The sequence below is a fragment of the Lygodium microphyllum genome, chromosome 24 (genome assembly GCF_053477565.2).
Source record: "Lygodium microphyllum isolate KBCC chromosome 24, Lygodium_microphyllum_v1.1.10, whole genome shotgun sequence".
Lineage (NCBI taxonomy): Eukaryota > Viridiplantae > Streptophyta > Polypodiopsida > Schizaeales > Lygodiaceae > Lygodium > Lygodium microphyllum.
The window spans coordinates 45,671,944-45,816,122 of NC_141158.1; the positions used below are offsets into that span (position 1 = coordinate 45,671,944).

The window sequence follows — 144,179 nt, forward strand, 5'->3', positions numbered from 1 at the left end:
TGATAAGTTCCGTGCGCAGATGGAACCTAGCCTGCACACTGCTCACAAATTCTTTTCGCATTTGATTCAGAACTCTGTCCTTATATTGCAGCTCACCTTGTAACATGTTGTATTCCACTTCCAATCTTCTCACTTTATCTTTCAATTCATCCATTGTGATTTTACTAGCCTGAACAAGTGTAATAAACTTGTTTCTCTGAGCTCGCATGACATTATAAAGCTTGGAAAACTTTTCAAAGTGATCTTCCACATCTTGCAGTTTTTCTGTTAGGAATCCAATCACTAGGTCTGAAGTCCGTATTTTTTCCTTCGCCTCATTGCACATTTGCAGCTTGGATGAAAGAAGACGGCACATATGTTCCCTCAGACTTGTTAGATCACCCATTTGTTGATGACGCGCATATTCCAATTCAATTGATCCCAAAACCTCCCTTTCCAGCCTCTCTACCTCTTTGTACCCTTGGCACAGCTTCACAGAGACCTCTTTGGTGACAGATTCAATTCCTAGGTAGTTTCGCATTTGGAGGTCACAATCCTATAAAACATATGAGAATTGAGAATTTGGAATAATCTCGATCGTATCATAATCATCCTAGAGAACTTCCTTCCCAAGACCATTGCTTCGAGGTAAATGCAGATGAAATCCTAAGGAATATGATTACATGCCTTTTCAAAATCCATCCACTAAGGGGTAGTCCTGTCCACCAATCATTGCTTAGTCAATAGCTGTTGCAAGGCTAGGGATGGCATTTTCTATCTTCTGATAAAGAAAATGAAACCATAATGCTCGGGTTGGATGACTTAAGCTAGTAATCACTTAATTTTGAGTGCCAAAGCCTTGACAAAAAGCTTATAAGACATATTCAACATGGTCAAAGGCTGCTAATGGTTACCTTGACGCACATGGGTGATTTACAAATTACCTTGATAACACCCATGTTGGCCTCTATAGGGAATTGCCTAGTAGCAGAGCAGTCCCTTTTGAATTACTTCGTCCTTGCCAAGAGTCATCCTCCTGAATCTGATATTCAACACCTCCCCAAAGAAATCTTTCATCAATGATTTAATGATCACCCCTTCATCATCACTACAGTATTACTGCAGACAATAATCACAATCATAATGCTATGTATTTTTTCATAAGTAATTTAATCCTTGGGAGGTAAGAGGTAGCATAGCTAATGAAATCCTCCATCCCTGAGATTAATGCTAAGATATCCTATCAACTTGTCAAGACCTTGCCAAGTCTGAAATTCCCCAAAAACTCCTAATTTATAACAAGGTCTTATCTCCTCTAAGTAGTAATAATCCCTACAGTAAAATTTTAAATAGTCATAGCTGAGATTCACTAAGTAGACCTATCAAAATTTTTATCTAAAACTCCACCTTCCTCCCGTACAAGAACTTCATTGTACCACATCTCCTAGCTAGACTGCAAGGACACGGTCTCCAAAGACAGCAACAACAAACACCGCATCTGCATTGAATTCATGTAAAAATTTAGTAATAAAGTGTCAATTGTATACAGTTTTGCCAAAAAATTGTTGCAATAAATGGCATGTTTTTAGGTGTTGTCAATTCCCAAGCATGCCATCTATGGGGCAGCCACTAGAGTCAAAAGGAAACCCATTCGGTGAGTCATAAAACTTATCGATGTCAAGATCCTCTTCATATTCAACATTTTTAGCAAGTGTCATCATGGGAGAGGTGTCATGTGAGTCCTCTTCCAACTTATCACTATCTTCTAACACATACATGCTATTAAACTTGATAATGGTGTTCTTAAAGGGGCATTTGGATGCATAATCAGTCGTGTACTTATCCCCACATTTAAAGCACAAGCCCTTAGCCTTACGATCCTTGAAAACCTCGGGAGGAATGAATTTTTGATCGTTAGAATTGAAGCCATTCCATCTCTTATTTTCAACATACTTTGGGTCACTTTTGGAAGGGGGTGTTGTCCCAAAACAGCCATATTTCCTTTCAGCATTAAAAGTGGGGTAGGTGGGGATTTTGGGGCTGCCATTCCCTGCATTGTTGCTGTGGTAATTACCAGCATATGGGGGTTGCCTAGTAGGGTATCTTTGCTGTCTTGAAATTGGCTACATGCCCTCATTACAATGGTATTTCGGACCATACCATTTAGCCAATTCTATGGTTGCAAACAAAGTGGCTATATTTTGAGCCATTACATTAGCTGAAATACGTGCATCTAGCCCATAAATGTATTTATGCAATTTGGCCTCATCAATGGCAGCCTCTACATACACGGATAGGTTCATAAACTGGTTGGTATACTCCCTCACGGTGAGATTTCATTGATCAAACTGATACCATTGCCTAGCCAAATGCTCTTTCTCTACCGGGGAGACAAAAACTTGGACCATATGCATCTTGAAATCTTCCCAATCATGAAATTGCTGGTTTTTGAATAAATCTCCACCATGTGTGGGCAAAACCCTCCAGGTGAAGGGATGCAAAAATAATCTTTGCCTCATCGGTACAGGGATAAATGAGAAAATAGGCTTCCAATTTAGAGGTCCATTCCTCTAATTTAGCCAAGGATGAGGACTACCCATTAAACTTAGCAAACACAATCTTGTCACGCAGCTCATTTGGGCCTTGCTGCCCATGTATGCCATGTGCTACATGCTGCCCATGTATGTTGTGCTGCCCATACATGCCTTGGTGTCCAAACCCTGGCTATCCAAAATTTCCATGTGGGCCATGCTGCCCATGCATTACATGAGGACCAAATTGCACATTAGGACCTTACTGTCCAAAATGACCACACTGTCCATGCATCAAATGTGAACCGGGATGAACATTGGGGCCTTGCTGTCCAAAACTGCCATGTGCATGCTGCCCATGTACACCTTGCATTTCATGCTGCCCAAAATTTGCATTAGACCCTTGCTGGCCATTCCCATGAGCGTGCATATAGCTTCCATTACAGGGAAGCTGTTGTCCCAAGGATGGGCTTGAAGGGTTCGCAATGGGGGAGGGAAGGATGGGTTCATCATGTCGAGTGGAGGGCTCGCCCATCTCATAAGTGCTATGGGGAATGCCATGGGTGCCACCAAAACCTTGTGGGCTACGCCCGGTCTCCAAGGGAGGAGGGCACTTGGCCTCATGGGGAGGGACATGCTCCTTGGGCCGAACCGAGGAGGATGCGATGGCAAGGATGAGGGCACCCATGCGCTCGATGAGTAATTCCATCTTGTCCATCATCATTACAATGACGATGATCATGGCGGGTTTCCATCTCCCTATGGCATTGTTCCAACTCTCGATGTCAGTCAACATGACGGGTCTCATGTTGTCATAGAGTATGGTTAAGCATAAACAAGTGGTCCATCTCGGGGGCACCATCTTCAAACATGTCTTCACAATCCACTTGGGCTGAGCTAGGATCATTCTCTGAGGCACGGGAGTCTCTTATTTCATGCTGGAAGTCCTCTTGGACCTTTGCTTTTCCCTTGTGGCCTGCCATCCTAAGTGCAGTCCACTAGACCCTCTGTTATAGATATGGCAATGTCTTGAGGTAGGAAGCTCAGATCGCCAAAATTTTTGATTCAAATTAAAGCTCTCAATCCCCTCTACAAGGTTATGTAAAAATATCCTTGACAATAAATAATCAGGGCTTTGCTGTAATTGACTTTTGTGGGCTGACTGTGTAGGATTGTTGCATGTCCCACAATACCTTTGAGCACAAAATTAGACGTATCTCCCAAACCATAGGGTGGAATGGGGAGGTTTTTGGTTCGATAGAAGGGAGGGATGCCCTCTTTGAATGGAGCTATGGGGCTTGCACTCAATCACACAAGAAGGCTTTGTTGTAATTGACTTTTGCGGGCTGACTGTGTGGGACTGGCTGTCTGCAACACCCTGCAAGAACTCCTTCAATGAGCATACATTATCCCAATGTTGAGGTGCTTATTTCAAGACATCCTTGGCCTCAATGGTGGTTCTCAATGCCACATAGAGCCATACATCATTTTCATCAATAGTTCTCTTACCGAGACCATTTCTTGATTGCATACCCTGCCCATCCTACATGCATCTACCATACATTCCCAAGTGATACATGTCATTATCGATACATCTACAAGGTTGTGGAATGTAAATTATTAGGGCTCAGGCTATTCATTCAAGTGTACCTATACATGCAAGAAATTTTGGGCTCTGGATCACCGGGAGGTGGGCGAAGTTCCCCCCGGGCTGGGTTGTGCACCCCTTCAGGGTCTTTGATGGCAAGGGGGGGACACCCCTCTTTTGTCTTGCCACCTCGCCTAGCATCGAACTTTTCCTCACCCAAAATATACATGGTAGACATTTATTATTAAGTAATCAACATGATATGCATTTACAAATTGAGGATTGGGCCTTTCATGATATGCATGATCAATAAGGAAAATGGGATGGGAAAAGGGGTTACCTCTACAAATCAGTGACTCACTGATTGCATGACTTACCCTTGTTAAAAATTTCTTTCTTATCAGTCAGAATCAAGATAAGAGTACGGTTAAGGATTAGAGTAAAGTCTTGATCAATGGGGAAAGAAATTTAAAGAGAATTCAGCCATGCATGCATTTCAAGGGTGTGGAATGGGGATGGGAATTTAATTGGCACTCTCAAGCTTCAAGAACGCATGCAATTCTTCCATCTCTCTCATCAAGTGATTGAGCTCAACAATTGGATGTAAAAGAGAGAGTAAGAACTGATTGACATACCTTTTTCAAGGGGGAAGAGTTAATGGCTGCCCTCTCCAAGAAATTTGTGGTTGCCCTTTTCTTGTAGCCCGTGGTTGTATGGGGGCCTTCAATGTCATATATCTTCACTTGTTGAAGCTTCTGGCTACTGGAAGGCTCCCAAGGGTAAGAAATTGAAGGGGCTTTAGTGTGCCAAGAGCTTGTTGAAGGTTTTATGGCTGTCATGGTTGTTGCCTAGAGTAGGGTTTGAGATATGTCAAGAATGGTGGGAAATGTCAACAACCATGCTCAAGTCTTGCCCAAAGTTATGCCAAGAGCTGGAGGATGAAGCAGGGAGTGCTGGAATTGAGCTGAATCAGGAGGAAGAGAGCAGACCACTCAGCGCAAAATGTGCCACAAATTTTGGGCTGGCCTCAGGAGGCTCCAAGCGGGGCAGACAAGGCTCATGGGTGCTCTAGATGCTGAGTATGAAGTGGGGAAGGCTCTGGGACAAGCCATTCAAGCTGAGGAAGAGGGGGGAGCAAGATCTCTCTACTTCTTGAGCTAAAGGTTCCATGGCAGCTTGAAGGAAGAAGGAGAAAGAAGGTTCTCTTGAAAAAGTAACTATGCTTTTGGTTTTCTCTAACTTTGCTACACTCTTTTTGCCGGAAACCCTCAAGAAACTTACATGGAAATTAGTGAATCCCAAATTTATATTCCTGCCTCCAAATGTGTCCATGGTTCTTCGGAAAGCTCCAAGAAAGGTTGCCATAGTCTTTAAGAGGGCTAACAGCTTGCCTGCGTACTCCCTATGTACCTGTGAGAAATATGTAACTGAGATTTTCTAACTGTGAGAAATTGTAAGGACCCTAAATCTATGGGAAAGAGAAGGATCAAAGACAAAGCTCTGATGCCACTTGTAATGAAAGAGACCTAGCTAGCCTAACTAAGGGAGAGAAGAGAGAGAATAACTATAGGAGAAGAAGAAGAAGAGAGAGAAAGACAGGGACAAGAGAGAGAAAGAGAGGAAAGGGAGAAAGAAGAAGAAGAAGCCATGAAAGCTTGTGAAGGTAAAAAGACGGATTCTTGATAATTTTGTGATGCCTCAGAATACCCTCTTACACTTTATATACCGTTAGTGCGACTGATATGTTCCCATGCCATGTTCTTGTTTCCCCCGCTCGTTATAGCAAGGAGGATAGATAAAAATAGATAAATGTAAAGAGAATGGGAGAGAAAAGAAATGGAGAGAACTAGATAGATGGAAGAGAGAGAGGGGGTAGAGAAACAAAGAGATGAAGGGAGGCAAACAAAGAAAGGGAAAGAGAGAGAGAAAGAGGGATGGGGAGAGAAATAAAGAGGGGAGAGAGAAAAGGATGGAGGAAAAAATGGAGAGCGTGAAAGATAAGTAGAGACTAAAATGGAGGAAGATCATCAATGAGAGAAACAAAAAAATATTGTTTGTCATTTTATAGACTAAATGGAGAATGATGATGGTCTGATATCCAAGATCGTGAGGCATAACTTAATTAGCATGTCTCATGTCATTGCATTCAATGCAAGCTGGCAATTAGACAAAAGCATCACTTGTCCATATACCATATGCGGTGCTTAAGCAATTTTTAATTAGAGATCACTCACCAGGCAATCTCGGACTTTGAGTGCATGATAAGAAAAGTATGTATCAATTATGCTTTACATTTGTAAAGTAATTGAATATCACATACAAAAATATTAGATGTCCCTTGGAAATGTCTATGCGATGGTTGCATGAAGCTTTGATCATAGCTTCGTGGGAAGGGATAGAGGTCTCTACTGAGGAGTGGAAATTCTTGAGGGGATGTACTTTGAAGGTGAAAACATGCTTTATTTGCTATCATATCTAGATTTTATGTGCAATAACTAATCTAACCATTTGATGTATAGTACAAAATTCATAGTATGGTGTGGTCATGCGTGCGATATTTTCAAGTTGAGCACATTGAAAAAATGTGCTCATCAACAACTGATTATGATATCATGGCAAAGTTTGAGCAAGAGAGCTGACAGTGGGCCATGGTTGTGAATACCATAGTAGATGAGATGGAGTATTTTGGCAACTTACAAAGAGTTATCTCAATGGATTATCGTAGCCTCTCCAAATGAACATATTTGATGTACAGTGGTTAAAAGTGGTATTGGAAGGAGCTAGGGCAACTATTTGATGAGGTCCATCTAGATTTTTAGAGGTAGATTCCGAGAAAAGATGGATAGACCTGCATGTGACATGTTTGTCTTGCTAGTAGGTCATTTTGAATAGATACATGATCTTTTTTATTAAATTTTTCATGATAGAAATAATCACAAATGTTGATTCACTCTTATATGTAATATTGAATATGTAATCTTCTATCCAAATCCCCAATAATCTCGATGGTGATATGTTGTGGCATCAACATCTCATAGTGAGTGAGTGTATGTTGAAAGCAATGTTGCTAGTGTGAACGAGGAGAGTATGCAAGTAGAGGGGTCGATATTGCAGAGGATGGAGGGCGAAGAGGGCTTAGAGCATGTAGAGGAGACATGCATGGATAACATAGACAAAGAGACAGGAGGCCATGAATTTTTCGAGAATGAAGTGGACTCCTCTTTCTATGGTGACCTATGTATAGACCTTCCAGTGTACACCAAGGTATGCCAAGAGTTTGACATGGAGCCATAGGTTGGTGGGTCGTATTTGTGTCCACTTGCTCAACTAGTTGATAATTGACCTTTAGGGGTACTTTAGTATGTGCATTTTAATTAGTATCATTTTTTGTAGAGTTATGTTGTCATGATTTACCTAAATTCTTATATTGATTAGGCTAACATCATTTTTTCTGTCAATACAAGTTACCTTTAATGATACCCAAAGAGCAGGATGAGTCGAGGGATGATTGATGAGGAGTTCTAGGAGATATTCACATGTATGCCTCTAGATTAGATGGCTTGCTTTAGAGACATAGTAGACCAGGAGTTGTTGTGGACATCCTCAACTTGTTCTATGAGGCCTACTTTAGCACGTTTCGATACCTCGATCTCCAATAGGTGGGATTGACGCTCTAGACTGACCTGGATGGAGGGGGTGGTTATGGGAGGTGTTGCAAAGATGTAGATATGGCGAGTGCATGATCAATTCCAAAGAGGTTTACTACTTCTCACTATCGTATCAGTTCTAGAGAAGAGCATGGCTCAAGTGCGTGTTGTGGTGGCACTGATGTAGTATCTCCATCTCGTTAGTTAGGTGGACACTTGTCACCTCTAGGATTTGTCACACATGTAGGGACATCTACTCCCATGACTCTCGGTTTTTCTTAGTCATTCTAAGGTCACACCCCTATGGGTGCTACATTGAGACATACTATCCTTGTTGGTACACCAAGTATACATGGGTCTCCTGGTTATACCTAGGTGTGGTCTTTTAGGTGGGAGAGAACACACCTTAGACATATCCCAATAGGGTACATATACCTTGTAGATGACAAGACAGGTACTATGATTATGAATGATGAGAAAAGGAGGGTGATGTCTCACATGATAGAGTTGTACCAATAAGTATTTAGGCACAACAATTCGGACCATTGAAAGAATATATAAGAGGGGAGCAAGGACTATTTAGTGGTATCTTTGCATGAGAAGTTTTCGGTACCTACAGCGGTAGATAGATTTTTCACTAGGTGGCTGATGGAGTGTATGCATGTATACATGTCACATGGATGATTAGATGCATGCAAGGCAATCAAGAGTGGCACCTCAAAGCCCAAGTGATTGGATGCAAAGAATTGAGGGAGACTGAGGGAGGAGGCCATCGACTCTCTAGGACGATGGTGGTAGCAATGAGATGCAATAAGGGCATGATTGTGGAGGCAAGAGTCGTATATCATCTGGAGAGTGGCAACCACAGGACTTATTTGAATGACTTTTTAAGTTCTATTTTGGTTCATCTCACTTTTTTATTTGGAATATTACTGAAATTAATAACCTTGTTTCTAACAATGCTATTTTGTTTTCTTTGGAGCACTCCATCACAAATCGTGATAGAGACTCAATATGCAAAGAGACATGGTCTCACTACACTTATTGATAGATTGTATATGTGCAACATCCCGATAAGTCAATCCTCTTTCTTGTGTATAGTCATTAGTGTTATTGTGATGCATCATGTACTATGGTAGACTAATATTTGGTTGTTTATTATAGTCCGTTCGACACTCATTTGCATCGGGATGATTTTTTAGATGGCAAGGATTTGTAGCATGCGCTTAGATCATTTTATCATTGTTTGTATAAAATCACACTTTGTGATATTTACAGATATATTTCCATGTTTGTTTTGGACTCTCCTCTCCATGGTTCCATGTAATTTTATGAGTGTTATCATCGGTCTTGTACTTATTTTGTGAGTTATCAGTCTTCTCATTTTAAAAAGTTTTTGTGTCTATCTTGATTGATGATTGCATATTCAATATGTAATTGCTTTGTAGAATATTATTCAGCACATGCTATTGTGCACCAAATTCTTTTTTTCTCTATAACCATCACTAATTTACTGCACGCATTGCTATCCCACTCGGTATATACATTGAAAAGCATCGCTATTGTCATTTCTATTTATCTCACTATTAGTGTCACTTATGCGACACTATTACTGATGTAGATAGTGACGACAATAGCGATGCTATTAGCAATGAGTTTGTAGAGATACCTATACTGTCACTTTTTGTGACGTCCAGGGTAAGTTTTTTATAAATATTTGCATCCTTTAAACGTCAGTATATGGCCTATATCTTGTAGTGAAGAATCAATATCCTTTTAGCAATTCACTAAAATCATGATAGCTCTAACAATTGTGGGCAACATCTGGTGCGCAAATCGGATGTCCTATGCGTACGTAGCGAGCACTGGAAGGTCCCCAAGAACAAAGAACTCTACTTTAAGCTCAAAAATCAAGAGAATAGACTTGCATGACATGAAGCAAAAAGACCAATTGGGTATAATCTCTCCCCATGCCTTATGTGAGTGCTCCACAAAGCATGTATTTAATATTTTATTCATCTCCAAGCTAAAAAATAGCCCAATTTTACAACTAACATGCTTTAGCTTTTGTGTTAGCTTTTGTTAAAATAAAAAATAAAGCGGTTGGACGGTCCAAGAGTTGGGAAGTGCCCAAATACAATGTCCAATAATGAATATTTAAACCGTGCACCCATGAGCATACAAACTAATAAATATATGTCAAGCGCTTCAATAACTAAGTGCGTTTAAAAAAAATTTGGTGTCACGTTTGAGACGCGCATCCATGAAAAATGATAATTGCTTCTAAATAACTTGAATACATGCTATCACCCAGTGCTTCCCAATGCCATCCTCGCCTGCTCTACACATCAATTGAAGCATTCACAATTATTAGAAAATAATAAAATTAAACCGACAAAAGTGAATACCTAGCAGTCTTCAGCTACAAAATAAATAAATAGGTTGGAACTCTATCCTAACCTTAATTTAATATGAGTGCACACTTAAAACTCATAAACGTCCATTAATTTAAATATGTATTTTGCAGAATCACCCGCTATGGAATCACCCACGTGCGTATTAAATTAATGTGATACTCGAAAAGGACAAGCATCCCCGTTAATTTTTCGCACAAGGAATCCACCTTGTGTACGAGCCCCAGTAAAAAAATAATAAATATAATTTGACAAAATCCACCGCAATACCTCACGAAATCTAGTGTGGTCTCATGCAATACACCGTGAAATATGCCTCTTGGCATCATGCCCTCGGGGTGGGATAGCAATTGTCCTCAATTGCTATTAGCAATGTGGAGTGAGCAGTGAGGGGTAAGCACTTAGGTCATGAGCGTGCATCCATTGGGCCTCTTCAATAGGATGATTTTTAAATTTCACCAAATATCTGGAATATCTACATGAGTTCTAGTGGTCATATGATCAGTGTCTAAGATAGTTTTGGGTTCAAGGATTTCAATTTCTTTTTCTAACAAAGGAGGATTTTCATAGACAGGATGGACAGGTAATTGGCCTTTGAAAGGTCGTAACAAACTGATATGAAAAGTATTGTGGATTTTCTAGTATTGGGATAGTTCTAATTTAAAGGCATTGTCATTGATTTTATGAATGATTTTGAAAGGTCCATAAAATCTAGCAGCTAACTTTACAACATGATGTTTCTCAACACTTCGTAATCTCCGCTTTTCTATGCGTAACCAAACATAATCATCAACTGTGAAATTCATAGCTTTTGTTTTCTTGTTAGCTTATCTAGTGTATGATTACTAAAGAAGTAGAACATTCATGATCACGTGTGGCTCTTGCGATTTCAACCTTTTCATCATCAACCATCATGACCTCTTAATCTTTACACCTTGCTTAAGATAGTATATTTTCCACTTGGTTATCCTTTCATATACTCTATTGGAATGAAGGATACATACATTTTTTGTAGGTAATCCATGGTGATAGGGCAATGTCAAGACTAGAACATCTCGTAATCATCCCAACAAGATATACACAACTTATCTCCCCAATTACTAGTGCTCCAATAAAATACCCTTTGTTGCATTTAAAAGTTGTCACCACTTGCCATGATTTTCTCTTAATATATGGATACCTTCTTTTTCATTCATTTTGCACCTTTGTCATAAAGCTGAATGTATACTTATTTTTTAATCATCATCTTATATCCAATTTCCCAACCAAAACCTATAGGGATCATACCAACAATTGACATAATGGATCTTCCACGTACATAATTAGCTTTCCTCTAAGTAGTTAGAGATTTAAACAATGTTTTCAATTTCCTCATAGCCTTTGTGTGCATTCTATCCAACTAGAATTTCTACCCTTTTGTCAATAGTTGATATAGAGCATCTACAATATGTGCAAGATGAGGTATCCAAATAAGATAAAATACAAAGGCTCCTAGAAATCTCTCCACCTTTGAAAGTGAAGAGCAAGTCTCTTTCATCCTCTCAATAACATTAACTTTTGTTGGTGATGGTCTAGTATCATACCAACCACACATATGTCCTACAATTAGAACTTCATTTACTACAAAAATTCACTTCCTCCCTAAAAGGGTCAATTGCACCTCTTTCCATCCAATCAAAATCTTTTTATACTCAGTGTTTGACAACAAATCTACACACCTTTTCATTCAATTATTCATCATTTTTTTTCCTTTTCTATGAATCCTTTTATTAGCATGTCATCTAAAAAAGACATGGCAAGTTGAGATATGTAATCACACGACAATGCATATATTATGTTCATCATGTGAACAATACAATTCTTTGCTTCATATGGTAAAGTGCTCATTGACACTAATCTGAATAGTGTCTTCAGAATATTGAGATCCTTGCTTTCAGTTACTAACTAGAATTAATCATAACTAGAGTATACATCACCCAAAGAATATATAGCTCTCCCAATAAAAGCCTTAGCAAACTCATTTAGAACAAGATCGAGTCCCATATTTGTGATGAACACTTTATTAAATGGATCTATATCCTAAATGAGTCTCAAGGTTCCATCTTTCTTAGACATGGTAAACACCTTGTTAGAGTAAGGAGCTAGAGAAGGATCTAAACTACCCATCTTTATTTTTTCATTCAATAGATCAATTAGCTTAAGTATATGAACCTTTAGTATTACATTTGGCCATCAATTCCATGGTACATGTAGAGTTGTTAAAAATTACTTAGGTGCAACTATACCCAAATCCATGCAACCAATCTTATATGACTGAAATGCAAAATCTCTTCCATGTCTAACTGACCTATCCACAAAACATTACTGTTAGATATGATCAATGCCCCACCCTCATTAGGTGCTACCAATGATCCATGGTGCTCAAAGTTGTAAGGCCCCCATTATGAGGAGAAGCCATATGTGAGCCCGGACGTTGGTTGAGTCCTGACTTGTATATCAGATGAGGTCTATGTGATCGGATGGCAAAAAGGTGACCGTTGTGGGTCTAATCTTTGGGCTAGACAGAGTAGTTAAGCTGGTAGCAAATCGAGGCACATTGTATCGAGTTGCGGGGTAAGAGAGTTATTAGGGGCCCTAGCCAATGGTAAAGGGAATATTCCCTAGAATATTCCCTAACCAACTAGTGGATGGGCACATGGAAGGTCAACAGACACATGTGCATATGAAAGGTCAACAGACACATGTGCATATGGAAGGTCAACAGACACATGGGCACATGGAAGGTCAACAGACAAAAGTGCATATGGAAGGTCATTCATCATGACCCCCTTCACAAGCTATAAAAAGCTAAACCCCTTCATAGCTATCAATCATCCATCCTTCACCCAGTTAGAGTTGTTGTTCCAGCTAGCCTTAAGCTCTTCATCTATCTTCTGTCTAGATCGCCATCTAAGCTTCACACAGTGGAAGCGCACGGGTGGACAGAGCCATCTTTGTATCAGTTGTTTGAAGTTAAAGAATTTACTGGTTCTCCTCTTATCTGTTGTGTACTCTCTATCTCTTTCTCAGATTCTGTTCGCTGCGCCGTGTAATATTTTACAATTACTTCTCTATAGATAAGAGAAATTCACCACATCCAATTTTTAGCTCCTTGAGAGATTGTGCAATAAACACATTACCAATCCCTTTTGGATTTGTCAAGTATTGCTTCCAACTTAATTATCTCCTCTTTCACTATCTAGAGACAAGGGCAATGTACTTGGTCTCACCTTTTTATCCACAATCTTATACTTTGTATCGACTTCTATTTCAGCCTTGTTATCTAAGCATAGACATTCCTACTCATAGACTCTACTATCACCTAATATATACTCAAAAAACATACCTCTATCATGTTAATTTCAAATGTTAGCTTAAATTTTAGCAAAGTTGAAATTTTAGCTATTTTATCCATATAAGACATTCCATCATACATCCCAATTATGCATTCTTATGATTCCAATGCTCCATATTATGTTATCAATTTTTATGCGCTTGAAGCATGCCCTTTTGAAGCACTTTCATACTCTCAACACTTTGAAAACATAAAGAAATTCCTATGGAAAATCCCATGAACCAGTACAAAAAGCACTTGTACGCACTACATGAAGCAAGTGCTTTTCCTATCGCACACCATTGTAGCTCTACTTTGCAATAGTGCATGTTGAAAACCTATTTCTCACAAATCTCTATACTCTTTTGTATTTTCTAGCAAAAGATAATCCATTAATGTGTCATGATTCCTTGAATTATTCCCACAAAAGTAAAAAACTATATAGTCCTATTTGTGTCATAGCTTTCTAATCCTTGCATAGGTTGAACCATCATTAAACATCTTTGTTTCCATATGTAAAGCTGTAATATATTTCTTTCCAAGGATAATCGAATAGGAAGAGGAATACTGCACAAAGAAGTACTCATCATCTTGGAAGTATTCAATCCTCACCTTTACCTTTGGGCAAGTTACATACAAATCTCCAAGGGCATTGCTAGCAGCCGTTTTTTGTGTGGTATCATGTTGAATTGATGGAATAGTGAAAGAGTGTGCCTTTGTGGGGAGTTCATGTATATACCCTACTAAAACTTTTTGGGTAACTTGCATGATCTTAAGGACAAGATGACACCTAATTTTGGTGGCTCACTCCACATCTTCATTGCTCAACAACTAGCCTAAGAATTAGTGCTCACTACTTGGCAGCTACCCAACAAGATTAGAAGGCAACAAGTGATCTAAGATTCATGTTTTCATCTGCCTACATCATTGGAATCCATGTATGTCTATCAAAGGTAATAAATCACAACTACTATAAGAGGGTGGAAGGAAGGAATCTTCAACAACAATTGTGAACTCCCAACAACTCACCAAATTTGGCAACAATTGATGTGATAGTCAATCACCTCAATAAACTCCACATCAACATCAAAGGTAGCTCAACTCTCCTAGTACATCCACAATGATATAACTAGCAATAACAATCATCAATACTAGCTCAACTCTAAAACAATGATTACTCCACATAGTCCATAGCAAGCTCCATCTCATATAGTTTGCAACATCAAGCACAATCATCACTACATTAGTACATTTGGATGAACAATGTAGCTCCACATCATCTCAGGTGTGACAACCATTATTCGGTTGGAAAATCATTTGAAAAGGGCCTTAAACACCTTTATCAAGACACTTAAGGTTCTAAGTACCCATTCACATTAAGGGCACTAGCCCTCATTCACATTGAATCACTCTTAGCCCATGTTCTTATGAGAAGAGGCACCAAGTGTGCATTAAAGATTGAAAGCTTCTACTAGCACTACAATATGAAGGAAACAATCAAGCTTTTTATTCAAGATAATGAGATCAAGAAAAGCTAAAAATTGGATGATAAATCTGTAGGAAGGATATCAACCAAAACATTCCATAATAGGCTTCTACAACAACAAACTCAGTCTAGTGGAGAACATCAACAAAGTATCTAATAGCCTTGACACTGTTGAATGATAAAATATTTCAATAGATTTTTATTCTAGTATCTAGTTTCAAAGAAGCATTCTTGGAGTAGTAGCCAAGTTGTAAAACCAAGTAGGCATACTTGGAATAGTGGTTTGATAGCAGTAGTAGACATTCTCTCTTGGTAGCCAAGATATCAAACTCAATGCTTTCTTGGGATAATAGCTTGATAACCAAGATGTAAAACTCAAGTCCTTCCAAGTGAAATTTCATGTAATCTCAACCTAAGTACACATGATCCAAAGAATGGACCATAGGAGGGTGTTGAAAATATTATGGTCCTGCACATGTATTGCTATAGTCCAAAACAAAACTTGAAGATCATTAGAGAACATTGAGGACTGATATTGAATCTATCTTCAAGCTATCTTGCACATTGGAGCATTTCATGGAGCACATTGATGTTATCATCCTTCATCGAGCTTATTGAAAGAGGTACATGTGAGTGGAGATGTTGCTAGGATTCATCATACAATAGCCAAAAACTAATAGAAAATTGAGAGAGAACTAATTGCAAGAGAGAAGAGAAACATACAAGACTTGTAATACACAAGATCATTGGCTACAATCTCCCCCCATTAATGGATGAGAACCTACCCCATGTATGTATTTATAATATTGTATTACGCTTTTGTACTCATCAATAATATTGAAAGGCATAATATTTGTTCTAGGACTTTACTTTTTTGCATCAATGCTATGTTTTGTCTCCAATATTTTTAGCTTATATAAAATAAACCTAAACCAAGGTTTTAAAAATAATACTCAAGCCTTCTAGGCCCTAGAAAATAATTGTATCCAACTAATTAAATAATCCATAATCGCCTATAATTTCATTGCACTAAGAATCATACAAAAATACAATAATTCCATACGAAGAAGCACTCAACCATAAATAAGTCATATGCATTGACAATGTGCTTCCTCAAAATATTTATTTTGCATAACTCCATGTAGTATTTTTCGCACCCCAATAAGTGACACATTAGTATCCTTTCATCTATCTATTATGCATATGTGACATGTGTCACATGTAGTGCTACACATAACAAGTCATGGATCATGTGGCAAATAGATTAATCTAAAAAAAATTAAATAATATAAACATTCATCTTATTTATATTTTAATTTTGATAAATACTTCATATACCATAATATTTTCTTGGCTTAAAGAGAAAATTTTCCTATTGATAAAAGAAAAGAAATCAGAGGGTTCCATTTGTCAATGTTGTCTCATTGGACAAACTTGAACCTTTCTATAAAAGTAAGATTCCATGGATTTTCAAGAAACATAGGTGAATCTATGCATGTGGAACATTAATGTGACTATGATTGGTAGATATTTATTAGATGGTGATAAGCTAGAGTTAGCACTGACTTTTGAATTCACTATGATTCTTCCATAGAATGACTTATGTATTTCATGAGATACCTATGATATTGATTTTCGATTGTAATTTTGGTGTAGTCATGGTCCAAAATTTCCTCAAATAGTAAAATGCATGTTTCTTTCTCTAACAATGGAGAGTCATCTACAACGGGAATAAGGGGTGGAGTGCCTTTAAATGGTTTCAAGAAACTAATGTAAAAGTAATTATGAATCTTTCAATGAGGAGGAATTTCCAATCTTAATAAATTCTCATTAATCTTATGAATAATGTGGATAGGCCCATGATACCTTAGATATAATTTTATTCTAGAATGCATTTCAATAGATTTTAACATTCTTTTTTCAAATCATAGTCGAACTAAACAATTCTCTATAAATGTAATAGCCTTACATTTCTTGTTTTCTTGGGCTACATATCTCAATTGTGATTGTTTAACTTATTCAGTCACTTCATCTAGAGTTTTTCTATGGTTGCTAGCTAAAATATCTATAGAAGAAAGAGTTGTAATGATATAGTCATGGTGATAGAGAGTTTCTTTCCATACAGGACTTCAAAAGGTGCTCTACTAAAAGTAGAATGTGTAGTTATTACATGCAAACTAGAGGATGGAAAAGTTTCAATCCCAATTATTAGGTCTATCAATGGTATAGAATCTAACAAGGTCAAGGATAGTGCTATTGGTTGCTTTAGTTTGGTCATTACTTTCAACATGAAAAGCTAAGATGAAGTCCATCTTAAAAGCATACTTTTTAAATGATGATATCCAAAAATGATTGCAAAATTGACCATCGGAATCAAAAACTACTATAGGAAATTCAAGATGAAGAAAGGTAGTGTTAATTAAACTTTTAGTAAATTGTGGACTAATTAGGATGTTTTTACAAGAAAAGAGCTAGTTCCATTTAGTTGAATGTATCCATTGTTTTCCAAATCATATCATACTATGCAAACATTGTGGGAAGGCCAGTAATAAAATCCATAGAAATTTGTTTCCATGGTCCATTAGGTATATCTAAATGCATAAGTAATCCATATAATTTTCCATGGTGATGTTTAATGCATTGATACATAATGCATTTGATTTTTTTTTTTGCAATATCATGCTTCATTGCATGCCAATCAAAATATCATTTACATGCAACTATGATAAACTAATTTTCTCTATGCCACATGTAAAGTGGTACATATATTTTAGTCATTATAATATTCCTAAAAGGTGGAGTAACATAAAACTTTCTTTGATAACTCAAAAATCTATTCATATAAGTGTAGTTATGGAAAATAGTTGTGACAATTCTAATATATTTGCTAAATGATTAAAATATCAAAATTTGTAGCATAAGTAGGAATCATCACATCAAAAAATTGAACTTTAGCATTGGAAATATATTTAGATAACACTTTTATTTTTTCAAAACCAAGAAAACGATGAGATATGGTATATTATGTTGACCTATGACTCAATTCATCAGCAATCACATTAACATGACCAAGTTAGTGGTAGATCATTGGATGGAGGTTTTGACTGAAAGAAGCCCATTTAATGTAATGGTAAAAAATATGAGATTGATTTGATAAATGTTTCATGGGTGGTTTTCGATATTTTTTAAATAAGAACTTTAGATCCCATGATTGATTTGATAAATGTTTGATGGCTTGTTGATTTATTTTGAAAAGAGCTTCAAATCCCATGAGAGAATGTTTCCAAATATCTTATAATTTATGTGCTACATCTAGTAACTCTTTATCATATGTACCATAGTTTTCTTCAAAAGATTCGAGTTTATGACTCTCATATGCTATAGGATAATCATTTTGCATTAAAGTTGCACCTATGCTCAAACTACTAATATCAATAAACTACAACAACAAAAGCTTAAGACAAATATGGAAATTGAAGGATAGGTACATAAGTCAAAAGGTATTTCAAGGTGTCAAAACAATTTTTCTGTCTAGGGCTCCATTCAGAGACAATGTTTTTTTCCAACAACATAATTCAAGGTAAAGCAATCAACAAAAAATTGAAGAAAAAAAGGATGGAAACCTGGTAATACAAGAAATGATCTAACTTCATGCATACTCTTAGGACTAGGAAATTCTTTGATTGTTCAGATTTTGTTTGGCTAGTTAACTTTAGGTCTAACCCGCAGGGGAAGAGTCCTGCCGTTACCCATGGAGGACTGACTTGAAGGTTCCTAATTGGCATGAAAGTCACCTACTATCAACAACTAGCTCACATCTGGAGGTGAAGGAGCGATAGCCATTACCCTTGGTTCATGGAGTACAACACATTTTTTCAATAGTAGACTAAGGATTTATGAAATCCCTCGCATTGCTTTGGCACAGCCATCGTACCGTTCCCCTAGTAACATAATTTACAGTTCAGGTTTTGAGACCAAATCCTAGGTAAGTCAGCGAATCGGTCCTTCCTAGAGTTTCTTCCCAGCGTTTTTTTTTTGGGAAACTTCTCGACTAACCGAGACCATCCTGCCATAGGACTAGATTCGTCGGGAACCCATCCACCCGCTTCTCTCTATGGAAGTTATTAGTTATCTAATTACCTACCACATTACGTGAAACATATAAAAACATCTTCTTTAATAAAAAAATCATTTTATGCATAGTTTTTTGTTTGTGTAATTTATTCACGGACAATCAAAAGAAAGAAAATTCATTGATTATGCTCCATAATGTGTGTTCTCTCGCCCATATAGGAGAAGAATTACAATTTTACGTGTTGCCTCATCCGATGCATTTGCACATCACCAAGATCAAATCCACCTATAGCTAGCGTTTTTAGGTGTCCTAAGTAGAACTTGGGCCATACAGGGGACCAAGTAGTTTCTAGGTGCATAAAGGATTTACTAGCCAGAGCCCCCCTAGCACCCTATCCACCTCCTACTGAATACAATGTTCTAGATTTTCATAGTTCCCCTAACAACTTCTAGCCTATAAGATGTTCTAGAAATTTACTAAGTGAATGCTCTAAGATTGCAATATTTCTTAAGAAACTTATCTGATTCATATTGAATTTGAATAGGATAACACCCGTGACTCTGTTAGTGACTCCCATGCTCACAACTCTAACTGTTGATTTCACCTTAATAGGGCCATTCACAATTTCCGCTTTTGAATTCTTTTTCTTTGGGGCCATGATGGAAATATGATTCATAGAAGAAGAAGAATACGGTAATAATACCAACTAGCAAGGGTGTAAGACTCTCGATGATGATGATTATTATTGTGGGATTCAATGATGTAGGCCTTGCAGATGGTTCTTCTTGCCTTGTGGAGAGCAATACTTCTCTCTCTCTAGTAGACGGAATAGGGACGAGAGTAGAGGTATGAATTCTAACCAGATTGATAGAATAGGATAAAGTTCTTCAGTGTCTTCTCTTCTTGGATTAGAGTAGAAGAGGATGAGAGACCTTCAACATATCTCCTTCCTTGGGTTGAATGGAATGATGTCTCTTTGTCTTGTGGAATAGATTCTCCTCCTTCCCGATCGGCATCTCATCCTCGTCAAGATTTCTCTTGTCCCCCTCCTTGGTCATCCCCAAGCCCTCAATTTATAGTTTTGCAAGGGAGGGAGAAAGAGAGAACGTTTGCTTTTTGGCATTTCTCGATGACATCATTGATGACAAAGAGAGAACGCTTTCTTTTAGCACTTTTGATAACATCAGAGAGAGAGCTCCATTTTGTAGTACAAAGATAAAAATTTACGGCGAGCACCACGTGATTGGGTGGCTGTCACTCTAAGGCTTATGACTAAGGTAGTGATCAAAGCATAGACCTTGGCATACTTGGCAAACGGGCTACGAAGACTTCCTTGGCACCATTGGTTGTGCGTGAGTAGCTCCCACTAGCTTGTAGGAAAATCTTCCCACGAGATCACCGATCTCGGTAGTGTCATCACGCAAGTGCACTTAATTGCCAAGTGACTATCCACTAGGCTAGTTCTTTTTGTTGTTCTATACTACAAACATAGTTTTAATAAGCTAGTCTTGGGAGGGTCTCCCAAGTCTTTCTTCTAAGAAGTGGCATATAATATCTCATTACTAATAATAATTATCTTTATAATGAGAGTCGGTTTTATAATTACAGCTAGTTTTTTTTTTTAATGTAGAGCATAAATCAATTTTCTTTGGAATGTATACGCACATTAAAATAAACTAAGTAATGGGGACATTACATAGCTCTAGGATGCACTTGGAATGATTCTGCATGTAGCTTATTCCATTTGGCTATATAATTGTACATGAAAATTAATAATCTAGTTTGTATGAAATTGAATGGTATACTTGACCTTCCTTACATGAGTATGGCCTAATTATTATGGCTATTAGGAATGTCTTTCATATGATAGTTTGGTCATCTAACTATTATGATGCTTTGGTGAATGCTAAATATTTGAAGATGAATAAGAATTATTGTAGACCACTCTTGTGATGCAAATGAATTATTCTTGATAAACTAGTTCTTATGGCTATTTTTGAGAGTATTTATATGTACATATTAAACTCATCTATTTTGTATATGATGTAACTTCACGACTCAACTTTAAATTTTTTTCCCAAGCATTGGAATATGGATAATGTGAAATTTAAATGTTTTTGGGATGTTTAATATGATATCCATGTTCTTCAATTTGACAGCTTGGGATACACTTGGAATATTGTGACTTGATAAATATATAGTTTACATAGACTCGTTTAATTTGACTCTATCAGTAGGTTGTAAAGATGATCTAATATATCTTCAAATTCTTGCAAATAGTGATGCTCAATCAAGTGTGCTTTACTTTTTCAAGGCCTATCATTGGATGGGTTTAAGCCATTAGTGGATCTCATCTGCAACAATAAATCGCAAGATTAGGTCCTTACCTCCTTCCTTTGATATTAAGTTACATGAGCACATCAATGAGACTCACCAGTTCCCTTGGAGCTTGAGCATGAGAAAATTTTTGGAAAAGTTTATCCCTAGATTAAGTGCGCTTGATCTTTAAGGCTTGTATAATTGGGACATATAGTTTGTATTTCACACGTAGGTATAAAAGAGCACTCTTAGTTCTAGTATAATTTGGTTCTTAATTGCACTTTTGAAATATCTGAGATAATATCCTTATTAATTGCATTGTGTTCTTTCTCATACTACTCATATGTAAGATGTCTGAATTGTGTAGGTAGAAGGCATTAAAGACGCAGACTTGAAAGTTAGTAGAAGTAAATCAAATGGTTTTGCCAAGGGTGGTGGTGAATAATACATACTATCTTAGATTGTAGAACTTGTACACTGCAATCCAAGTTAGGATTTGGGATATTTGAGTTTCCATATGATGCCAGGAGGCATATTCCATAGTGAATTCCATTGTCGTACTATTGCGCATCTGAGGTGTGAAATCCACCAAAAAGTTGTGTGTGTGACATTTGTTACTTTGTACATACTTAGACGTTGTGCTTTGCTTTGCTTGAACATTTTGCCTTCAGTTGGTTCATGTTCAATTTCACAGAAGAGACAAGCGTTGTTTGGGATTGAATCTGATATTTGTTACAAACAATTTAGAAGGAGAATGTGTTCTAGATCTGCAATGAGTATGGTTTTCCCGAGCTTCTCAAGTTGTTTGCTTATGCTGAAGATACAAATGGTATCGACAAGGGAGTTCAAGAAGACCAGTGAATTTTCAGTAAAGTTTCTAATTTGGAAACCTCAAGCCTGCTTTTCTTACAAATGCCAACTTTGGATCCATTAATGCTGTTGGGATGCGGTGTTGCAAGTTTTGGAGGACTCATGTTTAAGAAGGATGTGCTGACCATGTCCTTTGCTCTGAAGGATGAACATGAGGCTCAAGTGCAGCTTGCCCTTGAGTTGCAATCCCTACCATTTCTGCAGTGATGGGGACTCAAAGGCTTGTGTTTCCTAGTAATGTGTATGATGTCGTCCATTGCACGTGGTACAGAGTACCTTGGTATATTGAAGGTAGTAAGCAACTTTTGGAGCTCAACCGGGTCTTGAGGCCAAGAGGATATTTCGTTTGGTCCAAGACACCAGTTTACTAGAAACTCGAGGAAGACGTCGCTATATGGAAAGAAATGGTGACTTTAACAGCTGCAATATGCTGGGAGCTTGTAGGGAAGGCGATAGATTCATCCACAGGCATTGGTATCGCTGTCTTTCAGAAGCCAACGATGAACTCCTGCTATGAGAACTGGGTAAAGAGTTTTCCTCCTATCCGCAATCTAGATGATAAAGCCGATGCTGCATGGTATGTACCAATGACTGCCTGCATCCACAAGTTACCCTCTGACGAGGATGTGCGCGGTCTTGAATGACCCTGGAGTGGCCGAGCAGCTCAAGATAGCTCCAACATGGTTGGAAGGTCAGAAGGGAGTATATGGCAAAGCGGCACCAGCTCATTTTCAGTCTGATTACGAGCATTGGCAGCGTGTTATCCAGAAGTCTTACATTACAGGATTGGAAATTGATTGGAAGAAAATCAGGAATGTGATGGACATGAGGGCTGTATATGGGGGATTTACAACGGCACTAAAACCGCAACCTCTGTGGGTGATGGATGTTGTAGAGTTCGATTCAGCAGCAGATACACTGCTGATAATTTTGATCGTGGTCTATTTGGAATGTACCATGATTGGTGCGAGTCTTTCAGCTCCTATCCTAGAACTTACGATCTCCTTCATGCTGATCACTTGTTCAGCAGGCTGAAAAAGAGGTGCAACATCACCGCTATTGTTGTGGAGATGGACCGTCTGTTAAGGCCAGAGGGGTGGGCGATAATTAGAGATACGGCTGATGTGATTGAGGAAGTCTGAGGTCTGTTGGAGTTGCTCAAATGGGAGATTCGGATGATATTTGCTAAAGGTGGAGGCCACTTTTTTGCGTGTGGTATGCTATGAAAAGTAAGAGTGGCTAAAAAGGGGGCTTTTTCTGGTTCGGGGGAGGGAAGCCAATTTGGGGAAGAACGGAGGAAAAAGCGTGGACGAAGGCAGGCTTCAAAGTTGATTCATCAGATCCGATTTAGCAAGAAAGAACCAGAACCAAAAGAGCTGAATCGATAAGCACAACCAGCGGAGGTTCGTTGAGCGTTAGCAGAGATAAAGAAGCTTGAGGGGTCGCTCCTGTTTTTGGGGATTCTGGGTACTTATAGCAGGTCAACATGGACGTGCGAGGAACAGTTTCTGGAGACCTTGCGAGATAGTTTAATTGATCCTTACCTTCATCCTGAAGTAGTAGGGTCCAGAGATTCCCTCTTCTTCATCTTCACAAAATTTCCCCCCAGTGTTGTAAATAGTGGTTCGTTTTGGGAATTCCATGGAGGTGGTGCAGAGACGCCATGATCACAAACACCTATCTGAACTGAAGTCTGCAATTTAGGCATTCACCTACAACAACATGACAATTCTAGTGATTCAGCACTCGTTAGAGCTGTAGTCAGAGCTCTGTCTCTGCACAAGCATAAGCTCGGTTTTTTTTAAACTAGAGAAGAAGCTTTACTTCCCATATGAACCAGGAAAACAGGCCACAAGTGCTGTGAGGATCAAAAATGTTAGCCACTCACTGATTACTTTCAAATTCCAAACAACAGCTACAAAGAGCTGTTTTATGTGACCTCCTAGCGGTGTTCTTTTACCTAGGAAATCTATCGTTACAACGAATGTAAAATTCATCCAGCATGCTAATGTGAGAGTGCGCAACGGAAGAAGAACATGAACACAGAGGAGGAGAGAGAGACAGCAGAAAATGAAGGAAGAAAAATCTGCACTGACTGAAATGAATGCTGAATACACTGAAATGGACTGATCAGTCCCTGCACGCAGCTCAAAGCGTCAGTAAGGGAATTAGATCAGGCTGATGACGATGGCAGCACCAAAGACGGAGGAAGATGAAGGAGTCGAAATGTGCACCTGCCAAAGAAGGAGGGAAGATGATAATACAACTGACTGGCAAGTGGGAAATGGCTATAAATAGCCAAAAAACCCACAAACTGGGCGACCTGAAATTTGAGGCCATAAATATGTCCGACCAGCATTTAATGCTGATCTGACCAGCATTTAATGCTGGTAAAAATGCCAGGAATGCTCAGAAAAATCCCGGAAAGGATGGACAATGTCCGGCAGGTGAGGCAGGCTAAAGAATGCAGAAACTGCCCCGGGAAATGCACATAAAATCCCGACTGGAGGAGAAAATGCACTGAAATGCAATAAACTGAGTACTCTAGAATGAGCTACCTCCTCCGTCAAAACAAGTGATAGACAAGTCAGGAGCTCCTAAAGTCCTCATCTGACTCAGACTGAGGCTCACAGGCAGGAGATGACAAGGCATGACAAACATGACTGCTAACACCCCCTCTCAGATCCTGAATGTGGCGGAAGGCCAAGGGAGAAAGGGATCCTGGGGTGGCAAGAGGAATGCCAAGGTCGATGAAGTCCGTCGATGTTGACTGCCACTGAAGGAGCTCCTCACGATCCTGGAAATCCCCCTCTAAAACACTAGGGGCCAGGGAATCCACAGCCGCATCACCGAGATCGTCCCCCTCTGAAAGGGATGGGGGGTACAAGGGAACCACCGGAGGAGAAGGTGGGGGATGGGATGGAACCTCTGGAATAGAAGGTGCACAAGCAGGAACGGGTGTAGCAATAGACTGCCTCGGAGGATCGTGCATCAAAGAAGGGGAATGGAGCCTGTAAAGCCCGCTCTCCTACCAACCTGTAGATAAGACAGCTCCTGTAAAAGAATCCTCAATAACAACGGCATGCTCGGTGAAGATCACTCGTGTGCCAAGCCTCGTAAGGCCATAAACTGAGAGGAGAGGAAGGCTCAAGTCCGGAACGTTTAGGGTCTGTGAAAGGAAGCTCGTAGGTCAGTCTGTAAACAAAGGCAATGTGCCAACACCACGAATAGGCACCGATAAAATGTCACCAACAGTGACTGAACCCCCTGATGGACCGAGATCTTGTAACAAATCACCTCGGGGAGTCATATGACTCGAAGCACCACTGTCCACTAACCAAGGCTGCGTAGAAGACACTGCAGCCACGGAAGAAGGATCCTCCTCCAAAGCATGGATATGAAGGAACACTGACTCATGGGTAACAACTGGTGTAGAGATAGAAGAAGGCTCCGATGTAGATCCACCCTTCGCTCCCGGACGAAGGTGAGGGTACTTCTTCCAGCGTCTCTCCTCTGTATGTGTCCCTTTCCCATAGTGTGGGCACTTCGGTCTCTCTGAATCTGAGTCAGAGCCTGAAGAACTGTCCTTCGTCTTAGCCTTTGACTTCGTCTTCTTCTTCGTTTGTCCTCCCGAACCTGCATCAAAGGCTCTAGTGGAGTCGGATCCACTAGTACTAACCTCTCTGAGTCGCTTGTCATGCTCCAAGACAAGCGGGGATAGCTCCTCCCATAGAAGCTTCTCACGGGTCCTCGATGTAAGAAGGCTGGTGTAGAAGACATCAAACCGAGGCGATGGCAGCTGAGTCAAAAGAATCATAGCCATGTCTTCAGAAGAGATCGTCCGACCGAGGGATGCAAGCTCATCCCTCATATCCTGTAAGCTGTTGATGTGGTCCTTCATGGAAGGACTATCATCAATAGCGAGCATCCGCAACTTCTTTTCAAGAGATATCCGGTGGGCAAACGTCTTCTGTTGATAGAGAGACGCGAGCTTTCTCCACACATCTGCTGCAATCTTCAACCTGTGAACATGAACAAGGACACAATCCTGCAAACTCAAAAAGAGGAAAGATCTGGCTCGAGAATTGAGCCGATCCCATAAGGCTGCACGATCCATAGATGTCCCATCTGCGGGATCCACCATAGGTTGGGGAATAGAAATAGAAACAAGCTCCCAAAGATCGAAGGAGTCCAAGATACACTCCACCTTGCAGGACCATAGAGAAAAGTTGGAGCCATCCAACCGGTCCTCTTTGGGCAGCTGAGGAAGTACAGGTACCTGTACAGGGGGTACCAAAGGCTACATCTTCGGCCCACTGGAAGGGGATCGCCGAGATACATGAATAGAAGGGGGACGAGAACGAGGAATAGACTCCGGACGACGGTCCTCGTGATAGAAATCACGCCTCCGTTTAGATGAATGTCCAGACAAAAGCTCATCATCTGAGTCATCAAAGCATGTAAACTGATGAGAAGACATCTTCCAATCTGCAAAATACCAAACACCAAAGAAAACTGTGCCGATGCCGAAGAATGACCACCAGAAGGGTCACGAACCACCAGAAGAACCACCAAACTCCAGGAAATCACGTCGCCTATCACCACGAGGTGAAAACGCAGCTGTGTAGGGCACAAAATCTGGAGGGAAAGTTGCCAGGCACCAAAATGCAGCCAAGAAGAGAAGCGCCAGCTAGAGATGAGCTGCCAGGAGGGTATACGACCAGCGTGGATGCAAAACGCAGCCTGTAGTGGAGTCGCCCAGCTGAAAAGAAGGCCGCCCAGCTGAAAACGCAAGGAAACAGGGCTGGTTGATGATGTGGCAGCCTCTGGAAGGGGCTGTTGCAGCAAACGCAAATATTCAGACCACCTATGCAGCAAACGCAAATATTCATACCACCTGGAGGGGCCGCCTGGCTGTTGGAGAGAAGGGGGGCAGCAACAGATGATAGGTGTGGTCTCTCTCCAGTCGATGAAGACCTCCGTGCTCTCAGTTTGGCGATGATACCATGTGAGAGTGCGCAACGGAAGAAGAACATGAACAAAGAGGAGGAGGAGAGAGATAGCAGAAAATGAAGGAAGAAAAATCTGCACTAACTGAAATGAATGCTGAATACACTGAAATGGACTGATCAGTCCCTGCACGCAGCTCAAAGCGTCAGTAAGGGAATCAAATCAGCACCAAAGACGGAGGAAGATGAAGGAGTCGGAATGTGCACCTGCCAAAGAAGGAGGGAAGATGATAATACAACTGACTGGCAAGTGGGAAATGGCTATAAATAGCCAAAAAACCCACAAACTGGCCGACCTGAAATTTGAGGCCATAAATATGTCCGACCAGCATTTAATGCTGATCTGACCAGCATTTAATGCTGGTAAAAATGCCAGGAATGCTCAGAAAAATCCCGGAAAGGATGGACAATGTCTCGCAGGTGAGGCAGGCTAAAGAATGCAGAAACTGCCCCGGGAAATGCACACAAAATCCTGACTGGAGGAGAAAATGCACTGAAATGCAATAAATTGAGTACTCTAGAATGAGCTACCTCCTCCGTCAAAACAAGTGATAGACAAGTCAGAGCTCCTAAAGTCCTCATCTGACTCAGACTGAGGTTCACAGGCAGGAGATGACAAGGCATGACAAACATGACTGCTAACAGCTAATTGAGTGCACGGAAAGAAGATCGGAGATAAGTTTAAGATTGTCAGCTTAAAGATGGTTGAAGGAGTTGAATTCTCTCCCAAAATTTTTGATGAGCAGAAGGACCTTGTAGTTGTAAAACAAATCTTATGTGTTAGATTCCTCGATCCCGATCATTCTACTTCTGAACTTGAGAAGCTAAAAACTGAAATTTCTGCCTGTGGATGATAACCATTTCTGATTCCTGAAAGATGCTATCTCGGATAGACCCAAAGTGGAAATCTTTGGCTAACTGAAGTATGTTTCTCATAGATGGGCAGTGATTTCACTCCAGCCTCTTGTATCTTCCCTTGCTATACTCACGGCAGAAGACTGAATTTGCACAGGCCCTGGAACATTCAGTTTACTTGTTGCTGAACAGTTACATTACCTCAGAAGTCAGATTGCAACTGCTGGTGATATGTCTGTGAAGATGGGGTCTTGTTGGGAGTTTGGCGGATCTATTACAACATACAAATCCTCTCATCTTGCTTATATGTATGATTGATCTTCTATCCTGAAATTAGTCAAGGTCCTCTGTGGATGCGACATTGCTTTCACAAACCCTTCGACATCTTTGGTGAACCCGACGTGAAAGCATCGTAGAAATTTCAGGATGGGAGATACCTCAGCCTCTATTTCAGCCTCTTCTACAATTCCAGCTGCTTCTACTTCAGCTCCATCAATGAGTGCTGCGTCAAGTACTTCAACAGAGGATCTAAAGCAGATTTTGTAGAATATGTCCATGTATATGCAGCTCCAAAATCAGCAGACACAATTGTATATGCAGCAACAGCAACAATTGCATCAACAGCAGTTGTCTCAGCAAAGGCAACTCTATTCGGAGCAGGAGAATGCAAACAGCGCGACTAAGGCTATTGAAGCAGTTGAGAATGAGAAGAAGCTATTTGATGGCCGTAATGTTTCAGCATATTTGAAGACATATGAGATCAAGATGGGGTTTTTTGGAGTTCTAGCTGGACTTATGAGTAAGCACTTCCTTCGTCTTGTCACACCCGCTTTGAGGGCAAAAGTGACTGATCTTTTTATTCAAAATACATATTGGCAAGATTTTAAGAAGGCCTTAAAAGAAGAATATTTCATTGAGGACTTTGGTATGGCTACTCGGCGGTCATTCCGAGAGTGGGTCTACATGCCAAACAAAGGTCTAGCTGCTTCGGAGTTGATTCGAGAATTTGAAGAGAGGTATAGTCAGCTTGATGCCATTGAACAAAGAGCATTGGATGTTGAAAAAGTTGAGCTTTTCTTGCAAGCTACAGATCCTGCTCTTCAAGAAGAATTGGGTGAGCTTCTTGAGGATCGCACGAAGCCTATGGGTCTTAAAACGGATTGGTAGGATGCTCAGGATGCAGTCTCGACTTTGACGAAGAGGAGGATATGGAAGGCTCGCCTACAAAATGGTTCCATGACACCTACACCATCATCTACTCCTATGCCTGCTTCTATCCCTGTTATTTCTTCTCCTCCTCAGCCAGTTTCTTGGCCTATGCCAGTGCCTACTGTTTCCACTCCACCTATTCCTCCTGTTCCACGACCGATGCCTACACCTTCTGCTCCAAAACCATCCGCTTCATCGGTGCCTACCTCTCTTGATGACATAATCAAAGGCATAACAGATTTGACACTGGAGCCAGTCAAAGCGGAGTTGGTGGGAAAGTTGAAAGAGCAGTTTGCTTCGACTGCGCCTACTACTTCTTCTAGTGCTCCTACTGCACCTAGGAGTGCTCCTAGTGCACCTAGGAGAGACCGGAGATGTATTTGGTGCGATAGTACGGACCATCAGCATTGCAGGGATTGTGAATATTTTCAGGATGCAAGGAGGAAGAATTTCGTATATTGGGGGCAAGATGGTAAGATTTGGTTGACTGAGACAAGAGCTCCACTTGCTACCAACTTTGGTAAAGGTGGAACGAAGAAGTTAGTGGATGACATGGCTGTGCCTACTTCTTATGTGACAGCTAGAGGTGATGCTTCTGCATATGGAGTCCAGATTGAAAAGGGATCAGAGACCCAGTCAGCACTATGGACTTATGCTATGGAGACTGCAAATAAGGGAAAAATTCAACAAACTGTTTTGACTAGTGGAGGCTCTAGCATCAGATCAGAGACAGGTTGGGATTCGCCTGTTGACAGGTACTCTATTTATGCTTATTTGGCTAAGTCTCAGGGAGCAGATGTACTTGTTGAGGAGAAGCGTAAGAGGGATGAAGAAAATCCAAGTGCAGCTAAGAAGACTAGAGGGGGTGAGTTACTCCACCTACTGCACGACCGTCTTCAAGACCAGGGCCACATCGACAGATGGAAGATGCTCAAAAGAGAGAAAAAAGGCAAGAGCCTAGAGAGAGAAAGTGGCCAGGGTTTAGATTGATGTCCGATATTGAGACATCTATAGACATGAAGAAAATCTTTAATGACAAGATACTTGGCAGTGAGGTGACTTTCACTATTTTTGAGGTTTTGGGCATCTCGAAAAGAGAGTTTCAGGATCAGTTTCAGGAGGTTTTGAAGAGGAAAAGACATGCATTGTCTACCACTGATACACAGGGAGTTTTGATTGGGGAGTTGGATGAGGATGAGGATGAGGTTATGGTTGAAAATGCTTCTGTTTTTCCACGGGTAGAGTAGAGGGTTTAGCCTATGCATTATGCTGAAATTGATGAGCCTCTCTTGATACCGCGTAGTCACTTTTCGCGGAGCCATTGGGCTAGGACAACTACAGAGACGATTGTAAAGATTGGAGAGAAACAGGTGCCTTATGTTGCATTGGTGGATCATGGTTCAGAGATTAATCTCATAGTTCGTGGAGTTTGTGAGAGTAACAGATGGCCTATGGATGTAGAGAATAGGTGGCATATGAGAGCCGCTAATAACACTGCAGGTGATTTGTATGATGCCTGTCCTAGTGTCAGGGTCTCTATTGGTGATGTAAAGGAGGATTTTCATTTCTTTGTGCAGGATTCATGCTCTTATCCTATAATTCTTGGACAGCCATTCATCACAGAGATGCGCATGGAAACAAAGGTAATGGATGATGGTTCTGCTTATGCACGGATTCGCAGTAAAGATGGTATGAGAGTAGTTCAGTTTATGACTGTGTGTGTGAACCATGTTAGAAACAGGGATACTCTCAGAGATGCACCTTTGCCCACTGTGAGGGATTCGGGTTTTCATTAGGTACCGCCGTTTCGCGAGACGACGGTGGTACAGAGCAGAGGAGATTGGAGTTCTCGCCTCCTGGCAGTGATATTTTCTCCTCCGGTTTTGTTGGGATTTCAGCAAATAGTTCAATGAGCTATCAGAAGACTTCTAGGTTGCCTAGAGCTGTCTGGCAGTATATATGCAGGAAGGAGAAAAATTTGAAAAATGCAGGAATTTTAGAGGATGATGAGCACATAGATGGGATGAATGACAGTGTGATTTGTGCAGATACGATGACAGAGATGGGAGATATGTTGAAAACTGATATGCAGAATTGTCACAGTAATGTATTAGTGCAGTCCCTGGACATGTTTCATAAAATTGCAGATTTTGTGTCACAGATTGAGTTAGAGGCTGAGGTAACTCAACAAAGAGTGTTGAGTGCTGAAGAAATTCAGCAAACAGAGTTTCCAGCTGGTTATGATCAGCTTTCAGAGACACAGAGGGCTGAAAACTTTCAGCCAACAGAGTTTATTGCTGAAATATTTCAGCATTCAGAGTTTAGGGCTGTTCCTATGCAGTCCATAGAGCAGAGGGCTGAGGATATTCAGCCATTGAAGTGCAGAATTACTGATTTACAACAAGATTTGAGTAATGCAGAAGAGCATAATGAAGCCAGGGTTGACACGAAATACAAAACTATGGATAAGAAGGTGAAGCCGGTTGCTGTACTGCTTCCATCTGACAGTTGATCAGTAAATAGAGAGGGCTGCTAAACAGCCAATTTTGAGGAATCTGGAGCATATTGGTCATAAATTTTCAGCAGAGACTCTTGCTAAATTGAAAATTGGAAATGGTGATTTCTTGCTACCCATAGAGAAGCAATGCTTTTAGGAGATGCTTGAGCGACATGGAAGGGGATTTGCTTTTTTCCTGCATGAGATTGGATGTGTGAATCCTGATATTGTTGCTCCTATGGTCATTTTTACTATTCCTCATATCCCATGGAATCTCCGACCTATTCGAGTGCCTAAAACACACTTGCCAAAGCTGATTGATTTATTGAATGAGAAAATCAGGATGGGAATCCTTGAGCCTTCATCTGCACTATACTCAAACAGGTGGTTTGCAGTTCCAAAGAAGAATGGTACTCTCCGATTTATTCAGGATATGCAGCCAGTGAACAGAGTTACTATCAGGAATGTTGGTATAGGTCCAGTTGTGGATGAGTTTGCAGAAGCATTTGCTGGACGTGTCATCTATTCTTTAGGTGATTTGTATTCAGGATATGATCAGTTTCAGCTGGCTTTGGAAAGCAGGGACATAACTACCATGAGAACTCCTATTGGGCTTGTCAGGACGTGTACCTTGCCTCAAGGTGCCACTAATTCTGTTGCGCATATGATGAATGCCATGCATAAGGTCCTTCGAGATTACATACCTCAGCTTACTATGCCTTTCTTGGATGATGTGCCCATTAAGGGGTGTGCAGAAGAAGAGAAGAATGAGAGTCTAAACGAGCAGGGATGCAGATACTTTGTGGCTGATCATATTTCAGCATGTGAGAAGATTTTGGCCAGGTTAGAAGAAGTGAACTTGACACTTTCAGGGCAAAAATCTGGTTTTGGAGTGAATGAGGTTGTCATTGTTGGACATATGTGTGGGTATTATGGCAGGAAATCCTCACCTGATAAGGTGAATGCTATAGGCAAGATTGTGGAGTATTGTTCTACCACTTCAGAGGTACGGATATTCATTGAAGCTTGTGTGTTTTATATGATTTGGATACCTCATTTTGCACACATAGCAGATTGTTTATATCAGTTGCTTCAAAAGGGGCAGAAATTCTATTGGGATGAGAGCCACACTAGAGCCATGCGGAAATTGAAGAAGTTATTGCAGAATGCTCCTACTCTCATGAAAGCTAATTATAATTGTGGAAAGCCTATTTTATTGATAGTTGACACTAGTCCAAATGGCATAGGTTGGGCTGTGGGTCAAGATGATGCAGATGGAAATAGGTATGCCATTAGGTTTGGGGTGAAAGTCCTAAACGAGAGACATAGGAGATATCCGCAAATCAAGAGGGAGTTATTGGGGATTGTTACGGCTCTCAAATGTGACAAGGAGTACTTTATTGGAGCTTCAGTTGTGGTAGAGACAGATTGCTTGCCATTGATTGGTATGATCACGAGTTGCTCTACTCCGGATATAGCTATGCTGAGATGGATTGCATACATCAAGTCATTAAATCCAGAATCTAAACACATCGCAGGGAAGGATAATCCAGTGGCAGATATGTTGTCTAGAGCCAGATATGATGATGAGGAGACTCTACTTGCAGAAGAGGATGAAGCAGAAATTTCAGCCACTATGGTTGATCATGTTTGTCATGTCTATGATATTGTGGCTTTCATAGAAAAACTCTATGTTGGAGATTGGTTGCAGATTGGCAGGTACCTTAGTACACTAAGCAAAAGAGATGAATGGACAGATGAAGAGTTCAAGAAGATTAGAAGGAAAGCCTATGGTTATTTTCTCAAGGACGGATTTCTTTGGAAGCTTCTGAAGAAAAGAGGCCGATTACCTTTGCGGGTTGTCTGCGACAGAGAGACACAGTTACAGGTGATGAGGGAGTTTCATGAGAGTCCTTGGGCTGGTCATAGAGGAGTGTGGACTACTTATGAGAAAATCAAGGAGAAATATTGGTGGAAAGGCATGTATAGAGATGTTTCTCACTTTGTTGAGACTCGCAGAGACTGCCAGATGTATTCGGTAGTGCGTCATCGAGATGAACTTCATCCGATCTATCCGTTATGCATTCATTATAAGTGGGTAGTTGATTTGGTTACCATGCCTATGGGTCTATGGCAGATGAGATACATTGTTTTGGCTAGAGAGGATCTTACCAATCATGTTGAGGGCAGATCTTTGAGAACGAAGACCACTAGTGCAGTGTGTAAGTTCTTATTGGAGGAAATTTTCTGCAGGTATGGTTGTGTGGGTAAGATCACTGCGGATCGTGGTGAATTGGATGCAGATGAAGCTAGGGAGTTTCTCTCTCAGCTAGGAATCAAGTTGGCTCTAACTACATCATATAATCCAAGGTGAAATGGGAAGAGTGAAAGAGGGCATCCGCCGATAGTGAAAGCATTAGCCAAAGCATGCAGAGGACGGATTGGAGAATGGCCGAGACTTCTACCATTTGCTTTATGGGCTGATCGTAGGACTCACAGTGTTACCACAGGATATATGCCCGCAGAGTTGATGTATGGTCAGAAACTTGTTATGCCGACTGAGACTTGTGCTTTGACTTGGTCAGTTTTACCTTGGCAAGAGGATTTGATGAGAGAAGAGCTCTTAGCTCTTCGGATTCGATAGTTGGAGAGGAGACCAGAGAATATTCAGCTAGCTATTGACAGGTTGAAGGTTGCTAGACTGAGGAATAAGGACAGGTTTGACAGTAGGCATCGCTTGCGGCCTAGAGCAATAGAAGAGGGAGATTGGGTATTGGTCTTTGATAGCAGCCTTGAAAATCATCATACTGCACTTTGGAAGATGGTGAAAAGATGGTTTGGTCGACATGTCTTTGATAATGCAACATATGAGCTGACAGAATTGGATGGGACAGTGCTTAGAGTGCCTATTGCTAGAAAAAGAATCAAGATTTTTAGGAAAAGAGATGATGAAGATTATGCATTGGAAGAATTTGCAAGAGAACAACGAGAAGAAACTCCGATAGAAGAGACAGATGATATGACAGATAATCTTATTGATATACCGGAAATGCATAATGAAGAGATTGATCTGTTTGTGGATCTCGATCATAACGATCATGGGTAGTTGGCCCATCCGGAGGATGCGCAGGATTAGAGGGGGTGGATGTCGTACTGTTGCGAATCTGAGGTATGAAATCCACCAAAAAGTTGTGTGTGTGACATTTGTTACTTTGTACATACTTAGACGTTGTGCTTTGCCTCGCTTGAACATTTTGCCTTCAGTTGGTTCATGTTCAATTTCACAGAAGAGACAAGTGCTGTTTGGGATTGAATCTGATATTTGTTACAAACAATTTAGAAGGAGAATGGGTTCTAGATCTGCAACGAGTATGGTTTTCCCGAGCTTCTCAAGTTGTTTGCTTATGCTGAAGATACAAATGGTATCGACAAGGGAGTTCAAGAAGACCAATGAATTTTTAGTAAAGTTTCTAATTTGGAAACCTCAAGCCTGCTTTTCTTACAAATGCCAACTTTGGATCCATTACTTGCTGTTGGAATGCGGTGTTGCAAGTTTTGGAGGACTCATGTTTGAGAAGGATGTGCTGATCATGTCCTTTGCTCTGAAGGATGAACATGAGGCTGAAGTGCAGCTTGCCCTTGAGCATGGAATCCCTACCATTTCTGCAGTGATGAGGACTCAAAGGCTTGTGTTTCCTAGTAATGGGTATGACGTCGTCCATTGCACGTTGTACAGAGTACCTTGGCATATTGAAGCTGGTAAGCTACTTTTGGAGCTCAACCGGGTCTTCAGGCCAGGAGGATATTTCGTTTGGTCCGCGACACCAATTTACTAGAAACTCGAGGAAGACGTCGCTATATGGAAAGAAATGGTGACTTTAACAGCTACAATATGCTGGGAGCTTGTAGCGAAGGCGATAGATTCATCAACGGGCATTGGTATCGCTGTCTTTCAGAAGCCAACGACGAACTCCTGCTATGAGAACTGGGAAAAGAATTTCCCTCCTATTTGCAATCTAGATGATAAAGCCGATGCTGCATGGTATGTACCAATGACTGCCTGCATCCACAAGTTACCCTCTGACGAGGATGTGCGCGGTCTTGAATGACCCTGGAGTGGCCGAGCGGCTCAAGATAGCTCCAACATGGTTGGAAGGTCAGAAGGGAGTATATGGCAAAGCGGCACTAGGTCATTTTCAGTCTGATTACGAGCATTGGCAGCGTGTTATCCAGACGTCTTACATTACAGGATTGGGAATTGATTGGAAGAAAATCAGGAATGTGATGGACATGAGGGCTGTATATGGGGGATCTACAACGTCACTAAAACCGCGACCTCTGTGGGTGATGAATGTTGTAGAGTTCAATTTAGCAGCAGATACACTGCCGATAATTTTGATCGTAGTCTATTTGCAATGTACCATGATTGGTGCAAGTCTTTCAGCTCCTATCCGAGAACTTACGATCTCCTTCATGCTGATCACTTGTTCAGCAGGCTGAAAAAGAGGTGCAACATCACCGCTATTGTTGTGGAGATGGACCGTCTGTTGAGGCCAGAGGGGTGGGTGATAATCGGAGATACGACTGATGTGATTGAGGAAGTCTGAGGTCTGTTGGAGTTGCTCAAATGGGAGATTCGGATGACATTTGCTAAAGGTGGAGGCCGCTTTTTTGCATGTGGTATGCTATGAAAAGGAAGAGTGGCTAAAAAGGGGGCTTTTTCTGGTTCGGGGGAGGGAAGCCAATTTGGGGAAGAACGGAGGAAAAAGCGTGGACAAAGGCAGGCTTCAAAGTTGATTCATCAGATCCAATTTAGCAAGAAAGAACCAGAACCAAAAGAGCTCAATCGATAAGCACAACCAGCGGAGGTTCGTTGAGCGTTAGCAGAGATAAAGAAGCTTGAGGGGTCGCTCCTGTTTTTGGGGATTCTGGGTACTTATAGCATGTCAACATGGACGTGCGAGGAACAATTTGTGGAGACCTTGCGAGATAGTTTAATTGATCCTTACCTTCATCCTGAAGACGCAGGGTCTAGAGATTCCCTCTTCTTCATCTTCACAGATTTTTCCCCACAGTGTTGTAAATAGTGGTTTGTTTTGGGGATTCCATGGAGGTGGTGTAGAGAGGCCATGACCACAAACACCTATCTGAACTGAAGTCTGCAATTCAGGCATTCACCTACAGCAACATGACAATTCTAGTGATTCAGCACTCGTTAGAGCTGTAGTCAGAGCTCTGTCTCTGCACAAGCATAAGCTCGGTTTTTTTTAAACTAGAGAAGAAGCTTTACTTCCCATATGAACCAGGAAAACAGGCCACAAGTGCTGTGAGGATCAAAAGTGTTAGCCACTCACTGATTACTTTCAAATTCCAAACAATAGCTCCAAAGAGCTGTTTTATGTGACCTCCTAGTGGTGTTCTTTCACCTGGGAAATCTATCGTTACAATGAATGTAAAATTCATCCAGCATGCTAATTGAGTGCACAGAAATCAGATCAGAGATAAGTTTAAGATTGTCAGCTTAAAGATGATTGAAGGAGTTGAATTCTCTCCCGAAATTTTTGATGAGCAGAAGGACCTTGTAGTTGTAAAACAAATCTTATGTGTTAGATTCCTCGATCCCGATCATCCTACTTCTGAACTTGAGAAGCTAAAAACTGAAATTTCTGTTTGTGGATGATAACCATTTCTGCTTCCTGAAAGATGCTATCCCGGATAGACCCAAAGTGGAAATCTTTGGCTAACTGAAGTATGTTTCTCACAGATGGGCAGTGATTTCACTCCAGCCTCTTGTATCTTCCCTTGCTGTAATCACGACAGAAGACTGAATTGATGGAAGATGCTCAAAAGAGAGAAAAAAGGCAAGAGCCTAGAGAGAGAAAGCAGCCAGGGTTTAGATTGATGTCCGATATTGAGACATCTATAGACATGAAGAAAACCTTTAATGACAAGATACTTGGCAGTGAGGTGACTTTCACTATTTTTGAGCTTTTGGACATCTCCAAAAGAGAGTTTCAGGATCAGTTTCAGGAGGTTTTGAAGAGGACAGACATGCATTGTCTACCACTGATACATAGGGAGTCTTGATTGGGGAGTTGGATGAGGATGAGGATGAGGTTATGGTTGAAAATGCTTTTGTTTTTCCGCAGGTAGAGAAGAGGGTTCAGCCTATGCATTATGCTGAAATTGATGAGCCTGTCTTGATACCGCGTAGTCACTTTTCGCGGAGCCATTGGGCTAGGACAACTACAGAGACGATGGTAAAGATTGGAGAGAAACATGTGCCTTATGTTGCATTGGTGGATCATGGTTCAGATATTAATCTCATAGTTCATGGAGTTTATGAGAGTAACAGATGGCCTATGGATGTAGAGCATGGGTGGCGTATGAGAGCCGCCAATAACACTGCAGGTGATTTGTATGCTGCATGTCCTAGTGTCACGGTTTCTATTGGTGATGTAGAGGAGGATTTTCATTTCTTTGTGCAGGATTCATGCTCTTATCCTATAATTCTTGGACAGCCATTCATCACAGAGATGCGCATGGAAACAAAGGTAATGGATGATGGTTCTGCTTATGCACCAATTCGCAGTAAAGATGGTATGAGAGCAGCTCAGTTTATGACTGTGTGTGTGAACCATGTTAGAAACAGGAATGCTTTCAGAGATGCACCTTTGCCCATTGTGAGGGATTCAGGTTTTCATTAGGTACCGCCGTTTCGCGAGACGACGGTGGTACAGAGCAGAAGAGATTGGAGTTCTCGCCTCCTGGCATCAATGTTTTCTCCTCCGGTTTTGTTGGGATTTCAGCAAACAGTTCAATGAGCTATCAGAAGACTTCTAGGTTGCCTAGAGCTGTCAGGCAGTATATATGCAGGAAGGAGAAAAATTTGAAAAATGCAGGAATTTTGGAAGATGATGAGCACATAGATGGGATGAATGACAGTGTGACTAGTGCAGATACGATGACAGAGATGGGAGATATGCTGAAAACTGATATGCAGAATTGTCACAGTAATGTATTAGTGCAGTCCCTGGACATGTTTCATGAAATTGCAGATTTTGTGTCACAGATTGAGTCAGAGGCTGAGGTAACTTAGCAAAGAGTGTTGAGTGCTGAAGAAATTCAGCAAACAGAGTTTCCAGCTAGTTATGATCAGCTTTCAGAGACACAGAGGGCTGAAAACTTTCAGCCAACAGAGTTTATTGCTGAAATATTTCAGCATTCAGAGTTTAGGGCTATTCCTATGCAGTCCATAGAGCAGAGGGCTGAGGATATTCAGCCATTGAAGTGCAGAATTGCTGATTTACAGCAAGATTTGAGTAATGTAGAAGAGCATAATGAAGCCACGGTTGACACGAAATACAAAACTGTGGATAAGAAGGTGAAGCTGGTTGCTGTACCGCTTCCACCTGACAATTGATCAACAAATAGAGAGGGCTGCTAAACAGCCAATTTTGAGGAATCCGGAGCATATTGGTCATAAATTTTCAGCAAAGACTCTTGCTGAATTGAAAATTGGAAATGGTGATTTCTTGCTACCCATAGAGAAGCAATGCTTTTAGGAGATGCTTGAGCGACATGGAAGGGGATTTGCTTTTTTCCCGCATGAGATTGGATGTGTGAATCCTGATATTGTTGCTCCTATGGTCATTTTTACTATTCCTCATATCCCATGGAATCTCCGACCTATTGAGTGCCTAAAGCACACTTGCCAAAGCTGATTGATTTATTGAATGAGAAAATCAGGATGGGAATCCTTGAGCCTTCATCTGTACCATACTCAAACAGGTGGTTTGCAGTTCCAAAGAAGAATGGTACTCTCCGATTTATTCAGGATATGCAGCCAGTGAACAGAGTTACTATCAGGAATGTTGGTATAGGTCCAGTTGTATATGAGTTTGCAGAAGCATTTGCTGGACGTGCCATCTATTCTTTAGGTGATTTGTATTCAGGATATGATCAGTTTCAGCTGGCTTTGGAAAGCAGGGACATAACTACCATGAGAACTCCTTTTGGGCTTGTCAGGATGTGTACCTTGCCTCAAGGTGCCACTAATTCTGTTGCGCATATGATGAATGACATGCATAAGGTCCTTCGAGATTACATACCTCAGCTTACTATGCCTTTCTTGGATGATGTGCCCGTTAAGGGGTGTGCAGAAGAAGAGAAGAATGAGAGTCTAAATGAGTAGGGATGCAAATACTTTGTGGCTGATCATATTTCAGCATGTGAGAAGATTTTGGCCAGGTTAGAAGAAGTGAACTTGACACTTTCAGGGCAAAAATCTATTTTTGGAGTGAATGAGGTTGTCATTGTTGGATATATGTGTGGGTATTATGGCAGGAAACCCTTACCTGATAAGGTGAATGCTATAGGCAAGATTGCGGAGTATTGTTCTACCACTTCAGAGGTACGGAGATTCATTGGAGCTTGTGTGTTTTATATGATTTGGATACCTCATTTTGCACACATAGCAGATTGTTTATATCAGCTGCTTCGAAAGGGGCAGAAATTCTATTGGGATGAGAGCCACACTAGAGCCATGCGGAAATTGAAGAAGTTATTGCAGAATGCTCCTACTCTCAGGAAAGGTGATTATAATTGTGGAAAGCCTATTGTATTGACAGTCGACACTAGTCCAATTGGCATAGGTTGGGCTGTGGGTCAACATGATGCAGATGGAAATAGGTATGCCATTAGGTTTGGGGTGAAAGTCCTAAACTAGAGACATAGGAGATATCCACAAATCAAGAGGGAGTTATTGGGGATTGTTAGGCTCTCAAATGTGACAAGGAGTACTTTATTGGAGCTTCAGTTGTGGTAGAGACAGATTGCTTGCCATTGATTGGTATGATCACGAGTTGCTCTACTCCGGATATAGCTATGCTGAGATGGATTGCATACATCAAGTCATTAAATCCGGAATTTAAACACATAGCAGGGAAGGATAATGCTGTGGCAGATATGTTGTCTAGAGCCAGATATGATGATGAGGAGACTCTACTTGCAGCAGAGAATGATGCAGAAATTTCAGCCACCACTATGGTTGGTCATGTTTGTCATGTCTATGATATTGTGGCTTTCATAGAAAAACTCTATGTTGGAGATTGGTTGCAGATTCGCAGGTACCTTAGTACACTAAGCAAAAGAGATCAATGGACAGATGAAGAGTTCAAGAAGATCAAAAGGAAAGCCTATGGTTATTTTCTCAAGGACGGATTTCTTTGGAAGCATCTGAAGAAAAGAGGCGGATTACCTTTGCGGGTTGTCTGCGACAGAGAGACACAGTTACAGGTGATGAGGGAGTTTCATTAGAGTCCTTGGGCTGGTCATAGAGGAGTGTGGACTACTTATGAGAAAATCAAGGATAAATATTGGTGGAAAGGTATGTATAGAGATATTTCTCACTTTGTTGAGACTTGCAGAGACTGCCAGATGTATTCGGTAGTGCGTCATCGAGATGAACTTCATCCGACCTATCCGTTATGCATTCATTATAAGTGGGTAGTTGATTTGGTTACCATGCCTATGGGTCTATGGCAGATGTGATACATTGTTTTGGCTAGAGAGGATCTTACCAATCATGTTGAGGGCAGATCTTTGAGAACGAAGACCACTAGTGCAGTGTGTAAGTTCTTATTGGAGGAAATTTTCTGCAGGTATGGTTGTGTGGGTAAGATCACTGCGGATCGTGGTGAATTGGATGCAGATGAAGCTAGGGAGTTTTTCTCTTAGCTAGGAATCAAGTTGGCTCTAACAACAGCATATAATCCAGAGGGAAATGGGAAGAGTGAAAGAGGGCATCCGCCGATAGTGAAAGCATTAGCCAAAGCATGCAGAGGACGGATTGGAGAATGGCCGAGACTTCTACCATTTGCTTTATGGGCTGATCGTAGGACTCACAGTGTTACCACAGGATATATGCCCGCAGAGTTGATGTATGGTCAGAAACCTGTTATGCCGACTGAGACTTGTGCTTTGACTTGGTCAATTTTACCTTGGCAGGAGGATTTGACGAGAGAAGAGCTCTTAGCTCTTCGGATTCGATAATTGGAGAGGAGGCCAGAGGATATTCAGCTAGCTATTGACAGGTTGAAGGTTGCTAGACTGAGGAATAAGGACAGGTTTGACAATAGGCATCGCTTGCGGCCTAGAGCAATAGAAGAGGGAGATTGGGTATTGGTCTTTGATAGCAGCCTTGAAAATCAGCATACTGCACTTCTAAAGATGGTGAAAAGATGGTTTGGGTCATACATAGTCAGACATGTCTTTGATAATGCAACATATGAGCTGACAGAATTGGATGGGACAGTGCTTAGAGTGCCTATTGCTGGAAAAAGAATCAAGATTTTTAAGAAAATAGATGATGAAGATTATGCATTGGAAGAATTTGCAAGAGAACAACGAGAAGAAACTCCGATAGAAGAGACAGATGATATGACAGATAATCTTATTGATATACCGGAAATGCATAAAGAAGAGATTGATCTGTTTGTGGATCTCGATCATAACGATCATGGGTAGTTGGCCCATTCGGAGGATGCGCAGGATTAGAGGGGGTGGATGTCGTACTATTGCGAATCTGAGGTGTGAAATCCACCAAAAAGTTGTGTGTGTGACATTTGTTACTTTGTACATACTTAGACGTTGTGCTTTGCTTGACTTGAACATTTTGCCTTCAGTTGGTTCATGTTCAATTTCACAGAAGAGACAAGCGCTGTTTGGGATTGAATCTGATATTTGTTACAAACAATTTAGAAGGAGAATGGGTTGTAGATCTGCAATGAGTATGGTTTTCCCGAGCTTCTCAAGTTGTTTGCTTATGCTGAAGATACAAATGGTATCGACAAGGGAGTTCAAGAAGACCAATGAATTTTCAGTAAAGTTTCTAATTTGGAAACCTCAAGCCTGCTTTTCTTACAAATGCCAACTTTGGATCCATTACTTGCTGTTGGAATGCTTTGTTGCAAGTTTTGGAGGACTCATGTTTGAGAAGGATGTGCTGACCATGTCCTTTGCTCTAAAGGATGAACATGAGGCTGAAGTGCAGCTTGCCCTTGAGCATGGAATCCCTACCATTTCTACAGTGATGAGGACTCAAAGGCTTGTGTTTCCTAGTAATGTGTATGATGTCGTCCATTGCACGTGGTACAGAGTACCTTGGCATATTGAAGGTGGTTAGCTACTTTTGGAGCTCAACCGGGTCTTGAGGCCAAGAGGATATTTCGTTTGGTCCACGCCACCAGTTTACTAGAAACTCGAGGAAGACGTCGCTATATGGAAAGAAATGGTGACTTTAATAGCTGCAATATGCTGGGAGCTTGTAGCGAAGGCGATAGATTCATCCACGGGCATTGGTATCGCTGTCTTTCAGAAGCCAACGACGAACTCCTGCTATGAGAACTGGGAAAAGAATTTCCCTCCTATCTGCAATCTAGATGATAAAGCCGATGCTGCATGGTATGTACCAATGACTGCCTGCATCCACAAGTTACCCTCTGACGAGGATGTGCGCGGTCTTGAATGACCCTGGAGTGGCCGAGCGGCTCAAGATAGCTTCAACATGGTTGGAAGGTCAGAAGGGAGTATATGGAAAAGCGGCACCAGCTCATTATCAGTCTGATTACGAGCATTGGCAGCGTGTTATCCAGAAGTCTTACATTACAGGATTGGGAATTGATTGGAAGAAAATCAGGAATGTGATGGACATGAGGGATGTATATGGGGGATTTACAATGGCACTAAAACCGCGACCTCTGTGGGTGATGAATGTTGTAGAGTTCGATTCAGCAGCAGATACACTGCCGATAATTTTGATCGTAGTCTATTTGGAATGTACCATGATTGGTGCAAGTCTTTCAGCTCCTATCCGAGAACTTACGATCTCCTTCATGCTGATCACTTGTTTAGCAGGCTGAAAAAGAGGTGCAACATCACCGCTATTGTTGTGGAGATGGACCGTCTGTTGAGGCCAGAGGGGTGGGCGATAATCAGAGATACGGCTTATGTGATTGAGGAAGTCTGAGGTCTGTTGGAGTTGCTCAAATGGGAGATTCGGATGACATTTGCTAAAGGTGGAGGCCGCTTTTTTGCGTGTGGTATGCTATGAAAAGGAAGAGTGGCTAAAAAGGGGGCTTTTTTTGGTTCGGGGGAGGGAAGCCAATTTGGGGAAGAATGGAGGAAAAAGCGTGGATGAAGGCAGGCTTCAAAGTTGATTCATCAGATCCGATTTAGCAAGAAAGAATCAGAACCAAAAGAGCTGAATCGATAAGCACAACCAGCGGAGGTTCGTTGAGCGTTAGGAGAGATAAAGAAGCTTGAGGGGTCGCTCTTGTTTTTGGGGATTCTGGGTACTTATAGTAGGTCAACATGGACGTGCGAGGAACAGTTTCTGGAGACCTTGCGAGACAGTTTAATTGATCCTTACCTTCATCCTGAAGATGCAGGGTCCAGAGATTCCCTCTTCTTCATCTTCACAGATTTTTCCCCACAGTGTTGTAAATAGTGGTTTGTTTTGGGGATTCCATGGAGGTGGTGCAGAGATGCCATGACCACAAACACCTATCTGAGCTGAAGTCTGCAATTCAGGCATTCACCTACAGCAACATGACAATTCTAGTGATTCAGCACTCGTTAGAGTTGTAGTCAGAGCTCTGTCTCTGCACAAGCATAAGCTCGGTTTTTTTTTAACCAGACAAGAAGCTTTACTTCCCATATGAACCAGGAAAACAAGCCACAAGTGCTGCGAGGATAAAAAATGTTAGCCACTCACTGATTACTTTCAAATTCCAAACAACAGCTCCAAAGAGCTGTTTTATGTGACCTCCTAGCGGTGTTCTTTCACCTGGGAAATCTATCGTTACAACGAATGTAAAATTCATCCAGCATGCTAATTGAGTGAACAAAAAGCAGATCAGAGATAAGTTTAAGATTGTTAGCTTAAAGATGATTGAAGGAGTTGAATTCTCTCCCGAAATTTTTGATGAGCAGAAGGACCTTGTAGTTGTAAAACAAATCTTATGTGTTAGATTCCTCGATCCCGATCATCCTACTTCTGAACTTGAGAAGCTAAAAACTAAAATTTCTGTCTATGGATGATAACCATTTCTGCTTCCTGAAAGATGCTATCCCAGATAGATCCAAAGTGGAAATCTTTGGCTAACTGAAGTATGTTTCTCACAGATGGGCAGTGATTTCACTCCAACCACTTGTATCTTCCCTTGCTGTAATCATGGCAGAAGACTGAATTTGCACAGGCCCTGGACCATTCAGTTTACTTGTTGCTCAACAGTTACATTACCTCAGAAGTCAGATTGCAACTGCTGGTGATATGTCTGTGAAGATGAGGTCTTGTTGGGAGTTTGGCGGATCTATTACAACATACAAATCCTCTCATCTTGCTTATATGTATGATTGATCTTCTATCATGAAATTAGTCAAGGTCCTCTGTGGATGCGACATTGATTTCACAAACCCTTCGACACCGTGAGGTTTTTCGATGGATCTGTAAAACTAAAGGCATATTCCATGGTGGATTCTGTGAGGTTTTTCGGTGGATTTCGTAAAACTATATGTATTTATCGGGGCTTGTACATGAGATGGATTCCTTGTGTGAGAATTTGACAGGGACACCTATCCTTTTCAGGAGTCAGATTAATTTAGTGTGCACGTGGGTGATTCTGTAAAAGACATATCAAATTAATGGATATTTATGAGTTTAGAGTGCGCACTCGAATTAAATCAAGGTTAGAACAATATTTCAACCTATTTTAATTATTTGTAGCTAAGGACTGCTAGGTATTCACTATTGTTTGTTTATTTTATCTATAAACAATTGTGAATGCTTCAATTGATGTGTAGAGCAGGTAGCGGTGGCTTTGGATAGCATTGGACATTAGCGTAAGTCCAAGTGTAAATTTCATAATTATGATTAGTTATCTTAAGTATAATATATAATATTATGTATTTATATGATATGATATTATTAAATTATTACTCTATTTGTAAGTTATGAGTTCAAACTTCTTTAGTAATAATTAGATCAATGTCTTACTACTATTAATTTATTTATTTTTAATATAGATTATTTTAGAATATGAGCTTTAAGATACGATTTTATTGAAATAAGCTTTCTTTATGGAATATCTTACTATTTTCTTAATGTGGTTAAGTTTAGAAGGCTTTTCTAGCTTTCTTTATAAAAGCAATAGGATCATGCGCAAAACTGGGGAAGAGGGTGAAAACTGAGTTTTTTCGTTGCTCCCTCACTTAGAATCAGAATTCAGATATTCAAGAGTCGTTTTGGGGGTTTTGGCATGTTCCGGACGCAATGGTGATTTCTTAACGTCAAGATTCAAAGTAGAGAAGTTTCTGCAACAATTGCAGCATGTTACAGGATACCTGTTGACTCTTAAAACTCCGTATTTCAATTGATATTTGTACTTTCTTTGTAATTATATATAAAATATGAATGTAAATATCTATATAAAACTATAATATATAATTAAGAATGGTAAAACATGGATTTTGCCAGAGAGGAGGTTGGGCCCAATCGTGCATTTTTCTCTTGTCTTTCTCAATCTATTGAGTTATTCAAATTTTCTTATATATTATAATGTTGTTTGTATTTAATAGTTGAGATGTTTAATTTATTATATTTTTTCACTAAGTTCTTTGTTTATGATTGTGATTTGATTTGCTAGATTTCCCACATGTTGCGCTTTGTAACATTTGTATGAGAGCCTAGCTATGCTCTGAGTTTTCGACTGTATGATATCAATGTATAAAGGCGAACACCGTGGAACAATTGCAATCTACAAGACAAATCACTACAGATGAATATTGTAGATGCATTTCTTGTGTTTTGGACATTCTTATATCGACAATTGATTGACTCGAATTGATCCAATTTGTTATTCTCTGAATTTTGATTATAGCATGGACTTGGCTATACAAGCAAGATGTTATAGCAAAAAAGCTTTTGAAGTTTATTTCATAGTAAATCATAGATTTTTTAATTTTATAAAAGTTTCAAGTTTAAGCATATTAAGTCTTTATTTATGTAACTGTCTATATAGAAGAGGCACTTTGAAGTAGTCTAGCTATTGCATATGTTTCACTATAAAAATTCTCTTGAATAACTATTTTTCATGTAACTTTTTACTGGTTTATATTTTGAGGATGGTGTAAAATAAAAGTTTTAGTCCTCAAAAAGGTCTACAATTGGTATTAGACATATATTTTACAAATTCTAAATATTTAGCGAGTTATTTGAGTCTTAAAGTGACCCTGAATGTAAATTTCACAGTAGTATGCAGAAAACTGTGTAGTAGCCAACTTTGAGCCCTATTTTTTATGACCTTACCTTCAGATTTGGTAATACATCATAGGGACATGAATTGTAGAACTTTTTCTTCTCTACAACTCTTTAGCTATCATCATGACTTGATTCTATCTACAAAGAAAGTTATTTATCTTGAAAGTAGGTCTTGTAGTTAACCTAGACTTGGTTAAATTTGTAAATTTCAATCTATACATGCATCTACTTTCCTAGTAGGATAGCTTTTAATCCATTCAGAATTTGAGTATACTCCCGAAGAAAAAGTTTTAGCTTGTACAAATATCTAAAACTTATATTAGACATGTTTTTGTCTAAATATGCATATATTAAAAGATAATCATATCTAAATATGCTATAGAACTTGAATATTACTATTTTTTACCAAGAGACTAGTATTTTATCCAACTTTAGCCTTATCTTTAATATGTTTCTTTTTAAATTTTAGTCTTAGTCATAAGTAAATGTTTTGTAAAATTCCTTATAAGCTCCAACTCTCTAGTTATAGACTAACTTGATTCATAAGAATATATAAGTTGTCTAATATATAAGTGCCCTTAGTGCTTACCCTACACTGTTATCTCCACATTGAGCAGCTAACAGCAATCAAGGACAATTGCTATCCCACCCCGCGGATATGATGCCAGGAGGCATATTCCACGGTGGATTCTATGAGGTTTTTCAGTGGATTTTGTAAAACTATATGTATTCTTCGAGGCTCATACATGAGATGGATTCCTTGTGCGAGAGTTGACGAGGACACTTATCCTTTTTGGGCATTAGATTCATTTAATATGCACGTGGGTGATTCCACAGCGGGTGATTCCACAAAATACAAATCAAAATAGTGGATGTTTATAAGTTTAGAGTGTGCACACCAATTAAATTAAGGATAGGACAGTGTTCCAACCTATTTTAATTATTTGTAACTGAAGATTGCTAGGTATTCACTATTGTTTGTTTATTTTATTTATAAACAATTGTTAATGCTTTAGTTGATGTGTAGAGCAAGTAGCGTCCAAGTGTAAATTTTATAATTATGATTAGTTATCTTAAGTATAATATATAATATTATGTATTTATATAATATTGTATTATTAAAATTATTACTCTATTTGTAAGTTATAAGTTTAAACTTCTTTAGTAATAATTAGATCATTGTCCTTAGTATTATAAATTTATTTTTAAAATATAGATTATTTTAAAATATGAGATTTAAGATATACTTTTATTGAAATAAGCTTTCTTTATGGAATACCTTGCTATTTTTTTAATGTGGTTAAGTTTAGAAGGCTTTTCTAGCTTTCTTTATAAAAGCAACAGGATTGCATGCAAAACAGGGGAAGAGAGTGAAAACTGAGTTTTTTTGTTGCTCTCTCATCTAGAATCGGAATTCAGAGCTTCAAGAGTCATTTTGGAGGTTTTTGCACGCTCCGGATGAGATGGTGATATCAAATCGTCAAGATTAAGAGTAGAGAGTTTTCTACAGCAATTGTAGCATGTTATAAGATACTTGTTGACTCTTAAAACTCTGTATTTCAATTGATATTTGTACTTTCTTTATAATTATATGTAAGATATGAATGTAAATATCCATGTAAAACTAGAATATATAATTAAGGATGACAAACCATGGCTTTTGCCCATGGGGGAGGTTGGGCCAATCGTGCGTTTTTCTCTTGTCTTTCTCAATCTATGGAGTTATTCAAATCCTCTTGTGTATTATAATATTATTTGTATTTAATAGTTGAGATGTTTGATTTGTTAGATTTTTCCACTAAGTTTTTTGTTTATGATTGTGATTTGATTTGCTAGATTTTCCACGTGTTCGGCTTCGTAACACCATATATGGTATACAAGCCAAATCTTGGCTTTCATAACCTTATATGTATTTATATACATATTGAATACAAAGAACAATACCATTTAGCCTTTCGACATTTCATTATCTCAACTATCTTATTCTATGTTCTCTTTCATAATCTATAGGTAAAATTATGCAATTAGCTTGTTTGTGTTTTTTTTTTGTGACTAGCGTGTTTGGAATCCTATTAAATATCATATGAAAATTTCATGTCTAGGAACATGTATTCATGTTTATAAAATCATATAAAATATATGCACATGGATTCATGTCTAGGCACAACTAAACACAAATTTTTGGTGTAAAAGGTTCTATTGCTATGCTTGAAGTTATGTCTTCTATGTAACAATACAAATATGAATGATTAAGATTTCTAAGGGATATGCATGATTGCATAAGATAGTTGAACTCCATGCTTAAACCACTTGCTTCTTCAAGTAAGGTCAACAGTTGGCCTATGATCCATGGCCTATGATCCATTTTATAGGATTTAGAGAATGCATTTTAGAGTTGATGACAACCACTATTAGTTTATCTTGAGCATCATGTGCATAAAGTGTTATGCAATAGGTTTGATGTATCCCCATCGATTATTGTGAACCTCCTAAGCTACTTTCTCCATTTAGGGACATAATGCAGTCATTCAGCCTATATAGGTTCTAGTATGACATGATCTCATGCTAGTTATCTTATTGACATACTTTTGAACTTGCTTAAACTAAAGTGGATAGTCATGTATAGATTAAAGAGCTCAAGTTGAGGCTCATTGTTATTGTGCCATCTAATGCTCTTAGCTTATAAACAAGATGAAGGCCAAAACATGTATGATTCATACAAGATCTCAGTATACTCAACACACTCAGTATGAAAAGCTCTTCTAGTATAGTCACAATAGACGATGGGCAACATCTTGGATTGGTGTGGACATTGTCTTATTTCCAAGGTCATGTCCAACACTTTGCAAAAGTGTAGACATGATAAGAAAATAGAGTATGCCACAAGAAAATGCTTGATCTCATACTAGAATAAAGGTTGGAATCACATCCAATTCTTGGCAACTACCTTCTCCCCATGCTTGTCGAATATGGAAGCTTGCAAGATGCTGAACAAGCTTTTGACTGCTTGGTTTTCATGATAGGAACCATTAATTCTTGAATTCTCTGACTTCTGGTTACATGACACATGGAGAGGTACTACATGTTCTCCATCTATGCCACATGTAACAAGATTGAAGAAAAACATGCATGCAACCTATTTTAGCTATATATGTATCTCTCCTTAGTACATGTACTATGTTGAGAGATACAAAAACAGGCCAAAACTTGGATGTGGAACTACTCCAACATGGATTGGAAAAGTGTGTTTTCATGGACACATTTGTTGCCCACAAGTAGCAATATATTGTAAATGAGGTTTACTTGTAGAGCCACATGAAGTGCTTGATAGGTTTCCTATTTAAAATGTTGTGTCATGGAGTCCTTTGATTATAGGATATGTAACACATGGACTTAGTGCAGAAGATGCCAACTATTTTTGAAATATATGGCTGGAGGCCATAGATTCTGCTCATGTAACATTCATTTGCACGTGTTGTTTACATGTACAAGGCATGTTGCTAGATTGCCAAAGACTACCTAGTATTTGAGAGGTTGCTGGTTTAGGATTTGATCCTCAAGCTTTAGATCTAAGAGATTATACTACAATATGATTATCTTGTTGATGTGTTGTTAGAGTTAAAGAGCCATAAGATACAGAGGAGGTGCTAGCAGTTTGAATTCTTTTAGTTATTTGAAGAAAGTAAATGTAAAGCTCTTTTCATGGATTGAACCAAGAGTATATGTGGGTCTTTCTTTCTTTTTAGAGGCATTGTCTTTTCTTGTCTATTAACTTGACTGAAGTTCCTTGGATACTCTGTGTGCTGGAGTAATCTTATCAAGTTACCTCTATTTTTTATTGAGTTGGCTTCTTTTGGTCTCCGTGTTTAATTCAATTCATGGATCAACCACATTCTACATCATATCTAGGTAGCAGTGATGCCAGGAGGCACATTACACGGTGGATTCCGTGCCACAGTGGATTCCGTGAGGTTTTACAGTGGATTCCGTAAACTTTAATTATCGGGGCTCATACTCAAAGTGGATTCTTTGTGCGAGAAGTCGATGGGGACGCCTATCCTTTTCGGGCATTTTGTTAATTTAGTGTGTACATGGGTGATTCCATAGCGGGTGATTCTACAAAATACATATTTACATTTAATGATCATTTATGACTTTAGAGTGTGCACTCGTGATAAATTAAGGTTAGGATTGATTTCTAACCAATTGATTTATTAATGTGTTGAAGACTGCTAGGTATTCACTTTTGTCGGTTTAATTATATTATTTTTACTAACGATTGTGAATGCTTGAGTTGATGTGTAGAGATAGGAGCAGTGGCTGTGGAAAGCATTGGAGGATAGTGTGTATTCGAGTTATCATCTATATTTTGATGGGTGCATACCTTAGACATGGCGCCTATATTTTGTCGCGCCTATTTATAAAGGCGTTTGATATTTATTTATTATTTTTGTATGCGCATGGGCGCACGATTTAGATATTTGTATTTGGACATTGTATTGGGTATGCTTGACTTCTTGGCCCCCCCCCCATTAGCTTTATTTCTATTTTGCACAAAAGCAAACTCAAAGGCTAAAGCGTGCTATTTTGTAATTTGGGCTATTATTTGAGCTTGAAGATGATTAATACATAAAATACATGCTTTGTGGAGCGCTCACACAAGGCATGGGGGGAGATTGTACCCAATTGGTCTCTTGTTCATGTCGTGCAAGCTTTCTACATTGATTGGTGTGCAAAAAGTAGAGTTCTTTTGTTCTTGGGAACCTTCTGACGCTCACTATGCATGCTTACGGCATCCGATCTATGCACCAGTGGTATCAGAGCGAAGTTGAGATCGAGAGCTTCCAATTGCTTATCATCTTGCGCGAAGACGGAGCTCCTAGAACGAATGAGCTCTACAAACAGTTTCATCGCGAACGGTCGATATGGGTGGATTCCTGGCAGTTAAGAACCCCTAGCTGCAGCCTCTGATCACGAAGGACCGGCCTGAGGAGGCGGAGGACCACGTCAACATCTCCTTCTTCAAGTCGTTTTGTAACAGTGAATAATAAGCTCTTCATCCATAACCACAAGTTCAAAAGCTTAAGTAAGCTTAATAAGCTTATTACAAAGCTTAAGGCCCCCCCAAAATCTTTGAATTGTGAACGCGACATACTGGCGTTAAAAACGGCACAAAAAATGGCCCCCCCTCAAAAATTGTCGATAGTCAGATTGCTGCTTAGTTACTTAAGCTTTTAATCCATTAAGTTCACTAAGTTCTCTTACTACTCCAAGTTTTGCAAGTCACAAAGTTTAATCAGGTCACCACATACTAACTTCAACAACTCCCATAAAGGTTGTTCCTGCGCAGAAGCACAGAATTACGGAATTGCTCCCTAGAAGACTCTGTTCACATACGCAGACTTGTTGAACCAGTTCAAGCAAACACAGAATGTCATATGCAGTTTCTACGAAGACTACGAACACCGCAATCGCAAAAGAGAAAGACTATAAAAGCCAAACAAAAATATATAAGCCTTGTATACCCGACTTTGAGCTATGCTCATCCCGCTAATCAGATTTCGAGAGTGTGAGGTATTTTGGATTTTTACAGGATGACGGAACAAAATATAGACGATTTAATGGCTGAAGGTGATTTACCTGAATCTACGATGGAACAAAAATTGGATTTAATTATGATGCAACTTGATGAAGAACAAAGAGCCCGACAAGCTTTGCAATATCTTGACCTATGAAGCATGGACCCTACTAGGCCAACCAGAGCTTGCACCAACAGATGAAACTCTTAATCCTGATGGGGGACATCCACACGCACTTATCGGGAAGTGCAAAATCCTTGTAGCTATTGAGGCTGAAATCTTGCCTATCCTATTTCATGTTCCCCCAAATAGTACTGATTGTGGAAAGAAAACTCTCTTAGAAAGACCCTTCAAAAGAGAAACAAAGTGTGAGGCTGATTACATAGCACAGAGGATATACTTGACACTACCACGTGTGAGGATAATCACAACCTATATTAAGGGTAACCTCATCAAACCTTGAGGGAGAACAAGGAATATTCCAACATACCAAGCAAGTCTAGTGATGAGAGCAAGGACTTATTGAAAGAGTTGATACAAGCACATGTTGAACAGAGAGAACTAGTGAGCGAGGCCATGCTTGAAACAAGAATGTCAGGAGACAATGCCAACGATAGTAGGCTTTGGACTTACAAATATCGTAGAAGACCACAAAAGAATCCCAAGCCTTATAGATGAAGAAATAGATGAAGAGCAAGCTCAATGCCGTGATGGATATCCAAATCATTGCTACATGCTCAAGGGTATTATGCAAGTAACTGATGGATTTGGATGCCAAAACCCCCTACTAAACCACCTTTGTTAGTTGAACTATAGAATGTATCAAAAGCGAAGAACCACATGAGAAAATCTAAATGAAAAACCAAGTCTTGAGTCAAAAAATTTGGAGTGACCGGGTCCCTCACAATTGAAATCAAGAAACCAAACATGACTACTCAAAAGGTAGATTCTCATCCTAGCACGCTTAACAAGGGGATATCATATGTGACCGTCGAGTGTGCACAAAAGCCAGTAGTGCCCAAGGAGCCTTTGACTTCCCAAGAAGATAATGATCACCATGGGAGCATTGTTGCTCATGATAAGGTTGATGGCTCAACAAAGCAAATGGCAGAATCATCTAATAGCCATGAGCAAATCTTCCAGCCATTTCCATGTCCACCTAGGAGTCCCAAATCTCCTACACCCTCTTTCCCTAAATGGACACAGGAAGCACAACAGTAAACACCAAGTGCAACTACTCAATTCCAATCTCTATCTCCATCTAAGCTTCCAAATGTCCACAAGGTGGGATATGACACCATCCTTAGCTCTCAGCCTAAGGATATGCCTATGTAATCCATCGTGACTAGTTCAACTGATGCTCGATGTACACAAGTGAATGCACAAAGGGCAACAAAAGACACGACCACTTCTGATCTTCCTAAGGACTTGACACTGTAATCTACCAATAGTATCTAGTCCACTTAGCTAGCCACTACTACTTCCAATCAAAAATCAAAGCATTCACAGCCTTTGGCCGTGACAATGCCCCTTGTGGAATGTGTCCTTAACAATTCACATGTGGAAGAGGTGTCACAACCAACATCCTTGACACCTCTAGCACTACTAAAGCACCTAGAGATTAGGCGCTTGAGGAGAAATCTCTCGAAGATTTGGCCAAGGAGATGACGCACCTGACCAATAAACAAGAGATGAAGTGCCTAATGAAGCTTGATCACAAGCTAACAGCCATCACACGTGTGTACATCCATGTGGACATGGGAAGGCCAACATTAGAGCACACGAAGCTCATAGCCGAACCCCTGACTTGGGGTGAGCAACAAAATTTTACTCCCACTATGAAGCTATGGCTAAGAAATTCATAAAGGACATCCAAAGGCCACAGCTAGAGAATTGTGCTTGATACCCTTACTCTATACTACCCAATGTAAGATAAAAAAGAAAAAGCTCAAAGTAATCAAGTGAAAAGGAAAAGGAAAAGGCAACTTTGTGCATAAATGGTACTCCAATCAAAGTTTGGTAGCAAAAATTGGCCACGGACTAATGACACTTGCTGAGCAAAGGGAAGCCCTTTGAACATCAATACATGATCCCAAGTATGTTGCTCCAACCTCATTGCAATTGTTGGCAGTGGTCCATGAGGTCTAGCTTTCTACCACTGTCCAAAAACATCCCTTGTATAATAAACTGCTTCTAGAAGAAGATCTAACGTGGCTAGCAGGCTAGGAGTAGGGAGCACGGTTCTTGATGTTAGCGCATATGTCTTCTATCTCACTCAAGACCCTGTAATCCTAGATCTCTATGCTTCCAATCAATACAACTTTGAATTCCTCAGTTGATTCTTGTCCAAGTCTACATGACAAGAACCCTAAAATGTCTCTTGGTTCTACACTAGAGTCACCCAAACCTCCTGAGTAAGAGAAAAACAACTCTAAACATAACACCTACACGGATAAGAAGCAACGGAGTCATGTTTCAACAATGGGTAAGGACAAAAGCCTAGAGAAAATGCCCAACCAAGAGCAATTGCCAATGCAATTAGATGAGGAGCTAAACAGAAGGGAATTAGCTGATGACCTAGACTCTCGAGAGATAGTTGTACCCTCACAACCTAGTAGTAGGCCACAGTTATGTCCCATGAGAACACACTAGCACTACAAGATATAGGCCTTATACGAACGTTAAAAGCAACGAAAATGTAAATAATAAAATTTTCCCCCATTGTCGCAAAAAGCGTCGTTATTGGCAACGCTATAGAACAGTCAGTATTAGAGTCATTATCAACATCGCTGACGCAAATAATGACGCTGATAACAACGCTCTGCAATGCTAATAATGATGCCAATAACGATGCTAATAATGACGTGTGTAGGTAAATTTGCGATGCTAATAGTAACGGTAACAAGGGGAAAAAAAATTTGTGGCAGGGCAGCATAGCAATGTGTGCTTTATTTGGGCCATACAAAATAGTTTCTGCACTGTGTACAATGCTCGTGTAAACAAAAACAAAGTGTACTTAAATCATAACACTAATACATGAAATAAATACATGATCGCATAATGAAAGCGACTGGTACAATCATGGCAAGATATCACTACTACATAGAAAATGTCTAAACATATCAGGTGACCAAAAAAGAAGGGTGTGTGAGCTCCAAGGATCCAAGGGCGAGCTATACATCCTCGCGATCCGAAAGCTCGTCGCATCGCAAAGGAGTATCGAACGGACTCTGCAAAAAAAAAAACAACTACACATCCGTCCACCATACAATAATCCATTCTAATTAAACATGGTAACTACGGACAAGAAAGATGAGTGACTTACAGGGCCGCTGCATCTATACGATCGGTCGATCAATGCAATGAGACCGTGCCTCTCTGCATATCGAGTCTCAAGGCCAATCAGATCGTGATTTGTAATGGAGTGCTGCAAACAAAACAAAATACTAACTATTAGAAACACGATTTTCAATACAAAGGATATTGCAAAAAAAAAAAGCAAGCAAACAAAAGAAAAACTTACAAAGTCCTCCAGATATGTCTTGTGGCCACTTCCAAGATGATGGACCACTTCGGCCTCTAGTCGTGCCCTCGCCGCCTCGCGCTGCTGACTCCAATGTCTTGGAGAATCTATAGCCTCCTCCCTCAGTCGGCACCACTCGTCCGCGACTAGCCACTCGAGCTTTGCAGCCCCACTCTTGAGTGCCTTGTGTGCGTCCGATCGTCTGTGTGACATATATGCACGTATGCAGTCCATCATCCAGCCCGTAGAAAATCTATCTATTGTGGCTGGAACCGAAAACTCCTCATGCAAGGATGCTACTATGTAGTCCTTGCTCCCCTCTGGTATGTTTTTCCAATGATCTAAGATGTTGTGCCGAGAAACTTGTTGATACAACTCTGTCATGCGAGCCATCACCCTCCTCCCCTCATCATTCATGATGATGGCTCCTGACCTATCATCGACAAGATAGCCATATCCCTTTGAGGTATGCTTAAGATGGGTCCTTTCCCACCTACGTCCATGCTCCTAGGCATATCCAGACCCCTGTACATCCGGTGTACCGATCGGGGTAGTATCTATCAGTGTAGTACCCATAGGGGTGCCACCTACTACAGAACGGCTGAGCCGGAGTAACTAGAGTAGTGCCCCCACAGGTGTGACAAATCCTAGAGGTGATGCAACTCCAGCAAAATGACAAGACGGAGACACCGTGTCCATGCCTCCACAGTAACCACTTGAGCCATGCCACTTAGAACCACCAAGAGAGCGAGGAGTAGCACCTGTATCTCGTGCCGACCATAGGCTCACTATCTCCATATCTCTACAGCATCCCCCTGACCCTGAAGTACTCCCTCCCTCTGGCACAATTCTAGAGCGTCAACCTCGTCTTCTTGAAGCTGAAGCATCTAATCGCGCAGAAATAGATCTAATAGAGTGGCCTAATGATGTCCGAGACAGCACTTGGTCTGCCATGTCTTTGAATCTCACCATCTGATCTGGAGACATGTACGTAAAGATATCCTGCAACTCCTCATTGGTCATCCCTCTACTCATCCTAATTATCTAAGTATCCAAAAAGGTCACGTGCACTGATAAAAAATGATGTTAGTATAATCAATTAAATCATATAAAGCACGGTAATATAAATCCTTAAAAAATGATCTCACTTAAAATGCATATCTTATGTACCCTTATAAGCGATTAGTCAATGAATTGAGTAAGTGGATGCTCCAAGTATGAAGTATCCTATGGTCCCATGTCAATCTCCTGACACAACTCCACATACACTGGAAGGTCGATAGACATGCCACCACAAAAGGATAAGTCCACCTCGTTCTCAAAGAGTTCTTGGACTCCTATATTTCCATCATTGTTAGCCAATGTTGGCTCCTCTACATGCTCCAAGCTTTCAGTGGACTCCACCCCTTGCAATATGGACCCCTCTATTTGCATATTGTCCTCATCTATGCTCGGAACATCGCTTTGATCATATACTCTCACACTTTGGAGAGCTGAAGGTATAACATATCACCATCGAGGTTGTCGGGGGTTTGGATAGAAGATTACATGTTCACAAACACATACAAGAGAGATTAAACTATTGTGACATGTACCATGTGGTAATACAATTAACAAACAAATGAGTTCATGCACCTGTTCACAATGGGCCAACAACACAAAGGTGTCGCACAAATCTGTCCTTTTTTTTTCAAAATCTATTTCGAGAAATCCAGATGGACCTCGTCAAACTTTTGCTCCAGCTCCTTCAAGTACCACTTTGAACCATTGCACATAGAATAGTATCATGGAGAAGCTACAGTAATCCATCGTCACAATACTTTGCAAGTTTTCAAAATACTCCATCTCATCTATAACCATGTTTGGATCTGTTGCTCGTCATCAGCTCTTCTACTTGAACCTTGCCATGATACCACAATCCATTGTGGAGCGCATTTTGTCAATACGCTCCACATGAAAATGCCGTCTGCGCGACCACGCTGTACTATATATTTTGTACTATACATTGAAACACTCAAATTAGTTGTCGTATATAAAATATAGATACGAAAAATCCTATACACGTCATCACCTTTGGACTACATCTCCTCGAGAATTCCCACTCCTCCATTGAGACCTCCGCTCTAGAATTCCCATGCCTCCATTGAGACCTCCGCTCCTTCGTGAGATGTTGCGGTCAAAGCTCCATGCAACCATCGCATTGACATGAACCGCGGCATCTCATCCATGCCCTCGGGATATCGAATTGGTCGATGGCATGTACTATGTCTAAATTCAGATCGTGCTTCCTCTCGATCTTGCCTAGCGATCTGGTGCCCGGTGAGCCATGTCTCCATAGAGGCATGGTGCAACACACAAGAGCAATTCACCTTCTCCTCCATTGCAGCATCCATTCTTTTTTCTACCCCATTTCCAACCACCACATCTCCGGTCCATCTATCATCGTCCTTCAGCAACCATAGCATTTTGTTGTCTAGATCCACCGTTGGTAGCCATTGTGAAATATGCACTAGCGCTCAGACACCAACCAAACTTCAGCCATGCTACCTTCTGGCCGAGCTCATTGTCGCACAAAGCCTTTCAGGGTTTTTATGAAGCACTCCAAGAAGAACATCCATCACATATGGACAGGTCCATCAATCTCCACTTCATTTACAAGATGCACAAGAAGGTGGATTTGTATCGTGAACATGCTAGTAGGTAGGTATTTCTCAAAGAGACACACCGTCTCCACTCCTCCCCGCCTCACAGATTCAATAGAGGACTTCTTAATCTCCTTATGTGAGTTCCATTGTACTAAAGTCCACAAAGAGTAAATGGCCCCTCGTATTTCTAGAGTAAGACATCCCGCGATCGCGATCAGTAGTACAAACTGCTACAAATGAGAAAGCATTATGAACAATGGCCACACTCCAAATAGCGAAATGCGCACGCCAATTACAATCCATTCATAGGACAAACTTGACATATCTTATGCCAGTCATGGGATTTTAGCCCTAATAATTGGTCGTCTTTAGAAAATGTAGACCTGAGAGAGCGCATCATACCCATTGGAGTGCAGATAGACTTGACTATTTGCTTCACAATGCACTCTTCTTTAGTGGAAAAAACCCAAGGAGCACGAGACAGCTGCACGCGACCATCAGCACTCAACTGTGGCCACAGCGCCTCCATCTTACCTACCTTCTTCAAATCCATTTGTGCCCCTATAGTGTCTCTCTTTCTTGTGATGTGGTCCGATAGCAAGCTTCCCACATTCTTGATTAAAATATGCATGGGATCCAACAAGTGGTTGATCTGTAAGTGGGTCCAATATGGCAACTCGTAGAAAACTGAGAACCATCGCATTCCATTTGGATGTGACTCCGCATGGACCATTTTCAGCTCGTACCAGCTTGTGGCATTCATATGTGTTGGAGGTCATCCAAGAAAACCTTCCTTGTGTTCATGACCCTCTGGCAAGAAAGAGGGGTGTCCTTGATATACAATCTTCTTCATGGTTCATGACCTTCGAGAGTCTAGCTGTGACCTGTACAATGGAGATGCATGATAACCTGAGGTAACCAGACTTGTTCCAACACCTCTATCCAGTGAATACAAAATTGAACGATATAAAATATAGATATTACCAACAAGAATGGAAGCGTATTTACCTGAGCACTCTCCGAATCCCGAAAATTCATGCATCATCCACATGAGAATGGCTCGAATATTGGTGGACTGTCGACCATCATGCTTGCTCATATCTTTTGTTCGTGACCTTTGAGAGTCTAACTGTGGCCCACACAATGGACATGCATGATAACCTGAGATAACCAGACCTGTTCCAACACCTCTATCCAGTGAATACAAACTTGAACGAGATAAAATATAGATATTACCAACGAGAATGGAAGTCTATTTACTTGAGCACTCTCCGAATCCCAAAAAGCCATGCATCGTCCACATGAGAATGGCTCGAATATTGGCGGACCGTCGACCATCGCGCTTGCTCATATCTTGCATAGTGACCCCGTGCTCCCACAAAATCTTAAGCTCATCGACTAATGGATGAAGATACACGTCCATATTTTTGACTTTGTAGCGGCCGGGGACGAGTAAGCTAAGGATGAGATGTCCTTTCTTCGTATAAAATCATGGAGGGATATTGTAGTTGACAAGGACTATAGGCCACACACTATAAGAAGTTGACCGCAGACCGAATGGGTTCACACCATCCATTGCAAGACCGAGCCGAAGATTCCTTGGCTCTCGGGCCTGGGAAGGTAGAGTCAATGTGGCTCCCTATGTGTGAATCTGTTGATATTTGTTGAACTCCATCTCTGGACCTATTCTGCGCATGCCACGTTGTCAAGCTCACCACGCCGTTCGTACGAAACATGTGGTTTATTCAAGGGATAGGCAGAAAGTATCTAAGAACTTTTTGAGGGATGGTTTGCCCTTGCAAGTCCTGTCGATACCTATGAGCACCACACTTTGGACATGTCTCCATAGTCTCGTATTCTCCTCGAAACAGTATGCAATCGTTGATACATGCATAGATGCTGCTGTAGTCCTTGCCAAGCTTTCGTAAAACATGTGGTGCATCATCATGAGACTCAGGGATTGTATTTGTAGATGGTAATATATGATATTTTAGTAACCTTAAAAAAATCATAAAACACCTTAAAAAAGCACAAATGTTTTTAATGATAGTGCCAAAAAGAAATCAACGAAGCATACGTACAAGGTACATAAACAACTTAGTCACACTCGCATCGCTCCACCCATACTTTGCTTGCATACTTAGGAGTGCAGGCAGTGTCTTCAGTCAAGATACTCGGCACCCATCATATAATGGTATGGATGCTTCCTCTCTAAGCAGATCAGAAGTCTCGACATCCATGGGGATCAATGCATCAATCATTGTCTCCATCTCAGGCTCCAAGATTGTAGGTAGGTCGGGAAGGATGTCTGTCTCCTCTGGTATTGACGGTATAGATTGAGTAGTACCTTCCAAGTGGTGGATTGGCTCAGGCACTCCATGCATCCCATGCCCATGAACTCTTCTAATTGGCTGCAAATGATGCACTCCTCCTGGGAACGAGACGTCACCTCCCTGGATAGAAAATTTGCCTGTCGCACCCAATCTTCTTGTATATGGTATTCATTTAGCTTGTGAGTCCAATGCATGATTGATATTAAATTTTCTTATCGTTTGCTGAAAATCTAAGATCGCCTGATCAATGATCTCAGATTGAAACTCGTCGAAGCATCGTATGTGTTCTATAGACAATCGATGTTTTCGTCTAATTGCTAGCTTGTATTGAGAGCAAGGACATGGGACACACTGATTAAGATACACCTCGCAATCTTGAACAACAAGACCTTCATCATTTTCCATTTTTTCTACATTACGACAAATAATTTATTTTTGTTATCATTTTTTCTTTCTTTCTTAAATTGTTTGAGAATGGATTTCGTCTCTTGTAACTCAGTAAAAATTAACGTATGTAAAGTCTCCACCCACCCACCCACAGATTAACATATATATATCGGAGTGTTTCCCGTCTCGTGGTGTTGCACCAGACCTCGCCACCACTGTCTCTTTGTTTTTTATCCATTCATTATCTCCTCTCCTTCCATCTCTCTCTCTTTTCCTCTTTCTTTATTATGTTGTATGTTTATTCCCTCTCTCTCGTTCCTTCCTCTTTTTTCTCTTCCTTCCCCTCTCTCATTTTCTTTAATGATCACAACTACGACTATGATGAAGACCACGACCATGGCCAGGACCACGGCCACAGCCATGGCCATGACCACGACTACGACTACGACTACAACCATGACTACGACCACGACCATGACCACGACCACGACCACGACTACTATCACCACCACCACCACCACCACTACCACAACTACGACCATGACTACGACCACCACATCTACCACTACCACTACCATGACTACAACCACTATAATAAACAAGAAAAGAAAAGAAAAACAACAACAACAACTACTACTCCTACTACAAAAAAAAACAAGAAAACTAAACAACAATAAACAAGAAAAGAAAAAAAACTACTACTACTACAACAAACAACAACAATTAATTTCATTATCTCTCTTCCTCTCCCTCCCTCACCCTCTCCCTCTCTTTCTCTCTTTCCCTATTAGGTTTAATGTTTTTTCTCTCTCCTCTCTCCCTCTCATTTCCTTTTCTCTCTTTCTCTCCCTCTCTCCTTTCCTCTCCCTCCCTCACCCTCACCCTCTCTTTCTCTCTTTCCCTATTAGGTTTAATGTTTTTTCTCTCTTTTTCTCTCTCCTCTCCCTCTCTCATTTGCTTTTCTCTCTTTCTCTCTCTCTCTCATTTCCTCTCTCTCCCTCACCCTCTCCCTCTCCCTCTCTTTCTCTCTTTCCCTATTAGGTTTAATGTTTTTCTCTCTTTTTCTCTCTCCTCTCCCTCTCTCGTTTCCTTTTCTCTCTTCCTCTCCCTCTCTCATTTCTTCTCGCTCCCTCACCCTCTCCCTCTCTTTCTCTCTTTCCCTAGTATGTTTAATGTTTTTTCCTTCCTCTCCCTCTCTCATTTTCTCTCCCTCCCTTTCTCTCGTTTCCTATTATATTTAATGTTTTTTCTCTCTTCCTCTCCCTCTCTCTTTCCCTATTATGTTGAATGTTTCCCTCTCTTTCCTCTCCCTCCCTCTCCCTCTTCCTCTCCCTCCCTCATTTCCTCTCCCTCCCTCTCCCTCTCCTTCTCTTTCTCCCTTTCCCTATTATGTTTAATGCTTTTTCTCTCTGCCTCTCCCTCTCTCAAATCCTCTCCCTCCCCCTCTCTTTCTCTCTCCCTCCCTCTCCCTCTCTTTCTCTCTTTCCCTATTATGTTTAATGTTTCCCTCTCCCTCCCTCTCCCTCTCCCTCTCTCATTTCCCTATTATATTTAATGTCTCCCTCCCTGTCTCTTTTCCTCTCCCTCTCCCTCTCCCTCTCTCATTTCCCTATTATGTTTAATGTCTCCCTCTCCCTCTCTCATTTCCTCTCCCTCCCCCTCTCTTTCTCTCTCCATCTCTTTCCCTATTATGTTTAATGTTTCCCCCTCTCCCTCTCCCTCTCTCATTTTCTCTCCCTCCCCCTCTCCCTCTCCCTCTTCTTCTCCCTCTCTCATTTCCTCTCCCTCCCTCTCCCATTTCCTCTTTCTTTCATTTCCTCTAACTCTCTCAATACACACTAATTATACAAAAAACAAGTAAAAGAGAGAGAGAAAACACAAAAGCAAAGTAGAAATGGACAATGCACTCACCGTAAAGAATCGAAGAAGGGTTTGGTGGCTCCTCTTTGCAATGACGGCTCCTCTTTGCTCTCCGTACACCTCCTCCTCTTCTTTGCGAACGGCGGCGATGGCAGCGGCGGTGAGGAGCCTTCTTTCTCCCTCTTTCTCTCTTTCTCTCCCTCTCAAATGCAAGATGTTTTCTCTCCCTCTCGCTCTCCTTTTCGCTCCCTCTTTCGTGAATGCATGCAAAATGACACACTCGGGTTTCGGCCCACATTTATTTCGTCTGAGTACTATCGCTATTTGCAACACTAATAGCGACACAAATGGCCATCACTATACCCTCATATCCTTGTAGTGTAGAGAAAGAGAATACTCATGCCCAACCGAGCACATCAACGACTGATCTAGTTCAGGGTCGAGAATCTCTAAAGGATGCACCTCAATTGCCCAAGAAAAAGAGGAGAAAACAATGAAAACAATAGTAGATACAAGTGATTATAGATGCCAAGAAGATCAAGACCAAGAGTGCTGAATAGTTGAGGAATAAAGCATCGAGCCCACCCCCATGAATAAACCCATTTTCATCTCTCCTAACAGGGATGAAACCTTAGACACGTCTATGTGTTCTGATAAGTCAAAGCAACCATTACCATCAACGGTCGCTTGCAACATCCAATCCACCAATAACAATAGAACTTGCATTGACCAAAATCAAGAGTGGATACAACACTGTCACAATAAGTTGACAAAAGTATACCAGTCACATCTAAGGAGAACCATGACACAATAGCAGCAAAGCCTCAAGAGAATCCTAAAAACCCCGAGGACATAAGTAATCTTGCTCATCTAGATCCGAGTCCCCAGCCATACCAAAGCATAGAGAAACTCCCAGGAACCTTACATGAGATAGCAACCGAGCAAGCCCTCATTGAAAATGGAAGTGTCATAGAATGCTTAATTGAGTTAGATACTAAACTCAAATTATTCGCACATGTCTACGTCCTTGCAGACATGGGTACATTCCATAAGGAGCAACTTGAGGAATACTTGCCATATCCTCTATCCTAGGAAGAGCAGGAATATCTTAATGACCACTATGACAAGCTCCTACATGAACATATGCAACTTATCTCTAACGAGGAGGCCGACAAACTACGCCTAACTATGGCATTCAATGAAGCACTTTGCAAACCAAATCTCTTAGAGATAGAGCAACTAAAGTGATAATCAAAGGGTCCAAGTCAATTTGAAAAACGTTGGTTCAAAAGCCCAGATTATGATAGTCTCAGAGAAGCAATTGGCCAAATGGCGGTCTCAAAGAGACCCAACCTATATGGTGCCAACATCCTTTCGAGTACTCACTGCCATTTGGGGTATGGACTTAGTTGGAACTAGCCAAGAGAACTCTGTGGTTAATAATATTCTCACTGAGGAGGAGCTACATGTTGCAAGTAGACTCAGACAAGGCACCATACTACTCGATGTTGCAAAAAATATGTTGGTATTGACCAAGTTGCCACAAGTTTTGGATGCATGTGCCACACTCTAGTACAATCCTGAGTTCTACAATTGGTTTTTATCCTCAGGAAGTGACATGGATTCATAAATGTGTACTTAAACAATGAGTTTTGTGACTGTGTATAAATAATACCAACACACATAAGCAATGATAGTCAAGCGCAGGAAGAAAATTTTAGGTTTGACAAGATGAGATCCCTAGGTCCTCCCCTCACCTCATGTCTAGAAGTCGTGTGACCGTTTTCGCCTCTATGTGGAGGGTATGCAGCCCTCATTGCCGCCATTGTAAGCCTTGGCCAACACCTTTGAGGGTGTAGACAGGGCACCATCCCCTCCTACAGGCTTTCCCCCTTGTCGATCTATTCTTTTGGGGACGAGAGCCTTGCTCCATCCCATCACAGCCAGTCCACACAACTTGGCATGAGCAAAGATCTACTACTGGCTAGAATCCATTCCACACTTGAGGTGGAATGAGTATCATCACACTGGGGCCACCCCTCTACAGCAAATTTTGCATGCCTCGCTTCACCCCTCCTCCTCATATGTGCATGTTAACCCGCTCTGTGTAATCTCTCTCATGTGAATAGCTATGTCCTTCCTCACGGCCTAACCCTTGGTTCACATTTTGCACATTCCTCAACACTCACCACTCATGGCACACGCCATGCAGCTGGCCTGCAAGGAGACTCTCCTCCATAGAAGGAAGCACATGGCATAGGCTTCGCCCCTCAAATGCTATGTGCTTTCCCTAAAGAGATACTTATTGAGACGAGGCCCAAAGTGGCACCACCCAGGACACAAGCCAAAAAATCCCCAAACCAAGAAGAGGAAGGTTCAAAGGAATGCCCGGAGGGTGGCAACCCCTAACATGCACGCTCGGGCATCAGATGCTCGAAGGAGGAGAAAGAAGCAAAAATTAAGAATGAAATTGTTGAACTGTTCTAGAGCATTCTTAATATGCCAACAGCTATGGATTACACCATTTGGATCTCGGCTGACGCCTCCACTACCCTTAGCCCAAATCAAGATGTGCAATACTCCCCGACTGCTCAAACTCTAGCCCCCCACATAATGGATCAGGATACGGATTTGCATGCACTATCTCAATCATTTGGTCACTGGAACTCACCCCGCCTCATACAAATAAAATAGCCCTTATTTTGTATAAGATACTTACCAAGTGTTATCTTGCCATGACTTTTGTCTTTAGGTGATTAAAAGGGGCAGGTTCCCCAAATGTACAAACTTTCCTTACCTACTTCTAATACATTTCATATCTTTAACGAAAAAGATGATCAAGCACACGTGATATGCATCGAAGTCAACACCATGGGATTTAGATATGTGATGTCTCTTTGCATTGCACCTATTCATTATAGTTGAAACATATGACTTGCAAGTACTCTCACGAGTTGTCAAGTGGATGCAAGACGACACAAGTCTTTGTAGGAAAGTGTTCAATGCCCAAGTCAACACAAGCCCGCCAACCCCACAAAGAGCCATTACAGAAAAAGCAACAAAAATACCAAGAACAAAGAGCCACAATGGAAACCCCATTTCTGAAAGAGAAAATCACCCCTGCAAATAAAGCACACATTGCATTTAAACATGGCCCAAAGCATAGTCATTGGCTACTCTCTCTTTCTTGGACAAACTCTATATCTGGCTCACTACAGTTGCCACCTCAATTGTACCGATGTTTCACATATTACAAAGAGGTTTGCAAAATCTCAAGTGTATCTCTCCATCTTAGGGACCATTCCTCTAGTAGCGAGGCTAGTAACACAATCATCCTTGTGTAATATCCATTTTTCACAGTCTTTGGGTCTCCACATTCCTCAGTCTAAATGGAAGGTTGATCGCCTCAATGTATTACATTGGTTGTATTCATTTTATCAAAAGAAAAGAAAAGAAAAGAAAATTAAAATAAAATAAAATAAAAAGCACTTGGTTGGCTAGCTCCATCCCTAGCCCCTTACACATCCCCCACAATTGTTCGGGGCACATCAAGAGTAGGACATACCTAGGGAACTTGTCTAACTTATGGTTAGACCTATCACCCTGACCCATTTGTGTGCTATTTTTTTGCACTCCATCTCAGTACCATTGCAATCAATAGTGGTAAGCAAGGCACGAAACACCATCGAAAGTACACCGTACTCTTTGAACAACATAACTAGCCACTAGCTACCAAAAGTTAAGGTGTCAATAAGCTCAATTATGCTACATCATGTTGTCAAAATCACACATGATGCCTCCAAAAATCTTCATGTATACTTCTCAACATCGACAATTTTTTCCACCCCATTGAACCCTTAATGCTTCATCCACACATTGCTACAAGGAAGTAGACCAATAGTCTTCTAACTACGTAATATCTAAGTATGCACGAGCACTCACATAATATCTGAACCACACATTGCTACAAGGAAGTAGACCAACAGTCTTCTAACTACGTAATATCTAAGTATGCATGAGCACTCACATAATATCTGAACCACAACCTATACATAGTTTGGGTCCTCAAGTGCAGGCCATTACCCTCAGCTTGCTTAGAGTTTGATCTGTCTCCCAAACTAGTCAAACTACGTCTTGTGCACACAATAAGAAGAATATCACCAACCCCTAAGGAGAGACCATATGAGAGGTTTTCAATTGTAGGCATTGACGACTCCAACTAAAGTCGTGGCAGCTCTTCATCAACACTCAACTCTGAACTCTTGTCCTTTCTCATCATGCAAGTCCACCAAAGAACCATCATGTGCAGAATCCCCACAAACCAACAACCGTGCCAGTCATCTGTACAATTCCCAACAATGAACAGCCCTCTCCCCAACTCCAACAACCCAACCACCAACCACTCAGGCCAACAACATGCCCCCAATGACCTTCATCCACACCACCACCAAAACTCCTTCAAGGCAAACCATAGATGTCCCTTCCACCCACGTCTTTGGTGCATGCCAAAGCCTACTAACTATGATGGCGAGTGCCATGGGACTGGCACTCGTTTAGGAGGGGATTAATGTTAACCCTCAAACGAACAAGGTGGAAAATCTAAAAAACCTAAAGTAGAAGACAAGGCTAAGGCAAAAGTGAAATGGAAGATGAATGCGCACGAAAGAAGGATCCGAAAACATAAGAAGTGTAAAATAGTGACAAATCAAGGAGAAAGATGTACAAGAAAAAGCACAAGTCGATACTTTTGTAAAAGAGCACAAGGTGCACCAGGATTTATTTTAAGAGCGTCCGCGGCTCTTACCCGTGCAAATCGTAAACGTAGATGGGCAGTAGGAAGGAAGCTAGAAAGATAGGAGAACAATGGGAAAAAGAGCCTAGGCCATGGCCGGCCATGTAAAAAAGGGGACAAGGGGATGATCGCCCAAAAGGGATTTACAGTTTTGTATATAAAGTTGAAAAATGAAAGAGAAGCTCATTCTTGGGTATGTGGCAAAGTGGACTCTTCTTCTCTCCTTCTCTTCTCTTGCTTGCTTGTGAGTGCTTGAGGGAGGGAGTGTTAAAGAGTGAGCTTGTGAGAGTGAGGGATCTTGGAGATGAAGCTCTCCACCTTCTCCTCTCTTCTTCTTCTCTTCTCTTCTTTTCTATTATCTCGCGTGTGGCTATGGAGGATGGAGCTTGGGGAACGAGGGTTGAGGATGCTTGAGCTTGCATCACGAATCGTGGAGATATCAGAGTGCTTGAGAGAGGAAGCAACTCAATCGGGCATCAAGGTAAGCTCACTACACTCGTAGAGAGAGATAGCGTGTCGGCTATGTGAGAGGTAGCCATTATAGTGCTCGCTTGAAATGCTTGAATAATAAGGGGTCTGTGGGTCTTGGTGTTTGAGCTTCTGCTTGCCTCTACAACCTTGGTAAAAACAAATTTTGATGTGTATCAACAGCACCCAACTCTTTTTGTTGAAAATATTTCAACAAAGAACACTTTTTGCTCAAAATTCTTAGCACCCAAATTTCTTGAAACATGAAGTCAACAATTTTACAATACATCACCAGAGAATGGACCTGTAAGACATATGACAACTCTTGATTTTTAGTTTTTAACAATGGTGAAAGATCCTCTATAGTATCTGAGCATGATAGCCCATCATAGAGACCATCTATCGTATCTTCATCCTATAAAACATCTGCAAGCTTCAATTCTTTCTCTTTTCTCTTCAAATACTGCCTTGCATCTCTAGGCATGTTTGAAATATGTTGAAACCACAAAGCACTTTCAGGAGTCACACCATAAACACTTGAGCAAAAACTTCCACTGCCAAGAGATAAGAGCTTTCCCTGTCTCGTACCACCACCATCTCACAAGATAGTGGTACCTAACAAAAATCTGGCTCTCTTGGTGGAGGAGGATTGAAGTCTTGATCACTTGTGCACTTCGAATCGAGCATTGAAGTAGGGTTTTCCCGGAACCGGTGCTTGAGGCAAATACGTAGGAAGTGAGGGAGTTTGAAGAGGTATTTGATCTCCTTAGCAAGTAAGTTTTTGGTTTTTTGGATTTGAAAAGATAGGTTGGAGTAGTGTATGTGCTTTCTTTATGATTTTTGTTTACATTTAGGTAGGATAGGAGCAAAATAGTTGAGCACATGGTAGGGTTTTTGTTGTTGTATAACAGGGCTAAAACAGGGAAAAGAAGGGCAAAAAATGAAATTTTGGGTTAAATGCTGGTAAGGGGAGCAAGACTAAGGTGAATGAAGACTTGGGCAAGGTAACAAGAGGCCAGGAGTGGCAAGGGAGACTTCATTTAGCATTTCAAAATCTTAGTCTCCATCTGAGACTCAGCAATAAATGCCTGGCCCAAAATAATAGGATAGGATCAAGAGTTCTACACAAAGAAATGATAAGACTCTTCCACATCTCTAATAGAAATCTTCAAGTTCAGACAAGCAGCATACAAATCTCCTGTAGTATTTTTGGCCGGATGCATGTGCCAACCATAATCCACATCAACTGGCCATCTACTAGTATCATATAATCCATGCACTATGACCTTAATCTCGGAGCCATGATCTAAAAGAGCAACACAAGGGGTCTCTATCTCACCAAGCTTGACTACCATCTCCATAGTCTCACGAACCCAGTGACTGTGAGAAAAATGACTACGAGGCATCAATCTAGGCACATCACCACTCTCAGCATATATTACAAGCTAAAGTAAAGGCTGACGAGTCTTCTTGGACTACATACAGAAAGCTCCATTTGTAGAATCCTCTGTAATCTCCTCATCAAAATCAATCTCCTCAATTTACAAGCCATAGATAATAGCCTCAGCAACAACTGCTAAAGCCTCTTCATGGATCATATCCTGTGACAACTCTTCAATAACCTGTCATTTTCTTTTAATGATGTCAATGATAATGCTCTTTGTTAGTGTAGAAACCGCATCGACAGCATCCTGCCAATCCGTCTTCAATCTCATAGGCTACGTGTACGATCCTCTAGCAGCTCTCCCAACGCATCCTCAACTACAAGATCGATTTCTTATAATAATAACTCCACTTTTTCTGATTTCAGAGCTCTTTGCTCTATCGCATCCAACTGGTTGTATTGCTCTTCAAATTCCTGTAACAATTCAAAAGCAACAAGTCCTTTGTTGGCCTGATAAACCCACTCTCTGAATGTCTTTCACGTAGCAATACCATAATCCTCCAAAAAATATTATTCTTTAAGTGCTTTCTTGAAAACATTCCAATTAGAGTCTTGCACAAACAAATCTATCACTCTAACCTGCAAAGCATGCATGACAAGCCGTATAAGAAGTAATTGCTCCAATTGGATGAAACTCTAAAAAAGTGCATCTAGCTTTCAAAGGCTTTAATGTAGGCTGAAACATTTTGGCTATCAAATAATTTTTTATCATTAATGAAACCCTCAATCACCTTGGTTTCATCATGTATATACTCTTGTTCTTGATGCAACAATCATTGTTGATCAATCTGTCGTTGATGTGACAGTTGCTTCTGCTGATGTCATCTTTTAGCTTTGGAAAAGCTCCAGATGATTGTCTCTAGTTTAGTACCTCTAGAATAATGGCAAACATTATTCAAAGTTCAATTTATTTTAATCATAAGTTCCTCAATGTCTTCAAACTTCTCATCCAAATAGTATTATGACATACTGAGTATCTCCACTTCACTATGTTGTGCCATTACTTAATCTCGCCATCCCTTGTATATCCATAATTCGTTGTATACCTTCTTCCATAAAATCCATTATGGAGTACACACCCTTGGAGTCTTCAAATTCTCTTCATATGAACATGTTTGCAATGCAATGTGCCCAAGAAAGAATAGGCTATGAAATAGAACTTTGTGTCCAATCATTCATGTGATTTGCAAAATGCAAATTAAATCAATGCGATGCAATCAATCAATCAATCCTTCCACACAAAAATATTGAATATACTGAAGAAAATGTGCCTAGCCTAACTACATGTGCTCATGCGTCATGCAAAATGCAAACAAAAAGACACACACAATGAAAAAAAAATTCCTAATGATAGTGACTAATGAGATCAAATTCCTAGCAAAAAAATCCACCCTCAAGTTTGTAGTGGTGGACACGTAGCATCACAACAAGGAGTCTATGTAAACTATATATTTATCAAGTTACAATATTCCAAGTTTATCCCAAGCTGTCAAATTTAAGAACATGGATATCATATTGAAGAGCCTAGAAACATTCAATCTTCACATTATCCATATTGCAATGCTTGGGAAAAAAAATTTAAGTTAAGTCATGAAGTTACATTATATACGAAATAGATGTGTTTAATATGTACATATAAATACTCTCAACAATAACCATAAGAACTAGTTTATCAAGAATAATTCATTTGCATCACAAGAGTAGTCTACAATAATTTGTACACATCTTCAAATATTTAGCATTCACCAAATCATCATAATAGTTAGATGACCAAACTATCATATATGAAAAACACTCCTAAAAGCCATAATAATTAGTAGGCCATACTCATGTAAGGAAGGTCAAGTATACAATTCAATTTCATAACACCTAGATTATCAATTTTCGTGTACAATTATATAGCCAAATGGAATAAGCTACATGTAAAGTCATTCCAAGTGCAACCTAGAACTAAGTTTAGATACTAATAGCAATTAAAGACAAAACTCAACCAAGAGGAAGCAAACCACCAAGGAAAAAATCCCAAGAATAGGTAACCAAAAATTGTACATCGTGATTCATTTTTTTAAAAAATCCATTCATCACAAAAGCTAGATATAATAAATTTGAAAAAGTATTACTCAAGGAGCTTCTTTTATCACTTAAGCTCAAGAAGAAGAGCTTCACTTCAACCTTTCATGGCAATTAGACCTTGAGGTATTCATTAGTCTCATACACCAAACATTTTTGCAAAGAATCTTGTTGTTGCACATGCTTGAGGGAGTTCTCAAGAGCACGCTACAATGCAAATATAAAGATACTCTTTCATCAGCCATTAATGAAAAGCCAAGATCTTGTAAGCCTACTTCACTTCACAATGATATTTCTTATACCCATAATACTAAAAAGAAGTCCAATCGATCACTTAGATCCTTCATGGCCATTAGTCTCAACCATCCCAACCCTTCAATAACAATTGCAACCTCGAGAAACCTTTTTTCCTTTATCACCCTAGTTATTTTTTACTCAAAATATCTTTCAATTTTCAACCAAAAAGATGCAATGAACAAAGATATACAAATAATAAATATAATTGATAAGATAAAACAATATTAAATCTTAATGTTCAACATAGAAAGCTCAAGTTTACAAGTCATCAATTCAAAGAATCGAGTAAATATTTTTAGTTCAATTGTTGAGTTCAACTTCCGCACAACAATAATCAAAACACAACCCATTTGCATAACATTGAGGAGGTACTTGAGTATGCTCACGATTGGTTGGATTATGGACACATTGTAGCAAGAGGTATTGCAACTAAAAAAAAACTAGATATGTCTACTTCTTTACATGCTTTGCTTAAGATGAAAGGTTTTGTGAAACATTTTGATGTCATTATTTTGCATGATGATGGTAGTTCTCATGATTGCATTTAGGAAAATTTGATTACGAGGTCATAATCAAAGACTCTTCCTTTTTTGCATAGGGTTAAATCTACATTTAGGAAAATTTGGTTACAAGGTCCTAACTAGAGACTACTCCTTTGTTGCACAACGTTAAATCTACATTTCAAGATATTGGATATAATGGAATACAAGAAATTAAAGGATTAGAAATTTTTATGGGTACATATAAAGAGAAATGTCATTTCCTAGTTGTAGCTATCATACTCATACTATTACATTTGAGTGTCAAGGCAAATCATGTGTTTGACTAGTAACCCTAAGATTTAATTGTTTCCACTAATTAGTCACACACAAGCTAAAGTAGCATTTAGATAGTAACACAAGACATACATGATTTTTATGATTGAAGTAGAATCTTCTGAACCTTGTGTATTGACCTCTACAAAAAAACTTATTTGATTCTTATAAGCATTGTTTTGTAAATGATTATCCACTTGAATAACCGCCATCGCATAGAGACATAGATCATAAAATATAAAATTTCCCTAAGATATCTCCACCACATGAAGCTCCATACTCCTTGGGGGGAGGGGGAGATATTATTTATAAACATATCTATGTATTATGTGAGTTCAACATAACATATCTTTTAAATTATATTTCTACACCTTTTTTACGTATAGAAGGGTACCATATAGAGGGGTTATTTGCATATTGAATAGATAAGGATTGTGTTTTATTTAGCAAAAATTTAGAGATATAGATGTTAATAAATATACATTTAACACACTTGATATAGAGAATATACATATAGGGAACTCCCCAAAGGCTCCATATAGGCACAAGTCACTGTATAAAAAAGAAATATAAAGACAAGTAATTGAATTGTTAATAAGGTTTTGATTTGTCTTAGTACCTCTTCTTTATTTGGTGCACCTATCCTTTTGATTGAAAAGAAAAATAAAATGTGTAGGATGCACATTAATCATAGAGCCTTAAAAAAAGTGTCTATTCAAAATTGATGCCCTATTTCAAGAATAGATAATTTATTTGTTAAAATTAGAAGAGTCAAAAATTTATCATTTAATGTATTTAAGACCAAATTTAGAATATATTTTAGTCATTATGAACTTATTTTTATGCTTTTCAGTTTGAAAAATCACCAACTACAATTGTAGAAATGAAGTTTTTTTTTTTTTGGATTATCAAGGTTTTGTGATTATTTTCTTTAATGATATACTTGTTTTCAATAAGTGATAAGGAACATAAGAAATAACTTAGTATTTTGTTTGAATTATTGTATAAAAGTTAGTTATATGCAAATCTTGATAAGATTTTATTTTTTCAAAATTAAATTGAATACTTGAGACACCTAGTTTTTGCTAAATGTATCATTATAATGACCCTAAGAAAATTTTGAACAATTAAAGAATTCCCTAGTCCTAAGAGAGTATGCATGAAGTTAGATCATTCATTGTATTACCAGATTTCTATCAATTTGTTTTTCAATTTTTTGTTGATTGCTTTACCTTTAATCATGTTGTTGGGAAAAAACATTGTCTATCAATGGGGCCCTAGTTAACAAAAATGTTTTGACACCTTGAAATACCTTTTGACATATGTACCTATATCCTTCAATTGACATTCTTTTCTTAAGCTTTTGTTCTTGTAGTTTATTGATACTAGTAGTCTGAGCATTAGTGCAATTTTAATGCAAAATGATTACCCTATAGCCTATGAGAGTCATAAACGCAAATCTTTTGAAGAAAACTATGGTACATATGATAAAGAGTTACTAGATGTAGTACATATTTTAGATATTTGGATACATTATCTCATGGGATCTAAAGTTATTATCAAAATAGATCAACAAGACATCAAACATTTATTAAATCAATCATGGATGTGAAGTTCTTATAAAAAACATATCAAGAACCCATGAAACATTTATCAAATCAATCTCTTATTTCTAACCATTACATTAAATGGAGTTCTTTCATTGAAAATTTTCATCCAATGATCCACCACTAACTTGGTCATGTTAATGTGATTGCTGATGAATTGAGTCATAGATCAACATAATATACTATATCTCATCATTTTCTTGGTTTTGACAAAATTAAAAGTGTTATCTAAATATATTTCCAATGTTAAAGTTTTTTATGTGATGATTCCTACTTATGCTACAAATTTTGATATTTTAATCATTTAGCAAATATATTAGAATTGATGCAACTATTTTTCATAACTACACTTATATGAATAGATTTTTGTATTATTAAAGAAAGTTTTATGTTACTTCACCTTTTAGGAATATTATAATGACTAAAATATATGCACTAGTTCACATGTGGCATAGAGAAATTTAGTTTATCATAGTTGCATGTAAAGGATATTTTAATTGGTATGTACTTCTTTGCATATATGTGTTATTGTACTTCACTTTTATCCTTATATTGAACGTATTGACATCAATTTTTGGCTACATAGGTCACTATAGATGTTGCAAATAGCAAGATGAGCTTATAGTACACAGGTGAGGAGCCGTAGGATATCTTCATACATATGTCTCTTGATCAGATATGATGGCGTACTTTAGGGTCATAGCAAACCACGAGTTATCTCGATTGTTGTCTGATCGTTCTATGCATTTTGCCTCAGTATGCTTTGATATGTTGATCTCTAATAGGCTGAGCCAATGCTCTAGGCTTGCTACAAAGAAGGCTTAGGGACTTCTCAATCAACCACTAGAGGTGGTGGCTATACTGGATGCCTTGGGGAGCTACAAACTTATTCTCCTCCTTGTTCTAGGGGTGGTTCTGGGGGATGCTATGGAGACACATAGATTGTGACACCATGGTTGATTGATACTTCTTGATTTTGTGTCGATTCTAGAGAGGGTGGCTCAAGTGTATGCTGTAAAGACACTAATGTAGTGTCCCCCTCCCAGCATTGATTGAGTGGACACTTATCACCTCCTAGATTTGCTACATCTATAGGGACATCCACTTCCGTTATGCCATGTTTTGCTCAATTGTCTATGGAAGGCACTCCTATGGCTACTACTCTGAGAGGTGTCTCCCTTGTAGGTATGCTACTCCAAGAGTATAGTAATAGGTGCAAGAGAGCGCACCTTAGATGCACCCCACTAGTGTACAAGTACTTAACGGATGAGAAAACTAGTGCTATGTTTGTGAATGATGAGGGGAGAAGAGTGCTTGCATGCATGACAGAGTTGTGCCAACAAGGTTTAGGCACAATGTACTCGACCATTGGAAGAATGTACTAGAGATCAACAATATGATAGTATCATTGCATGAAGAGTTTTTAGTTATTGACATTGATTGATTGATTCTCCATTGGATGGATGATGGACTTTATGTGTGCCTACATGTCACAAAGACAATCAAATGCACGAAAGGCACACCCAAGCTTGAGTGGTTGGACCAAGAGGATTAGAGGAGACTCAAGGAAGAGGTTATGGACTCTCTAAGGTGATGGCTATAACAGTGAAAGGCAACGAAGAGGGCACAACTAGGAGTCGTGTATCATCTTGGGAGTGGCTGGCACCAGGAATAAATAAAAAATCTAAATTCTCTAAATTTGTATTTACAAACAGAAAAATGATTCCCCCTCTACTGAAGTCTGCGAACCTTTGCGTAAGCCATTGCACCAGCTCCCACCAATATTCCTCCAACTATCAGCTCTACACCTCCTCCTGCTACTGGCACTCCTATACCGTCTCCCACTAGTCCTCTCTCTTCTCCTGCTCTTACTGCGCCTCCCGCTGTGGCTCCTCTACCTCCCCCGACTAGTCCTCCGCTACCTTCCCCTGCTCCAGCTACTAGCACGTCTACAGCCCCTCCTCCTCCTCCAGCTTTTCCTTCCTCTAATCCACCCCCTACTTCAACCACGACTGGTCTCCGTTGGTGCGTCGCAAACCCCCACGCCTCCCCTGAGACCCTCCAGCACACCCTGGAAAGCGCGTGTGCCTCCGACCCCAACCAGTGTCTGGAGATCCAACCCTTTGGTGCCTGCTTCCTGCCCGACACCCCTGCCTCTCACGCATCCTTCGGCTTCAACAAGTTATACTGGCAAGCCACCAAATCCAACGGTGGCACTTGTGACTTCGGCGGCGCGGCCGTCACCACCGGCCAAGACCCCGAGTAGGTTTCTTTCTCACACCATCGTTGGCATTCGACCGCAATCCGTTTTGTATCCCTTCAATTAATTTGTATATTGTTGCCGACGTCTTTCGCATGCAGGTTATGCAGATTGCACGTACCACGCATCAATAGAATCTATGAATAGGGTAATTCCAATTCAATTGATGTTTAGTATTTTGAGGTTTCCCATTGATTGAAGAGGTCATTTGATAAGGCAATGAATATACATATCTTATTGTCCCTTTTTTTAGTGGCCGAAACTCAACAAAGAACCTACACTCTCCCATTATCTTTCTTGTCTAGAGGAGGTTCTATTCCCCATGGACTCTTGGATAGGTCTATTACTCCTTCTGATAGCATGTCCTTAATTGCATAATTGAGTATTTGCATTTGTCTTGGACATCTCCTTCACATGGAGAATTTAACACAAGAAACTTTTAATCATTTCCTACATATGAAAAAACAATTCCTTTGTTTATAAAACACACGTAAGTAGGAAAATTAAATAATAAAGAAAATGGAACATTTCCTAGTTAGAGAAACTAAGAAATAACATAAGTAATTTCCTGCATAGGGAACATTTCTCTACATAGAAAATTTTCCTATGTATTTTCCCTACATAGGGAAATGTTCCATTTTTCTTATTATTTACTTTCCCTACTTACATTCATTTCCAACTAGAGAATTGATAGGGAATACCCTTTTCTTCTTTTATATGTAGGCAAATTTTCTTACAAAGGGAAATTTCCCTACATTTAATAGTTTTCCTATATAGGAAATTTATTATGTTACTCTGATTTCTCTCTAATTGGAAATGTTGCTTTTTTCCTAGTTTGCACATTCCTACATATATGAATTTCTAAGTAGAAAAAGTATAGTAATTTTTAAACAAGGAAATTGTATGGAGATTTTTAAGTTAATTTCAAGTAGGCCATAACACACATCTAATAGATTAGGTAGGAAAATTTACACTATATAGGCTTTTTTCCCTAAATTAAAAATTCATAGATATGTAATATTTTTCTATGTAAGCCTTTTTTCTATGTGGAGAAAAAGTTCATATATAGGTAATTTTATTTAAATAAAATATTTAGGTAATTTATATGACGTCATAATATGGTGGTACTATATCCTTACTCTAGTTGATTCCTAATGGCTAATGAAATAGTAAACAAAGACATTGCAATGTAAATTACATAGATGTAGAATTGAAAATCTCTATCACTTGTGCTGATTCCAACGCTAACGGGTTACTTGGCAGTTGCTCGAAAGGTGGCTTGCTCATCATTGTCAAGTTGTTCCATGTAGCTATCGATGGTTATGGCATGCATGTCCCATTGCAATACACAAAGATGTATAGGCACAATGAGAAGCTCGGCTCAATATATCACAGAATGCAAAAAACATAAGCATCCCACAACCAAAACTTGTTGACAATGAAGAAAGAAAGATTAAATAGACCTTGCTCACCAATAACCAATACACAAGCCAAACTTAGAGTGGGGGGACACTATCAACAAACAACCAACGTCAACCGTAGCCAGCATACAAATACTTGCAAGACAAGAGAGATTATAGACATAAGTATAAAGCAAAAACATGAAAATGACATTAAAACTCACAAATATATACAAGGAAACCTCTAGCAACCAGAACAGAAAACACATGTTGCTAGGAAATGGGTATAGAAAAGGTTCAAAAAAACATCACATTGTTGTCAAATTGGGCTCAAAACAAGATAGACAACAAAGTGCACCAAATGTACAGAAATGCCTAAGAAGCAACTCAACCAAGCATGACAATGTTGCAATACCACATTACATGCAAGCTACATACACTACAAGATATAGACCTTATAGCGACGTTTAAAGCGACGAAAATACAAACAACAAAATTTGCCCCCGTCGTCGCAAAAAGCGTCGTTATTGACGACGCCATGGAATCGTCGCTATTTGCGTCGCTATATGCGTCGCAAATGCGACGCAAATAGCGACGGTTACAGGGAGTTTGCGACGCTGATAGCGACGACAATAGCGACACCTGCAGTAAATTTGCGACGCAAATAGCGACGGTAACAGAGAAAAATTTTTTTGTGGCAGGGCAGCAAGCTGCCCTGCCACATATAGCACTGTGTGCTGTATGAGAGCCATACAAAATAGTTTCTGCACTGCTGCATACAAAGCGTTTGCAAAAAAAAAGAATCTATACTGAAATCATAAAACTGATAGATGAAATGAATACATGATATCGCATAAAATGCGATTGGTACAATCATAAAACAATATCACTAATACATAGAAAATGTCTACATAGATCGGGCGACTAAAAACTAAAGGTATGTGAGCGCTAAGGATCCGAGGGCGAGCTACAAATCGTCGTCCCCCGAAAGCTCGTCCCTCTGCAAAGGAGCATCAAACGGATTCTGCAGAAAAAGAAACAACATATCAATCCACCATACAATAATGCATTCAAATATCTCATGGTAACTACGGACATGAAAGATGAGAGACTTACTGGGCCGCCGCGTCTGTACAATCGGTCGATCAATGATCTGAGACCGTGCCTCTCTGCATATTGAGTCTCAAGGCCTTGCGGATCACGATTTGTAATGGAGTGCTGCAAAGAAAACAAAATGCTAACTGTTAGAAACATGATTGTCAGTACAAATAATATCTCAAAAAAACAAATAAGCAAAACAAAAGAGAAACTTACAAAGTCCTCCAAATATGTCCTGTGGCCGCCACTCCCAAGATGATGTACCGATCCGGCCTCGATTCGTGCCCTCGCCGCCTCCCGCTGCTGACTCCAACGTCCTGGCGAATTTGTAGCCTCCTCCCTCAGTCGGCGCCAGTCCTCTGCATCTAACCACTCAGGCTTTGGAGCCCCACTCTTGATTGCCTTGCGTGCGTCGGATCGTCTATGTGACATGTATGCACGCATGCAATCCATCATCCAGCCCGTAGAGAATCTATCCACTGCGGCTGGCACCGGGAACTCCTCGTGCAAGGATGCTACTATGTACTCCTTGCTCCCCTCCGGTATGTTCCTCCAATGATCCAGGACGTTGTGCCGAAAAACTTGTTGGCACAACTCCCTCATGCGAGCTATCACCCTCCTCCCCTCATCATTCATGATGATAGCTCCTGACCTGCCATCCACTAGGTATCCATAATCCCTAGGAGTGTGCCTCGTATGGGCCCTCTCCCATCTCCGTCCACGCTCCTGGGCATATCCAGGAGACCCCTGAACATCTGGTGTACCGACGGGGGTACCCTCTCCCGGAGTGCCACTGAAAGGGGTGCCACCAGAGGGGGTGCCACCAAAAGGAGTGCCACCAGAGGGGGTGCCACCAAAAGGAGTGCCACCAAAAGGCGTGACATCTGCCGACGGCTGTGCAAAAGCCGGAGTAACTGGAGTGGACGTCCCCACAGGTGTGACAAATCCTGGAGGTGACCGAGCTCTAGCTGAACGACGAGACGGAGACACCGCGTCCGTGTCTCCACAGCAGCACCCCCCTGATCCTCCTGCAGTCGCAGTCCCTCCCTCTGGCCCAAGTCGCGAGCGTCGAGATCGTCTGCTCGAAGCTGAAGCATCTGATCGCACTGAAGCTGATCTAGCAGAGCGCCCTGATGAAGAACGAGACAGCTCCTGATCTGCTATCTCTCTGAATCTCGCGAGCTGATCTGGAGACATACGTGCCATCATCTCCTGAAACTCCTCATCGCTCATCCCTCGACTCATCCTGAAAATATCGATACCTGCAGAGATAAAAAATAATGTTAGAATAATCAATTGAAACTATACAAAGCGCATTAATATAAATCATTTTTGAAAAATCAATCTTAAAATGCATATCTTATCTACCTTTATGGAAGATCTAAACAACGAATTGAGTAATACAATTCTCCAAGAATGAAGTATTCTATGGTCCCATGTTAATCTCCTGACATAACTCTGCATGCACTGGAAGGTCGATAGACATGTCACCACAAAAGAACGAGTCTGCCTCGTTCTCAAAAAATTCTACGACTTCTGTATTTCCATCATTGTTAGCCGATGCGGGCTCCAAGCTTGCGGTGGCCTCCATCCCTTGTAATTTCGATCCCTCTATTTGCATATATTCTTCATCTATGCCTGGAACATCGCTTTGATCGTATACTCTCGCACCTCGAGGAGTTAAAGATATAACATACCACCATCGAGGTTGTCGGGGATTTGGATAGAAGATTACATGTTCACAAACACTTACAAACCGTCTTCAAACCATTGTGACATAAAGCATGTCGTATTACAATTAGCAAGCAAATGACTAGAAGATTACCTGTTCACAATGTGCCGGCAACACAAAGGTGTCGCGCAAATCCATCCATTTTTTTTCGGAATCTATTTCGAGAAATCCAGATGGACCTCGTCGAACCGTTGCGCCAGCTCCTCCAAGTACCACTTTGAACCACTGCACATCGAATATTATCATGGAGAAGCTACGGTAATCCACCGTAATAATACTTTGCAAATTCCCAAAATACTCCATCTCATCCACAACCGTGTTCGGATCCATTGCTCGTCGCCGGCTCTCTTGCTCAAACCTTGCCATGACACCACAGTCCATTGTGGAGCGCATTTTGTCAATACGCTCCACCCGAAAATGCCGTCCGCGCGACCACGCTGCACTATATATTTTGTACTGCACATTGAAACACTCAAATTAGATGTAGCAAACAAATTCAAATACGACACATTTTAAACCCCTCATTATCTTTGGACTACATCCCCTCGAGAACTCCCACTCCTCCATTGAGACCTCTGCCCCTTCGCTGGATGCTGCGATCAAGGCTCCATGCAACCATCGTGTTGACATAAATCGCGGCATCTCCTCCATGCCTTCGGGATATCGAATCGGTCGGTGACGCGTACTGCGTCGGAATTCAGCTCGCGCTTCCTCTCGATCTTGCCTTGCAATCTGGTACTTGGCGAGCCACGTCTCCATGGAGGCATGATGCAACATACAAAAGCGATTCACCTTCTCTTCCATTGAGGCATCCATTCTTTTTTCTACCCCATTTCCAACCACCACATCTCCAGTCAGCCTGTCATCGTCCTTGAGCTGCACTCCCCCTTCAGCACTCGACTGCGGCCAAAGCGCCTCCATCTTACCTACCTCCTTTAAATCCATTCGTGACCCTATAGTGTCTCTCTTTCCTGTGATGTGGTCCCATAGCAAGCTGCCCACATTTTTGAAAATATGCATGGGATCCAACAAGTGGTTGGCCTGTAAGTGGATCCAATATGGCAACTCGTAGAAAACTGAGAACCGTCGCATTCCATTTGGATGTGATTCCGGGTTTACCATTTTCAGCTCGTACCAGCTTGCAGCGTTCATACGTGCTGGAGGTCGTCCAAGAAAACCTTCCCTGAGTTCATGATCCTCCGGCAAGAAAGTGGCGTGTCCTTGATATACCATCTTCTTCATGGTTCGTGACCTTTGGGAGTCTAACTGTGGCCCACACAATGGACATGCATGATAACCTGAGGTAACGAGACCTGCAAGGCGATCCACGACCTAGTGAATACTTGATTGAATGAAATAAAATATAGATATTACCGGCGTGAACAAAGGTCTGCTCACCTGAGCACTCTCCCAATCCCGGAAAGTCATGCATCGTCCACATGAGAATGGCTCGAATGTTGGCTGACCGCCGACCATCGCGCCTGCTCATATCTTGCACCGTGACCCCCTCCTCCCACAAAATCTTAAGCTCATTGACTAATGGACGAAGATACACGTCCATATTTTTTACTTTGTAGCGGCCCGGGACGAGCAAGCTAAGGATGAGATGTCCTTTCTTCGTAGAAAGCCATGGAGGAATGTTGTAGTTGAGAAGCACTATAGGCCACACACTGTAAGAAGTCGAGTGCAGACCGAATGGGTTCACACCATCCATGGCGAGACCGAGCCGAAGATTCCTTGGCTCTCGCGCAAAGCCTGGGAAGGTAGAGTCAATGTGGCTCCATGCGCGCGAATCTGCTGATATTCGTTGCACTCCATCCGTAGACCTATTCTGCACATGCCACGTTGTCAAGCTTGCCATGGCAGACGTGCGAAACATGTGGTTTATGCGGGGGATGAGCGGAAAGTGTCTGAGGACTTTTTGAGGGATGGTCTGCCCTTGCAAGTCCTGTCGATACCTGTGAGCACCACACTTTGGACATGTCTCCATAGTCTCGTATTCATCTCGAAACAATATGCAGTCGTTGATACATGCATGGATGTTATTGTAGTCCATGCCAAGCTTCCGTAAAACATGTCGTGCATCATCACGAGACTCAGGCATGGTGTTTGCAGGTGGCAATATATGATATTTCAATAACCTGAAAAAATCATAAAACACCTTGAAAAATCCATCCATATTTACAATAATACTGTTTTTAAAAAAAACAATGAAGTCTGTATGCAAGGTACCTGAATAACTCAGTCACACTCGTATCGCTCCAACAGTATTTTGCTTGCACACTTAAGAGTGCAAGCAATGTCTTCAACCGAGATACTCGGCACCCATCATATAATGGTATGGATGCTTCCTCTCTAAGCGGGTCAGATGTCTCAACATCCATGGGAATCAATGCATCGATCATTGCCTCCATCTCAGGCTCCAAGATTGTAGGCAAGTCGGGAAGGTTGTCTGTCTCCTCTGGCATTGACGATATAGATGGGCCTTGCGAGTGGTCTATTGGCTCCTGCCATCCATCCATCGCACGTCCACGAACTCTTCTAATTGGCCGCAAAGGGTGCACTCCCCCTTGGGTCGAGACATCACCCCCCTGGACACAAAATTTGCCAACAAGACCCAATCTTATTGTGTATGGTTTTCAATTAGCTTGAGAGTACAATGCATGAAAAATGCTAACTTGAAAATACCGTTTGCTGAAAATCTGCAATCGCCTGATCAATAATCTCAGGTTGAAACTCGCCAAATCGTCGTACGTGTTCTATAGACAATCGGCGTTTTCGTCTAATTGCCAACTTGCATTGAGAGCAAGGACATGGGACACGCTGATTAAGATACGACTCGCGGTCTTGAACAATAGGACCTTCTTCGTTTGCCATCTTATCTACATTACAGCAAACGAGGCTTAAATGGATAGCTTTTTGGAGATGTACGTCAACTTGCAAGTTGACCATAAACCTTGCATTGTATATAGTAGTCGAGAGATTTTCCGATGTTATATCTCGGCCTTGTATCATGCTCAACGATTTGTTTGTCCCGGTAGATAATTTTTTGTTATATCTCGGCTTTGAGTATAAGTAATCCATTTTAAAATTAATGCGCGCCATCTATGAAATTTTACAACTATAGTAATAAAATTTATTTCAATCAATTCTACTCATAGTCATAAGACCTGAGAGAAATTATCCTATACTCAATTTAAGGGATCTCCACTTCTATAACAATAATTTTGGGTTAATTTTGATGAAGTACGTGACCGTATGCAAAGCACATTGCATACCATTATCGATACGTATATTATCTTAAATTTCATTCCCTTCCCTCTCCCTCTCCCTCTCCCTCTCTTCCTCTCTTTCTCTCACCCTCTCCCTCACCCTCTCGTTCTCTTTCTCTCCCTCTCTCATTTCCTCCCTCCTCCTCCCTCTCCCTCTCCCTCCCTCTTTCTCCCTCTTTCTCCCTCTCCCTCTCCCTCGCTCCCTCGCTCCCTCTCCCTCCCCCTCCCTCTTTCTCTCCCTCTCTCATTTCCTTCCCCTCCCCCTCCCTCTCCCTCTCCCTCTCCCTCTCCATCTCCCTCTCTTTCTCTTTTTCTCCCTCTCCCTCTCTATCTCTCTTTCTCTCTCATTTCCTAAACAAGCAAAAAATAAAGTGATTTAAACATCCTCCAAGCAAAAGGGAGAGGGAGAGATACAATGCACTCTCCCTCTCTTTCTCTTTCTATCCCTCTCTCATTTCCTTCCCCTTCCTCTCCCTCTCACTCTCTTTCTCTCTCATTTCCTCTCCTAAACAAGCAAAAAATAAAGTGATTCAAACATTAAACAAGCAAAAGGGAGAGGGAGGGAGAGAGAGAATGCACTCTCCCTCCTTCTCCCTCTCTTTCTCTTTCTCTCCCTCTCCTATTTCCTCCCCCTCCCTCTCCCTCTCCCTCTATTTCTCGTTCTCTTTCTTTCCCTTTCCCTCTCCCTCTCCCTCTCTTTCTCTCTTACTCTCTCGTTTCCTCTCCTAAACAAGCAAAGAAGAAAGTAATTTAAACATTAAACAAGCAAAAGGGAGAGAGAGAGAGAGAATGCACTCTCACTCTCTTTCTCTTTCTCTCCCTCTCTTTCTCTCCCTCTCTCTCCCTCTCCCTCTCCTTCTCTTTCTTTTCCTCTCCTAAATAAACAAAAGAGAACGATTTAAACCTTCAACAAGTAAAAGAAAGAGAGAGGGAGACTCACCAATGAGATATGGCGAGCGTGGGCGGCTTCTCTTTGCAACGAGGGCTCCTCCTCTCCTTCGCGAACAACGACGGTGGCGGTGGCGGTGGCGGCGGCGGCGGCAGCAAGTCTCTTCCTCCTCTTCTCTCACAAAGCCTTGGCTCTCTCCCTCGCTCTCGCTCTCAAAAGGCGAAGAAAACAAAATGAAAACGGCGCTCTGGTTTCGGCCGCGCTTTTTTTCCCTGCGGCGTCGCTATTGGCGTCGCTATATGCGTCGCTATTGGCGTCGCTATATGCGTCGCATTTAGCGACGCATATAGCGACGTCGCTATGCGTCGCATAGCGACGTCGCTATATGCGACGCATATAGCGACGTCGCTATATGCGTCGCTAAATGCGACGCATATAGCGACGCCAATAGCGACGCCAATAGCGACGCCGATAAACGCCGTCGCTAATCGGCGTCGCTATTGCCCCAGTCCCTTGTAGTGATAACAAGGAGCAACACTCTCTCACAACAACCAAGCTCACACACTCTAGCAACATCAATCCATAGGAGACAACTGCAAAGGAGACACCATCACTACACAAGAAGGTTGTGCAAGAAAACTCAAACCCAACTAAACCACATAGGGATTTTTTCCCTCAATAGCTACTTTGAAATAAGAGTCCCTAAGGCAATAGTAACTATAGCAAGTTCTTAGCTAATCATATGCATAGATTCAAGTTTTGGAATAACCTAGTACCACTTCCAATAGCAATTATGTAGCACTTACATCATATTTGCATCCCTAAATGTAGTAGATTCTGTGAAGACCATGTCAGGAAGGAAAGAAAGTAGCTTCTTTTGAAGACCATCTCACTCAATGCACTTCAAATTTCTTCAGCTTGTGCAACCTATTCTCACTATTTTTTCATAAAGCTTTATTGGTGAATGTACAGTCGCCAAAAACACTTAAGTTGTGTGTCTTTCTTGCTAGAAATCATGTGTAGTTAGAAAGCATTTCTTGGCCTTTCTTTAGCTCTCTCTAGCAATGTTCATCCTACTTGCAACTTGACACAAGGGAAAATCCTATATTCTCTTCTCAAATCTGCTCTTGCTTTTAGCTTTTAAGGTTCTATGACCTACTTCTATAGTCTCTTCTCCCACTATTGTTTAACCCAAGAAAGCAACCATAGCCAAGTCTTGCAACTCCTTGATTTCTCTTACTTTTGTGCCCATCTATCTAAACAAGAAGCCATAACTTAAATCTAATTCAAGCCCCAAGGATCTCTACCTAAAGCAACAAATATTGAAATATTGTGAAGCTTGAGCTCACATGTCACAACCAACCAAAGATGGAGTTGTAGGTTAGCTATAGCCCAATGCTATCAACCAATTGCAAATGGGCTCCAAACAATGGTCCTCTCATATATTCATCCTTGAAAAATGCATCAAGAGGGGGCAGAATAATATTATAACAATGATGATGATGATTATGAGCTCACAAATAACATTGCAATGATGATTATGAGCGCACAAATGACATTTCCATTGCAAATTGATTCAATTAGCCCACTCACATGCTCACATACAAGGTTGCCTTCCATTTAGTATGGCAAGATCCTTTGGTTCAATGAAACATAGAGAGAGAGGGAAACTGCAACAATGATCTCATGCTCTACAACTGTAAAATGCATGTGATATGATAAATTAATGTTGTTATTGAACAGGGTATCCATCAAGCTCCAAAGCTCCATTAAAGTAGCTCTAAGAACCTGAATCTATTGATGACATGTTTAGAACAGCTAGCCTTACAAAATTGAAATCTTAAATAAAATTCATATACATGTTGATTGTCATGTGACTAACTAAAAATATAATTGTTCCAACTCTTTTTGCTTATGGGGATCAATGTTACCTCTCATTCTATGTGGTTTTATCATGCACCAAACCTATGTGGTTTCATCGAAACAAGATATGCTTCCAAGACACCCTCCTTTGAAGTTCTTATGTTACAAGAAGAGACAATAATTGTAGGAAAGAGAGAACAAAAGTCAAGCAACCAAATAGTGGAGGCAACATGAATTTCTTTTTTTTTTGTGGGTTACATGCTTTTGGCTTCTTGAGGCTAACGTCATGAGGGAGCTGCAATAGGCTTCATCACCTAGTCTACTATACTTTTTGTCTTATGGATACATACAAGCTACTACCTCCTTGGTGCAACCATTCTTATCTTGTTTTCCTCCTCTACTTCTTTACACTTCTTCACAAAGAAAGCATGTCTACAAGATTGGTTGACTATCCGATACTAGGATTGCTTTTCTCTCTTTTATACAAATCACAATATTGGTACTGGTTAGTTGAAACTTGCTTCTCAAAACAAAGCCTCACTCACACACTAAAATTCGCTAAACAGAGCAATCATCCTTGGGTGTGATCATCATAATGCAACTCCAACATGTAACTGATATTCATGTCACAAGCCACTACTACATTGGAGTGGTGGTGCTAATAGTCTTGATGCCTCCTCAATCCTTCTTAACCTTTGTGCTGATATTGCATCCCTAGCTTCATCACTTCTAGGCCATTAGAGCTCAATAGCCTCTTACTGCCACACTTGATCACTTTTTGATTTGTAGCCTCAAATCAAGTTATGTGGTACTAATGTTGGTTCTGGGGCACTACTGATTGCTCAATATGAATCCTATACTATGGCTATCTTTTATTGCAACACCTATTGACATGATAAGCCATAGTCTATTAATGTACTTGGCTCAGTACTCCCTCATTTATTTGCTCCATGAATGTGGATCAATCATCATCATCCTCCTAGATTATGTTGACCTAAATGCCCTATGTGCCTAGAGAATGTAAATGATGTTTGAGAAATGGATTTTTTATCACCAATGTTAGATAGATCTATTACTATTGTAGTCATATGATTAATTCAACACAAAATGTGGACCTATTACTACTACAATCATAATATAAAAAATGTGCAAGAGTGCACCTAGAAATTGCCACAAAACTTAGCCTACTGCTTGATGCATAGATCGGATGCCATAAGCGCGCATAGTGAGCGTCAGAAGGTCCCCAAGAACAAAAGAACTCTACTTTTTGCACACCAATCAATGTAGAAAGATTGCACGACATGAACAAGAGACCAAGTGGGTGCAATCTCCCCCCATGACTTGTGTGAGCGCTCCACAAAGCATGTATTTTATGTATTAATCATCTTCAAGCTCAAATAATAGCCCAAATTACAAAATAGCATGCTTTAGCTTTTGAGTTTGCTTTTGTGCAAAATAGAAATAAAGCTAATGGGCGGGCGCCCAAGAAGTCAGGCATACCCAATACAATGCCCAAATACAAATATCTAAATCCTGCGTCCATGCGCATACAAAAATAATAATTAAATATCAAATGCCTTGATAAATAGGCACGACGAAATATAGGCTCCATGTCTAAGGTATGTGCCCATCAAAATATAGATGATAACTCGAATACATGCTATCCTCCAATGCTTTCCACCGCCACTGCTGCTATCTCTACACATCAACTAAAGCATTCACAATTGTTAGTAAAATAATACAATTAAATCGACAAAAGTGAATACCTAGCAGTCTTTAGCTACATAAATAAATCAATTGGTTAGAAATCAATCCTAACCTTAATTTATCAGGAGTGCACACTCTAAACTCATAAACTTTTATTAATTTAAATATGTATTTTGTGGAATCACCCGCTATGGAATCACCCATGTACATACTAAATTAATAAAACACCCGAAAAGGATAGGCATCCCCATCGACTTCTCGCACAAAGAATCCACTTTGTGTATGAGCCCCGATAATAAAAGTTTACGGAATCCACTGTAAAGCCTCACGGAATCCACCGTGTAATGTGCTTCCTGGCATCATACCCCCAGGGTGGGATAGCAATTGTCCTCAATCACTATTAGCTCAATGTGGAGCTAACAGAGTGGGGAAAGCATTTAAGTCTGTAGCGTGCATCCATTGGGCCTCTTCAACAGGATGGTTTTTAAACTTGACCAAATATCTAGAATATCTATGGCCAGTCCTAGTGGTCATAAAGTCAATAGCTATAATAGCTTCAAGCTCAAGGATTTTAGTCTCTTCATCTAGTAAAGGTGGGTTTTCATAAACAGGGTGTACAGGTAATTGGCCTCTAAAGGGTCCTAATAAACTAATGTGAAAGGTATTATGAATTTTCCAATGTGGTGGTAGTTCTAGTTTAAATGTATTGTCATTGATTTTGTGTATGATCTTGAATGGTCCATAAAATCTAGGTGCTAATTTCACAACTGGGTGTTTATCTACACTTTGTAATCTACGTTTTTCTATTCGTAACCAAAGATAGTCATCAACTTTAAAATTCATGTCCTGTCTTTTCTTATTGGCTTGTTTCATATATGATTGCTGGGATTTGGCAATCATGTCTTTCACTTCATCAAAAATAGTAGCGTGCATGTTAGCAATATCATTAGCAGTTTGAATTTTATTTGATAAAGATGCAACAGGTGTAGGTAATCTATAACCATAAATGACTTCAAATGGTGCTTTCTTTGTAGCTGTGTGTGGTGTATTATTATATGCAAACTGAAGTAAATGTAGATGTGTATCCCATGTGTGTGGTTTAGAAATAGTGTAAGCACGTAAAAGATCTAAAATAGTACTGTTAGTAGCTTCTGTTTGACCATTAGTTTCAGGATGAAATGTAGATGAAAAATCAATCTTTGTTCCTAAGTTAGCAAACAAAGTAATCCAAAAATTATTACAAAATCTAGAATCACGATTAGAAATAATAACTTTTGGTAAACCATGATTAGTAAACACAGTTTTCAAAAACAATTGAGTGCTTGAGATGTAGTTAGAATTTTCTTGCATGGAATGAAATATGCTTGTTTGCTAAACCTGTCGACAACAATCCAAATCATATCATGATTAGCTTTAGTGTTAGGTAAACCAGTAATAAAATCCATAGAAATATGTTCCCATGGTCGTGATGGAATAGATAAAGGCATCAATAAACCATACTATTTACCATGATGTCTCTTAACTCGTTGACAAACTAAACATTCAGAAACAAAGTTAGATACATCAGTGTCCATATGTGGCCAATAAAAATCTTCAGTCAATGTACGCAAAGTAGATATCTATGACCTTGATATGGAGGACAATGAATCTCATTCAAAACAAAAGATCTAAATGGAATTGTCACACATAATCTCTTTTCATAAAACATGAATCCATTATTGTAAGACAGTGAATCAATAGGAATCCAATTATTTGCAACTAATTTATTCCAATCAGCTTGAAAAGTAAGATCCTGATGATAAGTATCTTTCATAGGGATAAGGGAATCAAATGATATCACAGAAATATTATGAATTGTCGGTCTTCTACTTAAAGCGTCAGCTACTACATTCTCTTTTCCTGGTTGATATTGTATAAGGGGATGAAAACTATGAATGAAAGCTGCCCATTTAATATGTCAATCAAATATTTGGGGTTGACTAAGGAGATATCTAATGCTTTGTTGGTCAGTTTTAATCATAAACTCAAAACCCATTAAGTAATGTTTCCATTGACGTAAAGCTTGTACTACATCTAGCAATTCTTTATCATATGTAGAATATTTAAGTTTAGATGGTTTCAGTTTACAGCTAGAGTAGGCTATGGGATGATTATCTTGCATAAATACGGCTCCTATTCCAGATCCACTAGCATCAGTAACTACTAAAAAGAATGGTCTATTGAAATCAAGTAGTTGTAATACAAGAGCATGGGTTAATGCATGTTTCAAGAAATCAAAATATTTTTGTTGATTATCAGTCCAGTTATACACAATACTCTTCTTTAAAAGTTTAGTCAAAGGCAAAGCAAGTAATGAAAAATTCCGCACAACATTTCTGTAAAAACTAGCAAGACCTAGAAAAGAACGTAACTCATGCACATTTTTGGGTATGGGCCAATTCAATATTGCTTCTATCTTTTTAGGGTCAACCTTAATACCTTCTGATGAAACAATGTGTCCTACATGTTCAATTTATGTTTGAAAGAATTCACTCTTTTCTGGGTTAGCATACAATTGATTATCTTTTAACAACTTGAAAACTAAAGACAAATGTTCATAATGCTCATTCTCATTTTTACTGAATACCAATATATCATCAAAGAATACTATGACACAATGCTGATATTTCAAGAATATGTGATTCATCATTCAACTAAATATAGCAAGTGCATTAGATAATCCAAAAGGCATCACTAGAAACTCATAATGTCCAAATTGTGTTCTAAATGCGGTTTTGAATATATCAGTTTTATCCTATCTCACTTGATGATAACCAGATTTAAGATCTATCTTACTGAATATGGCAGAACCTTGTTGTTTATCCATAAGATCATCTACCCTAGGAATTGGATACCTATTCTTAACAGTAATTTTATTTAGGGCACGATAATCAATGCACATGCGATAAGTATTCTTCTTCTTCTTTACCAATAAAACAAGTGCGCCAAATGGAGAACTACTAGGTCTAATTAATCCCTGTTTAACAATTCCTCTACTTGCTTTTTGAATTTCTTTCTGTTCAATTTGGTTATGCCTATATGGTGCTTTACATGGTGGTTGTGTACCAGGAATTAAATCTATTTTGGTGATCTTCAAGTCATGAAGGTGGTAGTCTGGGTGGTAAATCATCAGCAAAACAATCTTTAAATTGAGCAAGAAATTGTTTATGCCTAGGATCCATATGTTTTTCTTTAGCTTGAAGTTCATTCACCCAAATTAAATAAGATTTGCTACTTTTACTTAATGCACGTTTAGCTTGAGTATGAGTCAGCAGTGGAAAGTTATTAGAAGCGTGCATACCATGCAATGTAATTTGTTTTCCTTGGAAATAAATTTTAATTGAATGCATGGAATAATCTATGTTAGGATTATACTAATGACGCCAAGACATACCTAGGATAATGTCACTAGACTGCAAAGGTACAACTAGGAAATTCCTACGTTCAGTGTATTCACCAATTTTAATTTCTAAGTTATGTACCTCTTGTGTTCTATTATATCTTGTGCCTAAAAATACTGCTTTAATGCGATAATGTGTAGAAACAGTTTGTAAATTCAATTATTTCACTAACTTTGCATAAATAAAATCATGTGTTCTACCATCATCATGTAAAATAATCTTTTCTTTACCATGCACAAAACGTTTTATTGTCAACAAAGAATGTGGAGTTAGCATACCTGGCAAAGTATCCAAAGTAGTGGCAATGTCGTCATCATCTTCCATGAAGTCACGCATTAACTCACATTCTTCATCTTCCATTTCTCCAAGATAATTGATATGGACAGGTGGCTTTTTCGATTGACAATTGGCTGCTAGATATCTAGGTTGATGGCATTTGTAACAAACTATGGGTTTGGCTTTAGATACATTGTTGGCAATGGCAGGAAGTCTAGGAATATTAGGATTTGGATGTGAGGATGGCTTAGGGTTTTGATTGGTATTTGATGGCAAAGCAGGTGGTCATGTCCAAGACTTACGAAAGGAAGATGGAAGAAAACGGCTTTGATTAAATCTTCTAAAATTTGAATTGAATTGCTTGGAACCATAGTTATCATTTGCTTGAAATTGTTGTGGACGCTTGTCTCTTCCTCGAATCTTGTCTTCAATGTCATGAGCCAAAGAAATTGCATCTTCAAGGGTTGTAGGCTTGAACATTTTGACTTCAGCATAGTAATGTCCAAGTAAGCCAAACATAAACTTGCATTTGTAAGTCGCTTCAGGTACATCTTCGAGCATTCGGAGTTGCAGCAGGGCATTCCAAAAACGTTCAGTGTATTGGGAAATAGGTTCACGATCTCTTTACTGAAAAAGATCCCATTGCTTTATGGATTTTTCATGGAATTGAGGAGGAAGGAATTCTGCCAAAACTTCTTTTGGAAACTGTCCCAGATAGTGGGACAATCAACGCTCTTGCGAACCACTGTCCACCATAGAGATGCTCGATCGACTAAATGACTTTGTTTCTTTGTAGATGGATTGAGCTTCGAGCGTCGCATCGATGGTATGTCATATAAGATCTTTGGGTTACGGTCCATCTTTGTCGGTGGTAGATCATTGCAGATCAGCTCCTTTATCGATGAGAGCATCGACACAGTGCTCCCTTTTTGTGGTGAGTTTGACCCTAAGATAAGCAAGCGGTACTATGTCTTCATCTTTCAGGTCTTGGCTTATAAATTTAAGCCTTCTAATATATACCTTTGAGTCCTCGGCTGCACAACCAGATGTGGATTCTCTATTGATGTCTTGGGTCATAAGTGCAATTCCATTCAAGGTGCTTCTATTATTAGGACTGTCCTTTCTAGTCATCCTCCCAATTGTAGCTTGAGGTTGTTCCATTCCACTTTGACTTGATGGAGTCTGAATGCAATATATACATGATTTTGTGGTGTGGCCTTTTTACCCTTGTTGGCTAGATTGGCCCATTGAGGTTATAGGGTCTCTGTTTGGGAATGTGCTGGGTATGGGCTTTTGGTTGCTGTTTTGTAAGTGAGAATCTATGCTTGTCTAGAGCCATCACTACACTAGGATCTAATTTGGAGGACCTTTTACGGCACATGTTTCTCTCCAGCCTACTTGAGGGAGGTGCAGAGGGGCAGAGCCCCCGGCCCGTAGGGCCGTTATACTAAATACCATACACGATTTAAAGGACTGTCCATAGCCAAGTTTTGAACAACTTGCTCTAGATCTCAACCTAGTGATAGATCTATGATGTGCTTTTGGCTCTGCATGGTCTCTATGTCGGTTTCAGAATCTACAGGTTAAAAAAATCAAAAGAAATCCAAATTTGGCCCAAGAGGTCCGAATTGCAGGGGGCCGAATGTTTGATTCAACCCGTCCAAATGGTTGAGGGCCAAAATGAGGAAATGACCGAATGCAACTAGGTCAAATGTCCGATTTGGCTAGTCCGAATGTGGTTGTTCAAGGGCTCAATGGCTGAACCATAGTGGGCCAAAAACAAATTTGGTCTGAATCGTCAATTCGTATGGGCCAAATAGTTGAGTAGATGGTTGGGTTGTTTGTTTGAATGGGTTTGGTCGAGTGGATGAATATAGGGTGGGACAAGGGTCGATTTTGGGACTCGGCCTAGAATCGCCATCACTCGGACGGGCCAAATGCGATGCGCTTTTTGCTGAACTTACACAGAGTTATTTGCGTCGTGCGATGGAGGCCTTCCCACTAGTTGAGCACCTCCAAATCTTGGCTACACATGGAGGAGAAGGTGTGGAAGTACCTGTAGTGAGCAACAAACTCCTCGGCGATGAGTTTGAAGCAGGTCCACTCAATAAAGCTCTCTCTCTCTCCCTCCTTAGCTCTCCCTGATTCATGTAATGCAAAATGAAGTCTCCCTTGCTACTCATGGCCTCTTATTACCCTACCGAGGTGTGCATTCACCTTAGTCTTGCTCCCCTTACCGGCATTTAACCCAAAATTTTATTTTATTTTCCTTCTTTTCCCTGTTTGAGCCTGTTATACACCAGTAGAAATCCTAATGTGTGCTCAACTACTTTGCTCCTATCGTACCTAAATGTAAACACAAGTCATAAAGAAAGCACCTACACTACTCCAACCTACCTTTGCAAATCCAAAAACCCAAAAACTTACTTGCTAAGAAGATCAAATACCTCTTCAATCTCCCTCGCTTCCTACCTATCTACTTCAAGCACCAGTTCGGGGAAAACCCTTCTTCGATGCTTGATTCGAGGCATGCAAGTGCTCAAGGCTTGAATTCTCTTCCATCAGGAGAGCCAGATTTTTGTTAGGTACCACTGTCTTGTGAGACGATGGTGGTATGAGATAGGGAAAGCTCTTGCCTCCTGGTAGTGATAGTTTTTCCTTAAGTGTTTATGCAGTGACTATTGAAAGTACTTTGTGTTTTCAACATATTTTGGACATGCCTGGAGATGCAAGGAAATATTTGAAGAGAAAAGAAAAAGAATTGAAGCTTGTAGGTGTTTTACAGGATGAAGACACAGTAGATGGTCTCTATGATGGGTTGTCATGATCAGGTACTATGGAGGATCTTTCATCATTGCTGAAAACCAAAAATCAAGAGTTGTCATATGTCTTACAGGTTTGTTCTTTGGTGATCTATTGTAAAATTGATGGCTTCATGTTTCAAGAAAATTGGGTGCTAAGAATTCTCAGCAAAAATTGTTCTTTGTTGAAATATTTTTAGTAAAAAGAGTTGGGTGTTGTTTATACATAGCAAAATTTTTGTTTACCAAGGTTGTAGAGATGAGCACAAGCTCAACCACCAAGACCCATGGACCGCTTATTGTTCAAGTATTTCAAGCGAGCACTAATAGCTACCTCTCACATAGCCGACGTGCTATCCCTCTCTATGAGTGTAGTGAGCTTACCTTGATGTGCGTGATTGAGTTTCTTTCTCTCTTAAGCACTCCAATAGCTCCACAATTCATGATGCAAGCTCAAGTATCCTTAAGCCTCTTCCTCCAAGCTCCATCCTCCATAGCCACATGCGAGACAAGAGAAGGGAATATAGGAGAAGAAGAAGAGAGAAAAAGGTGTAGAGCTTCACCTCCAAGATCCCTCACTCTCACAAGCTCACTCCCTCACTCCCTCACTCTCTCACACTCCCTCCCTCAAGCACTCACATGGCCGGCCGTGGCCTTGGCCCTTTTTCCCATTGCCCTCCTATCTTCCTAGCTTCCTTTCTACCGCCCATCTACGTTTACAATTTGCATGGGTGAGAGCAGCGCTCTTAAAATAAATCTTGGTGTGCCTTGCGCTCTTTAACAAAAGTATTGACTTGTGCTTTTTCCTGTGCATCTTTCTCCTTGATTTGGGACTATTTTGCAGTTCTTGTCTTTTTGGATCCTTCTTTGGGGCGCCTTCATCTTCCATGTCACTTTTTCCTTAGCCTTGTCTTCTACATTAGATTTTTCGGATTTTCCATCTTGTTCATTTGAGGGTTAACAAGGGTATTTACAACAAGGGTTGAAATTTGCAAGTTGTACCGTAGAAGCCACAGTTGAAACAAAATATGAGAAAGTTAACAAGAAGCTTAGACTAGTTGTTGTAGGACGGCTACCTTTGGACAATGTTGATATGATTAGGAGAGCAGTTATGCAACCTCCTTTATGAGATCCTGCACATATTTGACATACATTTTTAGTCGAGACATTGAAAGAGATGAAGATTGGGACGGAAGATTTTTTGCTTCTAGCAGAGGTGAGATGTTTTGAAGAGATGTTGAGTGGACATGGGAGAGCTTTCTCTTTTTTCCTACATGAGAATGGATGCGTTGATCCTATGGGTTTGATGCCTATGTTTCTTTCTATCATCCTGCATGTCCCTTGGAGTCTATGGCCTATTCCTGTGCCTAGAGCTCACTTGCCCTAATTGGTGGAGCTTTTGAATGAGTAGATCAAGGTGGGAATTCTAGAACCATATTTAGCTCTGTATTCTAATAGATGGTTCACAGTTCCTAATAATAATGGGTCACTCAGATTCATATAGGACTTATAGTTGGTGAATAGGGTCACTATACGGAATGTTGGTGCAGGACCTATTGTGGATGAGTTCACAAAGGCTTTTGCTGGACATGCGATCTATTCACTTGTGTGGGAGCTTTCACTCAACCACCAAGACCCACGGACGGCTTATTGTTTCAAGCATTCCAAGCCAAGCACTAATGACTACCTCTCACATAACCGACGCGCCATCCATATCTACAGGTGTAGTGATCTTACCTCCGTGCCGTTCGAGTTACCTCCTCTCCCGCACACTCCGGTAGCTCCACGATCCAAGTGCAAGCTTCAAGCAATCTCCATCCTCAAGCTCCAAGCTCCAAGCTCCATTGCCGCGAGCAAGACAAGAGAATAGAAGAGAGGAGAAGATGGAGAGCTTCTCCTCCTCGGTCCCTCACCCTCACACACTCATTCCCTCACACTCTCAGCAAGCACAAGCTCAAGCAAGCAAAAAGAAAAAGAAGAAGAAGAAGAGGAGAGCTACCTTTGGCCACACACAAGAATGAGCTTCTCATTCACTTTTCAACTTTATATACAAAACCCTAAATCCCTTTTGGGCGGTCATCCCCTTTTCCCCTTTTTTACATGGTCGGCCGTAGCCTAGGCCCTTTTCCCCATTGTCCTTCTATCTTCCTAGCTTCCTTTCCACTACCCGTCTACATTTACAAATTGCACGGGTGAGAGCCCGACGCTCTTTTACAAGATTTCAGGGTGCGCCTTTTTATTTTAAAATGCGTCTTTCCCCTTTTGCCTTTGCCTTGGACTTTTAAGGTTGCCCTTGCGCTTTTGGCTTTTGGCCTTTTCTCCTTTTCTTTCTTCAGTCACGCTACCTTTTTTTCGCCTTTGACGTGCGTCTTTTCCACTTCCTTTTTCTTTCTTCGTATTGGGGTTAACATTACCTCCCTCCTAGACGAGTGCCAGTCCCATGGCACTCACGTCGTAGGTAGCAGGCTGTAGCATGCACCGAAGACGTGGGTGACAAGGACGCCTGTGGTTTTCGTGGAGGAGTGTTGGTGGTGGTGTGGCAGAAGGTCCTGGGGGACCTGTTGGTGGCCAAGGTGGCTGGTGGAAGGTTGTTGGAGTTGGTGGTAGGGCTATGCTGTGTTGGGGATTGCATTGATGGCTAGCACAAGTGTTGGTTTGTTGGGGATTCTGCACATGACGATTCTTTGTGGGCTTGTTGGATGGTAAGGGACAAGTATCAAAGTTGAGTGTTGATAAAGAGCGAACAACACCTTATACCTGCAATTGGAAAACCTCACATGTGGTCTCTCCTTAAGGGGTAGTGCTAGGCTTCTCATCGTGCACAAGACATATTTTGATTAGTTTGGGAGACAGGTCGAACTCTAAGCAAGCCTAGAGTATTGTCCTGCACTTGAGGACCCAAACTGTGGATATACTTTGGTGCAAATATTATGTGAGTGCTCCTGCATACTTAGATATTACATAGTTAGAAAACCGTGGGCTAGTTTCTCATAACAATTCGTGGATGAAGCAAAGTTGCCCATGTGGAGAAGGAGTATGCGTGAAGGCATATGAGACATCCTTTGCATTGTGACTGCACGATGTAGCATAATGGAATACAAGGACACCGCACTTTCAGTAGCTAGAAACTATTGGACTTGCTTGATGAGTACGGTGTACTTTTCATGGCCAATCGTGTGGTGCTTATCACCACGGATTGCAATGGTACTAAGGCAGAGTGCAAAAGAAAATTGTGCAAGTGGGTCAGGGTGACAGGTCTAACCCTAGGCGAGACAAGCTCCCCAGGTATGCCCTGCCCTTGATGTGCCCTGAACAATTGTGGGTGATTGTAAGGGGCTAGGGGACTAGGGACGAAGCCAGTCGACCAAGGTCACCAGACGTACCTAATTTGAGGACCCCTAGGTGCTGTGCTGTGATCGTGGGTGCTTCTCATCTTTCCATTCATTTCTTTTTCTTTTCTTTTCTTTTCTTTTTCTTTTTTTTTTTGACTGAGTACAACCATTACAATATGTTGAGGCTATCAGCCTTTCAATGGGTTGGAAAATGTCAAGCTTTGAAGGCTCAGAAAATGAATAGTACAATGATGATGGTGCCCTAGCCTCGTTGTTAGAGAAGTAGTTGGTGAAAGGGGGAGATACACTTGAGATATTGCAACCCTCCTTGCGGCACATGCGATGTGGGTACAATTGAGGTAACGACTGCCGTGAGCCAACTATAGAGCTTGACCCAGAAAGGGGGCGTGGCCCAGGAATGTTTTTTGGGCCATGCAATGTGGGCGGTTGGCAAGGGTGATTCGTGATTTCGGCAGGGTGGCCGCGGCTCCTTGGAGGGATCGATGGTCTTGCGGTGATCGAGCATTGAACACTTTTGCCCAAAGATTTGTCCCATCCTGTATCCACTTGTCGCTTCATGAGAGTACAAGCTCAGCATATGCTGCAACTATAATAAGCCAGTGCAATGCAAGGAGACATCACTGATCTGAATTCTATGGTGTTTACTTAGACATTTATCACTTGCACTTGATTAGCTTTTTCTTTGTTAAAGGCGTAAAATATATTAAACGCAGATATGAAAAGTTCATACAAGTCGGGAACACTTAACCATTTAAAAACAAAAAGTTATGGCCAGTTATCATTTGATAAGCCCTTTATGCATCATGGGCTACTCGATTTGTACGAGGCGGGGCGAGTCTGGGTGGCCGGGTGATTGGGGCTTTGCTGGTGTGGGGCTCCCGTGGGGGTGAGCAGGGAACATGTCAGCCGTGACATGAATGGTGTAATCACGGCCCAGTACCGTCTCCAGAATGTCTTTAAATAATTCACTAAATTCTTCTCTTTCCCGAGCTACCCTTTCTGCCTTTGAGCATCTGGGGCCCAAGCGGGAGCTGGGAGTTCATACCACTAGTGTTGCCACCTATTGCGCGTTTCGAGTCTCGACTTTCTTGACTCAAGGATTCTTCGGCCTTCGCCCTGGGCAATGTTGCTTAGGGCCTCGCTTCTTGGCATACCTCTTGATGGTGGGCACATAGCGCTTCGGTGGAGGGGCGCGTGCCACATGCTTCCGCCTTCTGCGAAGAGCGTCTTTTCATGCTAGATCTCCATGATTCTCCATGCGTTCCGTCGCAAAAGGAAACCTGCAAGACGCAATCCAAGGGTTAGACCTTGATACAGGATACAACTGTTTGCATGGAAGGGATTTTAGCGTGGTTTATCAAGCGCCTGGGACAAGAAGGGGAGGGGTGACACATGCAGTGTTTCATCGTACAGGGATGGCCCCCATGATGATGTTTGGTTTGCCTCCAACCGTTAGCTGATATTTGCTTATGCTAAGTTGTGTGGACTGGTTATCATGGAGTGGGATAGGGCACATCCTCGGAAGGGTAGACCAAAATGGGAAAAAAGTGTATAGAAAGGGACTGCACCCTGTCTACAACATGAGTGTTGTTGGTCAAGGCCTCCTATGGCAGTAATGTGGATTGCATGCCCTTCACTTGGAGCTGGGAATGGTCACACAGCTTTTAAATGTGTGATGAGAAGAGGACTTGAGGAGCTTAGCCTGTCAGACCCAACTCTTTTGCCTGTGCTTGACTATCATTACTTGTGTGTGTTAATATTGTTTATACAAGGTGACACAAGAATCAGTGTTTATTTATATACATATTTATGAATCCACGTCACTTTACGAGGATAAGAACCAAGTGTAGAACTCGGGGTTGTACCGGAGTGTGGCACACGCATCCAGTATTCGCGGCAGCTTACTTAATACTGATAGATATTTTGCCACGTCGAGTAGCATGGAGCCTTGACCGAGTCTACTGGCAATATGTAACTCCTCCTTAGTGAGAACCTTATCAATTAAAGAGCCATGTAGCCTAGTTCTAGCTAAGTCCGTACCCCGACTGTCAGACAGCACTCGAAGGGAAGTCGGTGCCACATAGGTTGGGTCTCTTTGAGACCGCCATTTGGCCAATCGCTCTTCTGAGACCGTCATGATCTGAGCCCCTATTTCGGCCATTACAACGCGGCTTTCGCACCAACACTGCTCAAACTGACTCTGGCCTGCTAACAGTCGCTTTAGTAGCTCTATGTCTACGAGATTTGGTCGGCATAGCACTTCATTGAACGTGACGGTTAAGCGCAGTTCCTCAGCCTCCTCGTCAGGGATGAGTCCCATATGTTCATGCAGGAGCCTATCATAGTGCCCGTTAAGATGTTCTTGTTCTTCCCATGATAGAGGAAAGGTCAAGTAATCTCCAAGCTGCTCCTTGGGGATCGTGCCCATGTCCGCAAGGACGTAGACACGCGCGACCACTTTGAGCTTAGCCTCCAACTCAGTTAAGCATTCTGCGTCACTTCTATGTTCAACGAGGGCTTGCTCGGTTGCTATCTCATGCAAAGTTCTAAGAGTTTCCTTAGGCTTTAGCATGAATGGGGGCTCAGGCCTAGATGAGCAAGATTGGTCAACGCTAGGATTTCTTATGCTCTTGGGGTTCTCACGTTTCTCCTGAGGTTTTGCTGCTATTTAGTCATGGTTCTTCTCGGATGTGACTGGTATAGATTTGTCACCCTGTTGTGATAGCGTTGTATCCACTCTTAATTGATCAATGTGAGTTCCATTGTCAGTGGATAGAGTGTTGCAAGCAACTGTTGATGGCAACTGTTGCTTTGGGTTGTCAGAGCACACAGATGTGTCTGAGGTTTCACCGCTATTAGGAGAGGCATTAGTGGGTTCATTGGTGGATGGACTCGAGGCTTTATTCATCAGCTCTCCAGCGCCCTTCGTCTCAATGTTCTTGGGGTCCACAACCACCTGCAACTATTGTTGTTTTCTCTGCTTTCTCCTCTTTTTCTTGGTCAATGAAGGTGCCTCTCTAAACGACTCAGGACCCTGGGCTATATTGACCGTTGATGTGTTTGGTCGAGCCTTAGCATTTCCCTTCTCTAGTGTGTCCTTATGGGACATAGTCGTGGTTTGCTGAATAGCCTTGCTCGGCTGTGAGGGCACAACTGGCGCTCTTTTCGAAGAGTCTAGCTTTTCAACCAACTCCCTTGCGTTTGACTCCTCCGTCCTAGGCTTTAGGCACTTTGAAAGTGCTGGAGTTGTCAAGGGATTTGGTTGCGACACCTCCTCCACAGGTAAACTACTAAGGATACGTTCCACAAGGGGCATTGTCAGAGCCAAGGGCTGTGATTGCTGTGGTCCCTGATTGGAAGTAGTAGCAGCTAGTTTAGTGGGCTGGCTACCCTTGGTGGATTGCGGTGTCAAGTCCCTAGGGCGATCAGAAGTGGTTGTGTCTTTTGTTGGCCTTTGAGCACTCATCTGTGTAGATCGAGCATGAGTTGATCTGGTCACATTAAGTTTCTCATGCATATCCTTGGGTCGAGAGCTACAGATGGAGCCATGTCCCACCTCTTGGACATTTTGAAGCTTAGATGGAGATAGAGATTGGAATTGAGCAGCTTCCCTTGACAATCGCTGTTGTGCTTCCTGTGTCCGTTTGGAGAAAGAGGATGTAGGAGATCTAGGACTCTTAGGTGGACTTGGCACTCGCTGAATGATTTGCTCGAGGCTATTAGACGATCGTGCCATTTGCTTTGTTGAGCGATCAGCTTGCCTTGAGCAATGTTGTGCCTATGATGCTTGTTCTCCCCTTGGGAAATCAAAGGCTCCTTGGGCACTAACGATTTTTGTGCCTGCTCAATGGCTACATATGACATCTGTCTATTTAGCATGCTAGGCTGGGGCTCTTTCCTTCGAACAATCATGTCTGGTTTCTTGTCTTGAGACTTAGAGTTTCTCTTAGATTTCCTCTTGTGCCATGCTTTTGAGACACTCTGGCCTTCAACTGATAGAGGCGGTTTAGCAGGGGATTTTGGTACCCGAATCCATTGGTTACCTGCGTAGTATCCTTGAGCATGTAGCAACGCTTTGGATATCCATCACAGCGTTGTGCTGACTCTCCATCGATGCCTTCGTCTATAAGGCTTGGGCTTCTTTTGGGGTCTTCTACGATATTTGTAAGTCCAAAGCTTGTCCTTGGCATTGTCTGCTGACCTTCTCATTTCCGGCATGGCCTCACTCTTCACTGGTTCTCGTTGTTCGACTTGTGCTTGTATTAACTCTTCCAACAAGTCCTTGCTCTCGTCAGCAGGCTTGACTGTTATGTCAGCACCTTTCTTACCTTTCCCTCGAGGTTTGATGCGGTCACCCTTGCTAAAGGTTGTGACAATCCTCACACCCGGTAGTGTCAGGTGTATCCTCTCTACTACATAGTCAGCCTCACACTTGGTCGCCCTTTTGAAGGGTCTTCCTAGGAGGGTTTCTTTCCCACAGCTAGAACTATTTGGAGGAACATGAAATAGGATAGACAAGCTTTCTGTTTCAATTGTCGCAAGGATTTTGCACTTCCCTATGAGTGCTTTTGGGTGTCCCCCATAAGGGCTAAGAGTTGCACTAGTCGGTGTCAGCTCTGGTTGGCCTAGTAGGGTCCATGATTCATAGGTCAAGATATTAAAATCTGCTCCTTCATCAATCAGAGCATGGATAGTATGCTCTCTTTTCGCGGTGAGTCTGACCCTAAGATAAGCAAGTGGTACTATGTCTTCATCTTCCGGGTCCTGGCTTGTAAATTTAAGCTTTCTGACAGATGCCCTTGAGTTCTCGACTGCACGACTAGATGTGGATTCTCCACCGCTGTCTTGGGTCATCAATGCAGTGCTATTCAAGGTACATCTCTCGTCAAGAGTGTCATGTCTAGTCATCTTCGCATTTGTAGCTTGCTGAAGTTGCATTTTGCTCTGACTAGACACGGTTTGAACACAACGTCTTTGTGTTCTCGTGGTGTGGCCTTTTTGCCCTTGATGGCTAGATTGGCCCATTGATGTTCTAGGGTCTCTGTTTCTCTCTGTTCGTGTATGGGTTTTTGGTTGCTCTATTGCAAGTGAGACTCCATGCTCGTGTAGAGCCATTACTTCACTAGGGTCCAATTTGGAAGGCCTGTCGCGGCGCGCGTTTTCCCTCCAACCTACTCGTGGGAGGTGCGGAGGGGGCAGAGCCCCCTCTGCGGGGGTCCGGGGGGGGGGGGGAAGTCCCCCCCAGCCCGCAGGGCCGTTACAATAGACGCCATATGCAATTTGGAGGACCGTTTATAGCCAAATTTTGAACTACTTGCTCTAAGTTTCAGCCTAGTGATGGATTTGTGATGTGCCTTTAGCTCTACGTGGTCTTGGGTCAACTTTGGGGTTTAGATGCATCAGAATTTGTGTTCAAGATACCTGCTCGATTTGGACAGTTTTTGGTCCACCGATTCTAAGATGTCTGATTTTTAGGAGTCCATTATCAGAATCGGACGTCCGATTTTGGGTTGGTCCGATCGGCCTAGTGGTTCGATTTTGGTCACGTCCAATTCTGGGAGTCGGATCAAAAAGTGGTCTGATTCTGGGAATCGGATCAGACAGGGTGGTCCGATTCTGGCAGGTCCGATTCTGAGCTGGTTCAGTTCTAGGACTCGGATGGCCTGGCTGAGTGGTCCGATTATGGATTGGTCCGAGTGTCCGAGTGTCCAAGTCGGGCAGATTGGTCCGAGCGTCCGATTCTCAAAATCGGACGGGTTGGTCCGAGTGGTCCGAGTGTCCGAGTCGGACGGGTTGGTCCGAATCTGAGTGGTCCGAGTGCCACGTGGCACGTCCGATCGGGCTAGTCCGATTCTGGGAATCGGACCAGACTTGTCCGACTCACTCTCAGTCGGACGGTCCGATTATGGGAGTCGGACGGTCCGATTCCAAAACTCAGGTGGTCCGATTCCGAGAATCGGATCACTGCGAGTTGGTCCGACTGCGTCAGCGGGCGCGATTCCCGCGCGTTTGACCCCTCCTTACTGTTTGTTGCAACAATCACCACAGACTTCCTAGATCTGATTAGAGCACTTGTTGGGAAACACCAGACTCACTTGGAGCAGCATGAATCGTTGTCTCCTAGAAATCGGGGTAGCACTTCCTCATCCTGTGAACCAGAAGCTCTCTCTCTGTCTCTCTCTCACACAAGGCCAACCAAGGAAATGAGGTCTGTCCTGGCCTCCCAGGCCTCTTAAGGTCCTTTTCCAGCGCTGCAAAACCTTACAGCTAGTTCCCTGTCCATGTCTCACCCAGAAACTTGAATCTGCTCCCCTGTTTCCCTGTTTCAGCCTGTTATACAACAACAGAAAACCCTACTGTTTGCTTGTTTTTTCTTTGTTTTTTTCTATCCTAAATGCATCCAAATCGCAAAATAAATAGCTATACTACTCCATTCCACAACATAAATCTCAAGAAAGCAAAAAATCTACTTGCCAAGGAGATCGAATACCCTCTTCAACCCCCTCGCTTCCTACCTATTTACCTCAAGCACCGGTTCGGGGAAAACCCTACTCCAATGCTCGTTTCGAAGCGTGCAAGCACTCAAGGCTTGAATCCGTTGGTCCTGGCAACGGAACCAAAATGTGGGAGCTTTCACTCAACCGCCAAGACCCACGGACCGCTTATTGTTTCAAGCGTTCCAAGCCGAGCACTAATGGCTACCTCTCACATAACCGACGCGCCATCCATATGTACGGGTGTAGTGAGCTTACCTCCGTGCCATTCGAGTTACCTCCTCTCCCGCGCACTCCGGTAGCTCCACGATCCAAGTGCAAGCTTCAAGCAAGCTCCATCCTCAAGCTCCAAGCTCCAAGCTCCAAGCTCCATTGCCGCGAGCAAGACACGAGAAGAGAAGAGAAGAGAAGAGAAGAAGAGAGGAGAAGATGGAGAGCTTCTCCTCCTCGGTCCCTCACCCTCACACACTCAATCCCTCACACTCTCACACTCCCTCTCTCAAGCACAAGCTCAAGAAAGCAAGAAGAAGAAGAAGAAGAAGAAGAAGAGGAGGAGAGCTACCTTTGGCCACACACAAGAATGAGCTTCTCATTCACTTTTCAACTTTATATACAAAACCCTAAATCCCTTTTGGGCGGTCATCCCCTTTTCCCCTTTTTTACATGGTCGGCCGTAGCCTAGGCCCTTTTCCCCATTGTCCTATCTTCCTTGCTTCCTTTCCACCGCCCGTCTACATTTACAAATTGCACGGGTGAGAGCCCCGCGCTCTTTTACAAGATTTCAGGGTGCGCCTTTTTATTTTAAAATGTGCCTTTTCCCTTTTGCCTTTGTCTTGGACTTTTAAGGTTGCCCTTGCGCTTTTGGCCTTTTCTCCTTTTCTTTCTTCAGTCGGGCTACCTTTTTTCCGCCTTTGCCCTGCGTCTTTTCCACTTCCTTTTGCTTTCTTCGTATTGGGGTTAACAACTTCGCGAACTTTATTTCGGCTATGACTAGTTCTAGCTTGCCCTTGAGATCAGAGATTTGACTACAATGAAGACACCTTTAGGCATTGTTTGAATGTGTACACTTTCGTAGGGAGCTAATAATTCAGTTGCTCATATGATAAATGGAATAAACAATGTGTTACATGATTTTATTCTAGATCTTACCATGCCTTTCATTGATGATCTGCTTATCTTTTTTTTGGAGAAAGAGATGGACAATACTTTAGATGATCATGGATGCAGGTTCTTTGTGGCTGTGCATATGAGAGATGCTGAGAGGATTCTTTGTAGGCTAGTGAGAGTGAATTTGACCTTTTTAGGGTTAAAGTCTATTTTTGGTGCCAAAGAGGTTTTGATTTTTGGACATATGTTTGGTTATTATGGAAGGAGGCCTTTCCCCTGTGAAGGTTGATGCCACTGTTGAGGAAAGGGGGGCGTTTTTGTTGGGACATGAGACACACTAGAGCTATGCAGAAGTTGTAAAGATTGTTGAGAGCTACTCCGACTCTTTGGAAAGTAGATTATGAGTGTGGGAGACCTATTGTACTCACTATTGATACTAGTTCTATTGACATTGGATGGGTTGTTGGCCAAGACGATGCAGATGAGAACATGTATGCTATTCGGTTTTTGGGGCGAAAGTCCTAAACAAGTGGCAACGCAGGTATCCATAGATTAAGAGGGAGCTCTTGGGAGTTTTCATGGCTCTCAATAATGATAAATAGTACTTCATTAGTGCCAATGTGGTAGTTGAGACTGATTGCTTGCCTCTTTTAGGTATGATCACTAGTTGTTCTACTCTAGACATTGCCATACTTAGGTGGATTGGGTACATAAAATCCATGAGTCCTGAGTTCAGGCACATAGCAGGTAAAGAAAACTTAGTAGCCGATATGCTTTCATGACCAAGTTATGATGACATAACTTTTCTTGCATTGATGAAGTTTATGATGGGACTGATCTTTCAATCATGCATGCTAATCATACTTGTTATGTATAAGCATTGGAGAACTTTGATGAGACTTTATATATACGAGAGTATTTATAGATTGGTCGTTATTTGAGTACCATGTCTAGAGAGGATGGATTGACTGATGTAGACTTCAAGAAGATCAAAAGAAAACTTATGGTTTCTTCTTGTGGAGTGGACTACTTTGAAAGCATCCACGAAAGTGAGGAGGACAACCATTGAGAGTTGTATGTGACGAATTTTCATAGGTGAGAACCATGAAAGAGTTTCATGAAAGTCTTTAGGCTAGACATGGATTTGTTTGGGAAACCTATGAGAAGATTAGAGAGTGCTACTAGTAGAGAAGCATGCACATAGATATCTCACAATTTGTTGAGACATGCATTGATTGTTAGTTTTTTTCTTCAGTGAGGCATAGAGTTGAGCTTCACCCTACTTACCCACTATGTATTCACTACAAGTGGGTTCTTGATTTGATTACTATGCCTAATGGATTGTGATAGATGTGTCACATTATTTTGGCACTAGAGGATCTCATTAATCAGGTGGAATGAGGAAGAGCGTTGAGAACAAAAACTACTTTAGTGGTCAATAAGTTTCTATTGGAGGATGTTATTTGCAGGTATGGATACATTGGAAAAATTACCACAAATAGAGGTGAGTTGGATGTTGATGAGGCTAGGGAGTTTTTCTCTCGCCTTGGCATTAAACTTGCTTTGACTTCAGCATATAATCGAGAAGGTAACGGGAAGAGTGAAAGAGACCATCCACCAATTGTGAAAGCCTTCGCCAAAGCATGTGGCGGACAGGTCAGGGAGTGGCCCAGGTTGTTGTCTTATGCCTTATGGGTTGATTGCACTACCCACAATGTGACTATATGATATATTCCAGTTGAGTTGATGTATGGGTAGAAACCAATACAGTGTTATTCGCAAGGTTCTGAGATGATGGTTTGGGCCTTATTTGGTGTAGCATGTCCATGACACAACTACGTATTCCTTAGCAGAGCTTGATGGTTTGGCCTTGTGGATTTTGATTGCAAGAAAGAGAATCAAATTGTTCAAGAGAAGAGATGAGGAAGCCTATGGAGTTGAGGAGTTGGATGATGAGTTTTATGATGGACTTGAGCTAGGAGATGATGTTGATGAGGATGTGGATATTGTAGATGATGAGGAGATTGCATTGACCGTTGACCTTGGCGGTGATGAGGATGGGTAGATGTGGCCTAGTAGTTGTGGCCCATCCAGAGGATGTGCAGGTTTGGAGGTGGCGGATGTTGTGATGTTGTGCGTGCATGACTGCGAACCTAAGGGCAGATTTTTTCACCAAAAAATTGATCTCACTAGTCAGCGTTAATAGGAGTTTATTTTTCGTTGTGTGTCTTTTTATTTGCATTTTGCATGACGCACAAGCACATGTAGTTAGGCTAGGCACATTTTCTTCAGTGCATTCAATATTTTTGTGTGGAAGCATTGATTGATTGATTGCATCGCATTGATTTAATTTGCATTTTTCAAATCATATGAATGATTGGACACGAAGTTCTATTTCATAGCCTACATTGCATGATAAACAAGTTCATATGAATAGAATTTGAAGACTCCAAGGGTGTGTACTCCATAATGGATTTTATGGAAGAAGATATACGAAAGATTATGGATATACAAGGGATGGTGAGATTCAGTAATGGCACAACATAGTGAAGTGGAGATACTCAGGTTGTCAAAATACTATTTGGATGAGAAGTTTGAAGACATTGAGGAACTTGTGATTAAACTAAATTGCACTTTGAATAATGTTTGCCATTATTCTAGAGGTACTAAACTAGAAACCATCAACTGGAGCATTTCCAAAGCTAAAAGATGACCTCAGCATTGAGGTATATTTACATATAGTCTTCTCTAAAGGGACTGCAAAGAAAATCAAGCAAATGATAAATGCACATGCACCGATGCTAGATTTGAAGCTTCCTATAACAACTCTGGTTCAATCAATGCATGGAACTCTTCAAGAATTGCTTCAAAAGTATTGCAGGTGGTTCGAAAAATTGAATTGTCCTCAAACTAAGGAGACAGGATAGCCAAAGTGTCAAACCTCATCAATGAATGACAAGAAATTGGAGCATGATGGCAACAAGAGCTCCCAGCTACATGCTTGGACTTCTTGTGGGGGAAAGCAAGTGTGGCACGTTTCCTATTCAATCGGTAAATCATGGTGTTCAGTGTGATAACTGTGGTGTTTACCCAATTGAAGGACCTCGGTTCAAGTCTATGAAGATGCACAACTATTTTTTGTACCTTCCTATGTGAAGTGTGTGTGAATGAGTGGAGGGTTGAATGACAAAGAAATCAACCATACATTTGTTCATGTTAGTAGGTCTTGCAGTAGATGCCATACTTTAGGTGCTATGCTGGATGCGATCATATATTTGTTTTTCCAAGTCGAGCTGGTGCTCATTTGTTTAAAGATTGGGTGGTACACTTGAATTGGTCCAGTTCTCTTACACCTGAAGGAGACTGAACAAACAAGCGTGGAACAAGTGCTTTTCATACTTGAGAAGATATCATTATCCCTTGAAATGTTGATGAGACAATATGCTTGGTTGTATCTACATCAAATGTTTTGGTCCAACTGTTACCCCTGTCACAAAGGAAGTTTATCGCAAATTTTCTTGGACGTGCACAAGGAAAAAGTTGGAGACGTAAGCTCATAGAGCTTGCTAAGAGGTTTCCAGATTAGTTGAAAGCCCCGGAATTGGCATTTAGTGGCTCCATAAAATTAGGTAGAAGAGAGTATTTCAAGCATCTTTGCAATTCCCAATTTTACTTAGCTCCACGGGGAGTGGACCCTTCGGTTCAGTGAATCATTTTTTATTGTCAAAATCCACCAGTTCTTATTGAAGTCGAAGTAGACGGGCTTTTGAAACACAGCAATTTAGCGTGTGAGCGATGGTGATGACATTCAGTTGAATATTGCAAAGGTGGCTGATGTGTATACAGAAGGTATATTAACTCACGTATACTGGATTTCTTCAGCAGCCATGGTATCGTGGAAGGGGATTGTTTTTGGACACCCCGTGTTAGGGGCATAGGAACTTCGCCATTATATTAAAGGAAAATGAAAAAAAAAAATCTTGCAACTCAAATTTTTATAATTTTCCCTCTCTCCCCATCGACAGCAATCGGGGAAGGAGAGAGGGAGTGGGAGTTGTGAGAAGCATGCACCCTCCAGGTGGAGGGTGGCCATGCCAGTTCTTCCCTCCCCTCCCCTATATAAGGGGAGAGCTTCTCCGAGGGGAGAAGACTACACCGTCCTACTGCACAACCCCCCCTCCCTGGCCGTCCATGATGCTCAGCCTCATCCCTCAACTCCTGGACCACGACACTCACGTCTCGCCCAGGCCATCGTGCTGCTGTTGCTCTCCATCGCCTTCTTGATTTCCATGTCTAGCAGTGAGGAGGAAGGGAGAAGGAGAGTCTGCCTCTCCCAAAAACACCGCCTCCCTCCCTCATTGTTACCTCCGGGCCCCATGTATGTCGCCTTCCCCCCTAGATTCCGTCCTTACCAGCCGTGAGCCCTGGATCCCGTCCTGACCTAGCCGTGAGGGAGAAGAGAAAGAAGTAGAGGAAGGAGTGGATTCCGCCCTGACCAGCCGTGATCCCCGGATTCCGTCCTAATCCAGCCGTGAGGAAGAAGGGAAAGAAGTAGAGGAAGGAGTGGGAGAAGCGAAAGAAGGTTAGAGAGAGAAGAGAAAGAAGGTGAGAGAGAGAGAAGAGGAGGATTGGGAGAGAGAAGGGAAGGGAGAAGGAGAGAGAGAGAAGGAGAAGGAGAGGATAAGAAGGAGGGAGAGAAAGAAGAGAAAGAAGGTGTGAGAGAGAGAAGAGGAGAGAGAGAGAAGGAGAAGGAGGGGATAATGAGGGGGAGAAAGAAGGTGAGAGAGAGAGAAGAGGGGGAGAGAGAGAAGGAGAAGGAGAAGATAAGGGGATAATGAGGGGGAGAAAGAAGGTGAGAGAGAGAGAAGAGGGGGGGAGAGAGAAGGAGAAGGAGAAGATAAGAAGGAGGGAGATGAAGAAGAGAAAGAAGGTGAGAGAGAGAGAAGGAGAATGAGGGGATAAGAAGGAGGGAGAGAAAGAAGGTGAGAGAGAGAGAAGAGGAGGAGAGAGAAGAAGGAGGAGGTGGAAAGAAAAAGAAGAGGAAAGAAGAAGTAGTTAGAGAAGGAGAAGGAGGTAGAAGAGCAAGAAGGAAAAAAGGTGTGAGAGAGAGAAGAGGAGAGAGAGAGAAGGAGAAGGAGGGGATAATGAGGGGGAGAAAGAAGGTGAGAGAGAGAGAAGAGGGGGAGAGAGAGAAGGAGAAGGAGAAGATAAGAAGGAGGGAGAAGGTGAGAGAGAGAGAAGGAGAATGAGGGGATAAGAAGGAGGGAGAGAAAGAAGGTGAGAGAGAGAGAAGAGGAGGAGAGAGAAGAAGGAGGAGGTGGAAAGAAAAAGAAGAGGAAAGAAGAAGTAGTTAGAGAAGGAGAAGGAGGTAGAAGAGCAAGAAGGAAAAAAGGTGTGAGAGAGAGAAGAGGAGAGAGAGAGAAGGAGAAGGAGGGGATAATGAGGGGGAGAAAGAAGGTGAGAGAGAGAGAAGAGGGGGAGAGAGAGAAGGAGAAGGAGAAGATAAGAAGGAGGGAGATGAAGAAGAGAAAGAAGGTGAGAGAGAGAGAAGGAGAATGAGGGGATAAGAAGGAGGGAGAGAAAGAAGGTGAGAGAGAGAGAAGAGGAGGAGAGAGAAGAAGGAGGAGGTGGAAAGAAAAAGAAGAGGAAAGAAGAAGTAGTTAGAGAAGGAGAAGGAGGTAGAAGAGCAAGAAGGAAAAGAGGAGAAGAAGAAGGGAAAGGAGAGAGGAAGAGGAACAAGGAGGGGTAGAGGAACAAGAAGAAGATGTAGAGGAAGAAAGGTGAGAAGTGGTAGAGGAAGGAAAAGAGGAAGGAGCAGAACGATCCGCCCAAACACTCTCTCAACAACGAACCCCATTTAGTGGGTTTTCCCCCCAACCAAACATATCTAACTGAAACTGTGAAGGACCAGAATGCCAATTATCAGCGAGGCGAATGGCTCCCAAAAATAAAATCGCGGGAAGCCAAGGCGCTCAAGCCACTGGTAATGCTGGAGGGATGAGCGGAACAACCAACGCAGCGCAGACGAATCAAGCCCAGGTTTCAAGCATTAAAAAAGTTAGTTTAGGACTTAGTTCTCATGGAAGGATAATATCGTGCATAAGGTTTTGTTTATACTAAGTTGCATGCAATGGTAGGGTTGAACTCGCATAAGTTTTACTCATCTAAGATGATAGGGTTATTGCCTTATTTCACATAAAGTGATAACTTTTTAACCAGTTCAATGCATGAATAGTCCTTTGGAATTCTCGTTTCACGATAATGGTTAAAAGAAACACATGAAATGTTAACTTCTGTTCATAAGTTACACTCGCATCATTGGAAAAGAAAACCCTAGACTTCCATAGATGCAAGTCACATGTGATCCGGTGCATTGGAAATAAGTACTCATTGCCACGAATAAAGGAGATAAAAGCTGCTTAGGGGACAACTATACTAAACGCACAACGTGCATGATGGTTGGGCAATCTTGCATAAAACCGCCCTAAGAGAATTGGAAGAATTGCATGCATCTAAACCGCATCTTGAAAGTTTAAATGAGGAATCATGTGTTGCCATGTGTGTTAACTAAGCTTGGCTGGAATTAGAGATTATAAGGCCCTTGGTTGGGTTGTGAATAAGGCATATCCATTGCCTTGACTAACCAGCTAGTACTTGAGTTAGGGACTAGGATATCCTAAGAAAGTTTAAGTCAACTTACCAAGACCATTTTCTCTTGTTGAAATTATTGGGATTTCACCAAGTCATGGAAAGACCCAAGATCGGGTGCTGGGCATCTGGGAAAAAGAAGTCACACCTTAGTAGTCGGTCGCACAAATGACCTTCAAAATATTCGTGCTTGTACTTAGATACAATAATTGATTTCTTTGGTCAAGGAACTAATTCAAGAAATACACTTAAATGCTTCAGGTTGAAAGCCTCGATGAGAGGTAAGAATAGTTACCTCCGACTGTTTGCTTGGCCCTATCCAAGGGGGTTGTTAGCCGCGCCGGGCATATGGACCTAACCCGCCACGAGAGGTCTCTCCGTGGGTACTGCTTGGAGCGGAAGGACGCTTGGGTGCCAGGGGAGGCTCTGGCTGTAAATCCCTTGCCTCTAGATCCTGTACAATGGACTGACGTGACTCAAGATGGGATCTCGAGGCCCGTGTACTAGTCTACGGGCAGAACTTGGAACAATGATCTTATAGATTGTTGGAATGGCCTTCGGGCATGAGGTTGGATGTAATCCGGAATTATGATAAATAAAGAATAGATGCTTGAGAAAAAGAAACTTGCTTGACATTGTTTTTGTGTTAGTGCCTAAGTTACGTGAAGGAACTCGTGATTAATTGGTTTTAATTAAGGGAGCTGATTTTGCATGTCAAAACGTAATGTGTTAGGTAATTAGAAAACTGAAGCAAAGTGAGGAAAGTGCGGTGGACGTGACTCAGGTTCGTCCTACGGAAGGGTGGTCTTGGTTAGCTGGGAACTTTTCTCAAATGACGAGATGATAAGACAATCAAGACCTAGAGACTTGCCGGTAAGAAAGGAACCCTAACCTTAGGTCGCGATCCCAAGTGGGAACCGCTGGACTCTTCTACTTGGGGAAGACTTGGGAAGACCTAGATCACAAACCCTGTGTCGTTCCCTGCGAGTGCCAGGTGGAGGCTTCTAGACCCTCCTCCCAATGGGCTGCTAAGACGTGTCCTGCGATTGGATGAATGGGCATGTTACAGTTGATATCGGAGCGAACCAATGGAATCTAATATTTACAAAGGAACTTAATGGAGGGAAGTAGAGCAATGTTGCTCTTGAGAACATTTTCGTACTCACTTATGGATGCTGGGCTGCAGAGTCACAAAGTGTGGAACAAATTCTTGGTATTCCAAGTTATGTTTATGACTGCAATGTGTGCTTCGGATTATCCACGAAGGCTAGGCATGATGAATATCCTAGACCGCATCTACAATCCTTCACCCCTGTATATGTCGAACGGAGATGGACGGGTGAATCAAGAATATATTACATAGCAGCCCACCGACTTGCGTACCTTGAGACCAACTTGAAGAGAATCAAGTGGATGGAGGATTTAAAGATCGTGAAGTTGTTCATCTTTGTCGAAGCTCACACAAACGCAACCTTGCATGTTGGCGGTCGACAAGTCAAGCAGAACAAATATGTGTATGAAGAAGTGACTCGGGTGATCTGTGCCGACAGAATCAAAGTGCTAGGGCGTTATGAGAAGAACGCATACCAAAAGAACGGATACCCCAAGTTTCCTATGACTTATCGATTCCTGAAAATCCATGACCCCTCTCCATATTATTACTCTGTCCCTGTAGCCGAATGTAACACAATCCTATTTTCCCTAAACGAATGTGCCAATCAACTTGTTCTACTTTCCCAAAATAAATGTACCCAAAAGGGCTATGCCCTCATGCAAGAATATGATTTTTATTACTGTCTGTCATGGCTGTAAATGTTGGAAAAGGAGTTAAGTGATTTGGCTAAAAGCTATACTGGTCATATTAATGTAATGTGAGAAACGTTTTGTAAGTTTTTTTAATTTTAAGAATCTTATTACCTAGGCGCAACCCCAAGTGCAGATTCCAAGTCCGACCCTTACATTAAGTATAGCTGTGATTCAAGAGAAGAAGTTACTTCTCAAACAAATCAAGCCACTTGAATTCAATGGTAACGGAAGAACTGTTCAAAACTGATGCCGAGGTTTAGATTGAGTCCATGGAGGACTATTTTGAGGTAGCAGGAACTGCACCTTCTAACTAAGCTATGCTAGCCAAACCTAAGTTTACAGGCAAAGCAAGACTTTGGTGGAAACAATGGTGCAGAGACCAAGGGATCTTGGAAGGGACAATCACTTGGGAGAAGCTTAAGGAAGTTGTGCAAGGGAGGTATTTGCCCCCTACCTACCGCACACAGAAGATGAACGAACTCTATGAATTGCAACAGCTTGGACTATCCCTTGATGTATATTATTCAAAGTTCGTCTCTCTCTTAAAGTACGTGCCACAAATGGATATGACACAACAGGTGTCAAAGTTTTGTGTTGGGTTAAATCCACCCATAAACACCCACTTGGAATCAATGTGCCCAGCGGACCTACAAGATGCACTCATTCAAGCTAGACCAATAATACAGGAGGTGCATACCAAGCCAAGGAACAATAGGACTTGGTCTTACAGGGAGCAGAACAAGGGAATGTATAGGTCTCATGCTAAGAGAGTGTAGGGCCAAAGGAAGAAAGCTAAGACCAACATTGTCAACAACTTTGTTTCTACACAAGGTAATGGCCGCAATCTCTGTTGCTTCCATTGCAACGAGCCTCGACACTTGAAGAGGCAGTGCCCCAAGCTTAACACATGACAATGCCAAGGGCCCATTCCAAGGAGCCGCCCATGGCCAAGGAGCCACCATCATGGCCAGAGGGAGGACCTCCACTGTTGTCAACAAGGACTTGGGCGATGAAGAAGATCCATCCATGGATGCTGACATTGAGAGGGCAACGGTTCATGCTGCTCTTCACAAGAAGGGTCCAAATCGCCAATTTTTAGTGATCCAAACTCCATCGGATTATGATGGTAAAAGCTTCAAAACCCTAATCGATTGTGGCAGTACACATTCCTTCATTTCATTGATCTGTGCAAAAAGACTAGGGATAGCCACAGTAGTCGCATCTACTTTACTTGTGGAATTGGCAAATGGTCGTGAGGTCTCTTGTACCAGGCAAACTGCTAAGGTGAAATTCCTACTGGGTGGAAAGCCGACTTCAGTGAGATTCAGGGTAATAAACCTAGATGTCCACAAATATTTGCTCGGAATGGATTGGCTAATACCCAATGATGCCCACATACACTGTGGTAAGGGCCAAGTCTCCTTTCGAAATTCTGAAGGGGAACTAGTCACAACTCAAGGAGAGTCTGGTAAGCCAAAAATTCAGCTGGCAAAAGCAACACGGATAATAAAAGGAGTTAAAAAGGGGCTACCTATCTATCTGATTAAACTAAGTAAGCTAGATCACAATCAGGAATCTGGGGAAGAGCCTTCATGGTTAAGGGAATACGTAGACGTATTTCCTAAAGAGCTGACAGAACTTCCTCCTCAAAGGGAAGTTGATCATGAAATCAAATTGGCACCAGGAGGTGCACCAGTTGTCGTAAAGAGACCATATAGGATGTCCCTCCCAGAAGCGATTGAACTGAAGGAGCAACTCAAGCAACTATTAGATCAAGGCTACATCCATCCTAGCACTTTTCCATGGGGAGCTCCGGTGTTGTTCCAGAAGAAGAAAAATGGAATGCTTCGGCTATGCATTGACTACAGAGGCTTGAATCAATCGACCATTAAAAACAAATACCCCATCCCAAGAATAGATGAACTTCTTGACCATCTTCAAGATGCGAAGATCTTCTCTAAGATAGAGCTTAGGTCTAGATATTATCAGATAAGGATCAAGAAAGAATATATCCCGAAGACTGCATTCAGCACAAGGTATGGATACTTTGAATTCCTAGTCATGTCATTTGGGCTGACAAATGCTCATGCTACCTTCAACAGGTTAATGCAAGATATCTTTAGGCCCTATCTTGATCACTTCGTGCTCATCTTCTTTGACGATACCCTAGTTTACTCTAAGCAGGAAAAAGATCATGAACCCCAACTTCGCATTTTTCTTGAAACAATGAGAGCACACAAGCTTTATGCCAAGAAGAAGAAGTGTGCATTTTTCAAACGATAGATTGAATATCTGGGACTCATTGTATCAGCAGAAGGAATTTTAGTGGATCGGACCAAGGTTAGAGACGTTCTGGAATGGCCAACACCAACTTCTGTCAAAGAGATATGTAGTTTTTTTGGGTTGACCAGATGGTATAGGATCTTTATAAAAAACTATACTTTGATTGCAGTGCCTTTGACTGATCTACTAAAGAAGCAAGTAGCAATTGTATAGTCACCTGCTGAACAGACCAGCTTTGACAAACTAAAGCAAAGCTTGGTATCAGCACCCATCCTGAAACTTCCTGATCTTAGTAAGGAGTTTGAAGTGGTAACTGATGCTAGCGCACTTGCCTTAGGATGTGTGCTTATGCAAGAAGGCCATCTTGTAGTATACTCTTCAAGGAAACTAAAGATCCATGAAAGGAATTACGCCACCCATGATCTAGAGCTGTTGGCTGTCATCAATGCTCTAAAACTTTGGAGACACTACTTGCTGGGTAAGAAATTTGCCCTAGTGACGGACCACAAGAGTCTTAAATGGATCTTCACCCAGAATGAGCTCAATATGAGGCAATGTCGATGGATTGAAGTGCTGGAAGAATATGATTTTGAAATCAAATACCGGCCTGGAAAGGAGAATGTAGTTGCAGATGCACTCAGTCGCAAGGCATTTTTGATTCTCCGATTTTGCAAGATCCATCAACAGCAAGATCTCTAGCCACAAAGGTATCAATGCCAAACAACCCAATTCTTGAGCTAGCTAGAGAAGAGGCATGTCATGACCCAGTCTATCAGAAATTGCTAAGGGAGATCCCCATCAAAGATCAAGACCTGAAGCTAAAAACAAAGTATCAAGATTTCTATGTCAGTAGTGGACTTGTCTACTTTAGGACAAGGTTATGTATCCCCGCAAGCCAATCTCTCAAGCAGAAGATACTTTGGGAAGCCCATGACTCCCCTTTTTCAGGACATCCTGGCTATGCCAAGACCCTTAATGCGGTCAGGAAGAGCTATTATTGGGATATGCTCAAAGGTAATGTTCTCAAATATGTCAGGGAATGTTTGTCATGTAAATGCATTAAGGCGGAACATGTCAAAATTCCAGGGAAATTGCAACCACTTGACATTCCCCAAATGAAATGGGAATTCATTAGTATGGACTTTGTTGTTGGCCTACCCCAAGTTCAGGGAGGATACAACTCAATTATGGTCGTGGTAGATATACTCACCAAGGTTGCACATCTTATCCCTGTTAACACAAACTATAAAGCATCAGACATCGCAAGATTATTCATCAAGGAAATATTCAAACTGCATGGGTTACCCAGAAGAACCGTTAGTGATCGTGACTCCCTCTTCACATCACACTTCTGGAGGGCTATCTTCGAGGCCATTGGGACTCAACTCTGTTTCAACATAGCTTACCATCCCCAAACCGATGGTCAAACGAAACGAGTCAACCAAGTCATTGAAGATATGCTTAGGGCACACTGCTATCGCGAACCCAAAAAGTGGATTCAATATTTGCCACTGGTTGAGTTTGCCTACAATGCTTCTTACCAACAAAGCATTCAAATGACCCCTTTCCAAGCATTGTATGGGTACGATTGTCGTACTCCTTTGAGCTTCTCAGATCCAACCTTGAGGGTTGAAGCTTCAAAGTAGATGCTGGAAGACATGAATGACCAAATCAAATCAATAAGACAAGACATCCAAGCCGCCAAGGACAGACATAAGGCTTACGCGAACTTGAAACGGCAAGACAGATCCTTCATTGAAGGTGATATGGTCTTCATCCGCGTACGCCCTAAAAAGAGTTCACTATCCTTGGGAGAATACAAGAAGCTAACTCCAAGGTACTATGGGCCTTATACGATCACTAAGTGCCTAGGACCCAATGCTTATAGACTACAACTGCCCGCAACCCTAAAAAATCATAATGTATTCCACGTTAGCCTATTGAAAAAGTATCTACCTAATCCAAATCATGTACTTGATGATCAGTAAGTTGTAATGCCTAGCCAAGGAGTCCTTGAGCTACGGCCTGATAGAGTCTTAGATGTCAGGCAGAGGCATTTGAGGTCAAGGACCTTGAGAGAATACCTTGTCCAGTGAAAAGACTATCCCAGAGAGGATGCCACCTGGATGGACGAAGATACTCTCAACCAACACTACCCCTAGGTTCTCTCGAGATGAGGACATCCCGCTTCTTCTAAGGGGGAGAGAATGTAAGGGGCATAGGAACTTCCCCATTATATTAAAGGAAAAGAAAAAAAATTTCTTGCAACTCAATTTTTTTTATTTTCCCTCTCTCCCCGCCGACAGCAGTCGGGGAAGGAGAGAGGGAGTGGGAGTCATGGGAAGCATGGACCCTCCAGGTGGAGGGTGGCCATGCCAGCTCTTTTCTTCCCCTCCCCTATATAAGGAGAGAGATTCTCCCCTCCGGAGGGGAGAAGACTACACCGTCCTGCTGCACAACCCCCCCTCCCTGGCCGTCTATGATGCTCAGCTTCATCCCTCAACTCCTAGACCACGGCGCTTACGTCTCGCCCATGCCACCGTGCTGCTATTGCTCTCCATCACCTTCCTGATTGCCACGTCCTGCAGTGATGAGGAAGGGAGAAGGAGAGTCTGCCTCTCCCAAAAACGTCGCCTCCCTCCCTCATTGTTACCTCCGGGCCCCATATACATTGCCTTCCCCCCCTAGATTCCGTCCTGACCGGCCATGAGCCCTGGATCCTATCCTGACCTAGCCGTGAGGGAGAAGAGAAAGAAGTAGAGGAAGGAGTGGATTCCGCCCTGACCTGCCGTGAGCCCTGGATTCCGTCCTGATCCAGCCATGAGGGAGAAGGGAAAGAAGTAGAAGGAGTGGGAGAAGAGAAAGAAGGTGAGAGAGAGAGAGAAGAGGAGGATTGGGAGAGAGAAGGGAAGGGAGGAGGAGAGAGAGATAAGGAGAAGGAGAGGATAAGAATGAGGGAGTGGAAGAAGAGAAAGAAGGTGAGAGAGAGAGAAGAGGAGGAGAGAGAGAGAAGGACAAGGAGGGGATAATAAGAAGGAGGGAGAGAGAGAAGAGAAAGAAGGTGAGAGAGAGAGAGAAGAGGAGGAGAGATAGAGAAGGAGAAGGAGAGGATAAGGAGGGAGAGGAAGAAGAGAAAGAAGGTGTGAGAGAGAGAAGAGGAGGAGAGAGAGAGAAGGAGAAGGAGAGGATAAGAAGGAGGGAGAGGAAGAAGAGAAAGAAGGTGAGAGAGAGAGAAGAGGAGGAGAGAGAGAGAAGGAGAAGGAGGGGATAAGAAGAAGGAGGGAGAGAAAGAAGATAAAGAAGGTGAGAGAGAGAGAAGAGGAGAAAGAGAGAGAAGAAGGAGGTGGTGGAAAGAAGGAGAAGAGAAAGAAGGTAGGAGGAGGTGAAAAGAAGGAGTAAGAGAAGGGAGGAGAGAGAGAGAAGGGGAAGGAGAGGATAAGGAGGGAGGGGAAGAAGAGAAAGAAGGTGAGAGAGAGAGAGAGAGAGAGAGAGAGAGAAGGGAGGAGAGAGAGGGAAGAAGGAGAGGATAAGAAGAAGAAGGTGGGAGAAGAAAAACAAGGTGAGAGAATGAGAGAGAAGAGGAGGAAGAGGATAAAGAGAAGAAGGTGAGAGGAAGGAGTGGAAGAAAGAGTGAGAAAAGAAAGAGGAACTAGAAGAGCAAAAAGGAGGGAGAGGAAGAAGAGAAGGAGAAGGAGTAGGAGTGAAGGGGAAGAAGTGAAGAGAGAGAAGAGGGAGGAGAGGGTAAGAAGTAGAGGAAGGAAAGGATAAGAGGTAGGAGGAGAGAAGTAGAAGGAGGAAAGAAAAAGAAGAGGAAAGAAGAAGTGGGTAGAGAAGGAGAAGGAGGTAGAAGAGCAAGAAGGAGGAGAGGAGAAGAAGAAGGGAAAGGAGAGAGGAAGAGGAACAAGAAGGAGGGGTAGAGGAACAAGAAGAATAGGTAGAGGAAGAAAGCTGAGAAGTGGTAGAGGAAGGAGCAGAACGATCCACCCGAACCACTCTCTCGACAACGAACCCCATTCAGTGGGTTTTCCCCCCAACCAAACATATCTAACCGAGACCGGACTGCCAAATCTTAGCGAGGCGAATGGCTCCCAAAAAGAAAGTCGCGAGAAGCCAAGGCGCTCAAGCCACCGATAATGCTGGAGGGACGAGCAGAACAACCAACGCAGCACACATGAATCAATCCTAGGTTTCAAGCATTAAAACCAACGCAGCACACATGAATCAATCCTAGGTTTCAAGCATTAAAAAAGTTAGTTTAGGACTTAGTTCTCATGGAAGGATAATGTTGTGCATAAGGTTTTGTTTATACTAAGTTGCATGCAACGGTAGGGTTGAGCTTGCATAAGTTTTACTCGTCAAAGATGATAGGGTTATCGCCTTATTTTACATAAAATGATAGCTTTTTAACCAGTTCAGTGCATGAATAGTCCTTTGGAATTCTCATTACGCGATAATGGTTAAAAGAAACACAAGAAATGTTAACGTATGTTCATAAGTTACACTCGCATCATTGGAAAATAAAACCCTAGACTTCCATAGACGCAAGTCACATGTGATCCGGTGCATTGGAAATAAGTACCCATTGCTAGGAATGAAGGAGATAAAAGCTGCTTAGGGGACAACTATACTAAACGCACAACATGCATGATGGTTGGAAAATCCTGTATAAAACCGCCCTAAGAGAATTGGAAGAATCGCATGCATCTAAACCGCATCTTGAAAGTTTAAATGAGGAATCATGTGTTGCCATGTGTGTTAACTAAGCTTGGCTGGAATTAGAGATTATAAGGCCCTTGGTTGGGTTGTCAATAAGGCATATCCATTACCTTGATTGATTGACCAGCTAGTGCTTGAGTTAGGGACTAGGATACCCTAAGAAAGTTTAAGTCAACTTACCAAGACCATTTTCTCTTGTTGAAATTATTGGGATTTCACTAAGTCGTGAAAAGACCCAAGATCGAGTGTTCGGCATTCGGGAAAAAGAAGTCACACCTTAGCAGGCGGTCGTACAAACGACCTCCGAAATATTCATGCTTGTACTTAGATATAGTAATTGATTTCTTGGCTCAAGGAACTAATTCAAGAAATACACTTAAATGGTTCAGGTTGAAAGCCTGGAGGAGAGGTAGGAACAGTTACCTCCGACTGTCTGCCTAGCCCTATCCAAGGGGGTTGTTAGCCGCACCGGCTATATGGACCTAACCCGCCGCGAGAGGTCTCTCCGTGGTGGGTATTTCTTGGAGCGGGAGGATGCTTGGGTGCCAGGGGAGGCTCTAGCTGTAAATCCCTTGCGTGCGGATCCCGTACAAGAGACCAACGTGACTCTAGATGGGATCTCGAGGCCCGTGTACTAGTCTACGTGCGGAACTTGGAACACCGATCTTATAGATTGCTGGAATGGCCTTCGGGCATGAGGTTAGATGTAATCCGGAATTATGATAAATAAAGAACAGATGCTGGAGAAAAAAAAATTACTTGACATTGTTTTTATGTCAGTGCCTAAGTTACGTGAAGGAACCCATGATTAATTGGTTTTAATTAAGGGAGCTGATTTTGCATGTCAAAATGTAATGTGTTAGGTAATTAGATAAATAAAGTAAACTAAGGAAAGTGTGGTGGACGTGACTCAGGTCCGTCCTATGGAAGGGTGGTCCCGGTTAGCTGGGAACTTTTCTCTAATGATAAGATGATAAGACAATTAGGACCTAGCGGTAGGAAAGGAACCCTGACCTCAGGTCGATCCCAAGTGAACAGATGGACTCTTCCACTCGGGGCAGACTCGGGAAGACCTAGATTGCAAACCCTGTGCCATTCCCTGCGAGTGCCAGGCGGAGCCTTCTAGACCCTCCTCCCGATGGGCTGCTAAGACGTGTCCAGCAATCGGGCAAATGTGCATGTTACACCGCGTATATCTTCATCCATAATCGTCAGTGGCTTGTTGAGGTTCCAATTTTCTTCCGGAAGACCGACTGTGAAATTTTTGCAAATTTGGATTTGGTATTCTTATCAATGAACGAACTATTCCTTGAGAGTCGTGAGGAATAACTCCTCTAACATGTGGATAGACATGGCAAAGTCAACCGCCATTGAAGCCTTACAGAGAAGTGCAAGGGTAAGGTAGGTCGAGAATGAGGTTCTGAAGTCAAAGATTCAAACTTTGAAGTCTAATGAGGAGGATAGGTAGCGATGAAGACTGCGTTAAACGCAGAAGGACAATACAACAGCCAAGATTTGTGAATGCTTTAACGAAGAACGACAATACAACGGCCAAGATTTGAGAATGCAAGGGTGGAAAAAAGCTTAGTGTTTAAGATTTTGACGAAGATATTTGAGAAAAGCTTAAAGCTAAAAGCCTATACACGCTTTCAAGTTTCTTCAAACGCAGGAAGAAAATGCTAAGGCTTAGACCGCCTTAGTTTTTTTCAACGTGAGAGAGTAAAGGAGAAAATCTATAAGAGGGAGGACTAGGAGAGCCTTGCCTTGCCATCAAATTCGAAGGGAGTGGCTTGAGGTTGAGCATTGAGCCCCTCATCCACTTTGAAGTATATGCCATCAAGTCTCATATGAGGGTGGCTTGAGTACGAGCTTTAAGCTCCTTGCCTTCCTTGAAGATCACCATCAAGTTCGAAAAGAGAGACTCTTGAGTTCTAGCCTTAAGCTCCTTGCCTCTTCAAAGTATTCGCCATCAAAATTCTATGAGAGTGGCTTGAGTTTGAGCATTGAGCTCCTCACCCTTCTTGAAGCTCTCTCCATCAGTCATTTTCCACCTTCTTCTCTTCTCTCTCGGTTCGATATTATGACCTTGTTTTCTAATTGGCCAGTGATCCTTTGCTTGCTTAAAAGAAACATGGCGAATTTCTCTACAATGACCTCATCGTCTTTGCTATTAGGTATCATATAAATGAACAATTTGTCATCACAAGTTCTATCTTGAGATTATCATATGTCTTTGATCATATCCTTTAACTCCCTTTGACCAAGAGTCTTTTGAACTTGTATCTTGTCTATATCTTTAATCAATGAGTATGATTTCACAAGTTCTATCTTGAGCTTATCATATGTCTTTTGATCATATCCTTTAACTCCCTTTAACCAAGAGTCTTTTGAACTTGTATCTTGTCTATATCTTTAATCACAATGAGTATGATTTCACATTAACCTTGTATCTCAACTTCTTCTTCTGGAGAATTATTTTGTGTTGAGTAATCTTCATCATTCTTTGCTCCCATCTCACTAAGCGTTCGTGTCACCAGCGACTTTCACGAACTCCCGTGCATTTTTTCGTGAGACATCATATAATTTAACTCTATTAGTAGGTTGTAAAGATGATCTAATATATATTCAAATTCTTGCAAATAGTGATGCTCAATCAAGCATGCTTTACTTTTTCAAGGCCTATCATTGGATGGGTTTAAGCCATTAGTGGGTCTCATTTGCAACAATAAATTACAAGATTAGGTCCTTACCTCCTTCCTTTGATATCAAGTTACATGAGCACATCAATGAGACTCACAAGTTCCCTTGGATCTTAAGCATGAGAAATTTTTTGGAAAAGTTTATCCCTAGATTAAGTGAGCTTGATCTTGAAGACTTGTACAATTGGGACGTATAGTTTGTATTTCACATGCATGTATAAAAGAGCACTCTTAGTTCTAGTATAATTTGGTTCTTAATTGCACTTTTGAAACATTTGAGATAATATCCTTATTAATTGGAGTGTGTTTTTTCTCATACTCTCATATGTAAGATGTCTCATTTGTGTAGGTAGAAGGCATTAAAGACGGAGACTTGGCAGTTAGTAGAAGTAAATCAAATGGTTTTACCAAGGGTGGTGGTGAATAATACATACTATCTTAGATTGTAGAACTTGTACACTAAAATCCAAGTTAGGATTTGGGATATTTGAGTTTCCATATATGGTATACAAGCAAAATCTTGGCTTTCATAACCTTATATGTACTTATATACATATTGAATACAAAGAACAATATCATTTAGCCTTTTAGCATTTCATTTTTTCAACTATCTTATTCTCTCTTGTCTTTCATAATCTATAGGTAAAATTATGCAATTAGTAGGTTTGTGTTTTTTTTCGTGACTAGCATGTTTGGAATCCTATTAAATATCATATGAAAATTTGATGTCTAGGCACATGCATTCATGCTGATAAAATCATATAGAATCTAGGCACATGTAATCATGTCTAGGAATAACCAAATACAAATTTTTGATATAAAATGTTCAATTGCTATGCCTGAAGTTATGCCATTTGATAGGATTTAGAGAATGCATTTTAGAGTTGATGCCAACCACCATTTTTATAGCTTGAGCATCATGTGCATAAAGCATTATGAAATAGATTTGATGTATCCCCATCAATTCTTGTGAAGATCCTAAGTGTCTTTCTCCATTTAGGTACATAATGCAGTCAGTCAACCTTTGTAGCCTCTAGTATGGCATGATCTCATGCCAGTTATCTTATTGACATACTTTTGAACTTGCTTAGACTAAAGTGGATAGTCATGTATAGATTCAAGAGCGCAAGCTGAGGCTTATTGTTATTGTGCCATATAATGCTTTTAACTTATAAAAAAGATGAAGGCCAAAAGATGTATGATTCATACAGGATCTCAGTATACTCAACACACTCAGTATGAAACTCTGTTCTAGTATAGTCGGAACAGAAGATGGGAAACATCTTGGATTGGTGTGGGCATTGTTTTATTTCCAAGGCCATGTTCAGCACTTTGCAAAAGTGTAGGCATGATAAGAAAATAGATTATGTCACAAGCAGATGCTTGATTTCATACTAGAACGAAGGTTGGAATCACATCCAATTCTTGGCAACTACCTTCTCCCCATGCTCATTGAATATGGAAGCTTGCAAGATGCTGAACAAGATTTTGACAGCTTGGTTTTCATGATAGGAACCATTAATTCTTGAATTCTTTAACTTCTGGTTACGTGAGACATGGAGAGCTACTACATGTTCTCCACCTATGCCACATGTAGCAGGATTGAACAAAAATGTGCACGCAACCTATTTTAGCTACATATGTATCTCTCCTTAGTGCTCAAGGGGTTCACCATATAGATATATTCTCTATATAACATGCGTTCATGGCCTATTTATAAATATCCTAATCTATGAATTTTTCTTGAATAAAATACAACCCTTTTCTATTCAATATGTAAGTAACCCCTTTATATGACACCCTTCTATATGTAAAAAATGATATTTTAAAAACCTCTTATTTTGAACTCACGTTATATATATATATATATATATATATGTATATTCATGAGTGACCCCCCTCCCCGCCTTAGTGCATGTGCTATGTTGAGAGATATAAAAATAGGCCAAAACTTGCATGTAACACAATATTAGTAAGTTTGGGAATCTCCCAATTCCCATTTTTTGAATACTAAAAAGGTGGCACCCGGATAACATGCCCATAAGTTTCTCAAAACCATATGATGTGACCTATCATTGGAAATCACTTGAAAAATAGAATCTATTAAGCTATAGAATGCTCGATTTGGAGTTTTAGTGTTCAAGTTATGACAAATCCAAAGATTTGACCACGTGTCTCAAACTTATGGGAAATTCCCATATTCCCCAATATGGTGTTATGTGGAACTAGTCCAACATGGATTGGAAAAATGTGTTTTCATGGACATAGCTCTTGCACACAAGTAGCAATATATTGTAAATGAGGTTTACTTGTAAAGCCACACAAAGTGCTTGATAGGTTGCCCATTTAAAATGTTGTGTCATGGAATCCTTTGATGATAGGATATGCAGCACATGGGCTTAGTGCAGAAGAAGCCAACTATTTTTGAAATATATTGTTGGAGGCCATAGGTTCTGCTCATGTAACATTCATTTGCACCTTGAAATCTTGTGTTAGGAGGCAAGATAATCTAGAAATGGGTGGTGTTTTTTACATGTACATAATATGTTGTTGGATTGCAGAAGACTACCTAGTATTTGAGAGGTTGTTGGTTTAGGATTTGTTCATCAAGCTCTAGATCTAAGAGATTATACTACAATATGATTATCTTGTTGATGTGTTGTTAGAGCTAAAGAGAAATAAGATACACAGGAGGTGCTAGAAGTTTGAGTTCTTTTAGTTATTTAAAGAAAGTGAATGTAAAGGTCTTTTCATGGATTGAACCAAGAGTATATGTGGGTCTTTCTTTCTTTTTATATGCATTGTCTTTTTATGTCTATTAACTTGATTGAAGTTCCTTGGATACTCTATGCTGGAGTATGCTTATCAAGTTACCTCTCATTTTTATTTAGTTGGCTTCTTTTGGTCTCCATGTTTAATTCAGTTCTCATGGATCAAACATATTCTACATCCTATTTAGGTAGCACTAGGCCAAGTTTTGTAGCTGTTTCTAGGTGCACTCTTGCACATTTTTTAATATTATGATTGCAATAGTAAGAGGTCTAGCTTTTGTGTTGAATTAATCATATGACTACAACAGTAATAGGTCCAGCTCACATTGGTGATAAACAATCCATTTCTCAGACATCATTTACATTCTCTAGGCATTAAGGGCATTTAGGTTAGCATCATCTGGGAGGATGGTGATGATTGATCAACATTTAGGGATCAAATAAATGAGGGAGTACTGAGACAAGTAATTTAATAGTCTATGGTTTAGCATGTCAATAGGTGTTGCAAGAAAAGATAGCCATAGTATAGGATGCATATTGAGCAATAAGTAGTGCTCCACAACCAACATTAGTACCACATAACTTGATTTGAGGCTACAAATCAAAAGGTAATCAAGTGTGGCAACAAAAGGCTATTGAGCTCTAATGGCCTGGAAGTGATGAAGCTAGGGATGGAATACCAACACAAAGGTTAAGAAGGATTAAGGAGGCATCAGGACTATTAGCACCACCACTCCAATGTAGTGGTGGCTTATGGCATGAATACCAATTACATGTTTGAGTTGCATTACAATGATCACACCCAAGGATGAGTCCTCTCTTTAGCAAATTTTAGTGTGTGAGTGAGGCTTTGTTTTGAGAAGTAAATTTCAACTAACTAGTACTAGGATTGTGATTTGTATAGAACATAGAAAATCGATCCTAGTATCAAATAATCAACCCCTCATGTAGACATGCTTCATTTTGTGAAGAAGTATAAAGAAGTAGAGGAGGAAAACAAGATAAGAATGGTTGCAGCAAGGAGGTAGTAGCTTGTATGTATCCATAAGTAAGAAAGTATAGTAGACTAGGTGATGACGCCTATTGTAGCTCATGACATCAGCCTCAAGAAGCCAAAAGTAGGTAACCCACCAAAAAAAAATGAAAGTCATGTTCCCTCCACTATTTGGTTTCCTGTCTTTAGCTCTCTCTTTCCTAAAATTATTGTCTCTTCTTGTAACATAAGAAATTCAAAGGAGGGCGTGTTACAAGCATTTCTTGTTTATATGAAACCACATAGGTTTTATACATGATAAAACCACATAGGGCAAGAGGTAACATCTCGGGGAAGTTACTATATGTATATCCTCTAATCACGTGCATTCAAGGTTTATGTATAAATATCCTTATCTATGACTTTTTCCTCAATAAAACATAACCCGTTTCTATTCAATCTATAAATAACTCCTTTATATTACGCCCTTCTGTATGTAAAAAATGTATTAAAATGGTATCTTAAAAATACCTTATTTTGAACCCACGTGATGCACACATATATTCATGAGTAACTTACTCGAGGGTAACATTGATCCCATAAGCAAAAAGAGTTGGAACAATTATCTTTTTATTCAACCACATGATGAATCAACATGTATATGGATTTTGTTCAAGATTACAATTTTGTAAGGCTAGATGTCCTAAATATGTCATCAATAGATTCATGTCCTTGGAGCTACTTTAGTGCAGCTTTGGAGCTTGATCGATACCATGTACATAACATTAATTTTAGCATTTCACATGCATTTTACAATTTTTAGAGCATGAGATTATTGCTACAACTGCCCTCTCTCTCTATGTTTCATTGAACCAAAGGCTCTTGCCATACTAAATGGAAGGCAACCTTTATGCGAGCATGTGAGTGGGCTTACTGAATTAATGTGCAGTGGAAATGCCATTTGTGAGCTCACAATCATCATCATCATCATCATCATTGTTATCATACTATTCTGTCCCCTCTTGATGCTTTTTTTCAAGGATGAGTATGTGAGAGGACCATTGTTTGGAGCCCATTTGCGATTTGATTGATAGCATTGGGCAATAGCTAACCTATAGCTCCATCTTTGGTTGATTGTGACATGTGGGCTCAATCTTCACAATATTTCAAGATTTGTTGCTTTAGGTAGAGATCCTTGGTGATTGAAGTAGATGTAGGTTATGGCTTCTTGTTTACATAGATGGGCACAAAAGGAGAGAAATCAAGGAGTTGCAAGATCTCGCTATGGCTTCTTTCTTGGGTGAAATAATAGTGGGAGAAGAGACTATGGAAGTAGGTCATAGAACCTTAAAAGCTAAAAGCAAGAGTAGATTTGAGAAGAGAACATACACTTTTGGCTTGTGTCAAGCTGCAAGTAAGATGAACATTGCTAGCGAGAGCTAAAGAAAGGCTAAGAAATTATTTCTAACTACACATGATTTTCACCAAGAGAGACACACATCTCAAGTGTTTTTGGTGATTGTGCATTCATTAAGAAAGCTCTATGAAAAATTAGTGAGAATAGGTTGTATAAGTTGAAGAAATTTGAAGTGCAAAGTGAGATGATCTTCAAAAGAAGCTACTTTCTTTCCTTCCTGACATGGTTTTCACATAATCTGCTACATTTAGGGATGATGTAGGTGCTACTTAATTGCTATTGGATGTGGTACTAGGTTATTCCAAAACTTAAATTTATGCATATTCTCAACTAAGAACTTGCTTTCAATCTTGTAGTTACTATTGCCTTAGGGACTCTTCTTTCGAAGTAGCTATTGAGGGAAAAAAATCCCTATGTGGTTTAGTCAGGTTTGAGTTTTCTTGCACAACCTTTCTGTGTAGTGATGGTGTCTCCTTTGCAATCGTCTCCTATGGATTGATGATGCTAGAGTGTGTGAGCATGGTTGTTGAGAGAGTGTTGCTCCTTGCTCTGTGCCTTGCATGTAATGTGATATTACAACATTGTCCTGCTTGGTTGAGTTTCTTCTTAGGCATTTCTGTACATTTGGTGCACCTTGTTGTTTATCTTGTTTTCAGCCCAATTTGACAACAATGTGATTTTTTAAAGCCTTTTGGGTGCCCGTTTCCTAGCAACATGTGTTGTCTATTGTGATTGCTAGAGGTTTCCCGATATATCTTTGTGAGTTTTTCATTTCATTTTCATGTTTTTTCTTTATACTTATTTCTATAATCTCTCTTGCCTTGCAGGTGTTTGCATGCTGGCTATTGTTGATGCTAGTTGTTTGTTGATAGTGTCCCTACTCTAAGTTTGTCTTGTGTGTTGGTCCTTGGTGAGTAGGGTGTATTTAATCTTTCTTTCTTCATTGTTGGTAAGCGTTGGTTATGTGTTGCTTTTTTTTTGCATTCTGTGATATATTCAGCTGAGCTTATCATTGTGCCTATACATCTTTGTGTATTGCAATGGGACATGCATGGCATAACCATCAATACCTACATGGAACTACTCGACAACGATGAGCAAGACCTCCTTCGAGCAACTAACAAGAAACCCGTTAGCGTTGGCATCGACACAAGTGATAGAGATTTCCAATTCTATGTCTAGATAATTTACAATGCAATGTCTATGTTTACTATTTCATCAGCCATTAGCAATCAACTAGAGTAAGGATATAGTACCACCATAGTATGGCATCATGTAGATTACTTAAATATTTTATTTAAATAAAAATACATATATATTATATTTTTCTCCACATAGAGAAGAAGCTTATATAGGAAAATATTACATATCTAGGATTTTTTTCTTAACATAGGGAAAAAAGCCTATATAGTTAAAATTTTCCTACCTAATCTATTAGATGTGTGCTATGGCCTACTGGAAATTAACTAAACAATCTCTATATAATTTCCTAGTTGAAACATTACTATACAATTTCTACTTAGAAATTCACATAAGTAGGAATGTGTAAATTAGGAAAAAAGCAACATTTCCAATTAGAGAGAATTTAGAGTAACATAAGAAATTTCCTATATACGAAAACTATTAGATATCGGGAAATTTCCCTATCTGGAGAAACATAGGAAAATTTCATTGTGTATGAAAATTTGCCTACATATGGAAGAAGAAAAGGGTATTCCCTATCAATTCTCTAGTTAGAAATGAAGATAAGTAAAGAAAGTAAATAATAGGGAAAATGAAACATTTCCCTATGTAGGGAAATTACATGGGAAATTTTTATATTTAGGGAAATTTTCCCTATATAGAAAATTACTTATGCGATTTCCTAGTTTCTCTAACTAGGAAATGTTCCATTTTTCCTATTACTTAATTTCCCTACTTATGTGTGTTAACTAGGGAATTGATAGGGAATCCCTTTTTTTTCCTTTGTAGGAAATGATTAAAAGTTCCTTGTGTTAAATTCTCAATGTGAGGGAGATGTCCAAGAGAAATGCAAATACTCAATGATGCAATTAAGGACATGCTATCAGAAGGAGTAATAGAACCATCAAAGAGTCCATGGGGAATAGAACCTCCTCTAGATCTAGTTGAGCCATCACTAGGCCCTAAGTGAATCAAGATGATATAGACATGCACTCGCTCATCTCGTGCTCTACCAAGCAGGGCCATGATATCCACCACACAAAGTAGTGCCAACACCTTTATCATATTTTCCTTTGCTTCAAATGTTACAATATGGCACACCATTTTGCCTCTTCACCTTTATGTGCATTATCACTATACGGCCACATTGTGAGGGAAGTAGAGATTTTTCCAATGCATGGAGCAATTCGATATCCTCTCTAAAAAGCATTGATTAGCATTACAATATTAAACCACAACTTCAGGAAATAGATTATGATAGTGATTCCTGTAATTGCAAGGAAACCGAGACGATTATAACAAAGTGAAACAAGAAAGCAAAGCACTTCCACATTACCTCGGTTCAGGAGAGTAGAAAAGGATTACGATCACCTACAAAAGATCTCACCAAAGTAAACCAACATCATGTTTGATGAGACAATGACATGGCTTTTACCCTCAATAGAGCAAGGACACATCAGCCAGTAGCAAATCGATGTAAGAAAGTTAGGCTTTAGGAATGACACACTCAATGCTGTTTAACGTCAGCATGCAGATGATTCCAAAGGACAATCGCCAATCATTAGAAGTATAAGTCAATGCAAAGTGTCAAAACACCACGTCAACAAAATGTAGGGCAAGAATGGGTCTACAAATACACACACAGAAATATGGACATGCTATCATAATAGCAAGAAAGATAGCATTGATAGTACATGCAACTTGCAATAGCCACGCAGTAGCTAGACCGTCACATAAGGTAGGGCAACGAGGTGACTCAAATTTTCAAGAGTGACATGCAAGCCATGAAAGTTGAAATGTTGATTAGAAGTCAACATTGGATTCTAACATAGTCAAAAAAATGTTTGGGACATAGTGATGGACATGCACAACGTCAACCTAAGCAGAAAACATGAAGATCGATGAAAAAAACAATGTGCAAGATGTGACTAGGAATAGGAATCCACTATGATGTGAGTGCAATGGTTAATCACATGCTAACACACTCTATAAGTTCCATCTCTCCACACTAAGAATCTCTAAGTACTTGAATGGATAATGGACTATGGCCACACTCTCTCCTTTTATAGAAAAAAGTAAAGAAGTTTTCTTATCACAAAATAGGTTGGCCAATTATGAAGTAAAGAATACAGAGGGAATATGAATAAGGACATGGGTGCTCGTGAATCTGTGATATGACTAAAATAAGGATGCACCCAAAACACTCTTTAGAATTCCAACGAGACATTGGCAGTTCAAGATAACTAACAAATCCCCTAGGAACCTTTCATAGAATGGGAAAACTAAAGAATGTCAAAAGCCCATTGAGAAAATGAGGGGAAGCATTATTCAATCTTCATTATTACAATATCTGGATTTTCTTAAACTCTTTCTCCTGAAAATGGATGCTTTAGATCAAAGGGCTAGGGACTATTCTATTACAAAAAAAAAGAAGTTCAAGGAGGGCAAGTAATTTGGCACATTAGTAGCTAGGGATTAGGCAAGGTTTAAACAAATTATCGCACAACCAAAAAAGAATTGTTGGCCACTATTTGGGCATTTCCTAAGTTACACTTGTATTTACATGGACCTAAAGTGATCGTGGAGACAAATAATCATTTGTTGATTTTTGTTACTCCAAAAGCAACATCCTCTAGGAAGAGTGTTGCAATCGGTCCTCGCATTGGAAGAATATGACTTCAAACTACGCATTATTAGGGAAGTACAAACGTAACAATTGTGGTAGATGCATTGAATAGTAGTCTACTCGAGATATAAAGCAACCAAATGCATGTGACAATGCATGCAAAATTTCCTAAAATATTAGAAAAAATTGCGATGGATTAAATTATGGATCTAACAATGATATAAATAATAGAAATTTAGCAAGAAAAAGCTCATATCCATATCGAATAAAATTCATGATTCAAAACAAAGTGTTACATTATGTCCAAAATGAACAAAAACCAAGGATATACATACCACAACAACTGCAACATATGTATATAGACTATCATCATAGTCATCCTCTTTTTGACCATAATAGAGAAAGAAAGTTAATGCAAGTACTAAGATCATGATATTATTGACCCTGCATGAGAAATACAATCACAACATATCTACATTCATGTAAACAATGCCAAGAATTTAAGAAACCTCTCTATAAGATAGACTCTAGGTTAAAATCTATAACAATACAAAGACCATTTCTATTGGTAGCCTGGGGCTTAATGGGAGCCTTCCTAGAAAGCACAAGTGGGAATAAGTACATAGTAGTTCTTATCGAGTAATTGACCTACTAACCTAAAGCTGAAGCATTCCCTTGAATTGTTTATAGATCAAATAGCCAAATTCTTTATTGAGGAGGTAATCACTAGACACCTATTGCCTGTAGATATAATTACAATATTACAAATAAAACCAAAGAAACAAGATTTCCATCTATAGAAACATCAACTAATAATGATATCAAGTGTTCAAAAGAAGCTACAAATTGCACAAGCAAGGCAGAATGGAATATCAACTCGAAGATCAAGTAAATGTGCATAGAGTCTCTCATGCATTGATGGATAGGGCAATATACAATCACTAAAAAGAGCTAAGGAATACTCTTTTTCGTAAAACTCTTTTTCATGCCGTTCTGTTTTATCGAATGTCTATGGTGTAAAGACTTGCAAGGCAATCATCTAGAAAACGCATACCCTTCATTAGAATATTAGCTCATGTTTCTACAAACTTTTTGAGCCTCCAAAAGAAAAGGATGCAGTAAAAGAAAACAAACAAACAAAAAGATTTTGGTCACGACTAGTAATTAGTTGAAAATGGTTGACGCAAAATGTCGTCATTACAAATAATTGTTGGCAAACAGTGTCAACAAGAGTTTCCCATTGTTGCACAACATTGCTGTGCACCCTTGTTAAGATTCGTACATAGAACTCTCAAAACGGCTGCGTCAACCTTCCACTTAATGCATTGAAGTCCTCACGATGCGTGGTACGTGCAATCTGCATAACCTGCATGCGAAAGACATCGGCAACAATAAACAATTTAATTAAAGGGATACAAAACGGATTGCGGTCGAATGTCAGCGATGGTGTGAAAAACTGGCGATTTAAAGTGGGACCACAAGAGAATGAAACCTACTCGGGTCTTGGCCGGTGGTGATGGCCGCGCCGCCGAAGTCACAAGTGCCACCGTTGGATTTGGTGGCTTGCCAGTACTTGTTGAAGACGAAGGATGCGTGAGAGGCAGGGGTGTCGGGCAGGAAGCAGGCACCAAAGGGTTGGATCTCCAGACAGTGGTTGGGGTCGGAGGCACACGCGCTTTCCAGGGTGTGCTGGAGGGTCTCAGGGGAGGCGTGGGGGTTTGCGACGCACCAACGGAGACCAGTCGTGGTTGAAGTAGGGGGTGGATTAGAGGAAGGAAAACCTGGAGGAGGAGGAGGGGCTGTAGACGTGCTAGTAGCTGGAGCAGGGGAAGGTAGCTGAGGACTAGTCGGGGGAGGTAGAGGAGCCATAGCGGGAGACGCAGTAAGAGCAGGAGAAGAGAGAGGACTAGTGGGAGACGGTACAGGAGTGCCAGTAGCAGGAGGAGGTGTAGAGCTAATAGTTGGAGGAATATTGGTGGGAGCTGGTGCAGGTGTTGTAGGAGCCAGAGGGGGAGAGCTTACACCAGAAGGCGGAGTACTGATCGGAGGTGCAGTAGCCGGAGGGGGCGAGATAACACTTGGAGGAAGAGTGGTCGGAGCTGCAGGTGCTACGATACTAGGAGGAGGACTGGTCGGAGATGCTACGATACTCGGACGAGGAATGGTCGGAGGTGCAGCTGGTGCAGTAGCCGGAGGGGGGGAGAGGATACTGGGAGGAGAGGTGGTCGGAGCTACGATACTGGGAGGAGAACTGGTCGGTGGTGCAGGTGCTCCTGTGCTAGGAGGAGGGCCGGTCGGCGATGCAGGCGCTGCGCCAGTGGCCGAAGGCGGAGTGGTCGAAGGTAGAGGTGCTGCGCTAACCGGAGAACCGTTGATTCTGAGGTCCAGCGGGTACTTGGGGGTGCCGTCCGAGTAGAGCAGACCCCAATGGCGCTCTGGCTCTGGGCCGGGCTTCTGGTTCTCGTCGAAGAGTGCGAAGATGAAGGTCGGAATGGGCACACCCGGCCTCAGGGGCGTGCCCGAGGCCGCGGCCTTGGAAATCAGATTCTGGTTGTAGAGGAGACCGTTGGCCAGGTTCGCTTGAAGGCCCCCCTGTGTAGGCCAGCCCGCCTCACTGATGGCCAGGCGGATGTTGTTCTGGAAGCCCAGCCTGCCCATGGCCGCCACGAAGGCGTCCAGCTGGGCGTCCAGCAGGCTGTAGTAGGAGATCGCGCCGTCCTGCACGCCCGGGGTGGGCCCATCACCTAGCGCATAGGCCAGGGGGATGACCTGGCTGCTCTGGGCCCATGTCGGGTAGGAAAGGACGTTGACGAAGAAGTAGGAGCCCGTGGAGGCCAGGAACTGCAGCAGGGGCTGAATGACGGAGTCCGCGATGTCGGGCCTGAACCTCGCCTGAGAGGGCACGCTATAGGAATTCTCCAGCACGTCCGCCGGCGACGCCGTGGTCACCATGATGCCCGTGATATTGAGGCTGGCTAGCGCGGCCTGGACGTTCTGCATGGCCGGCACCAGGCTGGCCCACCGGCCCGATTGGATGCTCATGTCCGACAGGTACTCGTTGCCCACTGCTACGAAGCTGATCTGCGTTGCCGGGTAGTAATTCAGCACGTGGCCCTGCACCCACGAGAGTGCGGCCGCCTGGCTGGAGGCCAGGTGGTCCACTTCGTCGTTTGTGGCGGACACGGCTACTTGTATCCCTGTGTTGGCGAGGGCTGACAGGACAGCAGGGTCGCTGTCGAAGATCCTCACCATCCCCACACCCATGCTTTTCATCAGCGCCACGGCCTGGTCGGGTGGGGGCAGGCTACTCCCGAGGCGGCCGTAGTTCACCCCGATCAAACTGACGCTAGCGGGCTCCGCGTGACCTGCCAGGGCACAACAATACAACGCAACGTCAGCATGAATTCAGCCTTTATCAAACAACGCAACCGAAAGGAGATAAATATGTGACTTCTTTTAACGAATTATCAGTGCATTTACCTGCAATAGACGCCGCTACAATCACTAGGATCAACGCACTCAACGAAGTCCTGCGTGTGCCTAGCGTCGCCATGATTACAACGCACAAGTCGTAGCACCATCTAACGTTTCTCCCTTTACAACATTCTAATTTGAAGACATTTCTTTCTTATGTCGATCGGATTCCCTTTTCTTTTTCTAAATGGTGAAGCTATTTATTTATAGTCAACTTTGTGTCTTCGCCCACTCCAAAGAATAACTTCTATGTTTTTTAATGTTGTAAAGAATAATTTTATGTGTAACAAATTGTGGTGTCAAGAGAGAACCAGCCGTAGAGAATCCAAGGAAGGTAAGCACAAATGGTGATGGGGATGGACATGGATTGCTCTATGCACCAATGAAGAGATTGATGGAATGGATATGGCTAACATTGAGAAGCTGATGCCTACTGAGCTCAAGTCATTTTTCTCAGACCGGAGAATGGCTCACATACAAGATGCGACGAAGGCAATCAAAGCTTTGGTCGCCCTCTCCATGCAATGACTTACGCAAAGTTATAGAGACTTCAATAGAGGGCGAAGTATTTTTCTTTTTCGTGGGTTGAATCCTTACCATTGAGGATGATTTTGCGAGGTGGTTTCTATCCAGTTACTCTACTCATGCAACTATACATCATTTTTGCTTTATTGGTGGAGGTTTTTTTTGTGCCTTGGTGGGCTTTAAACAAGAGTGTGCCTAGATATTGGGCTCAACAATTGGATACCGCGAAAACTTTGTCTATGTTCTATTATGGACGCAAAATTCTATTGTATTGATGACCCTTTCATGCATAGGAAAAGAGTATCCTAACAATAATAAAAAGGTTTTGTAGCAATTGACCTTTCTTACATAGGGTATGATTGAGAGCTTACTGTAATGTGAGCACACTGGCTCGAAAACCTTATTAATATTATTCAATATAACATTTTACTATATTTTCAAATTAGTATGATAACCATCCTTACTTATGAAAAAGATTAAAACTATGTAAGATTTGTAAGTTTTGAGTTGATTAAAATATATTGAGTAGCATGAAAATTTATTGGATTGTTTGTAAATACAAAATTAGAGAACTTAGATTTTTTTTTTAGTCATGTTACTACCGCTTGCGAGATGATACACGACTCCTTCCACTCGTGCCCTCTTCCCTGTCTCCCACTGCTGGCGGCCATCACCTTAGAGAGTCCATAACCTCCTCCTTGAGTCTCCTCTAATTCTCCCCTTAATTGCTCATGTTTGTCTCCCTCACACACTACACACCCTCCTCATCCTCCACCCCCCATAATAGCGACTTGTCTACATGCATAGTCTCTATATCTATGCTAACAACATTGATTTTATCATATACTCAAGCTGTTCAAGGTGTTGCAAGCACCACATACCACCAACAAGGTTGTTGTGGGTTAGGGTAGAACACAAGGAGCTTTTGAACATTTCCTACATAGGAAAACTTGTGGAATGTAGGAAATTCTATAATATTTCCTACATACATCCAAATGCATTCCCTGCATATAACTACAGAATCCGATTCCACACATCTCATGGTAGGAACTCTTAAGTATGCCTACATGAATTGCCTACATACAACTAGGAAATTTCATTCCCCACATTTTATGTTAGGAAATTATAGAAAAACAAGCAAATAAAATGTACCATCTTGATATGGCCATCTATAATTCCCTAGGATAAAATGTTGGGAGTGGAATCCTCGAGTTGTGTTGCTATATTCCATATTATGCATGGGAAATGGTTGCCATATAAATTAGGCTTTAAACTAAGTAGTCACTTAATCCTATGCTAGTTAGATGGATCTCTTTTATTTATTTCATGTGCACTAGGTGTACAAGATTACTTCCCATACTTTTTAACAATATTTTGAAAATTCTCTTTCTTACTCCTCTAAACATTATTTCAGTGGTGCTCTAAGCCTTCTAAAGGTAAATTTTATTGATCAATGATTTAACATTTACCACCATTTGACCTACTATGATACCTATAGGAACCAATTCTAGTTAACCATATGTGTAACTTTTCCACACCTTTTTGATGCATTCGTATTGCCAAAAGAGAAGAAAAGGAATCTCTTTTTCAACCTTGGACAAGGGGCTATGTCATAAAAGAGGCATAAACATACTAAGTTTATCTCTATGGAAACTTCAACACAACTAGCCTCCAAAGAAATATATTGAATTTACCAAACGTTGTGGCATTCCATGTTGCTAAAGTTAGACTTTTGAATTGATCACTCACTTACATAAGTTTTTGTGCTTACTTCAAAACACATATGCCTTGAAAAATTAGCCTATCTGCCTTCACACTTTGATTTTTCTCAAGTTTTTAAAAGTGATACCTTGATATCCCAAATCACTTATCCAAAATTGAGGTTGATTGTAGGTGAAGTGAGCAATAGGTCCTTCAACTTCTAAACAATTTGGGTTAATCAATCCATTTCCTATGATATCATGGAGTATTGATAATTAATTAGGTGCAAAGGTATCCTATTATTTCCTTGTGTTTTCTCCAACATTTGATTCCCTTTTGAGAAATATGGTATGGAAAATTAGGATTTTTGTTAACAATCGACTCTTGACAATGGGTGAAATAAAAATTTACTAGCAAGGGCTTTGTCCATGATCAGTTGGGTTTAGAGGAAATTGGTTAGGTATCTTCCCTGGTTAGCAAGCTTCTCCAGCCATGAAGCAAGAGAGAGCATGCCCTTACAACATCACAATGCTATGCACTTGGTAACAAGGCAGTGTAAAGCATAAACAAGCTTAATGAGGAAAAATGGAAAGTAATTGAATAATGATGGAGATCAAATAAGAGTTACCCCAAAACAAGCTACCAAAAATACTCACAATGAGCTAGAGCCAAGAGTGAAGCACCAATCAACGAGTGAACAACAAGTGCACACAATGTATGGGGTGTCAAAACAGATTTCCCTTATATATAGGCTAAAACTGTGATGAGTCATGAGAGGACAAGACCTAAGAGGAACATTATAAGAGAGATCTAAATTAAACTTTATAAAGCAATGTACATACTTACAACACCCCCTTTTGATGTTCAATAAATCTTATAAGTAGAGATTAAAATGATAAAAAGAATTCACCAATTTGCTAGCTCCATGGATGTCCTACTCCCATTCATAGTCTAGATATGCATGCGAGATAGCACAAAGAAGATTTCTCAAGTCAAAACATGGGATGAAGAAACAACTCCCCAGATATGGTCTCTTACCAATATCTAGGGTAGTCCAAGTAAGAGTCTTTCAAAGTCAAAGAAAGCCATCTAATTCTCATCAGTCATACATAATGTTTGGTTGGCCACTCCATGTCAAAGAAAACTCTAATCCCTGTAAAATATTACATGGCGCAACGAACAGAATCTGAGAAAGAGATAGAGAGTACACAACAGATAAGAGGAGAGTCAGTAAATTCTCTAACTTCAAACAACTCATACAAAGATGGCTCTGTCCACCCGTGCGCTTCCACTATGTGAAGCTTAGATGGCGATCTAGACAGAAGATAGGTGAAGGGCTTAAGGCTAGCTGGAACAACAACTCTGACTGGGTGAAAGATGAGTGTATGATGGCTACGAAGGGGTTTAGCTTTTATAGCCTGCGAAGGTCGTTAGGTCGGCCTGCTGACCGACCTACCATATGAGCCTCCACTAGTCGGCCAAGGAATATTTCAGGGAATATTCCCTTTACCATCGGGCCGGGAGCACTGCCCCCGGACCCCCGCCAGGGGGGCCGCTTGCTCCCTTAGGACCCCCCAGCCAGGGGCCGCTTCCGCGGCCCCCAAACCCCACAATAGGGGCCCCTTTTAACTCCCTTACAACGCAACTCAATGCAATGTGCCTCGAGTTGCTACCAACTTAACCTCTCTATCTAACCCAAAGATTATACCCACAATGGTCACCTTTTTGCCATCCGGTCACATAGACCTCATCTGATATACAAGTCAGGACTCCACCAATGTCCGGGCTCACACTTTGCTTCTCCTCATAATGGGGGCCTTACAACTTTGAGCACCATGGATCATTGATAGCACCTAATGAGGGTGGGGCATTGATCATATCTAACACCCCCCCTCAATGTCCACCCATATGTGAACTATCTCCTCGGCCCAATGCCGAGTCTCTGAAGATGAACTTGAAGCAGATCCTCGTAAGTGCTTTGGTGAAGATATCTGCTCCATTCTCCTCTGTTGGAAAGTAGACCAAATTCCACTATCCCATCCTCCATCAAATCACGCACATAGTGATACTGGATCTCTATATGTTTGGTGCGTGCATGAAACACTGGATTTTTGGCAATGGCGATGAAACTCTGATTGTCACATCTCAGCACAGTTGGTTCTTCATCCTGCACTCCCATATGCCATAGAATCCTTCTCAACCATATGGCCTCACATGCAGCAAAACAAGCTGCCTTGTACTCTGCTTCGGTAGAAGACAATGCCACTGTTGGTTGCTTCTTACGAATCCAAGAGAAAATTCCTGAACCCAAAGAGAAACAATAACCAGAAACTGACTTCCTGGAATCAATGTCTCCTGCCCAATCTGAGTCACAGTTCCCCATAAGAGAAGTTCTGAAACTGTATGTGATACCACAGTGAAGAGTTTTCTTCAAGTATCTGAGCACCCGCATCCCAGCCTTCCAATGACTCTCATGAGGTTTGTTTGAGAACCTGCTCAAAACACCAATAGCAAAACTGATATCTGGTTTGGTGTTACACAAGTAGATCAGACTGCCGACCAACCTCCTATACCTCCCAATGTCTGCTAGTGCTTATGTATCCTCGACGGATAACTTTGCATTCACCTCCATAGGTGTAGCTATCTCCTTGCACTCGGTCATGCCAAATGCCTTCAAGATCTCCCATGCATACTTCTTCTCAGAGATGATCTTTCCTGGCTCTTGCCAGACTTCAATCCCCAAACAATAGTGCAGCAAGTCCAAGTCTGTCATTTCAAACTCAGAACTCAAAGCCTTTCGAGTTTGGTTGATCATATCTTCATAGTCACTTGTAATAAGAAGGTCGTCCACATATAGGACAATCACTACAGACTTTTTACCATCCCTGTAAACATACAAGTTAGCATCTGAGGCACATCTTTTGAAGTTTAGGTTTAAAAAGAACCTATCTATCCGCCGGTACCATGCTCTGGGGGCTTGTTTCAGCCCATACAATGCCTTCTTTAGTTTACACACTTTGTTCTCAGAATGGGAGGCCTCAAACCCTGGTGGCTGAGCCACGTACACCTCCTCCTTGAGGTCACCATTTAAGAACGCTAACTTAACATCCATTTGGTACACTAGCCACTTCTTGTGGGCAGCCACTGCAAGTACCGTGCGAATAGTGGTCATTCTGGCAGTTAGGGAAAATGACTCTTGAAAATCAAACCCTTCAACTTGTGAAAATCCTTGGGCAACCAGTCTAGCTTTGTACTTTTCTAAGGTACCATCAGCCTTGTACTTTACCTTCCAGATCCACTTGGTGCCAATAACCTTCCGCTTTGCTAGTCGATCCACTAGCTCCCAAGTGTCATTCTTCATTATGCTGTCATACTCCGCCTGCATAGTAGCCTTCCATGATGGATCTGCAAGTGCTTCTTCTAAATCAGCTGGCTCCTTTACTTCTCTCATAATCTCAACCATCAAGGCCATATTGACTATGTGAGCAGAAGTCCTCCTTTGCTCCTCTATTCTCTGAGACCTCCTTGGTCCGTCTGCCTTCTCCTCAATAGATGCAGGCATAGGATTATTGTGGTCATAGAGCTGCTTCACCCAGCGTGGCAATGGCTTTTCTGGTGGGGTGATGTCAGGTTGGTGAACTTTTTCCTCATCATCTAAAGATGATGCTTCCTCCTCCTTAAGGATAGGGATAGCTCTCGGGACAGGTTCATAGTGGACTACTTCTTTGCTTGATGATAAAGTGGAAGAACTTGCCTTCTCCTCCTCCACTGTATGCGGCTCCTCCTTCAACACCACATCACGGCTCGCGATGATCTTCTTTGCCTCTTGGTCATATAATTTGTAAGCCTTCTGCTCATCACTATAACCCAAGAAGATACATTTTCTACTTTTTGGTTGTAACTTGTTTCTCTTCTCATCTGGAATATGTGCATAACATTCACATCCAAAAATTTTGAAATGTGAGACAGATGATTTATTACCAGTGTAAGCCTCATGAGGTGTTTTTCCCTTGAGAGCCTTTGTATAGCTCTGATTTAGAATGTAGACTGCAGTATTAACAGCTTCAGCCCAAAAATGGTTAGGCAATCCCTTGCCCTTTAGCATGCATCTTGCCATCTCCACAATGGTGCGATTCCTGCATTCCACAACACCGTTCTGCTGAGGTGTGTGAGGCGTCGTCAATTGACGCTTGATCCCTTTGCTCTTGCAAAAGCCTTCAAACTCCTTTGAGTTGAACTCACCACCACCATTTGTTCTAAATTTCTTCACACTTTTCCCTGTTTCATTCTCAACAAGTATTAGCCATTCTTTAAACTTACCAAAAGCTTGAGCCTTATCACGAAGGAAGTACACCCACATCTTCCTACTGTAGTCGTCGACAATCAACACAAAATAAGAAGATCCCCCCAAGGCCTGTGTAGGCATCTTACCACACAAGTCAGCATGCACCAACTCTAGAGGAGCCTCTGCTCTATTCTTGCTTTCTTGTGGAAATGCCTTTCTCTGTTGCTTGCCCATCATACAAGCTTCACATGGTTCCTTCAATTCAGTTATTGTAGGTAGGTGAGCAACCATACCTTGCTTTTGCATCTCCTTCAATACTGCAAATCCAATGTGTCCAAACCTTTCATGCCAAATCTTACTTGTGCCCACTCCAGCGGTGGCTGTAAGAGC

At 41.2% G+C, this 144,179-nt stretch overlaps 1 protein-coding gene and 4 pseudogenes across 1 annotated transcript; 4 read left to right on the forward strand and 1 right to left on the reverse strand.

The window, feature by feature from the left end:
* The first annotated feature begins 22,324 nt into the window (after nucleotides 1-22,324).
* On the forward strand, nucleotides 22,325-23,424 carry LOC148015033 (putative methyltransferase PMT26 pseudogene; annotated as a pseudogene).
* Nucleotides 23,425-23,457: 33 nt separating this feature from the next.
* LOC148015034 (vesicle-associated protein 4-1 pseudogene) lies at nucleotides 23,458-28,145 on the forward strand (annotated as a pseudogene).
* Nucleotides 28,146-35,223: 7,078 nt separating this feature from the next.
* On the forward strand, nucleotides 35,224-36,543 carry LOC148015035 (putative methyltransferase PMT26 pseudogene; annotated as a pseudogene).
* A 6,149-nt stretch (nucleotides 36,544-42,692) lies between these two features.
* LOC148015036 (putative methyltransferase PMT26 pseudogene) lies at nucleotides 42,693-108,748 on the forward strand (annotated as a pseudogene).
* A 26,219-nt stretch (nucleotides 108,749-134,967) lies between these two features.
* On the reverse strand, nucleotides 134,968-137,357 carry LOC148015037 (glucan endo-1,3-beta-glucosidase, basic vacuolar isoform-like). Its single transcript, XM_087665161.1, has 3 exons — nucleotides 137,285-137,357; nucleotides 135,301-137,169; nucleotides 134,968-135,170 (listed from the first exon to the last, which is right to left on the reverse strand). The coding sequence occupies exons 1-3, from the start codon at nucleotides 137,355-137,357 to the stop codon at nucleotides 135,139-135,141; spliced, it is 1,974 nt and encodes a 657-aa protein (XP_087521287.1). The 3' UTR covers nucleotides 134,968-135,138.
* Between the last annotated feature and the right edge of the window lie 6,822 nt (nucleotides 137,358-144,179).

Bases quoted from the DNA above. Each gene is read 5' to 3' on its own strand.
- LOC148015037 (XM_087665161.1), bottom strand. From the start codon at position 137,357: ATGGCGACGCTAGGCACACGCAGGACTTCGTTGAGTGCGTTGATCCTA. The intron at 137,170-137,284 runs GTAAATGCACTG...GTGCCCTGGCAG, and splicing joins TGTAGCGGCGTCTATTGCAG to GTCACGCGGAGCCCGCTAGC. The intron at 135,171-135,300 runs GTAGGTTTCATT...TTTCGCATGCAG, and splicing joins CACCACCGGCCAAGACCCGA to GTTATGCAGATTGCACGTAC.